Source organism: Pteropus medius, unplaced genomic scaffold (genome assembly GCF_902729225.1).
Source record: "Pteropus medius unplaced genomic scaffold, Ma_sr-lr_union100, whole genome shotgun sequence".
Taxonomy (NCBI): Eukaryota; Metazoa; Chordata; class Mammalia; order Chiroptera; family Pteropodidae; genus Pteropus; species Pteropus medius.
This window is the reverse complement of record NW_024340696.1, coordinates 34,832,322-34,976,500: the sequence shown is the minus strand read 5'-3', so window position 1 is coordinate 34,976,500 and position 144,179 is coordinate 34,832,322. Positions and strand designations below refer to the sequence as shown.

The window sequence follows — 144,179 nt, the reverse complement described above, 5'->3', positions numbered from 1 at the left end:
TGACATCAGACAACTTGAATTTAAGGTGGAAATAAAGAGAATTTTCAAAGGTATGAGCCAAACTCTAAGTCAATTAGGCCACCCTCAGAGCAAGGCTGTCTATGGTAGAACATTTCCATATTTCAAACCTCTTTCTGCTTCAATATGTCCTCTTTGCAAGGAGAAATTGACATCACACTTGACCTTCAATGTAGAACTGCCTCCGTGCCTTGGTTGCTTAAGAGAACTATATATAGCACAGAGATTGAAAAAAGCTTTGGAGACACATTTTATCCCAGATACCTAAAACCGTATGATTCCTAGGTGATACAAAGCAAAAAAATGAAGAGAGACGTGGCAAACCCAGTGTGGCAGTTGCTGTCAATGCCCTATTCTTACCCCTGAGCCTACTTTGGTGGGGCCGCAGAAGCAGAATACAATTTTCAGCCTGCTGACAATTTTATACCTCGAGTACTCACATTTCTTTTCTTATCCTGTTAGCTACAAGGAAGCATTTCCTGGAGACATAGGAGGGTTAATGAGCCTGGAGCAACACTGAAAGACAGGAGACATATACTAGTAAATGCACTGATGCCTCAGCCAGCTTGCTGGTCTTTGTGGGCTGGTCTCTCAAGGTACCCAGTTCAAGTTCCAGTTGCCGACATGGATAATCCATTCATTACGGTACGCTTTATTGGCTTTTCTAATTTTCCCACTTATTTTCCCCAATTTCTCCATTAGGCATCCTGGGATCTTTCAGATAAACACCTTGCACACAATTACTCGTCTCAGGATTTGTTTGGGGCAAGCTCAAACTGAAAAACCTGGTAAATTATTATCCGAGAATCTATCTTTAAGAAAAGAATTGGAAATATTGCATAGAAAGATCCTTATGAATAAAGATTACCGTAGTTTTATTCATGTGACCCCCAAATAGCCACAAATCTATCAGTAAGATTACATTAACATTGATATCTGAATCTCCATACTTAAACCTCACTGCCTCTTAACTCTTCTAAAATACTTTTTGAAAGTCCACAAGTAGTACCTTACATTTGACACCAATTTGCTCAGGGCTGTCACCATCTGAGGCCTCTGCCTTTACCACTTCAGTGGCCTTCACTGCCCTGAGCTGACTTTGCCCCATCATCAGTGCTCATAACGATACTGCTGTTTCTTATCAGTAGCTTCTTGAAAATAGGAAGTTAATGCTTTCCTCCTGAGTTATGCTCAAGGTGGGGTTACACAACACATTTTTGTGGATATTACTTGGCTATCAATTATCAGTAGAGTCCTCCAGTTTAAACATATGGCTCTTTCTCTTCTCTCCTTCATAGCACACATATATCAGAGCATCTGGATTGAACAAGGTATGTGCACCATAATGATTCTGCAGTATATAGGTGCATCAAATCATCATATTGTACACCTTAAACTTAAACAATGACATATGTAAATTATATGTCAATAAAGCTGGGGGGAAAAAAGTGTCTACACTGTTATATTAAACCCAAAACCCCGAGGTCATGTTGCCAAGCCTGCTGAATTGTAAATACATTTCAGGAATTCTGTTTTCTGGAGCTACTCATCTCCTTCTAAAGCCTAGCTTGTTATTTGGCTGACATCCCGATACTTCCAATTTATCGCACAGGTGCATGGACACATACATCCATATATGCTTGCACATACAGTCACATACACACAAAAGCATATACATGCACATGCATCTACATACACATGTATACATATACACAAACTCACATACACACACACTCATGTGCAAATATGACTCCAGGTTTTCTTTTAGAGGGATGTCATTGTCATCATGTTTTTTGTTTTCCTGTCATGAGGTTCCTTAACATCCAAGACGAATGGACATAAATATTTCCCTGAATCAAGAACTCTCACCAATCTTAAAACTCTAGCCATATCTCAAAATTTTGGCACAGAGTCCCTATTAAATTGAGAAGGAAAAAGAGAAAAGGAAAGAGGGAAAGAAAGAGAAAAAAAATGAAAGAGACCTAGAAAGGGCGAGGAAAATCAAAACCCCAAATATGGAAAATGGGTAAAGTACGGAATTATCTGTTCCTTGGACTCTTAAAATATATTTAAAATGATGTCTATAAAGAATTTATAAAGGCACATAAAATGTTCATTATTATTTTAAATTAATAAAATAAACAAGATACAAAATACAGGATAATCACAACGACTACATTAAATAAAAGCCCAGGGAAAACTTCATAAAAAAGATATTAGCAGGGATTTTTCCAATTACCTTTGGGTTATAAAAACATTATTCATTTTTTAACTTTCTGGTTTTTTAATAGCTGTTAATTTATTAAATTAAACTATATTTGTATGTATGTGTGTGTGTGTATACATGTGTGATGAACAAATGTATATATTAAACTTGGTTTTACAAAAGAGGACTGAGAACTGGTGCTCCTTGACATCTAAGTCCTGGGTTAGCCCCTAGATACAATACATTCTCAGGCACTGATCTTCATTTCCTCTTTAACCTACTTATTTCTTTTGAACTGGACTGGAATACAGAGATCTAAGAAGTATTTGCACAGGTTAGAGAAGATATTTTTTCTCTAAAATCAGGAATAATCGATTATCTCTCTGGGTATTCTCCTACAACCAGTCTCTAGAGGCCTTAGAGATAGATGATACTCTTTTGGGAGGATTTATATACCACATACAAGGGCAGATCCCAGTAGTACTTACAAGAAACAAGAGGAAGCTCTAGCGACTACTATAAACACATAGTCCTCATCATCTCTAACCACAGAAGAGGACACAAGCACCATCTGTGTATGAGGCACATCATCTGAACAAAAGAAAGGTCAATTCCTTACTTTTTTCATGACTCATATAGGCTGTAAAATTTTAATTGGTCAAAACAATTTAATATATTACTTGTAGTCGTATTAATTAAAGCAGAAAAGAGAAAGAAAGAAGGAAAAGAGAGAATTTTTCTAGATGTAAATTTAATATTTCTCAAAATTAAAATATATTTCTTTGTTGTTTGTAGTTGTGCGATGAGTTCTCCTACATCAACCTTCAGACATCCTGGAAATGGCACTGGATTTTGTAAAGAGCACGAAATATTTTAATTCTTGATTACGAGAACATTTCTCCTAACAGGATGAAAGAGCTGTGATCAGAAATATCAGTAAAGGCACTTCAGCCTTCCTTGAGTACTGATGACTAGATTGCTGTCATTTTCATCTTCTTTTGAGATCTATTTCTGTGTACCACTGAGGATGATGGCATTTGTTTTTCTAAAGCATCTCTCCATTTCTGCTTCGTACAGTTGCTTCTTTATAAAGCTTAGATGATAGGACTTTATAGTCTTTTAAAAGAAGGCAGCTGTTCTACAATAAAAGAATATTGTCCCCCAATTTACATTTCCGTGGGACTCCTTATATATTTTGTTGCATTTCACTTTATACATAACTCAATGCGAAACCTGTTTAACGTTCACATTCAGACAAACTTGGTAGCTAGGAAACACTGAATGCTATTACATGACATTTAAAATGCGTTACCAATAGCCATGCCTTATTTATACCTTTTATTAGGACACTGAGAAATTCTGGTTACAGAATTGCATTATATAGCACCTGGAAATATGATATCCCCATGGATGATAGGAAGGTAAATTTGTGAGGAAAAGATTGCTTCCAGTGCTTGTGAAATGACTGCTAGCTCAAGGCTGAAGCATAAATTTTCAAAGCTAGTGTATTTAAGTGGGCAAGAATCCACAGATGATCTATAAAACGTATTGACAAAGGAATACAGAATTTATGGTTCAAATGAGAGAGATAAAAACTATAAGGAGGAAAGGGACTAAAGAGGGAAAAAGAACACATGAGATCTTCAGAAACGGTCAGAGTCATAGAAGCTACAACTGCAAACTGTAAACCAATGCTGTGTTCCTAAGCGCACTCTTCCGTCAGTGTTCAATTGGGTCTTATGACTGTTACCTCAATCTTTCTCTTAATCTCACTAAATTGTTCATAATTATAGCCCTCACCTCCATGCTAAATAATTGATATGTCTCTCACTTTAAGGTTAACCTTCCCCATGTGATTATAAACACTACCCCCATTCTAGTTACCCCTTACCGAGCTATTTAATTCTTTTAATCATCTCTTCTGGAAGTAATCCTGGCAGTTCCCTAACCACTATTATTACCCTTCCCTGTACTTTTTCATTTTGGCTATAATTTTCTGGTAATGAGATAGCCCAAATAGAAGTATTATTTATTATTTCAATTGTGATTGTGTCTCTGCCCTGTGAAGAGACATAGCTCCCTCCTGCTATGGATGTAATGGGATGCTTCCACACATGGCTCTAAAATCATAATAACATTCCTGTGTACCATCACATTTCAACCTCATTTTTAATTTGTTTTTTTCTCTATTACCATAGGTCTTTCTGACAATGTTATTTCCAGGTTATTCTTTCCCTCCAAACATCTTGTTTTTAATTAATTTTCTAAGACATATGAGCACCCTCCTTTCCATACAAAATTCATCTTCTTGTTTTTTGTCCATATTTTTCTGTCATTAGAATACCAAGTTCAGATTTTTTTTGTACTCATCAGTGTTTAAATTGTTTTTATTTATAGGAATATTTGTGAAATACTTCTATTCATTTATTTATTTATTTATCATGCAGGCAAACATGTTGTTTCTCAATTTCTTCTGTTTTTTCTTCTTTCTAGTTGTATTTTCCCGAGTGACATATATCACTCTATAAGTTGAAGGAGTATAGCATAGTGGTTTGATTTATATATATTATAAAATGGTTACCCCATAGGTTTAGCTAACCTCATTTTCTCGAATAAATCCCACTGATTTTTAACTTCCTTCTTTTATCATATCACTAAGGTAAATTTACCAATGCTAGAGGCTTTTATTTACAGAAATGTATCTAATGATACAACACCATTTTTGCCATTTCTGTTTAATATTAAATATAATTATGAAGTCTTTAAGTAGTTTCAAATCCCTCCTAATTTCCATTGGAGGGCTCCTTTCTTAACCAGGAAAAGTATTCCAATGAATAATATAGTTAAGCAACAAATCAAGATGTTCCAAAATGCAAGGCTCAAGAATGAACATTTATGATTCGTACCTGAAAAGTAAGTATGTATTGTTTAGTAAGGAAGAACAATCTTTATGTCACTTTTATTCAGGAAAAAGCTTCACAAAGGAAGTAGAATTATAAACAGTCTAAAACCAAAAAGAAGGGATATATTTATATGACACTGAAGAACTATTTTTAAAACAATCACAGAGAAATGTCAATGTTTCTTTAAAGTCTTGAAGTAAAGCAACATAAAAGTCACAGAAACCCAAGTTCTATTCCAACTATGCAGATAATTGAGATGAGTCTCTGATAAATTAACCTCTGAGTCTTAGTTTCCTCATGGAAAAAAATGGGTATAGTGTGCTCATCTTCACAAGGTTGTTGTGAGGTACATGAAATAATGTAGATAAAGTAATTTATACAGTGCCCAGCATACATAAGTATGTGTTCAATTCACATAGAAAAATATCTACTGTGTTTAGCACTTGAATCATCATCATTTACTTTTGTTGCCATGGTAAACATGGTCTATTAAAATGAGTCTCGGATAGTTAATTTTATATTTGTCATTTGTTCCACCACTTGTTTTTAAAAGTTTGTCTAATGCCAACAACTACAGCTTTTAGAAGTAAAACTTTGGAGGTTAAAGATTTTTAGTTGTATTTTTAGTCTGTAATTTATATTATATCAATTTATATCATATTATATCTAATTATATATCGTATGTCATATTATCTTTCATATATTTTTAACAGCAAAATTTCTTCTTAATCCACAAGTGTCATGTTTAAATTACTTTATTTAATTTCTATTTCAGAAGACTTTTACGTTATAAGCATCTCACAGTAAACATTTCTAATTGCTCATATTCTTTAAATTCATGTCTGTAACCCAGAAAATCTTAACTATAATATCAGTTTGTTACTGTCCCAATTTTAGTCATGTGATCTTAAATAAATTACTTTATTTTTCTTAGCCTATTGAATATAAATAGATAAATAGATGATAAATGATAGATAATAATCTGTCATATAGTAAGTGTTCCTCAAATGACATGTATATTGAGTTTTTTCATTTAAACTTTCTATGGTATAATCTGGGGTACCTATGTTTTAAAAATAAAGCATCACTCTCTGATATTTTTTTGTCCTTCACAAGCTCTCTAGCATCAGCATATTCATTTTGATTCCCACTGTCATCCCTCATCTGGACTCATTCCCCAATGTCTAAGCACTGATATGAACCAGTCCCCTTTTGTTCTCTAGGCCTCCAGTCTCTTTCTAATCAAATCAAAATCTTGCCAGAATAACCCTTCTAAAATATTTTTGACCATGTAACCCTCTTTAAAACATTCACTGGCTTCCGTCTGTCTGGAGCAAAATTGCCAAAATATATTCCACAGAATACTCATCCTGCAAGATGCTCCTTAGAAACAAGGTCCCGAAAACATATTGGAAAACACAGCACATTTATCTTCTACTTGAAAATTCACAATGAAAGTCACTGTAACAAAGCCTCCAAAAATGTTAACTCCTTCCAAAAAATTTGGCCTCAGAATCCATCTTTATATAAGTTAACTTATATAACTAATTTGATTTCTGACAGGCTCCCTAAGATTATTGCATCCAAAAAAGAACTCATGACTTTTTTCTTCTTCTCTTAAACCTGCTCCTACTCATACATCCCCATTCTCCCTACTGCTCATGATAAGAACTTAAAGATGATTCTCGATTCCTTTCTTATTCCTCCCTATCACATCCAAGCCATCAGCAAACTATCGTGTCTCGCCTCACAAATACACCTTAAAACCAACCAATTACTTTGTACGAAAAATACTAAAAACACGTTAGCTCAAATAAACATCTTCACACTCTTGCAAAACTCCAAGAGCCTTCTAAAAGATCTCTCCAAATCCACTCTTATCCTCACAAATCTATTTTCCACAAAGAAGTTAGAATAAAACTTTGAAAATACAAAACACAGCATGTTACTTCCAGTGGACTTCTACTTCTGTTCACCATAAAGTAACTGGGACCAGGCTAAACTTCCCAACATAAAACATTATAAAACTGGTCAAAAAAGGTGAAACAACCATTTTTAGATATTGGATGATGTTTGTACAAAGAATACAAAATTGAGATTAATACAAGCAGAGGAAGCAGTCACATTGGACTGATTTTTAAAAATCTCAATTAAAGGAGATAAAGGAGATTAATATTTTAGGGCAACTTAGAACAGAGGGATATATGCAGAAAAACTTCTACAGAAATTGGTTGCTCTTAACTTTAGTGTTAAATATTAATTTGTGCATGCACAGGATGAAATTTAACAAGACTGAGCAAATAATAACTTAAAGCTATAGGCTAAACAATTCCCAGAGCTCACAAGGGCTAGCTAAGATACATTCAAGTTTTCACTGGCCAGAATAGAAATTGTGTTAACTTCTGAGTTATAAAGTAGAGATACAGAAGGTCTATACCTTAGCAGTAGGACTAAACTATCCCTAAACCAAAGGCTATTCTAAATATAGCCTAAAAATATTTAAAATACACCGAAGTGGATGAAACTCATATGCACACAAATAACTGTCTGTCGGAACACAACATAACACTCTTTAAAATGAAACAGCAAAATTCAGCAATCAGCAACATAAAATTTGCAAAGTACAACATTTTGTAAAATTGCTAGTTTTGAATAAAGGAAAGAAAATATTGAAAATGAGATCCATAACCAGCAGTCATAGAACCATTCCCAGAAATAAGAGAGATGATGGAATTACATAGTAGAATGAAAACAGTGAAGAAAATAAAGAGGATGTATAAGATATATAAATAATCACATAGAAAAATGTAATATCTGAAATGAAAAACTCATTGAATGGGATTTATAGCCAATTTGACATTGCAGAAACAAATATCAATGAACTTGATGATCTAATGAAGAAAATTTTACAAAATAAAGCAGAGAATACTAAAAAAAGAAACAGACCCTCAGTGACTTATTGAAAAAAATTATCAATTGATATTTGAGAATCATGTCTGAATGCTCTACAGCTTGAATAACAGCATCGAAGAGGTATGTCCAATCTCATAGCAAGCTTTCTGGTTGACAAATCCCCTCTAACTTGCAGAGAAGACAGGAAGCAGCCTTCCTCCTTATCACCATGAGGACAGAAGTGACATTGTGAGAACCTTAATGATTCTAACTCAAAACTCTCTGTTAGCCTACCTAAGCTCTTTTAAAGGTTATAATGGGAGGAGAGATAAGGTCCTCAAAAGCAATTCTCAGATATCTTATTTGGAAGTGTTGCTTAAGTGATCTAACACCTTAATTTGGGATGTGGGAATACCTGCCATGTAATTATTTTGCTCTCAGTCTCTGGGTCTAAGCAAAAATTTACATACAGATTCTATTTACCCTTCTATTATAAACAGCTCACCGTATTATATATCCTAATTTAGCCAAACAAACCTGTTTAAAACCCCTAAAATGTCACATACATTGCCATCTTCTCATTTCTGCTCACTTAGTTAATTTTAGGGCTTCTTCTTTCAAGGGCCAACTCAAGTATCACCTCTTCCAATTTCACTATGATACAGATTAGAAGTCTCCATAGTTAGGTCATCCAAAATTTTGTTAACTCCCCCTATTGAGGGTACTAATATTGATTAAAAGTACTAACTCAACAGAAAATCAGTGAAAACAAACATAAAATCATAGTATTTTCTTGTTTAGCAATTAGAAGACAATCTAGATAATCTATTTCATGGTATGTTTCTTGTATGTCTTATTCATATCCCAGTACCTAGCACGGTGCCTTTTTATAGACAAAAAAACGGTACTAATGACTTTTTGTTGATTCGTATCAAAAACTAAGAATATTTCTCTGGTTAAATTAATTAGTTATTAAAAGATTTTTTCCATCAAGGATGTACTCAAGGTTGAGGCTTGTTATGTACACTTTTATTTATCACTATAGTTATCTCTAAAAGATTCTTTATTTGCAGAATGAAAATATTGAATGAGAAAACTTGATTTTATTCAAGCTTTAATATTCATCATTCTGTGAAAAATGTCCCTCGCAAATGAGCCATCAGAAACCTTAGATTCCTGAAGAGAACTGAATCGAACTTGCATTCAGTTGTCTTGAATGATAAGTATTCTTTGTAAATATATGAGAAGAATCATTTAATTTATTCATTCATTCATTCATCCAAAAAAGTTTATTGAAATCCTACTAAGTAAACTAACAGTTCTGGGTGTTTTATGTCAGCAAAATATTCACTAAAATTAACTAAAATTCACTAAAAATTAGCTTTAGAAAGAAATATAAAACGCTGATGTTGTCCTAGATAATTTATTTGGATTTTAGACAGGCACACTGACATCCTCCTTCAAATGCTGCTACTATTCTGGTTATTTACATATACTTTGGACTTAACTGCCTTTCTTTTTCTCAGGAGTGTACACGTGTGTGTGTGTGTGTGCGTGCGTGTGTGTGTGTTTCTGTTTGCTTATCTAGTATTACTTCCATATTTTATGCATACTCAGTTCTAGTCTTGGTACCCAACCTGCTTCCTTGGCCTGCTGTTTCTTAAAATCCAGATTAATAATTGATGAGTAATCTAGACATTAAATTCTATGAGATCAGAGAAAAGAGAAGAGAGCCAGTACTGAGGTAGTAGTGCAAGGGGCTATAAAGAAGTTTGCAAGGGAAGATATAGATAGTGGATGTTTGCAGGGTAAATAGGATTTTAAAAGGTGCAATTAAAAGCTAAAGATACCTCAGATATACGAGAGTGCTTAGCTAAAGTAGACAGACAGTCTGATCAATGAGGTAAGTTAAAAGATTCGGAGAGACCAGTCTACTGGAGGGATATACTTGAATATCTGAGAGGTAAGTGATAAAGGCCGGAAGCAGCTCAATTCTACCCTAATTTATATAGCCATAGGTAGGCACATGCTGGAAACTACACAATATGGCAAAATATTCTCAGAATCCTTCCATTTTTGCATAGGCCTGTCTATAGTGAAAATAATAAAGGTGTGTTACTAGTCATCCAGTCCTTTCCAGAGCTCCACAAGTGGTAGAAAAGCAGGAAAAAAAATGCCTCTTGGGAAAAATAATCCACAAAACAAATTCAAGAATTAAACTCAATACAAGAATAGCTGGGTAGGACTTTTTTTTTTTTTTTTTTTTTTGCTTACAGGGCTTATTCAAACTATTTTCTCCTTTTGCATATTTCAAAAGAACTCTTGATTGCTTATTAAATGTTTTTGGCACAAACTGCCACCCTTTTTTCCTTTGATTCTCTCCCACGCAGACAGCACCTATTAATTTTGACATTCATTGTAAGAATCATCCTACCACATTTCAATTGTGTGCATTAGAGTACAATGCATTTTCTCCATTACTCTCCCTTGCTTATGCTCTTTAACATTCTTTTTATAAGTGTACAAAACCCTGTTCAAGATAGATTATTTTCCTACCTTAAGCCATTATTTTAATTTTCAGGTCAAAACCACCAGCCAGTATTGGTGAATTCTATTTTATAAATAAATTATATGTATATTACATATATCCAATCACACATATATTCATTTATTGTACTTAGGTAGTATATTACATCATATTATATTATATATCTTAGCATTACTTAATGCTTCCTTTAAAATTTTCCTTTAATATGTAAAAGCCACTTAAATTATGCTGTTTGATTTTTAGAATATAAACACTAGTGGCAAATATTTGTCTGAACTAATAAATAACCTTTCCAGATTTGGGAAACAAATCTTTATGTATTTGAAAAATCATCAGTTTACTTGCTTCCTAAATCAATTTATTATGCAGGTAGCTCATTGAAACACTAATGATACCTCTATCTATAAAAATTTCAGAAATGACTGAGAAAGTACAGACCAATGAATCTTACTTTCATACTAGGAAAGCTGGTTAGATTCATAATAAGCAGAAATTCGGTGTATGCTGAAGCAGGCATAATCTAAAGGAAAAGAAACATGGCAAGAATCAGGTCTGACTACTTTGAGATTTAAAATAAGCATGTTGAAAATAAGTAGTGTGATTCAGTTCCAAAAATCCTTTAACACTAGAGTTTGACCTTGTTGTATGTTTCTATTTCTCTTTGTACACTCAAAGGTTACCTCAGTAATTAACATTTGTTGTGTGCTCAAATGATGGCTTCAAAACTGAATGAACCACACCAATAAAAATGTAACTGAAACACACCATAAAAATTTAGAGAGGGTTGGTTTTGTAATAGACAAAGAACTGAGTTTTAAAGAGACAACAATGTAAACAAAAACATTGGAAACCTAAGTACAAACCATTGAGTCCACAAGGGATCAGAATTTTATAAGTAACCAGAATAAAACAATATATAGTAAATTCCTTAAGTTTTCAGATGTGCTTTTTCAAATAATAAAATGCCAGCCCAATAAGAGGAAACTTATAAAAATATTTTGCTTTGTGTGCGTGAAATAAATAAAGTGGCAGGTAAGTTTCAATACAAGCAAAAATTATGTAAACCACTTACAAAGTTCATGAGTTATAGTCCAAGGTTCACTAGACACATAATTTTTTGCATTTTATCTTTATCTGGGCTCTTGGAGAGATTTACTGTTCTTTAAAATACTTTAATGTGGGCTCCCGAGAATAATCAGTCTGAAAGAAACAAAAAGCACAAACTCTTGAGCACAGCTTAGATGATGTCACCAGCCACACTCCTAGAAAGCTACCAAAACTTTACTGTAGACTGTTCCTCAAAGAGGATGACCCAATATAGTATTACTACCAAAGGACCAAAAAGTGTAAATTATCCTCAAGAAAGTTATTAAAAACCAAAGAAGAAAACACTTATTCTTATAGAAATCTGAAAAAAAAAGTCCAAGCTGAACACAAGTACTGCATGAGATTCACACAAAGTTCTCCAGAAAAACAGAGCTAATACACACATACACATACACACACACACACACACACACACACACACACACACTTTAAGGAATGAGCTCATGTAATTGTAGGGGCTAGCAAGTCTGAAATTTGCAGGGCAGGCTGGCAAGCTGAAAACAGACAGGATTTCTATGTCATAGCCTTAAGGTAGACTTCCTTCTTCTCTTTAAAACCTTAGTTTTTGTTCTCAAAGCCTTCAACTGATTTGATTAAGCCCACCCACATTTCGGAGGGCAATCTTTACTTAGTTAGCTGATAGTAAATGTTAATTATGTCTCCAAAATACCTTCACAGCAACATCTAGACTAGTGTTAGCTGGGCAATATTGCCTAGTCAAGTTGACACATAAAACTAACTGCCACAGGCAGCAAAAATAGTAAAGGAACTACTTTATAGAAACAAATAAAAGGGAAAAAGAAGCTTTAGAAAGATAAAGTGATGCAACATATGGTATTGTCAGTTTCAGTGTGATTTTGCAGAACTTTATACTTGTAATTTTAGGAAAATGTTACTATATGAGGCATCTATCAGATAGCCAAGATATTCTAAAACACTGATTGGTGATAAGACTAGGATCAATGACTCCCAATTAGTTTTGCTTTTGCTACACAAAAGCAATTTCTCAAATAACAGAATACATTCTTCAGAAAACTTGCTAAAAAGGGGCTATTTATTAAAAGTAAGAATGAATATATTTATATTTCCAATATCGCTATGTTGTTTTCTTCTAACTGTGACCAAATTAAATAATTTTGTGTTCCCATTATAACCTTTCAGGATCTCTTAACATCTGGGGCTTAATCTGCCTTTTCATGCAAACCAGGGTTCTCAAAAAGGCAAAATCCCTCTGTGAAAGGATATGAGATCATGACTCTATTTTGCATTGCCACTTCTATTATATTCTTTTAATTTACATTGCTTCAGTTGATATTTGAAATTATTTGATTCATTTAATTGTTTAAATCATCTCTCAGGAGTATTGGAATTCCTTTCATCAGAGCTTCAAGAAAATCTTGATCCCAAACTCTGATTTACTACTTGTATCTACAAGTTTCTGGATTGTTCTTTCCTATAATAACTAATTTTCTGCTCTTGAGTACCTGCCAGGTCCTCTTAACTTCACTTGACTGGCCTTAAATGGCCTTGTCTTTTCTATTCTGTCCACACGACCTCATGACATAGCCAATTGTCACTTGCGTTAATGCATTTATCTAGCTATCCCCCATCAATCCCTTCATCGATTGTTTCCTACAGAGCTTGTCACTACTGGAAGATACTCTGCCTAAATTAGACCCACCGTTTTATCAGTATCATGCATAATCTTTTGTGCCTCATCAAAAGCAGGTATTACATTTTTCTTCACGATGATGTATCCAAAGAAATCATTTTTCTGATCTTTGCCCTAATCATCTTCCTGTGAAAAACACATAGTGAATGGTTCGACGAGGTCTTAACATGACTTTCCCAAACTATTCTGGAAATCATGTCATCTAGCATAACCCAACAGAAATAGACTTTGACTTCCAAAAATCTGGGTCAATCATGATCCAGTTATATATCCTTGGACAAGTGACCTAACTTTACTAAGCCTAAATCTAAAAACAAATACAATAATACTTTTGTGACTATCTAACAGTGTCATTTACCTGCTAAATACATATTTAATTCAATAAATATTTAGTGAGCAGTGTCCTAGATGTTGTCCTATGAGTTAAGAATTAGAAGGTGAATGACATTATATCCCTTACCTTATAAAGCTTACACAGTGATGAAAGATATACAAGTAAACAAAAAATCTATAATGTTCACATTAATAAGGGATTGCAATAAATGCTTGAAGGGAATAGTCACTGTTCTGTAGTAGAGAAGTCTATGGAGAGGAGGAAGTGTTGCTTTAGATTGATTGGTCAGGAAATAACCCTTAAAGGAAGCGATTTGTGGGCTTTACAATTGAAGAAGAGGTAGCCAAGCATCTTGAGAGGGAAAGAATATTTTAGGCAAAGAGGACAGAAGGTTGAAAGTAAAAAGGACTTGGAGACAGACCAGCAAGGGGACAGAGGCCAAGATGAGGCCTAATATGTAAAGAGCCACCAGATCATATGGGAGTTTATAAGGAATGTTTATAAAGTCAATTAAAGCATTTAATCAAAGAAGCAACATGATGCAATTTGTATTTTTAAAAGATGATGTTGACAATTGCGCATAAAATAAAATGAAGTAAAACACAGCAAGACCAAATAAAATGCTATGGCAGTGGTCTAAATGAAAACTCATAATGGTTTTCTCTAGTATGATGGCAGTAAAGGTAAGAAAGAAATCTATTTTGAGATATATGTTAATGAATAAAAAAGAACATTAAGCATGATTGTACAGGTTGTTTACTGCACAAGTGTGACATATCTAAGTAGATACCAATGACATTGTAGACATAAAAGTGCTATATGTTTCCATCAATAAGAATTGCTGGTGTATTAGATAAAGAAGATAAACTAGAAGATAGACATCCGGAGAGAAAGTCAAGATAGTGGTTGAATATTTGAGTCTGCAGATAAGAACAGAAATCAAAATTTAAGACAAAAATGTGAGTTATCTGTTTATAGATTGTATTCAAACTATGAAACTGGTTTATTCCACTTTAAAGAGAGCAAAGGAATAAAAAGATGCCTGTGACTGAACCCTAGAGCACTCAGACTTTTAGAGGTGGGGGATAAGTGAAGAAGGGCACAATTAAATAGATTGGAAAAAGTTGCCAGTTAGGTAGTAGGAGAGGACAAAGTTGTTTCAGGAGAAAGTCACTTCACAGAAGCTTGAAAAGGAAAATTTTTCTAAAATGAGGGAGTAGTTGGCTTAATTAAATGCCCCTAAAAAGTCGAGTGAAATAAAGACAAAAAACTGCCCTATAAGTTTCACTGCTATGGCAACTGATGATTGCCAAACTGTGGCAGTGAAGCAGAAAGGAAGGAAGGCAAACTGTAGGTTGAAGATTAAACAGGAGAAAGACTCAGGGATACAATTTTTTTTTTGGAAAAACAGCAGAGAAATAAAATGGCAGCTAAGCAGAGAATGTGAGGTCAAAGGAGGGTTTTAGAAATGTAATGAGAAACACTAGAGCATAAGAATACAAGTGAGAGAACTGGATCTTGATAGGAACAAGGACATGTCTTCAATTATAAAAGGAGAGAATACGAGAGAGGGTGGATGAAGATGCAGATAAGCTTGTTGACTTGGTCATGGGAGAATGAAGCATTTGCTGTCTGCTTTCATTTGATTAATGAGGTATGAAGAAGGCTATCAGGTTAGACTATGGGGAGTATATAAGGTGTGGGAAGGTTAAGGGGAAAGGAATTGTTTAAAAAATATTCTTTCAAAAAATGGTAAAGCAAATTTATCACGGAAACCTAAAAGTTAGCTGGGCATTATTAAGTATTGTTCAGGTTGGTGGTAATTAAAGTAAAACTAGTCATTCCTGGTGGGTGATTTTTTTCCCCCTAGAAGTTTCAGTTATTCTATTGTGGTCATGTAAAAGATAGACAATTGGAACGAATAAATTAGAGCTTTCACAAATGCATATGATGAAAAGAGAGAAAGGAAAAATTATTGAGAGTATCCATAAGGAGGTAATCGTAAAAATGAAGTTTGAAAACTAAATTGGATATGGAATGAAGTGAGAGCAAGAGGGAGGTGACAGTTTTGTGTAACTAGAACTGGCATGTGACATCATTCTAAGAGATCATATTTTAGATTAAAAAAGTAATGTAGATTACACAGAATCCAGCTGGAAGGAGAAAAGAATAGGAGAAAATCAGAGATAAAATCTGAAGCAGCAGAGCAGAAGCTCCTGGTTTAGAAGTAGGAAGAAATTTTCTGTGAGTCGTAAGGTAGCATGATTGTAGAGAGAAATGGGGACAGAGCTGATTGTGGAAGATAGTAAGGCAGTTGGGTAGCACTGAAGATCCAGGTGAGGTTAGAGGTCATCAGTTTAAGGTGGCTCAAAATACTAACAAGTGCGCTATCTTCTCGGGAAGTGTTGAACATTCAAGATATTGAAATAGGTGAATTTTATGACATGCTGGTGATTTGTAGAATAGGTAAAATGAGAGAAAAATGCTAAGTAAATATAAATCATGATCATTGTTCTTTCTCTCAGTACAGTGTTCAACCACTGAGGAACACCTTGAAAGGAGGCTTTTACTTCCAACTTTATGTCATGGTCACCTGTTCTCGCTCTTCTCTCTTCGATCCCACTCTTCTGAGGCATTGAGATCAGTAAATGCATTTCACAGTTGAAACAGTCTTGCTTCTTTCACAGCTATCAGTCTAATTTGCTTTTGGTTAGCAAAACTGTATGTTTTCTGGCAGAAAGTAAAAATTTCAAAGTAGTCATACCTTTTCTTCAACAGTTTAAATACAAACTTAAATGAAATATAATAATATTTTTTGAACAGCTATACGGCAGTTTCCTCACATAGTCAGAGTCTAAAAAATCATGTTCATCCTCTACAGTCTCATTCACCGAATTCTGTAATAGCCAAACTAAAGGGCACCCTAGGCAGCCTAAAAGCTGTAGTTGTAAAACAACAAAAGTAAAGTACTAATTTACACAGCGAGCAGTAAGCCTATAAAACTTATTCCTCCAACTGATGGAACAAGCCAAAAATATAGCTTTCTATAAATTTTTAGATGATAAATTTGTAATGGGATATTAACGAAACTAGAATGTTTGGTATTATAATCCTAACTTTTCTGAAGTTGAAATTATGAGAAACAAAATAGATTTCTGGCCTCCAAAAATTCTTATCCCTATCAAAAATAAAAAAGTGTCGGGATAAATAAACTATGGGCCTGAAGAATTGGTTTATTTCCCTCTTTTCTAGTGATACTTTACATGACAGAGAAAGGTATACAACACAAATATTAGTTATACTATGCAAAATGCCATCACTTTACCTATTTGACACTGCCTTTTTGAATTAAATCATATGTGTAGCCTATCTAAAAAGAAAAAAGTCACATTTAATTTTTGTAAAATAAAATAAAAGTTATTAACAAAAGAATGTTGTTTAGTGAATTTGGCATAGATTAGGAACAATACGTTATTATCTTTAAGATTCTTTTTATTTCAGTCCTGAGAAAATCATGTTATGGAGCCTCTTAAAAAGAGAAAGGAAGTAATAGATTGTTGAAAATTATGCTAAGACTGCTGGCAACATGGCAGACAGGTGGGTGCAATTACATATTCTGCTTCAAAAACAAAAAGGCTGCTGGATACGGCGTAACAAATAAAAGTTAATACAGAGCCACGACCAAGAAATAAAGGACAACACGAAAGCACCATAAATTAAGAGTGCATTTAAATCAGAGCTCTAAGAGTGTGAATAGACTCCACAGTGGTCTGTTGATTTCTAGGAAATTTATACATGCACGACTCACTAGAGCTGTGTTCTAATGCTCATTCAGGGGCAGAATATAATTTTAGATTCTGAAAAACAAGAAACAATAATAGACATCATTGTAAAACAAATAAAAGAGTAAATAAATTTCAAAATATAAGAATAAGGCTCTCTGTAAAGGCTGTTTTAATATATACAATGACCAGCATTTCTTCAAAAAGCATTAATACTTAGACCCAATGACTAGAAAATATACAGTGTACTACTACATATGACTCATTTACATCTATATTTTCCACACATATCAGCAAATAGAAAAAACTAAAATTGTTTTAAAAAGGATACTATTTTATTGCATAAAAGAAGTTTCCAAGTAATATATTTTTAAAAGATATATCTAATCTCTACCCACAACAATATCAATAGAAACGAAAAGCCTAAATAAAGTTTATTTATTTGATAACTCAATATCATGAACATGTCAAATTTCCCCAACCGGATCTATAGATTTAACATAATCTCAACTAAAATATCAAGAGATTTGTTATGGAAAATTAACAATCTGATCCTAAAGTATTGAATATGGAAATGCAAAGGGCAAAACAATAGCCAAGACATTCTTAAGGAAGAACAAAATGAGTTTGCCCCACCAGTTATCAAGACAATTTAAAATTTGGTGTTGGAGAAAAAAAAAAGATAAATAGACTAATTAAATAAAACAGGGCATAGACAGTACCTAGTCTGGAACCTCTCCAGTGTAGATGTGAACTCTTCATTTATGGCAAAGATGACTCCTAAGTGCACTATGTTAACATTGATCTCTTAGTAAATGGTGTTGAGTTGCTGGATTTATATACCACACATAAAAATTAATTCTCAGCCAGTTATAAATGTAAATGTGACAAGTACTACAGTAATGTTTTTAAATGATAAAATTGTAAAATACCTTTATGACTTTGCAATAGATAAATATTTCTTAAACAGGATGCACAATGTATTAATTACGAAGTGAAAGATTAATACCTCAGGGTAGGACAAGATATTTATAACACATGTAATTAATATAGATTTTATATTCAAATATAATAAACAACATACAAATTAATAATGAAAAAATAAAGATAATACAAATTTAAAAATAGGCAAGATACTTGAATAAGCGTATCATAAAAAGGGCATGCAAACTGTGAACAGACATGCTGAAAGGTTCAAAACTCATGAGAGGTCAGGGAAACAGAAATTAAAGTTATGATGAATAATACTACATGTACCAAATTGGCCAAAATTATACAGACTGATACTACCAAATATTGTTTAATGGTTTGAAATAACAGGAATACAAATCATCGATAGAGAAAGTTTAAATTAGTAAAAATACTTTGAAAATCACATATTTTTTAGAAAAGTTTTAGACTTACAAAAAAAAAATGAGCAGAAAATACAGAAAGGTACTTCAGTAACTAAACCTTTTAGTACATTTAGTCATATTATACCATTAAGTAAACTCAATGTATGTTGAATAGTAGTTATAAAAAATAAAATCTTTGTCTTGTTCTTACCTTTCAAAGGAAGTGTTTTCAATCACTCATTATCATCTTTTCTGTGTGTCATATAGGTACACTTTACCTTAGGGCCATCTTTTATCAGACTAAAGGCAGAAGAGGTTTAGTCCCACTTTGCTAGAAACTCCTGTTAAGAATTGGTGTTTTTTTCCCTACTTTTTACACAGTGATCATATACTTTTCTTCTCAATGGCATTTAATGCAGAAAATTGCTTTAAAATTTTCCTAAATTAATTTCTTATTGCATTTAAGAGTATGCGTCATTATGTATTATTAGTCGTAACATTATTTATTATGTTGCTGGATTCTATTTGCTAGAATTTTACGTTTGTTAATGGAATTAGCCTATACTTTTCTTTTTTATTTTAAGAAATTGCCGTTATTATACCATAACATCAAGTGATCTTCCTTTACAGGAAATGTTTTACTTTCCTAGACCTCTTTGGGTTTTATTTCATCCATAATATTTTAACATTTCACCACATTTTGTCAGGATCTCTTTTTCTTTCATTCATTTTATTCCATGTTCAGCAAGATCTTTCACCAAAATGCATATATTTTCTTAGTCTTTTGAAATAATCTTTCATTATTCATCACTTATTTCTTCTTTTACTTTACCTTTGTTCTCTATATCCATTAAGCAGATGTTTAAAAATCTTAATTTTCTATTTATGTCTCAGTTTTACTCTTTTTTAAACTGTTCGCCCTTTTGTATTACATTCTGTGAAAATATCTTTTTTGTTTTCTTCCAGACCATCTTTTACTTTATACATTCTCTCTTTTGAAAGTTTTAAAATTTCAGCTATCATTTTTAATTTCCAGGAATTTTAAGGATGCAAAATCCTCCCAAATTTATCACAAATTTTTCACTACACTTAATTGAAATTATTCTCTTTTCTATGCTAATTCTCTTTCTCAGGAATTCATTCTTCTTTTATTGATTTTGATAGCACCAATTGATGGTTTTAGTTTCAATCAAAACCTTGGTGATTGTTGAGTAATTGCTTATTTTTGCATTTAAGATGCCCATAGGTCTTATGCAGATATGATTCTGTTCATTATAGGCTATCTGTGATGATTTGGGGAAGGGAACATGATTTACTGCATTAGAGTTGTTTGTCTTTTTTCTTCCATTTCAGAGAAAGGAATTATTTTCATTTTTTTGTAGGTTAGCAACTGTCCATTGACTTTCATTAACTCTCTGTATCTAGTACAAATATTTATTAATTTAGTTTTGATGCAAATATTTTTGATACCTGGAGCCTAGCATGGTCAGAGGAAAAAGGAAGAATCAACACACCTAACTGTTCCAAACACAGTTCCAAAGCTATTCATTTTAAGCATTCTTCTGGTATCGACATTTGTACCTCATACTCACTCTGAGAAGCCTGCTCTCCTAAAAGCAATCCTGCCTTTGGAGCAGTTTCCTCCTACAAGTACCATTTTGTTCTTCTTTGTTCTAATTCAGACTGATTTCTGCCTTTCAAGAATTTCTAAGAATATCTGATATAATGATGGAATTCATTTTTTTTTTAATCTACCCATCGAAGTATTAGTACTGGTTTTAGATCTTTCTTATCAGCTCAAAGAATTTGGAGCAAGAGAAGAGGTAGATAAATGTACTTACTCCACCATCTTGTCCAAAGTCTTAGAACATTGTTGGTTATTTCACTGTATATACCCAATAGTTTTTCATGACTCAGTGACACCAAAAAATATCTATACTCTCTGCAAACAACATTTGTTTATAACTGATATTCCTTTTGTTCTTTGATTTCATGTTCTGTTATTTGACAACTATCAGTTATTGTATGCTTCAATAATCACTTAAGAGTCATAAGACTTTTGTAAACTCTAAATAAAACTAATTGCTTAAAAATAAAAATCTTGTAAACATTGAAGGAAATATGACTCTCTTTTTGAGAAGGATCACCTTAAAGGAACAACCTAATAGCTTTTGGATAAGTCTCAGGCACTCTTGCTGGGATCTCAAGACGCTGAAAATTCTCAAATATGAATCTTTGTAGAGAGTATATATACAGGGTATGCTGTCATGCAAAATACTTACTTCTCAATATGTATGAGAAAAGAACAATTTCTCTTTTTCAAAGAATAACTTTAATAAGCAAATTATATTTCCAGGAAATCTACATTTTATTGAATTATTATGCCAAATATTAAACCAATTACTTTTATTCTTTTTACCACAGAATACTGGTACCTTGTTGAGTTATGTAAGACAAACTTACCATTTTAAAACACCAAGTTGACTGTCTGGATCTTTATTCTATCAAGCATATTAAGCAATGTGTAATAAATAGATATATAACATAGTCTAGATTATAAGTGTTTTCTTAAAACAAGAGATTGTTTGTTTATGTATAGATATGTAAATCTGGTCTCTATATTGCAAGTAGTAAGTAGTTTAATAGAATTATTCACAAAGTACATATAATATTAAGTTAATATTTTTAACCTAAGAATTATTTTAAATTTAGATTAAAAATGAACATAATTTGGAGGTATCAAGACAAACGTATTTTTAATTTAATGTAGATTTTATTTAAAAAATGAAGGGGTTTTTTTTATTTGTAAATTATTGCATGTATGGTTAGGCAGTGCTTCACTGCCCTTTGTATTCTACATCAGAGTTCTACTTACTAGCTATATCACCTCAGGAACATTCCTTATCTTAAACAGTACGTGCTTCATATGTCATATAGTGGAATTAAATCAGATAAAACCTGTTAGGCACTTAGAATCATACCTGACACATGGTAAGCCCTCAGTAAATGTTAGCTATAATTATTTATATTTATTATGATTATCTCCCATCATTCTACCAAAGAATCCCAGATTATAGAAAAGCCATTTTTCTGAGATAGACACTATAAGCTCAGAATTATTTTCTGGTAAGGCATAAGAAAATAAAAACACGTAGTATTTTTGCTGGCATACATTTTATGGCAATGGCATTGAAACACACAAAATAGTCATTTCTTCTGCTCAAGAGTTATACTGAACTAATTGGCAAAATCTCACTTGATCTGTGAAGTTGGTTACCATCAGCAGCTTTACAATAAAGGTAATGCTTTAGTCAGACACACAGCATCAAATTTTACCAGCATTAACTAGTTGTGAGATATTAAACTGGGGCCAGTAGGAGATAAAATGACAACCTCAAGAAAACTAGAGCAAGGGAAAGGTAAATCACAATGCGTAATTCAGACGCAAAGTAAACCACTGAAGACGGTGGGGTTACAGGATGGGAGTGGCCAAGGAAGAAGAGGTATCAGGAGATATGCTGAATGACACTATCACTAAATGCCAAAATAAAAGTCATAGATCATCATAGCTCATTGAAAGTACATTACACTCCCAGACTCACATAAGGACTTAGGGAGGGGGATTTTTTACATATCTGCCACCTGACACATAGGCTATGCTACCTCCTCGTATATGTGCTTTGACAATTAAAAACTACTAGATAAATAAAAATGGTTAGAAAAATAAAATAGTAAGTATCTGAATATCCAAATATATTTCTTCTGAAAAAAAAAAATAATAGGGAAATTTCAATGCCTAGAATAAGAATTAGCCAATGTCTATAAATCTGCCACATAGTAGGCACTCAAAATAAATAAGTGAATGAAAAGAATAAGTGAACAAATGATGAAAACAACTAGTGGCAAAAGTGTTGTGATCATTTCTTAAGTATCTGAACATATTATATTACTACAAGACTTTATCATTTCTGCTATTTGAAATACAAATGCCAAATCCCATTTGTTTACAGAGTCCTGCACTATTTGAGCTATTGCTCTTTAATCTGAATTTAAGCTGCCTCTTTTCTGGTTCTGTTTGGATCATGCCATCATTGACTGTTACCTACTGATATATACAATATTTTGAAACTGAATCTTCAATATTTTTCTTGAAGCATTTTTGGTTATTTAGTTCTCAGGCCCATCAGGATCTTCCTATAATTTTAGCTCTAACAGCTGGGAAACTGACATCCCAATTTTACTTACCTGCTTACATCTAAATAATAATAATAATAATAATAATGCTTATTAGAGCATTATTATCTACTACTTCTGCTACATTTTCTGAGACTTGACTTTACCTCTTCATCTCTGATATCCCCACTTCTCTAGCTGAGCAAAAATGCCTTTTGCACTCTTTTTCTAGGATGCCCAGTTGAACATTATCCAGTATCCCAGACTCTGGTTCTCTTTCTAAGTCAAATCCCTGCTGGCTGAACCCTAAATAGTTTTTATTTACTCAATGTATCTTCCTATCAATTTCCCACTTGTCATGGAAAGTAAAGAAATTTCTACTTTTATACAAAATAGACTATAATTATATCTAACTCTCTACCAACTCTAAGATTGAAATTTAAAAATTCAACTGGATCAAAAAAGTACAGAGTGCATTTCCTTATTTCTTTTTTTAAAAAAAGTCTAGTTCATCCCTTTAAACATAGCTTGCCCAGTTACATACACATGCTACAAAGATCTGGAATAATAATAGGATTAAATTTTTAGCTGAACTCTGTTGGGGGTCGGAGCGTGAACACATGCACACATGCATGTATGTTTGCATTCTACTCATATTCCCAGCTTCTATTGACAAAGGGCAGAAAAGCATCTGAAAACCACCTGCCCTAAACTTCATTTAGACCAATGGCTCTTATTCCTGGCTGGGTTTTAGAATCACCCAGGAAGTTTCTGAAAACTCTCAGTGCCCAGATCCCACCTAGACCTATTGTATCAAAGTTGCTGAATGTGGGGCCCAAGCCTCAGTGTTTTTTAAAGGACCAAAAATGACTGTAATATACACCCAGGGTTAAGGACCACTCTTTAGACATTTTCTGTCTTCTCTCCCCTCCCTTATTATGGCTTCATATGACTTGTCCCAAAAACTGTCCGATTCTGCTCTCACAATACTTGACTTAACAGTTCTCTTGAGTGTGCATAATATCCAATAATTTGGGCAAGTAAAACTTCTAGAACTCCTAATAACAAGACCAATTTGCCCCACTTTGACTTTCTCAAACAACAAAGAGTATCAAAAGAAAAAAATAAGAAAATCAATAGCTCAAGTGGAGATGGACTGGAAATCACATTGCACCTGAATTTACCACTCTCTATATCATTTTTACCTTCAATTCTCTTCATTTCCTCCATTTTCCAGCCAGATTATTGATGCCACCCTAACCCACCCATATTTGTACTTTAAAATCACTTCATTCTCTGGTCCTGACAGCGAATTTTTTTTCTCCTTAGTTTGAGCTAAGAAATAATTCTTTCTTTTAAATTGTAACCTCATTAGGAAAATTGTAGCAATGGAAAAGAAAGCCAAAATATTAAGGTAGAAAAATATCAAAATGCAAAATAGTAAAACATAAAAAGTTTATTTAAAGATGGGCTCACAATGACAAGTTTTAGAATATACAAGATCCAGTTTCTTTACTTCAACAAAAATTATATCCACCATTTAGTGAGCACCTTCCGTGTGCCTAGAATCCTATGAAGAACTCTACCTTATGACATTACCGCATAGCCATCACCCAAATTTTATAATTGAGAAAAATAAGTCATTGTGACATAGTTGAGAAGTGGCCGATGCATGATACAAACTCAGGTCTCTAATGCCAAGGCACATTCCCTTTGAACTACAGCATTTAACGATGGACTGGGCAAGCTGGTCTTGAATATGAAATGAATCTGGTCTGGATCTATTCCCAGGGTTATGAGACCCATCCAGGATATACGATCCAATCTTCTCTCACTCTACCCTCCCTATATCCACCTTGGTCTTCAGTTCTATAGACATTCTAGTCCCTGGGGCCAGTTCTGATCCCAAGTTTTTTCTGATTCTGAATTTGTAGTTATCTCCCTTTCTCCTTTCACAGGCCAACTGGAATTTATAATCATTATAGTTTTATAAGCTCAGAATAGCTTAACTATAATCTCACTTATCACATGATTGTAAGGGTAGAGCTACTCTTACACTCATATTTGATATATGCGAGGTTCCTTTTTTTTATCAAGATTCTTTTAAAATACAGTTACATTAGTATTGTTAGTTTTGTTTTTAAGTTCTAATATTTTTCACTCAGCTACAATATCCCTTTTAGGTAGGGATTTGGGTCATAGGTTTCTGTTCTTTAATACTAGATGTATATGGTTAAAGGCACAATAAGATATGCTGAGTGAATTTAGCCTACATTTCAATAAAATATTAGTTTCCAGGAGATATTACAGCAAAAGTTAACAGCAAAATAAATAGACTTGCATTTACTTGCAAAAGCTTAGTTTTTGAGGTCTCTAGATAGCTAAGATACAATGCAATTAGAAAACAACTTATCTGCCATTCAGAATATAGTTGCCAAGTAAAACCTAACTAAAATACATGCTGTGACCACTCTCAAAAGAGAATAAAGGAAAATAAGTGAGGCCACTTCCTCTTTATAAGGTTGAGAATTCAATCTCAGAAATAAAACAAAACTTAACAAAAGAAGATGAAACATAAGAAGAGTCAGTACAGACAAGGACATTCAGAGGGAAAATGCATTGAGATTCCTTAATGTAGCACAACAATAGACAGCAAATATGGGTGTTTTGAACAGAGCAAGGAAGGAAATTTACAGGAAGTTTTGGGATTCAATACACTGTTATGTTTGAATTCATCATTTTGTTTTCAAAGACAATGTCAGAACTAAAGAGAGCATGGGACCTAACTATGGAAATTCAAGGGAGCCTTTCTCATTCTCTTTGTTTATTTATGACCAATGAAAAACACTCCAAAGAGAGACCAAGAAATGTGGAGTTTGGTGTCATAATGTACAGAGTGATATATTGTGATGACAAGAAAATTGTGCACTTAGATGACCAGGGAACAATGGCTTATATCTCCCAGTTCCTTATTTCTACTTGGGGCTTTCAGTTCCCTGAAAGTAAAAGGCAATGCAGTATCTCATCATTTTCTCCAGGAACTCTTACAAAGGTCAAGACAATAGAACCCATGTCAACTAGAAGAGCTCACGGACTCTCTGCTCTGATTACAAGGGCTTAAATTCAACTCTAACTTCCCTTCAACTTGAGAAGGAGCTGTTAACACCTATTGACAGGCAAAACTTCACTCTATTAAAAACAAAGACATACGAATGCAAACACACACACACACACACACACACACACACACACACACACACACACAGTGACTGTCCTATATAAAGAGCAAGAGCCACCTCGTAGAAACACAGAAGGGAATATTGAGAGACATCATGGCAAAAATAGAAGACAAAAAGGGGAAAATACAATTAATAAAACATAAAGCTGTATCTCAAATTCATCCTAATGTTCACTTTTCAAAATGTGAGGTTACCAGAGAGACCAAAGATATCTCCCCCATTGCCCTGAGATGCTGTATTTGGAATCAGGAAATTGCAAGGACATTAGGCTCTTATTTGGTTGTTGTTTTCTGTTGATTGTGAAAACATCTTAATGAAAAAGCTGATAAGAGCCTCAAAACCGAATTCTGGGTAGGAAAATAATGGCAAGGGAAAATAAAAGGGGGGTGGGGAAGCCTATCTCTAGATATAGCAGTTAACAGATACATTATTAAAAGCAGTAAAATAAAATATTTTGATCCCTATCAGGAACTGATATTAAAATAAAGAAATCTAAATTCTCATTTTTATAATGATCATATATGTTTATTGATTACCAGCATAGGAGATCCCATTAAAGGTCAAAAAAATTATTGTCCAAATTTCTCTAATTTCAAATTTGCAGGTTTGAATTAAGTATAATGATATTCCACAAGAATACCCATCTATAGAATTGGTTCTATATCTAAACAGAATGAAGACATCGTTTATTTTCCAGAAGTAATAAATTAATTTAATCCCTGTCAGGTTGACCTATAAAACTGGATCTGGCCAAGATTTGATGTAAAACCTATATATTTATTAAATACATTTTTGCCAACTTATCCAACTAAGTTAATTTGCTACAGAAATAAAAACAAATGTATTATACCATAGTTGCAAAACTCTTAATGTGAAAAAAAAGTATGTTATCATTTATCAAAATAATAAGAACAAAAATAGAAAATAATTCTCAAAAGTATGCACAAAACCATAGAGGGTACATACTATCTTTAACACAAATAATCAGAAATATTGCATATTTTTTTCACCACTTGGATGTTTTAATGGGAAAATAATGCAAAATAAAGTAACAGGCTTCCACTAAGAGGCTGCTGTGGTGATATGAGCAAAGGCAAAACTGGAATGGATATATTTAAATAATAAATCAGTGATTCAAAAGGCTTCTTATTTGTAATACAAACTTACAATATTCAGAGCAATAGTCGAAGAAATAAATCAAAGGTCATGTTATTATGATACTAAACTGCAAATATATGAAATGATAGAAAAAAGGACATTAGGTAACATGCCAATTTCTATTTCAGTTTAAACTATAAATAAACTAGACTTCAAAATATTTAATAACTACCTCTGCCACATTATTATCGATAAGACTACATTTTATTTATTATAGATACACTGATGGTTGAATAAGTTTATGATAAAATTCCCAATATCTAATATACTTTAAAAACTTTTCTTCAAAATCATGAAAAGAAATCAAAGCTTCTATTTGTATTACCTTAACAGCTTTTTGAAAGTAATTAAAAGAAGTTAGATTCATATAAAATCATAATAAGAAATGAAGGATGTAAGATGTAAAAAAACATAATAATTTTTAATTCATCATTGTATCATTTGTCTAGAGAAAAATTATGTTGCATTTTCAAAATCTTGAGAGTACTCTGGGATTTCTTTTTGTAATTAGGGTTCTTATTTCTATGATAACTTAAAAGGATTAAAGTAAGCACATTTAAGTCATTTGTTTTCTACTGTCAAATAATCTCCGTGCCCTCATTAGCGCCTGTATTCACAATTCAAATGGCAGCAAGAAGCACTACTTGAGTTGAAGGCCATGAAAAAAAGGGTGAAGAGGAGGAGAGGAGGAGGAGGAGGAGGAGGTAGAGGAGGGAGGGAAGGAGGAGGAGGCGAGGGAGGAGGGAGGGAGGGGAGGGGAGGGGAGAGGAGAGGAGAGGAGAGGAGAGGAGAGGATTGGAGAGGAGAGGAGAGGATTGGAGAGGAGAGGAGAGTGAGAGGAGAGGAGAGGAGAGGAGAGGAGAGGAGAGGAGAGGAGAGGAGAGGAGAGGAGAGAATATTTGCATCATGTTATATCCCAGCACAAAGTGGAGAACCTAGTTACATTGAATTTAACAAAACCTACACTATGCCAGTCATCTCTACAACCACAAAATGGTTTCAACAATGTGATAATTTCAAGCTTCAGTCACATTAAATTAAATTGTTAGTTTTTATTGGTTTGATATTGATATTGTTTGCATTTGATTTTTAAATTTGTTTTGTTTTATACTTACATTGAGGATTAAGCATGTGAAGTTTATTAGACTTGTATGTCTGCAAAAACTTAAGTGATAAACTTAAGTGATATTACAATTTAAGAAAAAATATTGTTTGACATTGGTGATTCATGAGAAATCCTTTCTTTAAATGGAGTGGCTGTATGTCCAACTCCTATGTTTCAATCCCAATCAGAGTATTTTTAATCTCATGGGATCTTAATATAGTGCAATGTGGTGTCTGTATGTATACACATGTGTTTGTATAGTTTTTACAGTACCAAAATAAACAATACGAGAATTAAAATATTTGTTCAACCTGTAACTAGTATCATAATGACTAAAAGCATCTAATATCTACATGTAGAGATAATATTTTTTGTTCTGGAGCTATTTTATTTACTTCTGGAGGCTTCCTTTTTTTATAAGCATGGCTATTTGCACTAGGAATGAGTCTTATCTCTGTTACTTGACGGAGCAGAAGATATTGAAAAAAAAGTACTATTGATGTAAGTTTTTTGCTGTTTTCTTTACTAAAACTTTATTTTTTAGAGCAGTTTTAGGTCCACAGCAAAATTTAGAGAAAAGTACACAGAGTTTCAATATAACTGCTTCCCCCAAATATGCATAGCCTCTCTCATTATCAACATCCCCACCAGAGTGGTACATTTGTTACAACTAATGAACCTACACTGACACATCATAATCACCTAAAGTTTGTATTTTAGATTAGGGTTCACTCTTAATGTTGTACATTCTATACAGAGTTTGAATGAATACATAATGACTTGTACCCATTATTTTAGCATAATACAGAGTATTTTCACTGTATTAAAAATCCTCTGTGTTCTATTTATCATTCCTCCTAACCCAAACACCTGACAACCACTGATCTTTTTACTATCTCCATAATTTTGCCTTTTCCGGAATTTCATAGAGTTGGAATCATATAGTATATTCTCCTTTCAGACTGACTTCTTGCACTTAGAAATATGCATTTAAGGTGACTCTATGTCTTTTCATGGCTTGATAGCTCATTTCTGTTTAGTGATGAAAAATATTTCATTGAATGGACATATCAAAGTTTATTTATGCATTCGCCTACTAAAGGACATATTGGTTGCATCAAAGTTTGGGTAAATATGAATAAAGTTGCCATATATATTCGAGTTCAGGGTTTGTCTTCTTATTCTCTTGACATTGTCTTTCATTGAACAAATATTTTTAATTTAATGAAGTCCAGCTTATCAATTATTTCTATCATAAATCATTCCTTTGGTATTTTATCACCACACCCAAGATCATCTAGGTTTTCTCCTATGTTAGCTCTGTGATACATTTTGAGTAAATTTTTGTGAAAGGTGTAAGGTCTATGTGTTGATATATTTATTTTATTTTATTTATTTTATTTTATTTTATTTTATTTTATTTTATTTATTTTATTTATTTTATTTACATGTAGATGTCTACTTTTTCTAGCACCATTTGCTCAAAAGACTCTTTGTTCCATTGGATTGCCTTGCTCCTTTGTCAAAGTTTAGTCGACTATATTTATGTTGGTCTATTTATAGGCTCTTTATTCTGTCACATTTATCTAATTGTCTATTCTTTTGACAATACCACACTCATGATTACTATACCTTTATAGTAAGTGTTGAAGTTGGGTAGTGTCAGTCTTCTAACTTTGTTCTTCTCCTTCAATATTGCATTGGCTATTCTGAGCTTTTTGCCTCTCCATGTAAATTATAGAATCAGTGTATCTAGCTCCACAAAATAATTTGCATTTGTGTTACTTCTATATTTACAAAAGGAGATCTACTGAAAGATATGATTGGACATGGTATCTTCTTATAAACATTAGAGAAAAATCAAAACTCAAAATGAAAGAAGGAAAAGACACAGTAAGGGAGAATCTACCATGATGTGAAAGTTCCAATTAACCAGCAAACTGCACTGGACCAAGATCCTTATCCTTACTTAGCCATTAACCTAAACTACTCTAGTCTATTCACTTAACCTCTCTTTCAGTAGTTGCAAAGTTGAGAATTAGACTGGATAACCTGCAACCTATTGGTTCTAAAATCAAAAGATTAATAAAAAGGATCAATTAATAAGGCAAATAATGTTTTTATTGCGGTTTTTATTTTTCACGAGCTTCATGTATTATTTTATTCCTTTTTTTAAGTTTTATTTTTAATTCAAAAAGTAATACCTGTACAGAGTAAAAAAATTAAAACCACAACAGTAAGCCTCTTTCATAGGCCACAGATTCAGTTCTCCTCTATAGAGACAAACAAAAATTTTTGTGTGTTCTTCCATATATTTTGATGTCTAATTTTAAACAAACTGGAATATATTGTATATGGTGTTGTTAAATGTATGTTTTTCACTTAACAGAATATAGTGGCTCCTTTTTCCATATTTGTATACAAAGGTTTAACTCAATATTTTTTGAAAGCTGAGTATTATTTCATTGTATTAATTTAAAATATCACACTGATTTTGTAGTTTATTTTAAGCTTCAACATAAATCAGGAAAAATTAACCAAGCTTTTACAGTGAATCACATAATAATATAAAGTAGCAACCACTAACAAATGGTATTGAATACTTAACATTTATCTAATACTTTATGCATGAAATTCCAGCCTAAAATTCACTCTAAATTTATGACTTGACTAATCATAAAAACAAAACAATACATAATATTTTTTGTCAGCCTTCAAAGAAGCAAAGTATTTCAGTAATTTGAGGAAATAAAATATTAGCTAACAATAATGAATTTGAAAAGTTAACTATGGAAAAATATTCCCAAGGGTTATAAAATACCCAAAAGAAGAACTATATAATTAAAGTTTTACTAAATAAGACTCAAAACAGAAAGTTAAAAAAGTGAAATCCAAATTGCTAAAGGAGTTTGGCTCTTATGATTCTTTAGTCAGATTTGCATGTGCATTTCATAGCAGATACTCATTTACTGCTGGTCATGATTTGATGCAGGTCTTGAAGACACATGCAGCACTGGGTTGTTGCACTGAATCTACAGGTAAGTTATATTTCAAAGCATATGAATGTATAATGATATGAAAAAATTAAAACCTAAGGCAAGTATTCACTTAAATTTGAAATGGTTCTGAGTGAAATCCTGTTTTTTGAAAATTACAATGTCTTCATAAAATAATTTGAAACTTATCAGACATTTATGGTGCACTTGTGGTATGTACTATCCCACATCTCTAATATAATTTCATCAATAACTGTGTAAGTATCATTATTGTTATTACTATTAATGTTTTCATTATTATTATTATCTAATGATTGCCTTAATGCCTAGTACATAGAAAGCATCCTATAAATATCTATTTAAAAAACAAGCGAATGAATACAATTGTATTTTACGAGGGAAGAAGCAGATTCAGAGTAATTAAGCCAACAATAATCGAGCAACTATACATTAACAAAATTAGCTACACTATCTCCTTCTTATATGAGTCTCAGAGAATACAGTATTGCCTATTTAAGACAAAATTCACACTCATTTCTAGTGCTTTTAACATGGTCAACAATCTCAAAAACATTCAGCAAACACATTAAGTCAACCAATATTTGGAGAACTGGATGTCAGTATTTGACAGAGTCAAAGAGGACACTCTTGATAAGCTATTAGTAAAATATCATAGATAAACATGAAACAACTAGAATAAAATTTAAATGAAGTTTTCAATGATTTTGTAAGTTGACCAAGTATAAAAAGTAGAAGCAAAGAAACTAAGAACTACATCAACAAAATAAATTATGAAAGGTATACCAGTTACTACAATTGTTGATTTCAGAACATAATAGAAACAGGATATGAATAGGGAATTAGAAGTGTATTTTTAATAATTTATATTTATATTCTCAATGTGAGCAATGATCAAGTAGAATCATTAATAGTCAAGCTTGATCATAGGAGAGAAAAAAAATAGATGACATGATCAAAAAAAATAAAACTTTACCCAAGTGGAAGTATTATAGAATTCTAAACCCAATCTTGAGAGAGAAATGTGCTTTTGTTTTGAGAGATGCTATTAGTATTAATCATTGGGTAATATAAAGGTAGCATGGCATAATAATAGTTGGAAAGGAAACACTTACTGGATGCATATTTTGTGGTAAGTTACTTTACTTTGATTACTCACACAACGTTGCAGTATAGTATCCCCAGAATACAAATGAGGAAACCAAGTTGAACTGGAATCATAACAGCATTATCCTAGTGCAGGCTCTTCCAGTTATGAACTCCATGGCTCTGGAAGAAATCACAGCCTCCCTGAGCGTTAGTTTCTTCACCTGTATTATAAACACGATACTTTCCCTGCTGACTTTCCACAGTTGTTCTGTGACAGCAATTACATAACATATAGAGTCTCTGCATTGTAGAAATCGTTTCACAAATACAGGAGTTTATTACAGTTGCAAAAGTCATGTTGATGGAATCAACATGAGCAACAGCAAAGTGGTTAAGAGCTCAGCCCCTGGCATCACATTAGGTGTGCATCTTGGCTATGTTATTTTCTACCCGTGTAACCTTAGAAAACTCTTTAATCTCTTTGTAGCTTAGTTTCAATATTGGTATAATGAGAACAATAAAAATGTCTATCTTATAGAAACATTGTGAGTATTAAATGATACAACAACATTAAAAGTCAAACTCATTTCTGTGTGGAGAACCAGTCTCTGGATATCTTTGCCAATTTTCACCAATGACTAAATAATTTGTTTATTTAATTCTGTTCATATCAACAAACATTTACACAAAATCAACACTCTGAAAAATATTATGCCAGATACTTCTGGGGATGCAAAGATGAATAGGATAGAATCTCTGCACTCTGAGAAATTAGCCTGCAGAGAGAAATAAACACATAAATAATCATAATAAAAGACAGAGTGTGATATATGGGAGTATCAGAGAGAAATTTCTGCTGTACTTTGTACAGCAGAAACAAATATTTAATCACCTTCGTTCATTTGAGACAACCCAGCCCCTTGGTCAGTGGTAACTGAAGGATAACATATAGGGCAATATTTTTAAAATTGATGAATACAATAAAAATGTATACTCATAATCTGTCTTTTGTTCCAATATGAAATGAAGATATATCTTTTATATTGAGACTACTAGCCATTAGGCTGTAGTCTCTGGAAATTAACATAACATAACTGGTCCATGGACTTGAAATTATTTTTCCCAGAATGCAAATAGATATGTGTTAATCTGTTCATATTCTCTTATTACTATTACAGCCTATATTAAAGACAGGTATCAATGCTTGGGAATAAGTCTTTAAGCATGAAACCAATCAAAGATAAAAGACATGTAAGAGATTGAAGCTGAAATCTCATTTCTCTAGGTTGGTATTAGGTAATCAATCTGTTGAATTCAGATGCCCAGACACCACACTGAAAAAAGTTGTTATTTTTCCTTTTCCTGTGCAAGGTCAGCAAGTATTTACTCTAGATCTATGAAGTTCAGATTGTGTGTACTTCAGCTCTTCATCAAAAATTCAATTAAACTATCAATAACACACCACTTCAGTACCATCCCGTTTATACTGTAGAAATGACCTTTTCCTGTTTCTTTGCTAGAATTTTTCATTGATAGCTATTACTTGCAACAAAATTTAAGCATCTTGCCTATATTTATGCAATAACTAAGCTCTTAATTTGTCCTAGTCCTACGGTTTCTCTTATTTTTAAATTGATTCTAGATAAATTTTTATAGTGCTCATCAGTTTTCAAAGTACTTTCATTATGTTACATTACGTATTCTTTGAGTTATCAAGGGGCTGTGCAGCTCAAATGAGTGAAAGCCAAAAAAGTTTGATTCATATTCGAAATATAGTAGGAATTTCTCTTTGATACCCCTATATATCACACTCTATCTTAAATTATAATTATTTCTGTGTTCATTTTATAAGACTCTGAGTCTTCAGAGTGCAGGGATTCTATCAGTCATCTTTGCATCCTCTAATGTGCAAGTACATTCCAATGTGCAAGTTTATTATAATCCAGTGGTTACCTAATAAGAGTTTACTGGGAAAAAATATCACACTCCACAATATGTCTCCCATCTACCTAAATTCCAGTCTCATCTCTTGATATTCTCTTATACATCAGCTATGCTCAGGTAGATTCCAAAGCTGAGGAGTTAAAGGGACGAGAGAGACTATTTCGTCTCATCTCCAGATATTCTACATTAGTAAGTCGTAAGTAGAGTTCAGAAGTATACACACACTAAGCTGATATTCTCAACTCTAAAACAAGTAAAACTATTTTCTATTCTCCAAGGCCACTTTGCAATTTTCTACCCCAAGTTTTTTTATTATTATCACTGAAAAATAGACAGTTCCTTCCCAGATCACTGCTTCTCAATGCCCATCTTAAATAACACCTCCTGCATGAAGCTTTTCCTGATTTATTGCTTTTCTAAAATATTTTATGACATTTTCTTATACTCTTTTTTTAATACTTATCATAGTCTGTCTTGTAATACAGGCATCTGCATAACTGTTATCCCCATTAACAAATATGACATAATAAATATAATCTCTTTAAAGGAAGGAACTGTCTTAAACTTTTAAAAAATTCTAATAGACTGAGTATAATGCTTAATATAAAGATAGCTCATTTTTTAAAAAACCAGATGTTACATCATTTTACACTATTTAGTTCCTAGTATTGTCCCTATAATTATCCAAGTTGAAGTTAGTTAGCATCTGCCTCTAAACAGTTTAAACGTTACATAAGATCCTTATAGGTCAAAAGATATAAGTAAGCACCCAAACTCACCTTAAATGTGCCTTTCTTCTAAACCAAATGTGATACACCACTAAATGCTAGAACGCCTACTTTGTTCCACTGGGCCACATAAAGTTGGAAGTTTCTAATTACCAGCAACAGCAGCACACAGCTTTTACATAATAACTTAGTTTTATGTAACATCATTGCTCTGAACAAGGGCGAGATGTTAATAGACAGAGTGAAATGAACTACGTGCATGGACATGACAGGAAGCAGCACCTTTTGGCACTGCTGTCATTTGAGGAAGGGGTACTCATAGTCCCAGGAACAAGGCCTAGAAATAAGGTTCCTGGGTCACCCCATCCTGTAGTGCTTTAGTGCATGAGAAAAGGGGCAGCTCGCTTAATTAATCAAGGTTGATTCTGACACCCATTCCTCATTCAATGCAGCAGGAGAAATGAGCCCTGAGGCTAAAAGGAAGTCATCCGTGAACCTCTACTCCAGCTCCTTATTTTATAACCCAATCTCCCTGACACCCTGAACTTCCTATTATAGTGGCTTCATCCTTCCTCCTTACACCGTTCTGCTCCCTTATACGATTATAGCCTTACACCATTACTGAAACATGAGCCATTGATATTCCTTTTTCTTCATTCTTTATTTTTAAACACCTCTTCTTATCTCCCCAAATGTCTGTTTTCTGTGACACGAATGATTTTTATACAGCCAGTAGGACCCTCCCTCCTGTTGCCTTACAAACTATCAGGCAATATCACTAACGCCTTGAGGTATTCTGGTATCATGGGAACATGCAATCAAATTTTCCGATCCTAGTTCAAAGGAATATATTTTTCTAAGGTTGATAAAAGATCCTCCCAACAAAAAAATAAAAATAAAAACAATCTATCTTACATTATTGTAACAATTTTCCTAGTTATTCTCTTCTTCCTTCTTTACCGTTAAAATTATAACCACTACACTGAAGTGCCAGAAGCCTCAGCCAAAGAATCAGCAGGAACAGATCTCTGAATCATCATCCCCACATAGAGATATTGGTCTGCTTGGGAATTTTTGGCATTGGGTAACCTAAAGTAATTTTAAATCATATTAAAGAAAAGTGGCATGTTTTATGTTTATAAAAGAGGCATTGGTTTCTAATAGTTAAAAAAGAGGACAGTGTGACAAAAGAGAGGACCCATACAACAAAGTACACTATAATTCAAATCTAATTCAAACTCACTAAGACCAAGGGAATCTGAACTAGTAAAATATACTTGCCTTATGAGGCAACTTAGAGTATTCTAGAAGTTCATGAAAAGAAAAACTCTAATATTTTTCAAAGTCATATTATATATCCTACACACTTCTAATTCCTAATTCCCTAATTCCCATAAATTTAATTTTGTTTTCCTGGGTACAGCTGAAAATGTTTAGAATATCAAATTGTCATTAGATGTTTAAAAAAATATATAGCTGATAGTGGATTGTTTTCGGGCTAAAATTTTAGGATATATCCAATTGTTTGCAGAATGAAGCATTCCCCCTCTAAACTTATTTCCATACATTAAGGGGATGGCCACTCAAACCTAATTTCCAGGAGAAAGTAGAATAAATCTAAACGTGGAAAATCTCATAGGTCAAGGACTGGGGATGTGATTTAGGATTTACATGATTTAATGAATAATATGACCTTTTCCTTTGCATCAATCTTTCCCATTAACCGTGACCTTAGTCAAATCACTAAATTTATCTAGTGTTCAGTTGTAACTTCTATAAAACAAAAATTACAAATTCTGCTACACAGATTGCTATTAGAAATATTTAAAACAAAATGTGAAAAAAAGTATTTGTAAATTGCAAGGAACTATACAAATGAAAAAGAGAGAAAGTCCCTCCCCTACCTGGAGGTCTTGCCTGTAATCCTCATTTGACTTTGTGTGTCAGCTAGATAATAACAGTAATTGGTGAATAGGCCAATTTACCCCCATTTTTGATCCAGAAGGCACTCTTTTAGGTGCACCATTTCTGATAATAAAACATATTAAATATGAGTTGCAAATAAGCATTGCTTTCTCTTTCCTCTATAATTTAGTTTGCTTTTGTTTTATATCCCGGGCTATAAAAGTATTTATATTGGGTCTTTAATTTATACAGTGAAACCCATGTAACTCTCTTACTCCAACATATCATCTAGGTGTATCTCATTGGTATTTTTCCTTTCTAAATTCAACACACCACACACCATGTAAACACACACATACCCACAGAGCACGTAAGTCTCGGTAGAAGTAGCATAATCAGACAGTTCTTCTTTGCACACAAGCATAACTGCTTAGGAAATTATAAAGTAAAAACACCATCTATCTGTAAAACCTGTTTAGATTTCTAAGTTTGCCATTTATTATCTTATGTGATCTTGAGCAGGATACCTACCTCTCAAATTTTGTTTTTATAGTCTATAAGATAGGAAAATTAATATATATTTTTTTCATATAATAGTCTTTAGGATAAAATTTATGAAAGTGCTTTGTAAATCAAAAAGCAGTCCAGAAATAGAAAGTATTATTGCTATCACAACAATAATAATCTTTTTTATCAAATGAACAAACAAAACCTTAATGATGCAGTTCTATGAAACTCTCATCCTGGATTCTTGACACTGCCCTGGACACTCTACTAGGTCAATACCAGAACCAGAACCTCCAGCTGAGGCTGCAGGCACAGACTGAGAAGTAACTATCAGAATCATCGTTAGACATACAGTCAAAAGTTAGATGGTCTAGTTCAAACATGACAAATGATGTAGAACCAAGATTCAACATCAGTTACTTCTGAAACTAGGGAAGATGAAATCCTATTGAAGATGGTAGTGCTTAAAATGAACAGAAAGAAACAAGGGTGGAAAAATTTCTTAAGCTAGAGTCAGGAGGTTTATACTGGCTATTAATGAGATGCTATTAATGAGTCACTACTACTGGCATAGCATTCTGGGAATATCATATAGAACATGGTGTATTGTGAATGGTAGTTCACAGAATCAGACTCTTTAGGGCTAGCCCAACCTGAGTTACACACATTTTAACCTGGGAATAGAGATGGGAAAATGACTGGTCCAGAGACACAAAGCTATGATAATTAATGCATTTCATTCTGAATTATTTTAAGCTTGAAGATTATAAAAATTTTATAAGTGGGGTGGGCTTTAAATGATATTGTGATATTGCTTATTTTCTTTCTAGGTTTATTTGTAGATGATATCTCAGAATCCAGTTTTCATCTCTTAATATCTCTTCAAATTATTCTTTACAGTAAGTTTCCAAAGTGCCAGTAAGAATCAGTAGAAGTATTGCCACTTATAAGGAAAAAAATGCATGGTATTTACTTCACTATGGCATGAATCATTTAAAAAACTAAAAAAAAAAATTCCTATAAACTTACTACCAGGATATTTACGTATTTTATTATTAAGATGATTAATTACCAATTTATATTGAATTATTATTAAAAGTGTTATTGAGAATATATATAAAACCGTTTTCCATAAAATAAATATTTGTATGCCTTTCAAATGTGGATATTATTAATAAAAGTTGACTCAATAAATGGTTGTATTATTTTATTTTTATTATAAAATTTCTATGATTTCAAAGCTTTTACATTGCCACATATTTCCAACAGTTTAAAAAAAATGTTAGTTGAGCAGTAGGACAGGAAAGTAGAATTAGTTATGAATATTAAAATTTTTACACTAAATATGTATATACCTATAAAAATACTGATAATAGATTTTTTACCATTTATTAACTACTCTCTTTTTATGTACAGTGTTTTCATTTATTTTCTTATTTATTCTTCATAAGAATGTGAAAGAATTACAGAATTGTGGAGTCCTGATGAAGCTATGCCTGCAAACCATTCCATCTATTACTGGACTTTTTGGTTACTTAAATGAAAAAATTATCTTTTTTCTTTAAGCCCATTTGAGTTAGCTCTCCTGGTTACTGCAATTGAAAACCTGAAAAAAGAAAAAAAGCTCAAGAAAATTATAAAGTCATGAAAACTTTCTTAATGCTCCTGATGCTTTTATCTCTGAGCTCCCATTGACTCCTTATATAGCAATTTACACCTTAGAATATGGTCAATCACAAAATTCTTAATCCCTGAACAGAGATTTTATATCTTATTCTTTACATGTCTTTCACTGGGTCTAGAACTTTATCTTAGGTATATCAGGTGCTCAAGAAATGATTTGCCAATTACAAATTAATACTTTCGTGTAAAAAATGAAAGTATGAAAGAGTTTCTGTTTATTTTTGTCCCTGATGCATTAAATGTCTTCTGATGATTCATTTTTGTAGACCAGCTTAACAATACATAAAAGTTTCTGTATGGTCAGTTCCTTCTAAATCTGCCTCCCTAGACAAGGTGGCCAGGAAACATGACAGCACGTAAGCAACCCAGCCAGATCCCTGACAGGTGCCATCCCATTCCAAACAGCCAGAGAACCAAAAGGGAAATAAGTACATCAATGACATGGAGTGTCAGGAAAACTCCAGGGTGCCATGACAGAACCACAGGAGCCATGTCTAACTAATGCAAATGGGAGAGTAGTCCTTGGGGGTCAGCAAACTTCTCCTTCAAACCTCAGGAAAATGACAGCAGAAAATCTTTTATTAAGAGTAGAAAGACAAAATGTAGTCAAACTCAGTGAAGTTAAATTAACTCAAGTGTTACGTTTGGATTTTAAAAAACTCATCATTGACTTTTTGTTAACAGAATCAGTGAGCATGTATTTTTCCATCCCTTCCTCACCAACATATAGAGAAAAAGAATTGCTTATGATTTATCAAGAGGACACACAGAAAAGGCACAAAGAAAGCCATACATAGTCATGGTGTACTTGCTCACTAGAGCAAAGCTATTCGTTTTGCTGGCTGCTTTTTCCTCTTTGCTGTCACAAAAGATTTAAATGTCTACAGAGCATTTCATAAACATTCTTTTTCTTCATGATGCCTACATTTCTACAGTATAAACAAAACATGTCTTTTTTTCCTGGGAAATACAAAACTTTGAGTAAATCAACAGCCTGACAAATTATAATATATTGGAAATAATGATGAGTGCCTACTATCTGTAACCTCTCCCCAAGAAATACACACACACACACACACACACACACACACACACACACACACCCACTGTTGTTTTCAAAACACTCCTCTTGTCTTCAAAGATTTTACCATAGTTGAAGTGATTGTCCCTGGAATAAGGGCACTCGTAACTTGATAACGTTCATTCCCCCACTTTACTCTTGATGCTCCCAACACACACAATATTTAAAATCACATATTAAAACAAAGCTGTAATTTTGTCCTTATGTTTATAATAGATAGAGGGTCTTTAGAGTACAATTTTCCATTTCCTCAAAAACTGTAAAACAGAAAAATGTCTGCCTCAGAATGGTCTTTCTCTGCATTTATTTTTCTAGTAGCATCCTTATTGTATTAGTTAAAAGAGATCTTAATTATTAAACATGTATCCTGAATTAAATATAATTGATGTCAATGAAAACTCTGCTTAATGTTTGCCCATGTAACATACAAACATTTCTACATAAATGAATGCAAGTCTAATAGTATCTTTAGAAATGAAAGCCAATTTATCCTATCAGAAAAATTTAAAACACATTAAGTTCTTACTGCAGGCAACCCTGTGTGTGTGTGTTTTTTTTTTCCGGTAGCATTGAGGTAAATTAACTATCACCAACTGTCTAGATTGGTTAACAATTTACAGCTATTCCTTTCAAATGCTAATCATGCAATTTTTCTTTACAAATCCACAACATTCTCAAGCAGCTCAACTATGAACACAAACAACTGCCTATTGCTCCATACAGAGAAGAGGCAAACATTTTACTTCAGAGGTTCAGAAATATGGTTTTGATCAGTATAGATATTGCCAAAAAAGTCACTACAATATGCAAAAAAAGTCAAATTAGAGAGATTAGAGAAAATGAGATCATGCCAATTTATGAAGGACTCAATACTTAAAGATAGTGACTGAAATCTGGTACTGCATTTAATCAAATTCAATATTCAATAAATCCAAAATTCTGATCCAATGATGACACATAAGAAAAGATAAATAAGTAACTACTAACCCTGTCCCACCTAATGGAAAAGAAAACATTGAGAAATAGTCCAGTGGCATAGACTCACTCAAAAACTGAGATATAATTAATCACAAGACAACAGAGTTTACACCATACCTTACCACAACATTACTAAATACCTATTTATAACAGTTCCATTTACCTGGTACATCAACTGAGGAAATAATCTCTGACATAAACAATATATTAACAAAAACCTGAAAAACTTAAAAGCAAAGAGAATAAAAAAGAGAATAGACCCACATAAATATAATCATCTGATCTTTAACAAAGGAGCAAAGGCAATCTAATAAAGCAAAGATCATCTTTTCAGAAGATGATGCTGGAACAATGGGACATCTTTTCGCAAAAGAATCAAGACCCAGACCTTATATCTTTCACAAACATTAATTCAAAATGGATTATAGACATAAATGTAAAATGCAAAACTGTAAGACTCCAGGAAGATAACATAGTAGAAAACCTAGATAAATTTGCATATGGCAATGAGTTTTTAAATATAACACTAAAGCCATGATACATGATAGAAGTAATTGATAAACTGGCCATCATTAAAATTAAAAATGCATGCTCTGTGAAAGACAGTGCTAAGAGAATGAGAAAATAAAACACAGACTGGGAAACAATGTTTTCAAAAGACACATTAGCTAAAAACTATTATCCAACATGCACAAAAACTCTTAAAATTCAACAGTAAGAAAACAACCTGATTTAAAAATGAGCTGAAGACCCTGACACGTCACTAAAGAGAACTTTCCAAAGACAAATAAACATATGAAAAGATTAAATGTCATTAAGAAAATGCAAATTAAAACAGCAAGGTGATGCCACTACATTAGAATGGCCAAAAATCTGGAACACTGACATCAAATGCTGTCAAGGATGGGGAGCAACAGGAATTCTCATTCATTGCTGGTGGGAATGCAAAATGGTACAGACACTTTGGAAGACAGTCTGGTGGTTTCTTACAAAGCTGAGCATACTCCTACCACACAATTCAATAATTGTGCTCCTTGATATTTACTGAAGAAATTGAAAATTTATATCCTCACAACAACCTACACACAGATATTTATAACAGCTTTCTTTATAATGATAAAACATGAAAGCAACCAATATGCCCTTCAGTAGATGAATAGATAAATAACCTGTGACACATTCATATAATAGAATATTACCTAACACTAAAAGAAATGAGTTATCAAATCATGGAAAGACCTGGAGGAAACTTAAATGCATATTACTAAGTGGAAAGGGCCAAAATTAAAAGACTATATATTGTACGATTCTAACTATGACATTCTGGAAAAGGCAAAATTATAAATACGGTAGTAAAAAGATCAGAGGTGTCCAGGGGTTGAAGCCAACTACAAGACTCTTGAGTAAAAGATGAAATTGCAAGAAAGATGGGATGGAGACTTCTAAATTTAAGAATAACACTGTAATTGGACACATACTTTGGTATAACAATTCAATGTAGTGTTGGAAAAAGGAAGGTCATCTTACCAGCATAAAAATAAAAGAGAATTGAATTAGAGATATCAATGCAAACATGATGTAGCCTTAGAAATTATGTATTGTCATTTCTATTGCATATCATCAAATCATAAATACATTCAGATTCCAGGAGAGGGAAATTAGATTCAGTTCTACTGAAAACGTTCTATAGGGTGAGAAATATTCTTGCAGCCATCTTTAAAAATGCAACCTGATATAGGGTCTAACTTGTGGAGAGCTTCATTTGCTGGACCAATGAGTTTAACAACTTTTCCATATAGTTCTTAAATTTTAGTGTTAAGATTAGTAGAGAGGTATATTATCACGAATTTACTCAAATGATAGTTGAAACTATAAAAACTGAGATAAAATTACTTAAAAATAAAATAAAACTCATATAAGATTATTGCTGTTATAATATCACACTTATTTACTTAGGTACTTAGATGGGGTGGAATTACAGCTACTTAATATGCAGTTTTATATATTATAAAGTCAGTTTTGTCTATGCCAAAGCCTGATATGATTATTTTGGGGATGTAAATATTGCTCCTCAGAGTTTTCAGGGTGAAAACTGCTGTTTTAGCCAATGGGAAGTCACTGAAAACTTTAATGTCAATAACAAGCCATTTTCTGACCTTAGCTGTGACATCGAGACTAAATGTTTTATTCCTTCTTTTCACTACAATTTTTTTTTTACCTGGATAGGCTATTCCAAACCTCTTGTTTTTTCTTCAATCCTTTAATTCACCTTTACCCACTTTATTTTTCGAAAGATGGTTTCAACTCATTTTTCCCCCCTCAAGTTAACAGTCACTCATGTTAAATATTTCAAGAGTTTTCTTCAACTTCTTCAACTCCTCAACCTCTAATTATCTTACACATTCTACATCTAAAATACCTCTTTGATCCTTATAACCTGAGTTCAGTCCTTTATTATCCTTTACTTGAATTATTTTAATGAACATTTAACTTGTATTCTTAACTCAAGTCTCTGTTCTACAATCAATTAATCTTGCTTTCTTGTAAGCAATTAATATAGTTTCCTTGAATTTTTTCCAATCATGGAGTAGATAAAGAAGACTTCTCTTTACAGGACGCCAATAAAATGTAAAACCCACTCATTTCATCTCAGACTTCCCAACCTATTAAATTCAGCAGTCCAATTGTTAAACACGAATGAGGACAGATTCTATTCCAAGGGTCAAAGACCATGTGTTTGTTGTGGAGGAGGGAAATGGTGGTGGTCGAAATCAACGCATTACATCTAGATCGAAAATATTCATCTTAAGCATGGTAGAAAGCACCGAGGAAATAAATACAAGATAGTTTATGAGGCTGTGATATTTCTAAGGTTTTCCTCACTAGCAATCAACTTTACCAGTCTTCTTTAAATACATATTTTAATAAATTTTATGTTCAAATGTATAGTAACTCATATTCTCATTTCTAATATTCCATCATAATCCATGCTAATATTTATATATATCAAAAACTATATCTTTGTTGGGTGACATTGTTATAAATAAAACTTAAAATATCATAATAACATTGAGCCCTCAAAATCAAAACCATCAGATCCCTTCTCCGCTAATTTATGTTTTTCCTTGACACGGAGAGAATCCTATGCTCTATTGCAATAGACTTGTCACCATTTCCTGCACAGAACACTTTGTAGAAATTTTTCATCTCTGTATATTTGCGTATGTTATTCTCTCTTCTTAGAAACTACTTGTACCCCAACTTTGACTGACATAGTTCTACGTACTGGCAAGAGCTAGCTATAACACGAAGGCTTTGCTACTGGGACAGACATAATTCATTTTACTTTTCTGGGGCTACCAGGATATTTTAGTTATTCACCAGCATGACATTTAGATCTAGAACACAGAGAATATTAAACACAATGTTCGTAGACTGTCCTTGTGATATTTTGAATATAAAGTGAAAACCTCTTTAGTCTAGGGAATCTGCTAGTATTGGAGATTAGTGCACACTTCATGAATGTGCTCTCTAAGACCAACTGGTAAGTCAAGGGCAGTGACTATTCAAAAAAGGGAGTATTGAGGTCCCTTGCCAACTCTTTGATAGACATAAAGAAAATGATTTCTGAGGCTAAAAATGACAAAGGAGTGAATACACTAACTCATCTGGGATAAAGCATATTAATTTTTTTTTTTAGGCACGGGAACCCTTGATTGACTTCACAGATTACCCGGACCTTGTCATCTTACAATTCCTTTTTTTTTTTATTTTTTACATCTACAGCACCTGGTCTTCCTAGGTAGTCTCCCATCCAAGTACTAACCAGGCCTGACCCTGCTTAGCTTCCGAGATCAGACTGGATCGGGCTTGTTCAGGGTGGCCTGGCTGTAGAAGCACATTAATTTTGAAATGAAACTAAAAGGAGAAATAAACGAATATATATATAACCAAATATATATCACACATTATATGTAATATGTAGTATGTAATACCTAATTCATAAGACATAATTAAAATTATATTTATGTATAATTATATATAACTATATAATATGTAGTATAATTTATATAAAATATGATATAAACATTTTTTAAATTATTCTTTTAAAAAACCACATTTTATCACTAAAACTACTGAAGCTCAGAGAGGGTCAGCAACATGCCCATTATCAAATGTCTACGAATCTGTAAAGACAGCACTGAAGTCAGAAGTTAGACTTTCTGACACTAAATTTTTAATGTTACCTTCATCACATTACACTCACCAATGTGTAGTTATTGCCCATGAGCTAGGCAATAAAAATAGACACACACAGATATATTTTCAAGAGTAGTCCAAGTAAGACAGAGAGTTGCAACAATTCAGCACAACGAAAGAAATAACTTCGACATTAAATGATATCCCAATTAAAGCACATGACTGATCCCCGATCAGGGAAAGGTACAGGGCTGAGATAATTGGCTTCCCCAGCTCTTCATCCAAAACCAAGTAAAATTTACAAGTGGACACTAAATTGCAAAGAGATAGATGCTTGTCAGAAGGAGAAGTCACAAGTAAATAGCTTATACTGCATGGAGGTTATCCCTGATATTCAGAAAAACAGAATTTTGAAGTAAAAAATGATTTAGCTTCAAGTCTATGCTACAAATTTGATCAAAAATGAAGTTTGGAATGCATCTATTGTTGAAGAGAAAAAAGCTATGTTTTTTTCTGCTTCCTAAAGAAAACATCAGATGTTATTACAGCATAAAAATAATAAATAAAATTTAAAAAAGCACACAAGCTGAAACTGTTCTGCAAGCAAGACATGACTGATTTTGATCCTATTCTAATTAGCATGGTTCTGCAGATATGCACAATTCAACAAAGCAAACAAGATAATAAGAAGCTCAGAATGATTTTTAGAAAATGATTTTTAGACCTTTTGAGTTTAATCTAACCGTTAAGGTACAATAATCACAATTAAACTGTCAACACATAATATAACTAATCTGTGAATTATAATCATAAAAATAAGAATGTGGACGAGATAAAACATACCTACAATTTAGGGAGCATTAATGGTGCAGAGTTAAATACAACAAAGTACATAAATTAGTGAAAAATCAAAAAAAAAAATTTGCAAATGTAAAATCTGCTAAAGTATTCATGGACTATAAAAACAGAAATGTCATATAAGTTTTGGAACACTTATTGAAGTATTCTAATATAAAAAGCCAGATCACCACTTCATCATAACTAGAACAAAAGTAAAAATTAAGAATTCTGATATTTACTTTACCAAACTTTTCTGTGAGGAAGATGATATTATTCTATTCATTGGCACAGCAGCTCTAAATATTTTAACCTACAAAAAATAATTTTAAACTATAAGACTAATGTAACATATACACTTCTGATCTGACAAACATGGCCCTTAACCTCTGGAAGTCACATAATAGTTCTGCTGAAAAAGACTGTGGGAGAGAACAGCGAGGAAGGTAAGTTACACATATGGAGAATCTACCCCTGTTCCAGGCAGACAACAGGGTGAGCCTCTGCTGCATCTTGATGTGAGCACCATGATAAATCATAGAATAGAATCTTCCTGCTCTCTAATAAGCTAATAAGAACTAGTCACACTCAGTTTTATAAAAAGGAGATAAAGATTGTGAAAGAGAATGAGTCTAATCATATAAATTTGTACATATTAATTCATTACATGTCACTAGATTATGGCTGAACAGAATCATCTGTCCTCTCAGACAAACAACTTCTCACTTCTCAGCATCCTCCATTCATTTCTGTGGTCAAAAAATGGCTTCTGAAAAATGCATAAAACATTGAAAAAGTATCTCAACTACTATACAGTTATTTTGTTACGGTTCATTGACAGCTGCAAGAGACAGACACAATTTTCAGAGTCATTCCGATAGTAGAGGGAGTTAACCACTACATCAAGAACCCAGAAGAAGTTGGCTAATTAAACTGGTATCTAACAAGCCACTTTCCGTAAAATCAAGACATCTTGTTGCCATAGCAAAATGTTCTAAAAATGTGTACTTTTCTCAACAGCCCTTTCTCTTAATGTCAGTTTCTCCCTTAAATTACCTCTTTGATGGCTATTACAACTTTGGAACATTATGTGGCAAGGCAGAACAGTATAGTGGTTGGTTAAGAAAGTGACCTCTGGAGTAAGAATTGCCTGGTTCAAATCAGAGCTCAAGCATTCCACCTTAGATCTGCAATATTGCCCAATACTTCTAACTCTGTTTCTTTGTTGTTGTTGTTGTTTCCTTTCGTTTTGTTTTATTCTCTAGAAGAGGGATAATAATATTAATCTTTTACGGTTAGTCAGGCAATGAATTTTTAAAGATCTATGAGGAATACTTAGCATCTTACCCAAAATAAGTGCTTAATAAAGGCTCATTATTTTTATTACTCTTGTTCACCAAAAACAAAAACAAAAACAAAAACAAAAAAAAATAAAAACAAAAAAAAACTCGAGCTCTCAAAATATATTTGGCCTAAAGGCCATCATTATTACCAAATATTAACTGAATGTTTGTCTATCATATGCTAAGCATTCTAACAAGCTAAAGCCTTCTCAAGCATTTCTACATGGAACAATTAAAAAACTGCCCTTAGAGATGTTTGGCGTCTTGTACACCACCGGATCAGTGTTTCCTCAGTGAACTTAGGAACAAAGCAAAACAAACAAACAAAAAATTGCAAAAAATGTCAGCTGACCCATTGTTGAGCATTAATACCAACATTAACATATTCACCTAGTTTTTAAAAAAAAAAAAAACTTTGTACTTAAAATAAGACATCAGCTTATTCAAACCATAAGTCTTCTTTTCCCTTCTTGCTGATTTTCCTGTGACTGATAGCTATAGTACAATATATATAAACAGTCCTCCCAGGTTGTGAGATATATCCTAAGTCATAGAATTTTAATGTTTGCTGTTTTTCCTGATTTGATCATTGAGTTATCTGGGGAAAAAAACTATTTATTAGCTGTTTAATATATAACATGTCTTGACAAGTCTGCTAGTCTAAGGATTTCATGGGTTATTGAACTACAAGTCTTTCATTGTCATTCTCCTTTTACTATACATATCAAGTACATGTCAATAGGTGACATCAAAAAAAAATAAATTATTAATCAGTCACTTGGTACTCTGTGTATCCAACCACAATATAATGTTTCATCATACAATTTTACCTTGGTGGAAATCAGTTGAAATAATCTAGTCTCTCTCAGACTTTATTATCCAGTGATTATATTAGTTTTCTGACCAGAGAAAAATAGATCCAGCTATTCAACCCCTAGAGTCATTACTTAGCTTTTACTGTCTGATAATTATATGAAGAAGGAACGCACATACATGAAAAAAGACCATTAGTATAAATGAAAATATAATGAAAATTCCAAGTGTGAAATAAGGCAGTAAATCCTAAAGAGATTTCAAGGACGACAAGATCTCAACAAATGTCTGAAAGAGAAAAAAAATTATGTCAGAAGATAATCTCTTCTAAGCTTATTTGGTCAGCAAGTTTATCAAGTATCATAGACACTCTCTGAATTAGTATAATTCAAAAAAACCCATAGAAATGTTTTCTGGCACCTAATGCTATAACAGATGGCACATTTATCTATATGTACATTAATGTGAGCTGATATATGCTTGTAGGAAATCAGGGTTATAAGGTGGTATACCACAGAGGCCTTCCAATGTTGTAATACTTAAACTCATTTCTTTTATAAATAAAACATTTTTTCTATACTTTCTATGAAGCAGCAATATCCTTTCCTTAAAATTTAAGACCTAGCAAACTTTCAGACCAAAAATATATAAATCGATTCATCAAAAATTTAAATATCATATCTTGCTTATTTTCCTTTTTAAATATCCCTTAAGCTTAGCTCTGCATTATGCCATTCTTCAACTGATCATTCACTAAAGAAAAATCTCCTTTCCCAAAAGGCAGTTTGACATTTATGTTCATATCATTTTATCTCCCTTAAGAAGTCCGATCTATTTATAAGCATCTCATTTAAGGAGCATTCTGATGTGATGTGGAAGGAATTAAGAATGAAGGAAATTGATCTGATTTAATTTGATGTAACATAAGCCAAGTGGTTTATTATAGACAAATTCCCTCAACTGTGAGTTGTTGCCCACTAAAGAAAGTTTCATATAAATAATTACATAAATGGGAAATGTAAAAATCTGGCAGACACAGCCACCATGATATTAATTTTTTTTCCATAAACAGTAATTCATACCCATCCAAACAGGTACATCCAGAATTCACTCAAGTGCAAATTACAAAAATATTCTTATACGTAGGTACTAGAGTTAACTCCCTATATCTGGAGATTTATAGGAGGATAAGAAGTAAAAGTTTAAAAGATATCAACCACAGGAACCCATCAATCTTTAATCCTCTATGGATTGAAATCTCCTCTATTACAAATATTGAGCCATAATCTCCAAAATGTCTGTTAAATTGTACAAGAAACGAAAAAAGTGAAGACAGTTTTAGCCAAAGGCATGGCTTCTCTAGTTCTCACCTGTTTAGATGATAGAGTTGTCACTTTAAATTCTCAACAAGTCACATGTATATATTTATTTATTTTAATAGCAAATATGGTAACATGGCAGTCAGGAGTCCTGAGTAAATGGGAAAAGCTCCAGACATTGAGACGGGTTTGTGGACCTGTGTGGCCCAGGTAAAGTAAGTTTAGAAAGTGAGAGTAAATGTTAAAACCTTTCATAGAAATTAGATACTTCCAGGATATTTTTATTATATTTTACAAAAAGGTTCATCCTCAACATATTGTAAATTTAAAATAATATCGATGATGATGATAAAGAAAATCTGGTTATACAACACAAGGCCTACTAATGTCCTGGCCAGGGTAAAAGACAAAATGCAGTCCCAGTAAAGATAATTCGAGCTTTCTCTAAAGTTTGACCTAACATCAGCTTGAGAATGATGTCTCTCTGGATTAAGACCATGGACACAGGAGGCAAAAAGACTCTGACTAGAACCCCTACTAATTGTGTTGTTTTGGACAATGTCACCCTTAAACCCAGCAAGCAGAACCCCTGCCCTGGATCCAGCCTAGGAGGTCCTACACTCTGGAGTTCACACAGGATATTTAAATTGCATATTATTACTATATTTTACTATCATAGGTATCCTTGATCTCATTTAGTTTGTACAATCAAAGCTATTTAGGCACTCACATGATATAAGAAAATTTTTAAGTACCTCTATAAGATCTATCATATTCTATATTCTTACACCGTTCAACTGTTCTTTCGATAACTTAAAATAAACCAACATTGTTTGCAGGCACAAAAAAACAAAACTGTCTAGGACTCCTGTAGAGCCTTCCAGGAAGGGCATTCCACACACTGACCAGTCCCCATGGGTCCTATTCACCAAAAGTTTCTACCTTAAATTAACCTATCCCGTCACCTCAACTCCTTTAGTTTTTATCCATATTTACTAGTAAGAAATAGAAATACAAACAAATTAACCCTTTTTCCTAGTGACAGAGATCCCTTTGCTTAGACAGACACTTGCCACCCAAAATCTGTGACTCTTAGTATGTGGTTCTCTGCTGCCCCCTAAGGGCCTCTGCTCACTTTACCCACTTGCCTTGATTATAGGCTATTCAAAACCATTAAGAATCCTTTTGTATGTCTTCTTGGAGGAAGTGCCTGTTCAGGTCTTCTGCCCATTTTTCAACTGGATTGTTTGTTGTCATTGTTGTTGTTGTTGAGTTGTATATGTTCTTCATATATTTTGGATATTAGCCTGGTATCAAAGGTGTTGTTTCCAAACATCTTCTCTCATTCAGTTGGTCGCCTCTGTGTTTTGTTGATGGTTTCATTTGTTGTGCAGAAGCTTTTTAATTTAATATAGTCCCATTCATTTATTTTTGTTTTTACTTTCCTTGACTTTGAGGTCAAAATTATAAAATCCTCTCTAAGACCAAAGTACATAAGCTTAGTGCTAATGTTTTCTTCCATGCATTTTATTGTTTCAGTTCTTATATTTAGGTCTTTGATCTGTTTTGAATTAATTTTTGTGAATGGTGACAAAGCAGTCTAGTTGTATTCTTTTGCATGTGGCTTTCCCGGCCCATTTATTGAAGGGGCTTTCTTTTTTCCATTGTATGTTTTTGGCATCTTTTTTCTCCATACATATGTGGGTTTATTTCTGGGCTCTCAATTGTGTTCTATTGGTCTCTGTGTCTATTTTTTCTGCCAATACCATGCTGTTTTGATTACTGTTGCTTTGTAGTATAATTGAAGTCAAGGAGTGAGATACCTCTGGCCTTGTTCTTCTCTCTCAGAATTGCTTTGGCTCTCGGGGTCTTTTGTAGTCCCATGCAAATCTGATGATTTTTTGTTCTATTTCTTTAAAAAATGCCATCAAAATTTTGATGGGGATTGCAAGTGTTGGAGAGGTTGTGGGAGGAAAGGAACCCTCAGACACTGTTGGCAGGAATGTAAATTGGTACAGCCATTATCAAAACAGTATGAATGTGCTTCAAAAAATTAAGAATAGAATTACCATATGACCCAGCAACCCCTCTTCTGAATATCCACCCCAAAATTTGAAAACATTTATTTATAAAGATATATGTACCCCTGTGTTCACTGTAGCATTATTCATGGTGGCCAAGACATGGAAACAACCAAAGTGTCCTTCAGTAGACGACTAGATAAAGAAGACGTGGTACATATATACAATGGAATATAACTCAGCCACTGTCATTTGCTACAATATGAATGGATCTTAAGAATATCATGCTAAGCAAAATAATGCAGACAGAAAAAGTCAAGAACCATATGATTTCACTCAAATGTGGAACATAAAACTCAAAGCAACAAACGAACAAGAAAAACAAACAAAAACTCATAGAAACAGACAACAGTTTAGTGGTTACCAGAGGAAAAAGAGGGAGCAGGGAGGTAGAAAAGAGTAAAGAGGGTCAAATATATGATAACAGAAGGAGATTTGGCTTTGGGTGATAAACACATGATGTCATATACAGATGATGTATTATAGAATTATATACTTGAAACCTATATAATTTTATTAACCAATATCACTCCAATATTATATATTGTTAATTATTAATTAATTAAAAATAAATTTTTTATTTTGATTTTAGTGTGTGGAGTACAGTATATGTGTATACAGGTATAATTACAGAGTTTTACATTGTAAAGGATAATAAATATATACTCCCCACCTGAAAGTGCTCCTTTTATGAGGTCCTTTCCATAGCACTAATTCCACATTCTTGAAAATACAATATTTCTTCTCTATTTATAGTCTCCACTAAATGGATAGCATAGTCAGAGCCACATAATCCAGCCTGGGCATGAGGGAAGGTCTCTGCCAGTAATGGTACAATAAGATAATACTACACATCCGTGACAATGGCAAATAAAATTAGAAAAACACTGACAACGCAAAGTGGTAAGGGTATAGAACAGCTGGAAATATCAGATATTACTAAAAGAAATGTAAAATGGTACAATCTCTTTGGGAAACAGTTTGGCAGTTTCTAATAAAGTTAAATATACACTTACCATATAACCCAACAATTCTACTTCTAAGTATTTAACCAAGAGAAATGAAAACACATACCCACACAAAGACCTATAAACAGCATTCAGAATGGCCAAACCAACTCAAATGTCCTCCCATAGGTAAATTGCAGCATATGTATACCATTAAATTATAGTCATAAATAAAACAAATGAACTACTGAAACACATGATAACTTAAGTGAATGTAAAAATCACTTAATTAAGCATAAGGAGCTACAAAAAAAAGTGTATATACTTTATTAATACATTAAATACGAAACTCTAAAAATGACAAATCTAATATATAGGAAACAAGGTCAGTGAAGGACATGTTCTATATCTTGATTGTGATGGCATTTACATAAAAATTTAAATTTGCTAAAGCCCATTAATAACACAATTAAGAGGTGCATTTTAAGTCAATAACATTGACTTAATATGAACAAATAAATAGATATATAAACACTTGGTGATTTAAAAGGCCATAACCAACAACTCATGAACTCCATATAATGAAGTTTCTTTGGCTTACTTACCTCTCTGAAGGCCCTTTTAATTGAATTCTAATATCAAAACACAATGACATGTCTCAACAGTATTATGGGTAACAAAAATCAATTTAAAAATGTTTTAAACTAATGTGTGATGAAGAGCATTATTGCTTCCCTATCTAAAAAATACATATTTAATTCTGTCTGATTTGTTCAGAACATTTTTATTCAGTGAACCTTTATGTAGATATCATTCTTTCTAATAAAGAGCATACTTGAATCATCACAAAAGTGAAAACAATAAGAAATTAATTTGCTAGAATGAAAAAGAGGCTATACTAATGATAATTGTTAACACAACCACTAAACAGATGCCCAGCTCTTTCCAGAATCAGCCTTACCCTTGACTACATCTTCTTGAGCCTTTTTATTCTGGCTTTGGACCATCTGTCATTTGGCAGATATGCCATTTTCTGAGACATCTATATTCAACCACCATTCAAACTCTGCGAATAGCACTAATTCAAGGCAAAACCATGATGGGCTGTTTTAACATTTTGTTTTCCTTAATTTCATTTAAAACCCTATCACACAAAAGGAGAAAAAGTAGAAAATTTCAGTGGCAAAATGCAGCAGAATTGCCTCTGGGAAGGTTCCCTTACCTTCTGGAAGCTTTTAGTAGCAATTCAATAAAGTTTTAAACCTTGCAAAGAAGAATACCATATAATTTCCTCTAGTCAATAACGAAAATTTGCTGGAGAGTCAGCTAAATCAGAAAGAAGCCTTACAGATTTAGAGCACCTGTAGGACTTTTCTCCTTAGCTACATTTCAATCTCAATCCTTAATATATTATTTTAATTAATTATGGCCATAGTTGTCATTCTCCTGTTTTCCAAATCTTATATATCACTTATGAGAAATGGAAACAAAATTCTCTTTCTTGATCCTTGAAATAGCCCAGAGTACCTAGTTAATTTCCAAATCTATTTTCTCAGTTGAGTAGGGGAAGAAAATGAAATGTAACCAGCTTGCTGAGCTAAATAGAAAATGTTCAGAACCAAGATGAAGAGGTAAATTATCATTTCCAATACATCGAATCAACAAGTTTATGGATAGCTTAGAAAATTATATACTCTAAACTTTTCTACTAAAGTCCCACAAAATATATCATCTAAGGTAAGCTGAGAAACATGCAGGCAATGTTATCTTCATGTATGACTATTCCTAGGAGTCTGTTTTGTTTAAAGTAAACATATCGAGTTATTACTCCCTGGTCGAGCTAAACAGTTTGTACTGTGTCAAAATACTTGATTTAAAAGTAAAATGAAAAGAGCTCTTACATGTGATAAAAGCATCTTAATTTTAATTTAGAAATAGAAATAGACCCTAGTGCATACAACCCACTGTTTACTTTTCTACTTGATCATGTTTTTACATTCTAGGAGAGAAAGACCACTTTACTCTCCGCATAATGCAAACATGTGAAATGGCCACAGGGAAATACGCAAGTTTCTCAAAACAGGAAAATCACCTTCTTTCTTCTATTGATTCTATTCCTTCCCTTTGTAAATTTAGAGCATCGACTGATTACTTATCCTTCTGCCTAGGAATCAGTGGATATAACTATCCTAAGGGTAAGAGTTGTGCTATAAAAATGATCACATAAGAGGCAGGATGCTGGTGCTCCCATCACTAGAGACCAGTCACAGCTTTGATTTATTTGCAGCTCCTGGCACACTAAACACTCACACAGTTAGTAAACAGAACAGCTAGCCGAAGATCAAGACAGTTCACATGTGAGAATGCTTTGCTTACCAAGAAAGCATCTACTGCATTTGAAAGAACCTTTACACTAAAAACAAACACTGCAAAACCAAAGGCAATACATATGTTAACTACACTTCCCCTGGAAAAAAAAAAAAAAAAAAAAAACACTATTTCCATTAAACATCCAAAGAGGTTCATATTACTGTGAGCTCTTGGCAAAACTGTAGTTGTAGGCATTGGAGGCCTCACCATCAGAAAAGTATAAAGGCTAACGTAGCCTAATCCTGTTATCTCCTGCTAGTCCTTCTTTCGCTTCTTCCTTTTCTAAAAACCAAGTCAGGAAAAGTCAAAATAAGAATGATATTTTTCTTCACTGATGAAAGTAGAATATTATGACTATGCAGTTTCACACCATCCCCCAAAAATCTGTTTGGGGGATCCTCTTATTAAATAAAACAAATCTTAATTTCTGTTTTCAACATCGACACCATTAAATACACCATATACACAAACAAACACATCCCAAAAATTGATATAAAATTTTTAGAGAATCTTAGATATTTAGAGCACACTTCAGCTCAATTCACATCCACGTGCAAAGATGTATTTGGCCTCTCAAGTTGTATTCACTTTCTAACAGTTATTTATGATATACAGAAATTAGATTTGCCTTTGAGCTTTTGACACTGTTTCATCACAAATCTCACAAATGAGGCATAGAGGACTCCTACTTTTCTTACTGCCCATGGTAAGTGCTAAATATTTAGAATGAAACGGGAGAATCCTTGTACCTAATGTTAGCAAACACACAACCAATTAAAAAAAAACTCTTCTTATTCTAATCGTACAGTTCAGAGTTGGCTTCTGGTGCCATTTTCAACACATAGGATCAATGACCTAAGAGAAATGTGACACTTAAATTATTGCTATTAATTCTATTAATTCTATTGCTGTTAATGCTATTAATTCTCTTTAGTAAAGATAGTTTCTTGTTTCCTGTGAGAATCAGTTTTAGAGATAAAGAGTCCAAAATTAGAATCAAATGCTAAATTTCACAGACAAAGCTACAGAGTACATTTTTCAGTAGTTGTGTGCTTGTGTGTGTGCACACATGCATGCAGTTTTGTTTTTCTAAACTGTGACTAAAAGAACAATAACTAAATATATTTTTCAAGGAATAATTACAACTACTAACACTCTTTCCTTTACCGAGGAGAAGAAACAGGGGACAAAATTCCAAACCCATCGCTTGTACTATAATTGTTGGATTTTGCTTCCCGTTTCAGATTTCTATTATTGTATAATGTTATTAAGCAGTAAGAGATTAAAAAGTGACAGAAAATAAAAATCTCAACCCATAACATGTTTTAAAAGTGTGTTTTAGTGAAGGAAAAGTACCACTCTCTTCATTTTTCTGCCCCTGGCCATGACTCAGTCCCCGAGTCCCCACCCTGCCTGCTCCTCCTCAGAATGAGGACCATCCCCTGATCCCTGTCCCACCATCCTTAGCTTATTTCCTAAAAGACCACTTCATTATTCAATCTTATTTTTTTCATTCTATCGACTCTTGATTTGCAAAACTTTTCAACTGTTCAACTGTTTCAACTGTTCAACTGTTCAAATCCACATTTGAAGAGAAGTAGCCTCTTTGAGTCCCTTAGTTCATGCACAGTCACAGCTTTCAACAGTGACATGCCTATATGCTTAGCTGTACCTAAATTTATGTGGATTCAAAAGGGCCCTGGCAGTAGCATCTTTTCACTGACAGGACGATCATCCATCAATTCCCTTTAACACGCTCAGAGAGAAAAGACTACCTGCCCAAAACCAGTGCCACCAGCCATCTCTCCCTCTGGTTCTTTTCAGCCTCCACACAACTGTTACAGTGCTAAGAGGGAAAGCACAGCTGCCTCGGTTTGACTCACACCTACGGGGCTTTTCTTCATTGCCACTCTCATTTCCATGAGCCCCAACTGCTTGCATCTCTCCTCCCCTTTTATTTGTATTAGAGGAAATACAAGTCTGTGGGCAGAGTCCTCTTTGTCTTCTTGTTTAGATCAGACATGTAAATAAACACCTGTTTGTCAAGGGCACAAGCAAAGTCTTAAATAGCAGCATTGCCTAAAAGACATTAACAAGTTCTGCTAAAAAATTATTACAATTAAAATTCCTCATGACAAGGCAGCTTTCATATAGCTAACAAAACAACAAGTCATCATTTCACAAACCCACTTGCCTCCTTTTTGCATATATGAAAAATGCTGTTATTTAGAGAGCAAGCAATTGCACATAACAGCCAAGTAAACCCGTGTTCTCAAAACAGGGCACCATGGAGAAAAATCACAGTCCTTTGAAATAACAACTCTCTCTAAAGTAGATAAAATCCTTCAAAAAAAAATCTGCCTTATAGAATTCAATTGCTTTCATGAATCTCTCTCCTGCCAATCTACTTTGTATTTGTTCATATAAATAGATGTCAATACTTGATAGACATTTTGTTATTGTGAAAAAAATATCTCTTAATATCTTGATTGCCTAATTTACCAGCCCAGAACAGATTATTAATGATTTTCTTAACTATATTTGTTAAAGAGAATATCAAGTTTCTGTTTATTTCTCATGTTAAAAAAAAAAAAACTTGAAACCCTAATCTACACTTATATAACACCAACACAATTTACATTTATATAACACAATTTGCTCATTTAGATACTTCATAAACATTTTGAAAAGTTTTTAGACCTACTTCTCAGTTTTCAAGTCCAAGGCCAAGTGCAGTGCTGCCTAGAACAATGAAGTCCATCTCTCTGTTCTATAATTGTGCCCATTTTTCAGCCAGCGTGGCATACAGGCCACTCTTGCTGCACTTTGTCATACTATGAGTTAGCCACAGGCAGCTCTTGGGCCAGATCAGCTCAGAACACCATGCCTTGCACTCTTCCCAAGTGTTAATCATCTTTTTAAATGTCACAGTGCCTAACAGGTAAACAGACAGGCAGCATTTCATCAGCCAAATGCCCTAGAACAGTTCACACCACCACTTCACTTTGCATAAGAATGGGTCATATCACTCGTTCTCTTTCCCATGCAGTGCTACAGCCTTCAGATAGGGCACATGCTGAATCCTACCCCCTTACCCATCTGGCAAATTCATACTCCTGAGGTCCAAGCATTTCCTCCAGGGCAAGGCTTTGCTAATGCCAAACAAGACTGTTTATCTTTCCTTTTTCAATGCAGCCAGCAGATTCTGTACTCACTTCCTTATTTCTGCTGAAACCTTGATTAAACTGGACTTCTGTGATTTTTTTTTTTTTCATGCCCATCCTTATCTTCTGCCCCGACTTTGCCCTTAGATTTCTTTTTGGAGTCTAATCTCAGTGCTCATCAGGCAGCCCTTCCCTGAAGGCTCAAAGTTGTTTCCCCTAGTATAAACTCTCATTTTGTCTTATTCTCTTCCTTTATAATCACATTTGTCAGTCATTTGTCAAAAAGTTTCCCAGAACTTTTACTGTGACCAAAGGGACCTTGACAGCCTTGCTTACAATTGCATTCCCAATGCCTGGGATAGTGCCTGCAATGTTATTTCTCATCTGTTTGAAAATATCAGGTGAATAAATGAATGCACAGTAATTTCTTGAGAGCTGAACCTATATATTAGTCACATTTTTTTCCCAGTTTATTCAAGTCAGTGAGCAACAATTTTTTGAATCAATGATCAAATCACTATATTACGTGACATTCGTTTATACTTTACAAATATAGTCAAGTTATAACAAACTTGATTCTCGAGGAAAGAGTATAACCCAATTTCCCAAAATTTATAAGGATCACGGACATAAAAGAGTAAAGAATTGGGAATTGAAAATTTTTAGTACAATTTATTTTTAACTAGTAGTATCTTGAAAATAGTGTACCACGCCATTAAAACTGCTCTGATGTATGTCCAACAGCTAAACAAAAGCCAGTACATAGTTATACATATGTATTAGCAAGCATGGAAAAATTAAATCACAGGTAATTTAGAATAATTCGAGCTGTCACTTTAGTTTTGTTTCCAATAATACTTTCTACTTATAATTGCATATTTTAAAAAATAATTAATTAGTCATAGTTAACATTTATGTGCAGAGACCATATTAGGCAGTATGGAGAAAAGCAAAGAAACAGGAGACAGACAGATGGCTCTATGTAATATACATAATAAAATGTCCTGCTTTGCTCTGTCTTACTTGGGCATTATGTCTTCAATCTGTAATGCTTCATAGTCTTTTGCATAGGTGTAGGTTTTTCCTTCTGATTAGACCTGAAATTCCTTGACAACAAATGCCTTGACTTTTAGTTAATGCCTTTTTATCACAATTTGTCCATTCATTCTTCAAATATTTACTAAGTGTCTGCTATGTGTCAGTTACTCTGTTAGACCCAGGATATATAGCAAAGAATAAGATAAAGTCTTTACTCCCATGAAGCAATATTGAATGTGCATGTGGGTGGTGGGGTGGAGTGAAGATAAAATAAGTAAATAAATATAAAAATTTTAGCTGGAAAAAGTCTTATAAAAACAAATGTAGCCGATTAAGGAGTTAAAAACTGATAAGGATGAGGGTTTAAGATAAAATAGTCAAGGAACACTAAAGCCCAAACCTGAATGCATTGAAAGAAATATTGAAAGATCTGAGTAGAAGAATGTTTTAGGCAGAGAGAACAGAAAGGGCAAAGGCTCTGAGGTGGCAATGAGCCCAGTGAGTTCAAGGAACATCAGAAAGGTAGTGTAACTAGAGCTAAGTGAGTGAGGGGCAGAGGAGTATAAGATGGGATTAGAAAGGGCCAGATCAGGTAAAGTCCACATAGTCTCTGGTAAGCAGTTTAGATTTCATGTTCATGTACTGAGAAACTTATGGAAGGTTTTAAGCAAAGAAGTGACATAATCCAATTTGTCAGTAGATAATTCTGGCTGTTCTGTGGCAAATGGGCTAGAATGCTGCAAAAATGGAAGCTGGGAGACCATTTGCTGAATCAGTAAATAGGTAGTAGTGACTTGGATTAAATTATTAACCTGGAAGTGGTAAGAACTGGTCAGATTTGAACATATTTTGAAAGTAGAGCCAGAAGATAAGACTTGCTAATAGTTTTCATGTGAGTTGTAAGAAAATAAGAATAATCAAGGATGACTTGTAGGCCATTGGTCTGAAAAGGCATGAATAGCTATATAGTTATAAGATGTAGAAGACTAGGGGAGACGCCTAGAATAGGGCTCCCAAGAGCAGATGCTCTATAAATGCTAATTTGGTAACTGACAAACAAAAAAGTACAAATTAATACCATTGCAAGCTGTTTATATAAGTGCTAAGTATATAGCCTCAAATTCTGAATCTGTAGCATTTTAGAAAGTTGCAATAGTAATCAGAGCAAAAACTAGGAGAAAATAACATCCTGAGAAAAATTATCTTGAGAATGTATAATTGAAAATTATTCAGGCAATGGTAGGACTTTAGCTTCAGATTTCACAAATTCTAAGAGCTCTTATATTAATTTAAATCGGTTTGAAGTTATTTGTTAAATAAATAGCAATGGTTTAACTTATTTATCTCTCACTTATTTAGCAGAAGACATTACTGTTTAACATTAGAAAGAATCTCCTACCTCTAGATACTTATGTTTTCAGAGAAGTTACAACAGACAAGCTAAATCATCTTTAATTGTCAAGACGGTAATTAGCTGAGAACTTTCAAGTTGACCTCTATGTAGCACTCAGAATAGATAAAGATTGGTTGCTATGATATCTTAATAATGTAAATATGCATTCCATCAAGCCATGCTTTTGAAATTCATCTCAGAGTTTAATAGTGAAGTACCAGTTCTTAATTGGTAAGGTTTGATTAATATGTCCCTTCTTATATCCACATGGCCCATTTGCTATAGGTTAAATTTGTTTCATTTTTCAAGTTACAATAGTTTGGAGATTTCTGCTTGCCTCTCATCTCTGATATAAAGTATCACACCTAGGCAAACTGTACGCATCTGTTTTTAGTGATATTCTAGCCGCTTAAATTCAGGACTCTAGACATTTAATACAGCACTCTTTCTTGGTGGTTTTATAAAGATCCAAAGATTAGACATTAGAGCAAGAAGCATCATTCCATTTGTACAAATTTTTTGAGGAAGGAGTTTTCTTTTGCTATCACCTAAGATTTGAAATTTTTGCCATTACATGCTCAGTAAACCCTAAGGATAGTTTTCAATTGGTCCAAGGTATAATAATCTTGTGAAGATTTACTGCTGACTTTCATGTTATTGTAAATGAGGGAAATTCTACTCACAGTCCAAATACCAAATTGAACTTCACATGGGATCAGGCGGCATCAATGTGCCACAGGCTTTTATCATAAATCAGATACTCTGGAACAAATTCAGAGAGTTGTCTTCCAAATTTTTCATATAATGTACTGTGCCATTTTTTTCTTTGGACACAGAGAGGGCAGTTGTAAATCACAGACTAATCTAAAAACTAAGAGACCATTTTTAACTCCCTGGAACAAAAAGTAAGCTAATGGTTGATTCAAGAAAATATTACCATTGGAAGGGAGTAAGGAATCCTTAGAAGATAGGCAGAGGCATATTCAATCCCTGGCCATTTAACAGATCTCCTAATTCTATGCCGTTTATGTTCCCATAAGACCCCTGCCCCACATTTTGCCATGTATTTACTTCTATTTTATTTCAAATTGAGGGTCAGTTTCTTTTTCTATAACTACTGGCTGGCCATTTCATATGTAACTTGCATAATGGTGTGCATAAGCTATTAAGAAGCATTTGTATCAGTAAGAATTCTTTTTTTTTTTTTTTTCATTCTTTCTCTATCAAACCGGCATTTCTCATCTGCTGGGATTGTCTCTACCTTTGCAGACAGTCTATTTAATATTGTCTTTTCAAAATATCTCAAACTCAGCTCTCTTCTAAAGTGTCTCCTTAGCCCTGGTATAAACTTGGCATGTTTGACCAATGCTTCCACAAAACATTATGCACTGTGTTCACCACACGCTGCTGTACAAGTGAGGAGGCCTTGTTCTTGAAATCAAACTGTGCACCCTGGAATGGGTCTCTGTGTACCTGGAGCAAGTTATTTTTTTCCTAATTCATATAGTGGGCCAGAAATAGCTCTGTTTTTACTCTACAAACTCTAGTCATATTGACTTTCTGTTCACTCTGCCATACAGGCTATGCCAACCAGCTTCTACTCTGTAGACTTTTCCAGGCCAAAGTCTGATACCTGCATCTGTGCTTCCAAAAATACTGGGATACACAGTCAAGTTCTTTCAGTGATGACCTTATCATACCTAACTCTGATCCAATGGGAAAACGGGGGGCTAGCTTAAGGTGAATGGTGACTATAATGAATCAAAATCCTAAAAAAAAATTATCTAACCAAGCCCATTTGCATAATTAAATTTATTATCCTTTGTATTTTTTCCAGAAATATATATCTTATAATGGAAATTTATTAATAAATCTCATAAGCAGGTCAAATAAGAAATAAACAACTCAAATATTTGTAATACATTGAAGAAAAAGAATTTGACAAAATTTAACAGCCACTCCTAAAGGAAAATCTCTTAAAAATATAAATAGAAAGATGCAATATGTTAAAAATCTATCATAACTCTTCCAGTCAACATCATACTTAAACATTGCATGCATGTCCACTAGTGCCAGATAACAGTAGTGTTAGTATGCCAAAAACAACAATCATCCTTTCCAAAAATAGTGTACACATGATTATTCTGCATCAGATAGCCAATGCAATTAAATAAGAAAATAAAATGTAAGTAAAAAGTACTGAAACCTAGGAAAACATTTAAATATTTATCTACTTGAAAAAATATAAATAAACCAACCAAAAAACTATTAGAAATAGAAAGTGAATTCAGAAAATTAGATGATTAAACCAAAAAATTAATGTTTCCAAAATTAAAAAATGTAAAGCAAAAATATTTCACATAGAATACTAACATGAAATGTAAAAAGAACAACAGAGAGAAGTAACTTAGCAAGAAATCAAATCACTTATTTGAAGAAAATTATAAAATTGTACTCCAAAGTATAGGAGCAAAATAAATATGTGGAAAACAAACAGATTATGAGAAAGAAAAGAATATCTTTAAAAAGATACAAATTCACCTATAAATTAAGCTATAGATTTACTTCAATTTCATTCATAATATCAACATTTTTTTCAGTAAATTAATAACAATTATCCAACAGTTCTCTAGATATCCAGGAAAGTTATGAAAAAGAAGAATAATGAGAGACTTGTCCTTCCGGATCTTTAAATGGAGTCTAAATTTACCATAATTAAGAAAATATAGTACTTTCAAAATAAAAAAAAAAAAAGAGTAACGTAAAATATACAGAAACTGGTAGATAGAGATGCTTTTTCAAGTTGACATCAGAAAAATAAATAATTTAATACATGGAGTTGGGACAACAAGTGAGCAAGAAATCAGGTAGATTCCTGCTTCATCCTTAACCAAAGTAAGTTGGTAATAAATTAAAGATTACTCTTAAAAGTAAAACCTTAAGAGTGCTATATGCATATAGAGGTGATATTCATATATTTGGTATAATACATTATATATTTGTATTATATATGTTATATATTATATCACATTATATTATATATGCAAAATAAAACCATGACTGAAAAAGCAATAACCATAAAAGAAAAATATCTTTGACCTCACTTAAAGTTAAACATGAATTAGACACCTGTTAAAAATGATAGTGTTGATGCATATGCAAATAAAGATTATGTGCATCTATAGTATGATCTCTTTTTGGAAAAAAATCAATAAATATATGTTTGAATAACATGACTATATTATACAATTACAAAGTTGGATATTTTTAAACATAACAGTTTTCTTCTTCAATCAATTTTATTTTCTAATTCTGAATCTCTAATCAGTCAGCATTATACCAGGAAATTTAGTTTTTGCATTACAATTCTGCCACATCCAGTGATGTATAGTCAACTTAATTTGTGTAAATCGGTTAGAACTTGGTTCAATAGTATATCCCAGACATTTTTCCTACCTCATCTCCTGGCTCTTAGTGTTTCAGAGTATCAAGCACCTGCCTTCCACGGGTAGCAGCTGGCCACCTATCTGTAGTGGGAGGTGGGGGCAGTTCTGAAGAGAAGTGGCAGTCTATTTTCTACCCTATATTCCACTACTGTGTCATGATAAGCTGCAGTCTCTCAGCCACATCAGAAGGAGCTCAGGCAGGGGCAACATCTGGCTGCAGGCAGCAACCTGGAAGGGTGATATCTCAATGATGCAGCCATTCTGTTTCTCTCCTCCTTTTGCCCTGCCAGTGTGCATATCAGCTGCTTCTCCCAGGTAAGTCATGAAGTCCATGTTTAGCCCACTGTTACAAGCAACTCCCTGACATATCACTCTTGGACCAGGTGATGCCCTGGAGACTTGGGGATATTGAAAGCCCCTCTCGTGTCTAAATGAACTATGTTTCCATCTCACTTGCTTTACCAATGCAGGATGGTGTGGGGGCACATCTGCCCAGCTGCCATTTTTACACTGCAGCCACAAGACAGTGCATCTATCTCCTTTTCTCAGGTATCCACATACTCCCTGGGGGCTTCTATTTCTGTACTGCTTTTCCATTTGGCATTAAGCACAAAGGATCAGGGAAACAAAACATCGGGCTGTTTTCCCTCACTTCTTCATCTAAAACTCGATTTCTCTCTTTCTACACTCAACATGGTTTAAAGCCCTTAATTATGGGAAGGGGGAGAGAAAGGGATCCTTATCACTTTACCTGAACAGATGTGCTCGATCTCAGAAGCCCCTTCCTATTCCACAAGAAAACATAATCTACATTGGGGATGGCCATGAAGAACAGAAGAAATTAGTAAACGTTGTTTGATATTTTAAGTTAATATGACACATTTTTTAAAATTTCATTCATATATATATATATATATACACATATATAAAAATATATATACACATAGTTGCTATAGATCTTCAGGTACAGTTGGAGGAGTAAATAAACACTGTGCTTGCCTCCTCTCACTACTACATTAAAATTACAGCTAAACTACAGAACAATCATCATTCAAAATCACCTAAAGTTTAGCTGAACAGTTCTACAATGAAGGATTTACAGAAAAAGCCACCTCGAGTCTGGTAAGAGGGGCGGAGGGAGACACAGAATAAATTATTCCCATACCCATGTGTGGCAGTTAAAAATTAGGAGGGATATCTTGGCTGCAAAGGTACCCCCCCAGAGGAAAAAGGGTTCTCAACCCCACACCAGGCTCCCCAGTCCAGGGTTCCAGTGCCAGGAAGATAAGTCTCCATAAAATATGGCTGTGAAAAACCAGCAGAGATTGTGGCTGAGTGACACAGAAGGCTGCTGGAGTACCAGGCATTCCTCTTAAAGGGCTTGTGCTCTGGCTGACCCACTGATGGACTCACTCTCTCTGAGCTCCAGTGCTAGAGCAGCAGCTCAAAAGGCACCCGGGAAATGTGAGGAGAAACAGTTGTGTGGCTTCAGGGTGAGGACTAGAGGGACAGCTTTCTCCCAGACATAAGTGCTGGCAGAATACATTGTTTCTTTGTTGAGCCTTCCCCTCTCCTGGAGTGCAAACACACGTAAGTGGCAACCACATCTATTTTCCATCAACCTGGGTAACACTGATTGCCCTGTCCTGCCGATTCTGAGACCCCAAGGCAACCAACTTGTGGGCCTATCCAAGCCACTTCCAGTGGCTTTTCCATACAAATAGCCTGTCTTGATTCATGCTGCAGGCTTTCCTAAAATTGCTCAAAAGTTCACAAAACCCAAATAAGCAGCATTTGGCCTCAGCATGCACTCTACCTCTTGCTGAGCAGCCTCAAACCCAACACTATCAGGAGCCAACCTCAGTTTGCAGTTTGTCTCTTGAGGTACCTCCAAGTCCAGTGTGGGTAGTGGCCATCTGCAGATTGCTTGGTAGCTCATGCCACGTGGCCCCAGGCAAGACATAGGCTGCAGCTGAACTTGGCCTGCAGTGAGGTCCCTCCCAAGAGGCCCTGGGGGCTGGCAGGCCCAGTGATCAGCTTCAGACAGGACCAAGCCAGAGCACCACTTGATGCCATATCAGAGAACAACACACCCCAAGTGCAGACTGGGTAGGCACCAGAGCCCTACTAAAGCGAATCCTGCTTCGTACGTTCAGCCCCTGCACAACAGCTCCTCCACTATAGTCACAGCCAGTCCTCACAACCAATCGGCCTCTCTTATGATATGGAAAACACAAAAATGAAGATAGAAAACATTAAAAAGAACCAGTCAGAAATGAAGAATACAATAACTGAAATGATAAATACCTTAAGAGGAACCAACAGTAGGAGTATAGCAACACTCATACCAGACAAACCCAGTAATCCCATTTCTGGGTATTTATCTGTAAAACCCAAAATACTACTTCAAAGGGACCTGTGAATCCATATGTTCATTGCAGCACTATTTACAATAGTCAAAATATGGAAGGAACCTGGGTATCCATCAGTGGGTTAATGGATAAAGAAGAGGTGGTACATATATACAATGAAATATTACTCAGCCATAAAAAAAAAAAAAAAAGAATGAAATTTCTCTGCAACAACATGAATGGCCCTAGAGGGTATTATGCTGAGTGGAGTAAGTCTGACAGAGAAAGACAGATGCCATATGATTTCACTTATATGTGGAATCTAAAGAACAAAATAACAAACAAAACAGAAACAAATTCATAGATACAGAGTACATTTTGAGGACTGCCAGATGGGAGGGGATAGAGGGGGTGGGTGAAAAAGGGGAAGGGATTAAGAAATACAAATTAGTAATTATGAAATAATCATGAGGTTGTAAAATACAGCATAAGGAATATAGTCAATAATACTGTAAGAACTATGCATGGTATCAGATGGGTACTATGAGGCTGAACACTTTGTAAGCTATGTAAATGTGTGATTATTATGTTGTACACCTGAAACTAACATAATATTGTGTGCCAACTATAATTAAAATTTGTTAACTACTAAAATAAAAAATAAATGAATAAGTATTCTTGCTAAAGATACATATGTAGATGCAGTTATAGATATGGAGACATTAAATAAATGATAGGTGATAGATAAATAGATAGAAATTAGCTTGCAGATAATACCTATCTAAATATTAATAGAGGCTGAGAAGTGTTACACACTTCTCCAACATTATTGCAGTCATAAAAACATTTTTAAAATATTATTTCCTAAATTACCTGTCCAGGTAATCTAATTTACCTGGGTAATAATTTATGTATCAAAAGTGTTGAGAAAACCACTGAATCATAGAGACTCACCTCATTCATAAGTGTGGCTTAAGTCTGGATTTGAAAAACTCCTTCTAGGAGAAATGTGTTTAATTAGGCCAACTAGAAAGAATTTGTAAAGTAAAATGCTGCTTTACTCCTCCAGATATTAAAGCCACTGGGCAGTTAGTTAATCAAGGTTACAAGGTATCTTTCTAATTGCATCATGTGTTACAATCAGAAACCTCTTCAGCCAGAAGAAAGAAAGAGCAATTAGGGGGATCATTTTATAAACTATATTAATGTCTAACCAATATACTGTATACTTCAAACTAATAAAATAAAATTTTAAAAGAAAGAAGAAACCTTAAAAAAAAGGGGGAGGGAAAGAAAGCGTCATGTTGTTATGTGCATAAAGTAGCATAAAATATGCATACTTATTCAATGTAAACTAACATTTGTTTCTTAGCAAATGCTTATCAATTCACAATAGTACTTGGAACATCTTTCCTTTAAAATTAATTATTTAATCAGAGCAGTCCACTGATTATAAATCTTATTTTCCCCAACGATGAGAAAAAAATTTTGATTGACTCATCATACTAACCACAAATCCAAAGCCACAAATATTAAAGGCAGTTATATTAAGTGAGTGGCAACTACATTAACTGAGATAAGCTAATCATAAATCAAAAACCTTGACACCCAGAGTGCTGATATAGCATGGATAACTTTCCTGTTATGTTTCAAGAATCATCATATTTTCTAACTGAATAATTTTATTTCTTTCAGGAAATATAGCAGGATTGCACTTTGGAATAACCAATGATACTGAGAATTGGCTTAATCCTTTACCATTTCAAACCTCTAACCCTAACTTTCCCAAGGGATATCACTTATAAGAAAAAGAGGAAAACAAGGAACAGTCCAGTACTCTTGATTTTCAGACACTTCAAATTCACAAGTGTAGCAGAAAATTGTAGTTACTGAGAGCTGAGATCAGTAATAGAGTATGGAACCAAGGAAATCCCTCTGGACCAGTGCTACTGCACAGCCAGACTCCAAATTACTGAAGAAGCTTAAGCCATACTCCTGCACCCCACCCCAACCCACTCTGTCCTGACCCCACTGACAGTGCGTAAGCAGAAAACTTAATGTAATTGGTTACACAGTTATTTTTTTCCCCTCTGTGGAGAGTTACTCACTTTGAACTAATTTCTTACAGCTTCAGGGGGCATATTGAAGAGTGTGTTTCAGTAAAATCATAGGGCAAATTGTGCACATGCAAGTGTGTGCGTGTGTGCGTGCACGTGCACAAGCATCTGTTAATTGTAATAATTCCTATGTCCATATAGTATTTTAACAAAGCAACTTAAAATATATGATTAATTCCATGTAATCCTCAGAGTACTTTAAGTCAACTATTAGAGTTTAATATAATAAATAGAAATACTTTAGTTGTGTTAAGAGAAATGAGTTTAATACAAGACATTAGATGCTTACAAAATAACTACAAGTTTGGAAGAAGCAGGCTCAATCAAGGCTGGGCCTCCAGGAATGACCCTGAACACCTAACAACTGAAGCACTGGGAGAGCTACTGATTCTGCTACGGTCTGAACATAAGAATCAAGAGGCTACCACTGGCACTAATAAGTAAAGAACATTTTACTATTGCTGTGACCTGAAAATAAGAAAGCATCTGTTGCTGCTGTCCCCTTAGCTACTAACTAGAGCTGGAAATTGGAACGTTGCTGGACAAAAACCCCACATCTTTGCAACCCATTTCCTGAAAAATAAACATCAAAGCTGTAGGAAGATGGCTTCCATATTTCTCTTTATAAATCCTGAATAAATACTTTTAAATGATGGGATCTAATTTGCTTCTAAACCTTAGCAGCAAGGGAACCTGGGAAATATGTCATTTTAGCTTTCCAGCCTCTGCAGGACAAGCTAAGCAGGAGAAGCTAGAAATGAACGCTGACAATAAACCAACCACCACCACCACAGGCAGGAGTTTGTACTTCCATTTCACAGATGAGAAAACTGAGAATCAGAAAATTTAAGTGACTTGTACAAGGCTTCAATGTTAAATAAATTGAATCACCAGGAATAGAAATTAGGAGTTTCTATATGCCACATTCAGTATACTTTTTGATTTGCCAGTCTATACTGATGATAAGGATTACTAAACTATAAAAGAAACAAGTAACTATATTTCATAAAGGGAACTAACGTTTCCTGACATTTATCTGGAATCTATCAGGCTATTATTATGTTTCATAGAAGTCAACTTAAAAAGAATATCTAGATATATAGCACCCCTTCTCAATAACATAAAGCAGTTGGTAGAGTTTAGGGTATAGATGAAGCAAGCCTGTGAACTGCAAATTCTTATATTCCTTCAAATATTCAAAAACCACTTAAAACTTCGAGACAGAAAAAGTCATCTAAAAAGGCAAAATTCATGTTTATTATTTTTATCTCCAGCACACCCCAAAATTAAAAGAATATTTTCAAAGATTTCTAAAAAAGAGTAAAATAAAAACTTATTTATGGTATCTGAATTAAATTCAAAATGCTATTTGAGCCAAATGTAATATAAATGAAAGTTAACTAAATGCTGATTAAAGCTAGTATCTTAAAGAGATACTAGCCTTAAAGATGTAACTATAAAACTACATAATATAATCTGACTTTCTTATCAGCTTTCTAATGCATATCTTTTTTAGTAATTGTTTTTTTAATGAATTATACTCATATCTTCACATGTGGATTTTAATTTAATCGAATGTGTTTTAGGTTTTTTTAGCATACTCAAATTCATCTCAAATTCACTAACAGACATACAAAAAATGGTTTTGCTGTCAGTTTACAAGTCTCCAAGGCAGCATTCAATGCCCATTTTTGTGACTACCTCTGTAAAGGAAAGCATTTTGGAAGAGGTCTCCTGAGAACATTTATAATAAATCTTTCCTGCCTTTCTTTTAAGCAGGGAAGAAAAATCTATTTAAGACAATGCTTTAAGGCAAAATGTTACCTGACTTCAGATTCAAACTTTTCATTTATTAGGGAAGAAGTTAAAGTCCTCAGGGGGTACTGAATCAGTCTATTCTGAGAAGTAGAAATGAAGAAACTGCTTTAGGTAAATGGTATCTAACCCTGGCAAATGACACAAGTCCCTGCTCTGCCAACATACTCTCTCCTGGAAGCACCAGCACTCTACTCCCCAGGGGCAGTATATTAATTCCTCAATTGAGGAAGAAGACAAGAATTGCAGCAACTTTTATTTATTGAATCCCCAATATGAGCCAGTAATGTTAGGTGCTTTAAATATGTTATCTCCCTTAACCTTCAAAACATTACGATACGCATTAATATTCCCATATTACAGAAATGAAAACCAAGGCTCATAGGAGTTAAAAATGTGCCCAATGTCACACAGCTAGTAAGCAGAGGAATCAAACCCAGGTCAACTGGCTTTAAAGTTTGCATGTTCTCCCCCGTAGCATAGTGATGAGAAATCCGGTAACTCAAGTAAAGGCCACTTTCTATTTAAAGCAGTTACTCAAATAGAGATAGTCAGAGGCAAGCAATGTAGATTGACACAATGACCAAAAACCTACACCGTGTAAAACTAAAACACCACAGAAAAAAACTTCACAGTTGTACCTGAATGTCTATAGCAATCAATGTAAAGGTTATTCAAGTTCAGCCAACTTGCCTCTAGCAAAACACAGCTAAATTTGCTCTACTTATGGGAATGGAAGGACAGTAAAGGTTCCTGTTTCCTTATTTGCAGCTCTATCCCAAGTTTGAATTTTCACCTTCACAGAGTTAAGGGATACATCATAGCAAGGGATGTACAGCTATGAATAAACAAATTATTCTTGACATAACAATCAACACCTCCTTCACTGCCTACGTATCATGGATTTTTTTTCCTCAAGAAAGGATTATGTTATTGATACAGGAGTTCCTATTTCTTCTAGTCATTTTCTTTATATTCAAGATATAGTTTCCCTATAGTCATTTAATATGTATCTTAAACATATACTTTTATGACTATTAGGGTAAAAATTCATTTCCAGTTACAAAGTAAAAAGCCCATTAATCTTTTTTCCCTTTTTTTTTTTTTTTGGTTGAGTGAATATTTTTGACTAATAAGGCTTTTTTCTTTTATTTAATTGCATATTTTTCCTTTCTATCACCATTTCTTCCAGCAAATGTCTGCAATTTATTGTAACTCAGACATTCAAAATCAGATGTGATATCTGAAGCATTGTAACTGAATTGTGTGGGAAGAAATACTCAGAACTGTGATTATACTTCATATGGTTCTTCAAAAACATTCAGCTTCTCTGACACCAAATCACATAAATTAATTTCACTTCTAAGTAATACTCACCTTAAGTTTTTTTGACTTCACTACTCTAACAGGTTATCTTGGCTCAGACTCAGATGCACTAGGCAACAATCTCTCTGGAAGCTTTCAGATTCCATCACCATGCACAATCACCTTAACTTTTTGAGAATTCTTAAGGACACTTAAACAGTTTCTGCCATATTTCCTGATTTGTCTGGGGAATGTGGGGTCCCACAGGAAAGAATTTCTGACATACTGGGGTGGGATGTAGTATGGAAACAAATTGCTAGGGTAAGATAATCAGTCTAAAAAATCATATGCTCTAACAGGAGCAATATTAAAAGTGAGTGGTATTTCTGAATACAATAGGAGATGGTCCTTGAATTCACTACTACTGCACAGACAGCTCCTACCATGCCCATTGCTGCCAACACTTTCCGCACCCAAATACACACATCACCACCATACTAATTATTCTCCATTTGCCACTCTTCGTCCTCCCCTGACCTGAATCCATTCTCTGTCGTATTCTTTGTATGCTGGAAAGGCTGACTCCTACAAACTATACTGCCTGGGTTCATGGGAAACACAGTAGGAGATCAGAAAGAAGAAAAAGAAAGAGGTCAGGGTTATTCTTGGCTTGGTCAGGCCTGCTTCAGTCTAGGGTTCTAACAGTGGCTGCAATTCCCTCTGACCACAGCTTTGGCCAGGCAACCCCTCCTCCAGGGTTTATGGATGGCAACGCCCTCCAGTGTTGTTAGTCTGAGGGACCTCAGCTTCTCTTGTTTGTTATCTTACCCAAAGCCACACATCTCTTCTGAGTACTTTCATTAAATTATCCTCAGAATTCCATCAGTGTGCCTTCTGTCTCTTGCTGGGTCCCTAGCTGATACAGTTCCAGGAGTAGCCTCAAGAAACAGGCCCTCAGGTCAAAATTCTAGTGTTGATTCCACACATATTATTTTATAACTTACAGATGACTTCTACGCAGGTAGGAGAAAGTAGAAGGATAACCAATAGAGGGCAAGTTTTCAGGAGATTAAGTACCTGTGTCATTTGATTATTATGGTGATAAAGGTTATAAGCTGCCTCTCACTCTACTGGAGAGCTTATAAAAATGAAAATATAAACTTAGTGCCTTAAACTCTCAATTCAAGGCATGATGGAGGACCAAAAATGTTCTAATCAGCTTTAAATGTATCTCTTATCTTATGTAGATGTAGAACAGACATAGTTGAAGATCAGAACTATGACCTGACAGTACGGGTTGCAGAGTTGCAATATTTATTAAATACATACATTCAATGGGCTTTAAGAGTTCAAGTTAAAATTAAGATTAGCATCCCAAGTCTTATGGGTCCACATTTTTGTAAGCCGGGTTCTACCTGTAATCTGAGGGACTCATAATAATAATAATGCAGTGGTTGAAAAAGCAGAAACCTGAAACTTGAAATGAGGTTCTTAACTCAAACCCTGAAAGCCCCCAGAATCTTCTTTGCTCGCTGAAGCAGTCCCTCCAGCCTGTCTGAGAAAACTGCTTTTAAAGACTCATCTGGAGCACTTTCCTAGCAAGGACATTCCCATTATCCTCAAGGTTAACCCTACCAACATTCGCTGCTTCTATAGCCAGAAGGGGAATTGCAAAATATTCTCGAAGATAAGATAGATTCTACTCCAAAGGGATGACTGGGCCTTGCCAATTTTCATAGTCAGGAGATGGGAAAGAGGGGGAAACATGTTTAGAAATAGATTCTGTAGGAGCTAAATCAAGGACATAAAAATATGAGATTAGTGTAAGAAGGATTTATTAATATGAAAAAGCTTACTTAGCTTTCTAGGTATGCTATGTCAGCTGAAACACCTGGGATAGGCTCTAATAGTTTGCTTGAAGCTTGGACTCAATGATGACCTACAGAAAGTAGATTAAAATCCTGAGACTTCTCTGTGATTAAGAAGAAGGAAATCAAAGGCATAGGGAAGTGGGGATGATAGAGTGGACCTACCTTTATTATACTTTCTTCTCCACAGTAATAAAAACACTTTGATAGTGAACACTAGTATCCCCAAAATGTTCTATCATAGTTACGCTATGTAGGCCAGAGATGTTACTGAAAAATTGGACTTCCTAATCTCATTGAGAATAACGGTGTCTTGGAGTGGTAGTGACCAGGTGGCAGTGCTCAGTTTCAGTGATGAGATTGACACAGTTATTGCAATAAACTACAATGACAGATATGGCGACACGAGTGTTTTGATCCACATGGATATATTGTGGTGGCTAATACATTTTTGTGAGAATCTTAGGAATGAAGTAAATTGTCTGCCTTCTAAAATATTACTTAATTATCAGACCACTTCTTCCTCTGGTAGGCAATACCTAAATCAAACTGCTACAGTGGGAAGCATGGCTTCTTACCCAGTTCAAAAAACCCAGAGCCTTTTGCTATGAAGGCTAGTTTCTTTTAAGGAATTACCATAAAATGTAGGCACAAAGACACACTGTAAATCTTCTTCCAAACCTTCCCCCAAAAGATCCATGGTCATTTAGCCGGTGACAGTGAACCGGAAAAGAGAAGTAACTGTACCAGCTAGGAGTTATTAGTTATGGGCCACAACTTAGTACTAATCAGTGAGAGCATAAAGTCAGGAAATAAGTGGAGTCCTGGCCCATCTCTGCCTTCAGTAGACTGTGGGCTACTTAGTGGTTATTTCCCATGCTCCTGATTGGATACTTGGAATAGTCCTACTTAACAACTGGAACATCCTTACATCGGTTCCCTGACCTATGCAGTAAATGTTGTTATGATGAGCAGAGCCAAGTAGAGCTCCTGGAAGTTCTTTTATCAAACAGTAATCAGAAAGCAATACCCTGGAAAAACTGCAGAAATTCGTGCTACTTTCAATGATGGAAAGAAGGAGGGGTGGTAATTCCTGTTCCATTCTCATTTAACTCTTCAGGTTGGCTGGTACAAAAGCCAAATGGATGCTTTCAAATGACTCTGAATTGTTTCTGCCACCAGCTACAGCTGCTGATCTAAATGTAGTCCCCTTGCTAGAGCAAATTAACACAGCTGCTGGCCCCTGGAGTGTAGTTATTGATCTAGAAAGTGGTTTGTTTTGTTGTGCCTTTTTTTTCTTCCTTCTGAATTTGTAAAGACCATCAGAAGCAGTTCATCTTTATCTAAGTAGTAGGAATAGAATTACGTCTTCAGTGTCTTACATCACGACTATGTCGACTCTCCTGATCCTGTTATAATATAGTCTAGAAGAATCTTGATCTTGTTGAAATCCCAGAAAACATCGCTCTGATTCATTAGATTGAAGACTTCGTGATAATTGGACCTAATGAGCAGGATGTCACGAGCACCTAGATGTCTAAGAAAAATTATGTATGTTGCCGAGTACAAGATAAATCCTACAAATGGCAAATGCAAAAATTCTAGTAAAGTACACTTTGGTGTACACCAAGTGTGGATATTCCCTCTAAAGTGAGAAACAATTAACAGCACCTTGAACTTCCTATTGTGAAGAAAGAGGCACCACATTTTGTGTAAATCTTCATATTTTAAAGGAAGCATGTATCACATTTGGCAACACTGCTGTAACCCATTTCAGGAGTAATCCACAAAAATATTCATTTTAATCATTGCCCAGAGCAAGAAAGAATTAGCAATAGGTCCAGGTTGCAGCGCAAGCTTCCCCACCTCTTGAACTTCATAAGCTAGAATATCTAAATAGTACTCGAACTCTCTGTTACAAATAGAAATACCCATGGAGACTCCCAAATGTCTCAATAGGAAAAACAGTATAGACCCTGACATTCTGGACAAATCCAAACCCTCTTCTACAAACAACTATTTATAAAACTATCTATAGCTTGCTACTGAATCTTGGAACAACCAAACAACACCTGAGCACACAATCAGGGGATTATGTGACTTGAGCTGCTAATCACAATTTGGGTATTATTTGGCTAATCAAATCCTAAAGATAGATGTGTGCAGCAGCACTGAATAATTAAATAGAAATAGACTATACCTAATAGAGTCTGAGGAGGTCCAGAAAATTCAAATAATATCTCTGAACAGGATCAGACTTCAAAGTTCCTACTCCTATTATTGTGTCAGCAGTCCCTCAACCCACACCCGTGGCCTCATGGTAAGTTATCTATGACTGTTAGCCAAAGAGGGAAAATTACCAGTGTGCTTGCTGGATGTTGACCACAACCAGCAGTGGACAGTTGCTATACTTTGGTCTCATTTGTGGTGGTCTAAAAGACAGTCCTAAAGGGAAATACTTGCAGTAGGTGTAATTTTAAGGTATTACATTTGGTTTTGTACCTTGTGTGGGAGGGAGAGATAGTCCACTATGTGGATTCATAATGACTCCTGGGAGAAGCTAATGCTATGCTTGTTCTATCAGAGATTGAAAAACGAGATTAGAGGATTGGTGACAGGAGTTCTAGGGAAGAGATATGTGCATAGAGTTCTTGGAATAGTAGTGGAATATTAAGATATCCATTTCCTATGTAAAAGCCCATCAGAGGGCATCTACTGCAGAGGAGTCTCTTAATAATCAGAAAGACTGTGTGATCCTTATTGCAAAAACTATTTGAGCTCCTTACCCAGTCAGTTCAGCGCTCAAAATGGCCATGGTGACAAGCTTGTAGGTTATACATAGGGCTCAGACAAACATGAACTTTGTCTCCTCAAATCTGATGTGGCTATTATGATTGCTACGTGTCCAGCCTGTCAAACATAGAGGCCAATGATCAACTGGGACATGGCGCCATCCTCTAAAGAGACCAGCCAGCTCCCTAAAGGAAGGTTGAATACATCAAATCCTTTACATTTGGGAGTAGGGGAGATATTTTGTTTTTGGAAACCTAAATACCTGTCTCAGATACGGACTGACCTTCTGGTCTACAACATTTTTTCTAGCACACTATTATAGGTTGAATTGTGCCCATCCCACCCCTGAAAAAAATATGTTAAAGTCCTAACTCCAAGTACCCCAGAATGTAACCTTATTTAGAAATAGTCAGTGAAGTTATAATTAGTTAAGATGAAGTTATACTGGAGTAGGGTGGGCCCTTAATCCAATTTGACTTATGTCCTTATAAGAAAATGGTATGAAGACACAGGGAGAGAGTGTCATATGACAATAGAGACAGAGATTATACTTCTACAGCAATAAATCAGGGAATGATGGGGATTATCAGCAATACCAGAAAATAATAGCATGGAACTGATTCTCCCATAGACCACTGAGAGATCATGGCCCTTCTGATACCTGGATTTCAGACTTTTAGCCTCCAGAACTGGGCAAGAATGAATTTCTGTTGTTTTAAGGTACCAATCGGTAGTAATTTATAATGGCGGCCTTAGAAATCTAATATACATTCTTATTTGTGCCTTATTCACTGATATGTTATACCATAAAACATAAGCCTCAACTAAGCAATTCAACAAATGAAGCAATGGGCCCGTCTTTATGGAACTGACTGGCCTTACCACATGTTTCATTATCTAGAAGTAGATGTCCGAATGAAAGTTCAGCTATGGCACCAGCTGAGGAGGGTGGGATTAGGTCACTTTAAACCAGTGACCAATCAATGATAGTGTTTCTCCACTCTACCCCACTCTACCCCATAGCCAGGTCCAGGAACTAAAAGGTGGAAGTGGGAGTAGCCATGTGATACTAAATCTGAAATCTCTGTGATTGAAAAATTTGCCTCTTGTTCCTGCACCCTTGGGTTCTACAAAATTAGAATTATGAGTTCCTAAGAGAATAATGCTTCCAATAGTGAATGAAGTCACAATTCCATTGTATTGGAAGCTAAGTCTACAGCTTATCAATTTAGGGTTTTTATGCCAATGAATTGATATGCATAGAGGGGGCTTATAATATTGTTGGAGTGATCTAGTCCATTTGGCAAGGAGTGACTGTATTGTAGCTACAGAATGGGAATAGTGGGGACTTGTAGGGCGTCCAATATATTCACTGAGATAAGTATCACTCTCATAATAATTTTTTATGAGAATCTGCAGAAACTCAATAAAGCAAAGGCCACAAGTTTTCAAGTTCTATGGGGATAAAGAGGTTAGAGTCACCTCACCAGGTAAAAAATCCAACCAGCCAAAGAACTGGCAGAAGTCAGAGAAGACAGAATGGGCGGTGGGGAAAGGAGTTTCCCAAGGTCAAAGATTCAGCAGCTCTGGAAGGGCAGATTGAACAGAGGGTCAGGGATTTTATTAAAGTTCCAAATATTTGAAGACAGCTGCAGCATGGAAGCTAAGAGCCACCAAAAGATGAGAACAGTCAGGTACAGCAGTTCAAATAAGTGTGAATCAAATTTTCTCCTCTTAGGTATTCCAAAGACGTTTTAAAAGAGGAGAGCTGGGATTCTTCTACCAGTCAGCATGTGTAAGATACTGATAAGATTTAGGGACTATGATGGTTATTTTTGTGTGTGTCAACTACGCTAGGCTTTAGTATTCAGGTATCCAAAAAAATTTTTTTTAGGTATTTCTGTGGAGGTGTATTTTAGATCTGGTTAACATCTACAATCATCAACTTCAAGTAGAGGAGATTATCTTTGATTATTTGGATGGACCTTATTCAATCAGGTCGTAGAAAGGCCTTGTCAACAAAACTGAGATTTCCCTGCAGAAGAAATTCTGCTTCAAGAATCTAGCATCAGTTCTTACCAAGAATTCTCAGACTGCTAACTTGCCCTACAGATTCCAGACTTGCAGTCCACAATTACATAGATATAGTTAGATTATAGATAGATGATAGATGAAGAGAGAGAGAAGGCGAGAGAGAGAGAGAAGGCAAGAGAGAGAGAGAGAATAGATAGATGATAGATAGATATAGATATAGATAGATAGATAGATAGATAGATAGATAGATAGATAGATAGATAGATAGATGAGAGAGAGAGAGAGAGAATATACTCTTAACTGTTCAAAACAAAACAAATTTATTTGACCCTTAAGAAAACCTACTACAAGATACGTAATAAAGCACTCCACATTACAAAAATTGGCAGTAATGTTTCCATATCATTCAGCAAAAAAGTCCCCATTATTGATTTAATATGACAATGACTGCTAATGTGCTTTGGCAACTTACTAATACAGAGACAGAATCAATGAACCCTTAAGTCATGGCAGGAACATGGATCTGTTATGAAGCAAGTTATTCTAAGTTAGATATGCATAGATTCTATTTTATGCTAGAAACTTTTGGATACAAAAATAGAACAAAATCAACTTGACTTTAGTACAAATGGCTCTACCTCTATCCTTATTGTGTTTGTCAAGGGTGTTGGGGTGGGAGGGAATAGGTGGCTGTGCAATTGGGAACTGGAGAGTCATTAGGGTCTGGGACCCTAGGGTCTCGTTCGCTCGCTCGCTCTCTCTTTCTCTCTCTCTCTCTCTCTCTCTCTTTCTCTCTTTCTCTTTCGTTATCTCCCTCTATTTCTGTATTTCTCTGTATGTGTGTCTGTCTCTCTTTCTGTTTATTGCTCTGCCTGCTTTTGTCTCTGTCCCTCATACCACAAGGTCTTATCTCTACTTTTGTCTTCATGTGTCTATTATTTTCCCTCTGTGTTGTGCAGATTTATCTATCTATTTATGTATGAGTCAAAGATTGCTATTCTCAGTTCTAGCTTAACATTCTTTATAAATTTAAATACCAACTATGGAAAGTCCCTGTGTCTCAACTCCAAATTTATAGGAGAGAACCTAACAGTGCTATGCTGGTTAGCCAAACAGACTGCTAATGTCAAGCGGTGGCTGTTATGGAGTAGGTCACATGGGTGACTGCCCACTCAGCTGTAGCTGTTAGAACACATTTTCTGAGAAGGACATGGTTATTATAGGAAATGTGTTTATTTACATGTCTAATTAAGGGCCCAAAACATCAGTTTCTCCTAGCAACTACTCATTATGGTACTTGAAATACCTAGTTGATTTTGACTTTAAAGATAGTGTCCAAAAACCAGTCTAGAAAATTATACCATAGGCCAAAAACAAAAGGTACCTAAAAACATAAAAAGCATCTCCATTCACAAGGACTATTGTACTGTTACACCGACAGACAGCTCTGAAAGACATTCACTTAACGCACTGAAAAGGAGGACTGGACATCAAGACTTTGGATAGAGAGCCCAGCCACCAAAGAATGCTTTTTTTCCTGGCATTTTTTTCTAGGAAAGAAGCATGTATAAGAATATTTATTCCTTAAAATTTAAACATAATATTATAAAATTCTTCTAAGATCACTGCCTTCTTTATTTATAGTACTTTATTATACACATCAGTAGAAGCACTGATTGTTTGAATCATAAAAATTTTTTAAAGTAAAATTATAACCTCGTGAACAATTAATATTTATTAAACATAGGAAGGATGGGTGTAAAGTTTAGGCACAGAGCTTATAATAATAGAGAGAAGGGAAGATAGGATAAAAATTAAAATATAGGAAATGCGTAAAGTTAAAGCTAAGCTTTGACAGGGTGCTGAAATTTGGGGGATTATGGCTGGGGCTGTTTAAATCCTCCTGGAAAAGCTGGACATGAAAAGGATACTGGAAGAAAAGGTCAAATAAATATATACTAAGAATATGAGTGAGAGAAGGAAGAAAAGTTGGAATGCGAAGTACAGAGGGAGTCAAGGCTTTTATTTGGTCGTGAACAAGGTTCTTAGGAGTAAGGTTTGCACAAAGCACTAACTGGAGTTTTTGAAGTGTTTCAAGACAGGAGAGTTAAAGGCAACAAATTTGGTAAATTAGTTTAACAATAATACCTGGCATAAATTGAATGATGGAGTGGACAGGGATTATAACCATGCCTTATTATAGAGAGCATGGTGCTCTTCAGCAATGAAACACACCTAACAAGCCCAGGCCCTACAGATCTGCACCTGTCCATTCCCGGTCACTTCACCTACCACAAGCAGGCCTCACACGTCACCCCTGTCCCTGCAATTGAAATTCACCTCTGCTGAACACTGACTGATTCCTGATTCTGGAAAGAAACCAGGTCATAGCTAAGGAGGACACAAGTGATACAGTACCTCATGTCCCCTGCCCTAAAAAAACTCCCCTCTGCTGCCAATACCAGAGAAATATAAATGAGTCTCAATGCGCACAGGGATGAAAGTGTAGAAGTGACTCCTTAGGGGTCATAAGGAGAGAAGATGGAACAAAAAAAGAAACAATAATGAGGAAAAGAAAGGGAAAACTACTAGGCACTGCTGGAAGGAGACAGTTAAGAAAATGGTGCTTTGAGGGTGATGTGAGGGAAAAAAATGAGAATCACGATGGAAAAAGCAATGGGGAGAAAATGAAGGACATAGGAGAAACAGTTAAGAAAATTAATAAAAGGTAGTGTGAGGTCAGAAAAAAAATTAACAAACAAACAAACAGTAGAAAAAGGAGATACAAGGAAAGCAACAGAAAAGCTAAGGAAGAGAGTAAGAGGAGAATCTGTGTAGACTGTGCATCCTTTTGGCCATCTCTGACTGGGGTTACTGTTGCAAATTCACATTTCATCTGGCTAATAAGCAAAAAAATAAATAAAAGAGAATGAGGAGAATAGAAACCTCTGCATAGAACCCTAAGGCAAAGTTTTCAGTAGCACTGGATTTTTAATTCCCCTTTGATAATCAATAAAAAGGCATCAAAATACTTGTATTTTTTTTTAATTATGCAGTCATATAATTTGCTTGCATTTGGAAACTAACCACCTTTTGAGACGCATGGCTTTAAGGGAACAGTCTATCTTTCCACATGTGACCAATAATTAGCCTACTAGCCCTAAGGCTTTATACCAGTGTAGCATAAATAATTCATTAATTTTCTAAGAGCAACAAATCACAAGAACCTTAAAGGAATTAATAATCTCACGGTGATATAAACCCAAGAATCTTCCTCAACTTCTTCATCATTAATATAAACACAATTACCAATGGTGGAGTGCTCTGTAGGAGCTTTGAGAAAATAACTTTTAGCCTGTGATCTTGTTCCTTCTGACAAAAGAAAATCTGAATAAAGGAGAATGACAAAAGTTTCTTATGGACCATATGCATTATTGATTATGTCATTTATCTCTTACCTAGAGTTAAGTGCAATCTCAACTGGGTTATAGTCATGGGTTATGCTCTAATTATGGTGTTTCACGTATGATATTTGATGAGTCCTTGGTATCTTTCAAGATTTATCTGTAAGAGATTATATATTGATAACTTTTTATATCCCTACTATGTCACCAATAGTACGGCATCAATACCAGATAATCATTAAAAAGTGTAGAGTCATGTTTGCTTGCAAAGCCAAGTTGAAAGACCATCTACAAAGTTGTTTACAGTTGTTACATGGTCCTTACTACTCTGTTTTTATTCTATTCACATTGCTCAACTATTTAGAACAGGAGTTGGAAATTCTTGAAAAGTCCTGTGGGATGTCAAGATTAAAGGGCTTTCGATTTTTGTTGGTGTATATGACTTCATCTTTAGGAAATTCATTCAGATAAGAACTTAATTGATTAGAGGCGTAACAGTCCATCATCTCCTCAGAGATTGTGACACTCACAAGATGAGTAGTCAGAGGACAAGAGAAGAATCCTGGCAGCCAAATGACACACATTTCATTCTCCTGAGTGACTTTCATATGATGGCTACCATTTGTTCTACTTAGTTGTTTTGGTCAATGATATGGACTAAATGTATGAGTCTCACCCAAATTCACATATTGAAATCCTAATGTTCAATATGATGGTATTAGGAGGCGTGGCCTTTAAGAATTGTTTAGGTCATGAGGATGGAGCCCTCGTAAGTGGGATTAGTGTTCTTATAAAAGACCCCACAGAGATTCCTGTCCCCTTCCACCACGTGTGGACACGGGGAGAAGACATCATCTGTAAACCAGAGAGTGGGTTTTCACAGACATCGAATCTGCCAATGCATGACCTTAGACTTCCTAGCCTCCAAAACAATGAGAAATACATTTCTGTTGTTTATAAGCTATCCAGTCTGTGGTATTTTATTATAGAAGTACAAATAAACTAAGACGGTCAGAAATAGGATAGTGAAGATTTTTGGTTATGTTGATGTGAAATATTCCACATTGAATTCCTCATGGATTGTAGAAAAATTGGAACATAAAGATAAGCAAATAGAATAAAATTAAAACTAACCATAAATTCACTCTCCAAACAATATCAACACTAATTTTTTGGACAAATTTTTTCTACCAGATTTTTTTCTTTGTGTACATATTTTTTTTAAATATATGTTTTTATATATTTGGTAGCCTGCTCTTTTCACTCAATAGTTTATCACAAATAGGATGTCACAATATAGAATTATATTTATTTATAGTTATACATGCTATATATTGTATTATATATGTAATCCATATAAACAATCAGACACTAAGTTCTTTGACAATAATATTTTTAAGAGTACACCATTACATAGAATTTTTTAGAGAAAGAATTGCTTCAAATAAATAAATTATCAGTCAACTAATACTGAAAATTTTATTCAGCAGAAAATTAGAGATCTCAGTACACAGTGACTTCATTGCAAAAGGCAGATGTTCAAAGAGAGACAACAAAAGAGATCTTGATCAAAAGAAACCACATTTGTAGTATTTTTCCTAAAACATAATACTCTATTTTTAAATGAAGGACTCCTATCATCACTTAACCATTTCTCAATGAACTATAATCATGAACTATTATGCCTTGTATCAATATAATCAGTCAGTTTTTCAATTTTGAAATCGCTGCTCTTATTGTCACTGCTCCATAACTGCCTCAATACCTTTCTAGTTATTTTTCCTAATTCTAATTAATCATGGGATGAGACAGTGGAGACCTAAGATCATTAAGATGTGCATATTAAATAAAGTCCAATAAATCTATAAAGAAAATAATTGAATCAGTAAATATTGATTTTATATATAATTTTCACATACATTAATTTACATAACATTTATAAAAACTTGTAGACAAATATTATCTATTATGCTATTATAGAAAAAGAAACTGAGACTTGGAGAAATGAAATAACTTATCTAATGTTACCTAGCTGTAAAATCGAGCTTAAAGTCTCAAACCCAATTCTTCTCATTACAAATCAACTCTAAGGACTTTGTTAAAAGCAATTTCAGGATTTTTCTTGCTTCTGGCCAAGGAATTATAATCCAGAACAAAGTTTTCTATAACATTTTCATCAAACACAAATGATACAAGGCATAACTATTATGCAATAAAAGAGGAAAACACTGGATCAAATGACTTGCTTTACTGCAGGACTCCTCAGAGATGTCAATATGCTACCATGCTTTAATAGTCTCCAAAAGCAGCATTTCCATAACTCCTTGGACCTCAGATATGACCCTCTGTAACAGTATACTACTTCAGACTTCCAAGGAGCAAACAGCAGAAAATAAGGTCCTGGCAAGGTGGGAGGTGGGAGAGGGTGTTCACCAGGTGGAGTGGGTGAGGTCTGATAGTCTCTGTCTCTGCATTCCCTTCTCGCTTATGATCTGTTAATTAAAGTACAAACTCTGGAAAAGTTTGATGTTTATGTGAACTACTGTCTTTTGATATCATAGAAAATTGCTTCTGATAAAAGGGATAGATAATTCTTTCTTAGATAGATAAGTAGTTGTAGAATACACTTATGAACTGTTGTTAATAGCATTCAATCAGAAAACATGGATATAAAATTAAACCATTTACCGCGACAGACCACAGCATCCTTGTACCATAAACTCCATACCTAAGATATGATGCATTTCCCTTAGATCTTCATGGCCTCTGAAATAACCAAATTCAATAATTTTTACCTTCACAAATTGCACATAATAAAAATAATTGAGCAATCCTTCAAAACTCAACAAATAAATTTTAAAGTAGCTAAATCTATTCATAGTTTATTAAAATAATTTCATGAAATAGCACTATTTTAAAATAATAACAGAAGGTCATTATGTAATCCATGGAATAAAAGATTTTCTGAAGGGAAATAGTTCCCCAAATTGCCTCTCAATAAGGTTGTGTATAATGATAATCCTCTTGGCAATATATTGCCATCAACATCTGTGAGTGGAAATTTTACTAAGCATTTTATATTTATTATCTTATTTAATATAGAAAACAGCCCAACAAAGTAAGTACATTAAAAATAATCTCTGATTTTACAAATAATAAAATCGAGGTTCAGAGATATTAAGTTTCCTGAAGAGGAAGAGCTAGGATTGGAAGCTAGGCTGCCTGATTACAAGGCCCTTTACTTAACTCATCTTTCTTTTTGATCCTCATTTTTAGTTACCTATTTTATATATTAAGTATATTTCAAAACATGATTTTCCTATTAAAATCATACAGTAGCCATGGAAGTTTTAAAAGGAAGAATATAATCTCAATAAGATTCCCTTATTCTACCTTAGCAAGCTTCTTGCAACTACCAACCATCTTTTCATTAGCTTTGACTTATAACTAACCTCTACTTTCAATTGGAAGTCAAAAGACCATAGCATCTCATGATTTCTTCTCCTCTTTTGACATTTCTGCTGTCTCATCAAAGTCTTTATAAATGGAACTTAAATATGATTAACTGCAGTAGAATCTAAACCCCAAATAAAAACCAATGGGGCATATATGAATGGCAAAGCAAACCAGGTCTAAAACTCATACCAGAAAACTAATAGATACTCAATCTGCAGTCCTACATTTTATGAAAATTAATTTTAATTCAAAAGTCAATAAAAGGGAAAAGGAATCATGACTAACATTCAGTACAGGAGAAGTTGGAAGTGGTATGATTGAAAGCATCTAGAAGGCCATCCTATCAATCAATCGACCCACAATTATTTATTAAATACTCATCACCACTACCATTAAGCCACAATGTTTAGAATCCCAGACCTTGAGTATCAACTGAGGTTGAGCATGACAAGAGGATAAGTATGTGTTAATGTGAATATATATTACTTGGATAGAGGATGGCAGTAACTCCTTGGAGACTATTGTTATCACAGGAAGATATAATGTAAGAACCCAAGGGGATAGAATGAAAGACAGATAAATTATGACTTAATCTGGAGAAGTCACATCAATGGAATAAAGCCCTACAGGACCAAAGATACAACAGAACTGTGGGACTTTATTCCAGAAGGTAGCATCTTCATACTAGATATTGGGTAGTAGGAAAGTGAAATAAAGGATAATGTTGAGATAGAATATTGGGGCCAACACTGCAAGCTTACCTACAACTAATGAGAGTTTTCTTGTCCTCTTTTTGTCTATGTAGATTGGTGATATTTTACAATGTAAAACATAAGCTGAGACCCTACAAGTCAAAAAGAGTTCCTCTTTGTCCAATGCAGGTGAGTCTATTAAATAAAACTGGTATTGCTATTTAAACCTAGAGCTCTTGTTCAAGGAGAATTGCAAAGGAACAGCATGGATTTTTCTGGCATCTTCTTCACAAAGAGCACTCATTTTCCAACAAAGCATGCCCTCCATCCTGTGGTGTGCTGATAAATGTTTAACAGCTAACTCTCCAAGAAAAAAAATTATAAATTTTACTGCTTTAAGAATGTATAGCACCCATTTTACAAATAGTGATAAAATATATAATAATCATCATTGTAAATTCCATCCCAATGACTTCAATGTGACTTGCTGTTTCATATAAACTACACTGTCACTTTTCAAAATTCTTTCCCCAACAACAGTGCCACAAAACTGTACTATGTATAAATGCTTAATCACACTCTGATTCAAAAAAGAAGTTACTTGTATCATTGACACATGAGTGTAGTTCTGACATAAACGTTGGTTGATATTTTCTTTTATATTATAGAGTGAATCTAAAGTAAAACTACAAGGACGCATGTCAGACTTCATTTAGTTTTCAATGACATGAGTAATTTCTTTGCTGAATGATATAGTGGCAGTTTTCAAATACCAGAAGAAGAATATTTTCTCAATTTTATGTGTTATTCACAACATAACAGCTACAGATGCAACACAATTTAAATTTAATGTGCATTATTAATATTTCTCCATAATTTTTTTAAGTCTAGACAATGAATCAAACAACAATTTGTAGCATTTGCGATTTTCATGAGGTAAGTACTTCCATCATGATTGATTCCAAATTATCAATGTAGGACTGGAAAGAGCAGATAACATCACACAGTATTTCCACCATGTAGATATTATAAATGTAAATAACATCAAACGCATAGATTATAGTAAAATGGAGTAAAATAATTATTACAAGCCTTAAGTAATTGGTATCTTCGTTTTTAACATAATGGTTAATTATAAGTTTACATGGTTTAATTTTCAGTAATGGCTATTTAACAAACAGCAAAATTGCTGTAAATTTAACAATTGGCTCTTGAGAGCCAGTAGGAGCTGTCTTCAGAGTGCCGACACCTCTGTTCATCCAGGCTGCCAGCAGAACAGTGTGCTTCCCTTCTTACTAGCCTTTCTAGATTTATTTCCTTACTTTCAGCATTATTTTGGACATCCCCTACCACAATCTCTTGGGTTTTTAAAAATTCTCATTGTTATTTCCTGAATGGAATTCGAGACAACTAATGGAGGCAAAGAGCGATGGGTCACTTAGCCATTACAGAGCAAACTATGAGGTAATAGAAAGAGCACTGGGACTCGGAGGGGGAAAACCCAGTCCTGCCATCTCAGATGTACCTTTTAAATTTTGAGCCTCATAATTCTTATCTATAAAATGAAGCCATTCACTTCACAGGTTTCGGGTTTTTGTATTTTGTTTTGTTTTGTTTTGTTTTGTTTTTGTAAAGACTACAAAAGAATATGTGAAAGTGTTTTATAATTAACATTTATGATATAAAATAAATTACTTTATAACATGCTATTCTTTCAAATGAGTTTAACCTTCTAGAACTTTTTTTTTTATAGAGGAAATTGGTCATATTTTAGGTTTTGTTTGCTACTTCATTACAACTGACTATTTATGATTAAAGACATTTTTTTCTGGTTTGGGAAAAATATCATATGTATTATAAAACAGGTAGATTTGGTTATGAATAGTTACATTACACGAGATACCAAGCATATTCAAGAGAGCTTGAATGCAGAAATGACATTCAAGAGACCAGGATTTTACAGCTAGTTTGTTCAACAAATCTTATAATACAATTTTCACCTTCTTTGAGCCTTATTTTGCTTATCTTTCCACGGCAATGATTGAATGAAATAATTCATTCAAATCTAAATTTTCCAATTATTTTCTTATAATTTTCCTAAAAGGTCCCTTTAAATATTGACTATTCAAGTGGTTATTTATAAAATATTAGCTACCAGTTCTGGCTTTTAGATTTCTAAACTCATAACCAGCCCTTACATAAATAAGAACATACTTTGAAATAGTCCCTTTCCTTATAAAGGAGCAATCCACAGTTCATTGGTATTGTAGCTACACAGTGATGACTATTCAGCTTTTTAGGCACTGGGATGTATAGAGGAAGAATGAAAGTAGACAGAAAATTTTTAAACGGAAACATAGGAAGCATATAAGGCAAATGAAACACAACATCTAATTTATTTTTCTCTACCTTGATGTTTTACCCTTAAAAACAGCAATTCCATGAAGAACTGTAGAATATTTGAAAACACTTCCTTTTTAAAATTTTAATACCCTACTCCAAGTCTTCCTGCTTCTAAGGGCTGATTCCTTATCTATCTGCTCCTCTGACCTGCCTCTTCCTCCTTGTAGGTCCGCCCCTAGCCTCAGAGCTCCCAAACTCACACTCCTAGCCCATCTCAGAATATGTGCTTCTAATTAAGCAAAAAGAAAATTAAAGCAAAAAATAAAAATAAAACATAACCTCCAATACAAATAATAATCATTTTATATTTTACATCACTTATATTTTATATATAAGTGAATGTGATAACTGCCTGACTCCCACAGGGTTAGGTGCAGAAGTGAAAATGCCACCTGGGTAATTCCTTAGATGATATGAGTCCTTCCTGGAATTTATTTATTACACAGTAAGAAAGGGTAGGATGTTCTTTATGATATATTTTTCCTTGGGAACTCACAATGTAAGCCTCTACCACTGACAAGGTGGCATTTTTAGATTAAGCCATGGGAAATCTAGCATGATTTACAAATACAACAGTCCAAGAATAACAGCCTTCCTGCCATCCATGATTGGCATCGTTATTACAGACTCTATTATATTCTTATCTCACTGTCCAACAAAGCTATTCATTCAACAACTAAGCTCACGTCAAAGACAAGGCAGAGTCTTATTTGCAGAAAAATGCCTTTGAAAAACAGTCTCGTTGCTCAGACACAGCCAAGAATGTACATGACATCGTACAAGGTGCTTATGATAGAAGGTGGCAAGAAATGAAGTTGAAACAGAAATACCAGCTGAGAAGGTGTTTAATCTTCAAGGTGTGAGGTATTACTTTCTAGCACTCTTTCTTACTGATATGAGCCATAAAAGGGAAAACTAGCTAAAAAGTATGGGGGAGAGTACACTTAGGTGCCTTTAATGTTTGTGTTGTCAAAGAACTTCAGCTTTCACATCCAGTATTTAATAAAACAGCTGAAGTTCCTGGTTTATAAATAAAGGAAGCTAAGAGATGTTGAGTAAAGTCTGTTGCACATACAAAAATGCAACTTCACTTCAATGTATACCTGGAACCTTTCATCTACACACACACACACACACACACACACACACACACACACAGTACCTTATAAGCAACTCCATATGTGCTTTTAACAAAGTCTGTAATTTTCAAATAATTTTCAAATAATGGAAAAATAATTTTCAAATAATGGAAAAATAATGAAATCTTACAAACACATATATTCAAAATGTTGAGAGAAGTTGAATAGTCCTTCTTTTCCCACAAAGCAGAAACTGAAAGCCATAAGCATGGTGGGGAAGAGACCAATACAGCTCCCTCTGTCTGAGGAACAATCAATAAAACACATAACTGACTTTTCAGAAGGAGTGAGGAGCAAACACAATAACAGCAAAAAAAAAAAAAAGATTTTGTCAATGATTCGGGCACTTTCCGAACTGTCTTGGACCTCCAAATTTATAAGAACAGCAAGGGCTTGTCAGAGACCAAATGAGAGGCAGATAAATCTTAACACCAGAGAATCCAAGGCCCACATTCTCACTGGTTTTCCTGTGGATCATGCTGATGATCCACACAGCCCAGGTTTGTAGAGAACAACACCTCTCCATCCCTACCCACACCAATGATACATACATTTCTTCCATGCTCCTCTGGACCTGCAATCTCACAGCATCTCCTAGTAAGTGCTAAGGGGGGGAGGGGGGGGACTTGGAAAGCATTCAAAGAGATTTGCACTTTTCAAGTAGGTCTATTCCATGCACCCAAGACAGATGCATAGAATTCCAGGAACTAAAAACTGGGACCAAAATTTGAGATCATCTAAATCTAATCGCATCCAAATAGAATAGCCTCAATTGACCTTCAGACTATGATAATGATCCTGCTTCAGTGTCTGCGTACATTCAGAACATGCAATTATAATGATGGTTTGAGTTTGGGCCACTGTAAATTTTAAGAAAATTTCTCTTACCTTGAATTGAGATCTGCCTCCTTCGGTTTTCACCTGGAGATTCTGGCTGGTCCTAGGGAAAGAGAGACAAAAGGTATTTTTCTAAGATATTATTAGTCAACTATTATAGGTTTTAGTTCTAGAAAGTTTTTAGCATTGTCATTAATTGTACCAATTTCTAGGGCGTATTGATAAACTCTTTTAGAAGAATATCAATCTTTTTGTGTATGATGCCTCCCATGGAATAAAGCAATTTTGAAGTTGAATTGTGTAAGTGATAGGAATCTCGTGTGAAAATATCTTATCTAATCATGATTTCTTAAATGTTACTGATGGAAATGCTGTACCTGTGTTTGTAAGTCCTTTCAATAATCTGTAGAGTAATTTGCTGAAATTAAAGAGATTTTGTGTAAAAGACATCAGTGTCTATTGTTTCATCATATATTTCAGATTTTAATTCTACTTTTCCAGTTGGAAAACTAATTTTCTTGCTCTTAAATATGGAAGAAAAATAGTTGAGTAGAGAAGTATCAGTCATCTTCAGTAATTCAGGAACTTGGGAAATAGGTGGCTTGTCTCTTCTTTATCCATCTTGCCCCCTGCCTTCTGTAGCCGTCTTTTACAATTCTCGACTTTTGCCTGTTTTCACATTATTCCAGACCTCTGCCACTCTCTGACAGGCAAGTGGTATTGCACTCTTCATTCTGCCTGTTGGGTCTTTTAGAACCTGAATTCATCACAATATTTTCTGTGAAGCATCATTGATTTCTTTGGTCATCTCTCCTTTACTTTTCTCCTAAGAACAATTCGGAATTTTACTATCAGATTTTCATATTTTTCATTTCTAGAGGGCCTAATCTCCCTAAGAGTATCCCATTTTGTGATGTGCCTCTCTCCCCTCCTTCCTCCACCAACTTTTGGAGCCCAATTTCTGTAAAATCTAGAGGTATGCTTGACTGGGACTAATATTTCTTTACTTCTTTTTTATGCATCCTAAGATATTTTCACACGAGATTCCTATCACTTACACAATTCAACTTCAAAATTGCTTTATTCCATCCAAGCAATAAAGTCTTGGCAGGGCTCTGTGCTATGACTATCTCCCTTAGAATTAGGGTTCAGATATGAGAGTGTTTCATGAATACACATAAAAGTGCATGTAATCGAATTAAGGAATGAAATCCCTTTTTCTGACAGTAAATCTGATTGACTGATTGGTTTGATATACAGACTGGCTTTGCCAAATAAGCAAAATAAACTATTTCCATAAATTAGTTAATTCTGTAGTTCTGAAGTTTTAACAGTAGTATATTTAAAGTACACAAAAAAGGCATTTTTTATCAAAACTATTGATAAATGTATATAAAAATTAATAATAATAGCTATTAAAAATATTTCAGTGATCTGTTTTGGTATACACCCTATAAATTGAGAGAGAAAATGATTCTAAAGACATGGTGACAAATCTTTTTGCAACTCAGAATCAAAATTGAAGGGAACCAAATTAAATTGTCAGCTGATAGATTAATAAAAATATTTTTGATGATAGATCACCATATGAATTTTTGGCTCATACTTGGAAGGAGTTCCAAGAATGAGTGATATTGCTATACTAAAACTCTTTCCATATCTATCTTCATATATATGAAGTTTTCTCAGTGCTTAAGATATACAAAATATAAAAACATAAATATAATTAATGTTGAACTTTGCCTCAATGAATAATAACTAATATTTTATTATTTATATTTATAAAGATAAATAATAACTAATATTTATCCAGGAGCAAACAGGCTATTCTTACTGTTGAGATTCATATTTAATAAAATTTTACTTTTTACATTTAGTTAGTATTTATCAAAATTTATAATACGTTGTTTAGATCAATAATAATTTTCATGGAACTCATCTAGAAAAAAATTTTTAACACAGACTAATGGCCAAAAACACAAAAATAATTAAATTTTAATTTACATAGCTATTTTCGTTGCAGAGAAATATGATAGATGACCAATAAAAGACTTTCAGAAGTATAAAAGTATATTGTACTAGAGTAAAAGTTTATTAGAAAAAAATAGAGAGAAAATGATTCTACTCAAAGAAGAAAATGACAGATATTCATTTCCAACTATTAAACAAGAGATTATGTATTTTTAAGTTAATGCATCTTAAATTACAGAATTTAAAAATTAGAAGGGAAACTAAAGGTTAACTATTAAACTGGTCTTCACACTTATTTGCTTGGATTACCCCAAATAATTCTGAAGAATTTTGTATTCCCTCAAACATTAAATTGACTTCTAAATTTTTCTATCCTAAGTTTAATTGGTTACAAAAGATGCACTTTCTGTCACAATATCAATATTCACACTTAAAATTTTTTTTAGAAACCAGTCACATTCCTTTTTTAAAGATAGCCACCCAGGGAATCCAAACATTATGGCAATTTGATACTACCATCATTCGCATCCTTCATCTCAATTGTGTTTCTGTAGTGTCGCTTCTTTTCTCCTATTAACCTCTTCTAAATGTTTCCCACTGTGCTTTTGCTGTCAGGGAAAGGGATTTTCAAAATTTTTTCCAAACTTATTTTTAAATTTTTGTTTCTTTTGAACCATAAACATCTTGCATTAACTATAAGCCACTTATTTACTAGTGATTACTTCCATCTCCTCAAATTCTGGTGATAACTATGAATTTGCATTTATTTTGTGTTCATATATATTTGGTACTTACAACATACTTAGCACATAGTAGATTCTCAGTAAATGTTAGCTATTATGGTTATAATATTGTCTTCCTTGACAAATATTTTAAGTATACTTTATTATAAATCTCATAAACGTATGTGTATGTGTATATATACATATATATATAATTTTAGAGATTTTTCAGTGTTTTTTCAGGAGTACTAGTTCTAAATTTGTATTTTGACATTTTGTTTCTCCACCTCAGATTGCTACTCAATATACATTCAGAACTGAAATACTATCTCAATGATCATAGATATTACATACTCTAAAAATCTTAATTTGTGATTGAACTGTTATCACAGAGTGACTTTGACCTGGTCTGAACCATGCAAGTCATTAATGACCGAGCTAGCCCTGGAACCTAGATAGAATGTAAGACAGACTTGCTTAGATAGCTCTCTACTCTGAAAAATAAAGAAATTATCTCTGCTACTCCGCTCTCTAGTTGCCCGTCCCATGCTTCAACTGCCAACTTTTGTCATCATATATCATTGCTTTTCCATTATCAAAGTTTATAACATTTACAGACTTTTATATAACTAAAATTCTCACTTTTACAACTAAAATTATTTTTTAATTCTAAAGATTGAAAACCATTGATATTATTATTATGTAAATATTATTTACTGCAAAACCTAGTGTAGTGATTGGACAAATACAAAAAGACAAGTGATTTTATTCTGAACACAATGTTTCTTGAAGAATATTGAAGTACCATCGTCAAATAAATTATTTATTTTAAACACTATTTCTCAACTTGTTTCATTTACCTAGGGTGAATTTCTTGTTTGTTTGTGTGTTTTCCCTTGAAAGGCTAATATTTTTCTCCGACCCCCACATTTATTTACTTGTTTACAAAAGAAATGTTTGCCTCCTTGGCCAAATAACTAAGTCATCCAGCTTCTTAATCAATAAAATATATTGGATGCAATATTTTTTCCTTGAAATATTGCAAGTTTTCCATTCTGACATTTCTTTTTATAGTATTCCAAATTTAATCCCATATTTTTTTTTTATTCCCATGCTGTTCTCTTACTTAGTTTCCATTTATGTTTTATCGAAGTGTGTTCTTAATTTTTTTTTAAGTCGATGGTAAGTAAAATCCTTTCATGTTTGAATACATTCTTCTTTTTGCCCTCACACTTGACTGATAGACTAGATGGAGTAAGATTTCTAGGTTCAAAATAATTTTGCTCAGAACTTCAAAACTTTGCTTCTTGGCTCCTAATATATATTGCTGGTGAGAAGTCTGACAACAATTGAATTATCATCCCTTTGTTTATAAATTCTCTCATTTTCCCTGGAAGCTTTGAAGGTCTTTTTTGTTTTAATCTGAACCTTCATTAAGATAGGTCTAAAATAGATATAACTTAATTCATTCTATTTGGTATTTAATCAACTCTTAAATTTTATTCATCTCTATAAAGTCTTCCTATAGTATTTTTGTATTATTTCCTTCCATCTGCTCCTTTTTTATGTAAATCCTATTAGAGAAATATTGAACCTCCTAGATTGCTCTCCATACTTCTCTTTTTTCTCTTTGTCTTTATTCTTTTACATTATCAATGATTTCCAAACTTTAGCTTCCAGCACTTCCATTTTTTATTTTACTGATCACATCTGTAATTTATGATAATTACTTTTGCCCTGTGGTTGATATAGCAGTAAGTTCTAATTCTATGAATAAGTTATTTTCTGAAATCTCCAAATGTACAATTAGAACTATAAAGTTCTCTTTTTACACATGAAAAAGATTATTAGATTTTTTCATTTATTTTACTTTAACTTTTAATTTTATACTTTTGATTTTACTCAAATATATGTACTTCCTTAATTTTGTATTTATGAATAAAATGTTAAGCTTATAATATAGTTATCAAACACTGACTCCCCCAATGTTTTTCATAGTTCCGCTATTCCAAGAGGCTTCTTCACAAACCTAAGGACCAGCTGCTTATAAATGCTTAGACTTGAAAGCCCCAAATAATCATGCTATGGACATTAATAGCCCTGAAATTCAAATAATAATAATGCCAAAACTAGATTAGATGCCCTTATACAATGGCCTGCAAGCAGAAATGTAAAGTAGCCAATCTCTGGAGGTACAGCTAAAAATAAAGATAGTCACCAATGTAATGAAATATATAAGATAATTTATCTTCCTTTTTCACCAAGATTATTTACTTGCCATAATTCTACATTTTGTTTTTCCTCTATGCTCAAAATCTTCTTTCAGGAATGAAGGTAGTGGGTAATAATAAACAACATTAGATTAGAAATCTCAATGCCTGTGCTATAGGCCTCTTTCTGCCACTAATTACCTGTGAACCTGTAAGAGAGTCATAGTCTCCTTAGACAGTAACATGATGATGCTTGGGGCCCTGTCCATCATAATATTCTACAATATTATAAATTTAAGCATCCATAAATGGCTTTTCTGGTCCTGGGCATGTATAATCTAATCAAACATTAAGCCCTTAGAAATCACTTTTCAATGTATATAACGCGTTTATATACACATATTTATTCAACAGGCACTATATTTAGTGCTAACAACAATCTTTCTCCTCTCCAGAATGCTGTGCTTGGTCTCCACATATATATATATATAAATATATATCTTATCCCATACAATATACTGATGAATTTTTACACACATAGAATTCAGAGGAATATTTGAATTACAGTGTTATAATATATTTAATCAACAAGATGAAACTAAAATAGGTTTTTATTTTTCAAATGAAACATTCATTCTATATACAGCTTTTGTTCTTTCTTCTTAAATAAATTTCACATCATTTAACTCAGCAAACTCTCTTCGAACATCTTACTGGTTCAGTCATAGCTATGATCTTAGTAATTTCTTCCAGTATTCAATATTTTGCCTACTATCTGACCCTATTGTCATATATATATATATCATCTTTCCTAACTTAGAGGCAATCACTTCTCTTTTTTCATAAAATTACAAAGTTCTTTTCACATTTTTATCAATCAAGAACAGAGATTTAATCTTTATAATTGACAAATATGTGTTACATACACAAATGGGGAAAATTTATCATTCTTCCAATCTTCCATAGAATCTAGTTTTATATCCTATAAACAGCCAAAATTCTTGAGTATATATATATTTGGTTATTTAATAAGAACACTTTTTAATTTGAAATGTGACATATGATATATTTGGATAATGTGACCTTATCAAAATATATCATCTCATTTGTCTTTGAGTTAGTTTGGGACATAAGAAGGCAAATGTAATCCTTGTTTTACAGATGGAGAAGGTTAGGCAAGAAGGTACAGAAGGACGAGTTCCTGTTATACCCCAGGATGCCAGAAGTCAATCCCATTAATATTTGCTGTATTTTCCTACTACCCAATTTTGCATTATAGTTTTCATCTTTCTCTAATGTCAATTCAACTTTATCTACAAATATTTTATTCCAAACTTCTTTTATTCATTAAGTAAACATTAATCAGCCTCTGTGCTAAATAATAGGGCTAAAACGGTATACAAAAGTAGATATGGTCACTGCTCTCATGGAACTTGGACCAGTAAAGAAAAGATATTAATCAAATAATAATCACAAAAAAAAAAAAAAAAAAAAAAGGATTGGTATCGCAACCGTGGCAAACACAAAATAGAAGCACCTAGTGTCATCTAATCCTATACTTGGGAGATTAGACCTAGTCAGAGGGGTCAAAGAAGTCCATCATGAAAGAGTAACATTTGAGCTTTAGTTGAACAATGAGGCAAAGTTTACTAGATGAGAAGAAAGAGAAAATAATAGTGCAAAGAAATTTAAAAGTAAGAAGCTTGGTAAGTGAGGATTAAGGAAAAAATGAGATTGTGTGAATAGAATCAATAGAATGAAGGAGAACACAATTTGAGATGAGACATGAGAAGAAATTGAGGCCCAGCTCTGCGGGGTTTAAAAGCCAAGGTTAATGAGTTTTATCTTTATCCTAAAAGCAATGAGATTATATAATTTAATTTATATGAAATACACAAAATAGACAAATCCATGGAGACAGAAAGTAGATTAGTAGTTGTCAGGGGCTGGGGGAAAAGGATAATGGAGTGTAACTGCTAATGGATATAAGGTTTCTTTGGGAGAAGATAAAAATATTCTAAAATTAGACAGCGATGAAAATCATATAACTCTGAATATATTAAAAACTACTGAATTGCTCACTTTAAAAGCATGAATTTTATGGTATGTAAATTATTTCTTCATAAGGTTATTATTAAAAACTAACAATGGAAAAGTATGAAAGATTTTAAGAGAATTTCTTTACAGGATTACAGTTTTAAAAGGATCACTCTGGCTTCACTGTGGGATTAAAAAATAGATTGGGGAGTGGAGAAAGGAGACTATTATAATAATTCGAGTGAGAGAAATGTACAAAAGAAAATCAATAGGGCTTAATAGCAGGTCACCTACTGGAGTATTGGAGACTAATAAAAAGATGTCAAAAGATGCCTCTAGTTTTCAAGCTTGAAGAAAGAAATAGATGTTGATACCATTCATTGACATTTTGGTACTGGAGGATCAGATTTTGAGAGGAAGGGAGGAAAATACTGAGTTCAGACGTTCATTATGTTAAGCATGAGGTTCCCTGGAGAGATGTCAAATAAAATCAAGTAAAAATTAGGATATACGTGTCTATAACTCAGAGTAGAGTTCTTAGTAGGGAGATGATTTATGAGTCTTCTGCATATAAATTAAAATAATAGATATGGATACGGAGAAACAATGTGGGAAGAGAATCAGCTGTGAGAAGAGTAGAGGGCAATAACCTCCCCTCGAGGAACACTAAATTGTTGGCCACACAAGTTGGCAATGGAAAAATAAAAATAAACAGAAGCCAGAGAGCTTGAGGAAAACCAAGAGAATGTTCTGTCAAAGAGGCTGCAGAGAGCATTTCAAAAACCTCTGCAACAGTCCACATGCTATAGTATTGATTGCACTGTGGCTTATCTAGTACCTCTACTAGATTATGTGTTTTTTGAAGGCAAGAATTATTTTCTTCTTACATTTTACTTAGAACTTGGCCCATATTAAGCAGCTAATGAATATGTGTGGTTTGCAGTTGTATGTTTAGATTGGTTATTTGGTGAAAAACTTGTTACATCGGTAACCCGATTTTTTTAAAATGCGTTTGGGACAAAGCAAATAGCTCATAATTCTATGCTGGAAAAAACTTTAATACAACAGACAAAAGCAAAAGTTGTCATTTATCTTGAATAACAATGTGGTATCTCTATCTTCACAGTCTAATGGTCTAAACAGAGCTTAGTGAAAATGACTAGCAATAGCAATGGGATAGCAGCACTTGTGCTAAAGGGAGAAATGTGTGCACACAAAATCTAGGCTTAAATAAAATGAAGAAGGAGTCCGATGGACTACAGAGCCAACATATTTTCAGAGCTAGATCTTTTATAGAAATTGACAGTCAAGCCAGTGAGCAGAATCAAAACTCGAGGAGGCCGAGGAATGAAGAATTTGTGAACCATAGCGGCAATTTGGCTTCCACTCATCCAGGATTTAGAAAGATTTAACCAATTTCTAGTGAATAATATTGTTAATACATGAGTTTACCTGTAGAAAAAGTATGTAAAAATCATTGGTAATTACACATATATGTACATACCAAGGTTAACTACTGAGTTACTTACTTTGTAAGCTTTTACATTGTTCTTTAACTTGATTCTTTTGTTTCTTAAATTCCAGGGGCTTGTGGAAAGCCTACAGACCATTACCTTATTCCTGAGCAGGGACTTCCTTAGATTGGGTGCAGTCAACTGCAAGACATCTTCACAGCTGCCATGAGGAAGTTTGGATATAGCAGAGTAACTGAGTCTTAGTGCTCGTTAATGCCACTCTGGAAATAATAGTGGATGTTGGGAAGCTCTTCAGGGGACTGTTGGGCCGGTGCTCATTGCTGTTCATTTACATAATACAAAGAATATTTTCTGTGGATAGACACTACCCTACAAAATGTTACACTGATAAAATCTTTTACTGATGTAGATGAGAATGTCTGAAACCTATTTATAGCTGGACTAAAATTTTCACTTTACCAAACTTGCTCGAGTAGCCCTTGTCATCCGGAGCTTTGTAAGTTAAAAAAAAAAAAATCTATGATCTACATTTAGAAAATCCATCATGTCCTTTTCCCTCATTCTAACTTTATCTCAAAAGTTTCACAAATCACACATTACAATAAGGAGTTTGAAGTCTCCCATAAGTCCAATCTTATTATCTTCTCTTACTCACTCATCATTTATTTCTTTGTCTTATCTCTTTTGTCCTAAAGATCTGTAACATATATCTACCCTTAGTAGCTTTATTTTTAAACCTTTTAGAAAAGCGCTAACTTACTCAGACTTATTCTTCTTATATGAAAATTAGTCAATAATGCTCCCATTTATATTCCTTCATCGACCTTTTCATTCGTAAACACATCGCATAACAACATGTTCTAGATTTCTCTGCTATCCTGCAGCAGTAAGACTTTTTTATTTAAATATAAAATCTTTGTATCTTATAATTTTCTTCTGTCGCCCATGCTGTGGATGTTTTGTTTTTAATACTACTAGCCCACAGGCACAGACACTCAATAATTTTCATTTCCTTCTCTTGTCGGACTTTGACCAAATTTATTTAGATTATCATTTCTTCTTCTGTTTTTTCTCAATATAGAAAAATAAAAGTTAAGATACTGTCATTCAGTTTATTTTTCATTTATGTGGAAAACCTAGAAGTCTAACTCCCAAAAGCAAGCATTCTTAGGTTTTAGTTCAAATCAGTTCTCTTGGCTATCAAGTCCATCACTGTTACTTGAAAATGAGTTTGTTATGGCTGCTGATCAGTCTTTATTTCACTTCCCAGAGACCCAAATGATAGTCACACATAGAAACTATTAATTTTAGACCCACTGTGGGTCAGAAAAAGTAGCTATCAGGCTGCTACCCCCAACCACCTCCACTGGAAGAGTCACCAAGAGAGGGGCTACAAACCACTACTTCTACAATCTGTTCTATAAAAACATGTCGATTACTTTTGGGAAGTTCTTCATGCTATTTACCCATAGAAATTCAAATAAGTAAACGTAAGGCTGAGAATTACTGCGATAAAGAATGTTATTTCACTTCATTTAAACTTAAATTTCCTACTCTTCTTAATTTGAGAACTTGTATGTGTGTGTTGTGCATATGTGCAAAAACTATTAGCATTCTGTGAATCAAGCTTTTAAGAAACAAAACTCTGGAAACCTTAAGGTTGAAAACCAAGGCTATTCTTATGCATCTGAGACTAATAACCTTTAGACCACCAGACAAGTCTTACTAGGATAAGATTTTCTCATATTGCTTTTCTCCTTAAACTTCTATAAGAAATTTCATTTATTATGTAAGTCTCCATTTTTTAAAATACTCCCTCCATAGACTGCCTCTATTCTACCCAAAATTCGAGATTCTCAAGTTAGCAGATCAGTGTTCAAATTCTAGCTCTGTTATCTACCAGCCACTGGACAATTAATTTAATGCATTTTAGCTTCAATTTGTTCATCTGTGGAACTAAGATCAGATCTCCTCTAAATATTAGCAAGTCAAGGGAAAAAAATACAAATGAGGCCAATATGCCAGTGGTCTAAATTCTTGAAAATTATCAAATAAGCTATGCCCTTACCTGACCTATTTCCCACTCAGTCTCTCCCACCCCTCAAGCCTGCTCTTCTGGAATTTGCTCATCACCCTGAGGCCAGAGAGTCACCTTGCTCTCAATGGGCCTGCTCCTACCTCCTGCAAACTTGAGTGAAAATACAGATCTGGGGGCTGGGCATGGCAGAAGCAGCCCAGGCCTCCTGAATGATAATTGAAGTGCCAGAGGAATCTCTTTCTGACTCAGAATTTAAAAGCAACTCTAAATACCTGCCCAAAATTGACCATTCAAGCAGAGGGGATGAGAAAGGGAGGAAGAGAATGAAGATATTTGGGGACTTTGTCCACCTAGACAACCACCTCAGTGATTTAGGACAGCCAGACATAGGCAAAAACACCAATTCTTTCTCTAGTTTTCCAGGGCAGAAGATGTGATACACTGGCGTCATTTTACCTACACAGACACACACACACACACACACACACACACACTCAGACCAGGATCCTGTGGCCTGAGACAGTCATTTTAGCTAATGTGTTTGTTTTGCATAATTTGTGTACAGTAAAATTAATTCCAAACCCAAAAAGGAGAGACTGAGTGGCAGAGTGGAGGAAAGGGAGAAGTGAGTTAGAAGGAGAGATAGAGAAGGAGAAAATCTTAGCTCGAAAAGTAAAAAATATCTTTGTTTCAATATCAGTGATTTACAGTGTCCTCTAAGGCTCAGAGCACTTAACTCTTACTCATGTCTGAGGGCAGGAATAATTGTACCCATCTCATAGAATTATGTGGGAATTAAATATGATGTTTGTGAACTATGTATTATGCCCTTATTAAAATCAGGAATAACTTCCCTAAGCTGGACCTCTAATTCTTGTTGAGGAAATAAAGACAATGAGGCTGTTTTTTAGAAGATGAGTAAACCTGGAGACAAGTCAGTCTTATTTCATTGTTCGAATCATTTCAACACAAGACATTATAACATTGTGTCGGACTCCTGTGCTTGAAAGATTATCAATTTTCTCATATACTCAAGAATAACTAGATATCCCAACTCCTTGAGAATAAGCACTGAGGGTTCTACATTCAAATGATGCTTTAATATAGTGGGGAAAATAGACCCTTCATAATCTCTTAGAAATAATAGGAAGAGATGGCATTTAATCAAACTTGTGCTCTCATATGCAATATTTTTAAACAGCAAGTCTCTCCTTGATCTTTCACATTAATTAGATTAGGTTGGCCCAATTTTTGAATAATGGGTGTGCGTGAAATTTTATAAATATTATATATTTCAATTATAACAGTGACACAAAATATCTTTCTCAGAAACAAACAGATTTTGATGAGATTGACTTTAGTATATGGTTTGTTAATCGCATATAAGAGAAGAAAAACTAACCGTACATATTTAAGTACTGCAAGTCTTCAGGTCTCTGAAATAAAATTTGAAAAGGATATCCTGAGTAAATGGATAACTCCTTATATGATATATACGCTATATATATATATATATATATATATGTTTACCTTACCTGCTAATATTCTCACACATCATCTTCAATTTGCCCACTAAATAGCCCATATTCATTGCCACCACTAAGCCTTCTAAACTTTCATCCATGCTCAGCAATATCCTCCCACTCAAACCTTCAACGAAACTTTGCCCTGATAGTCTCCTCTGCACTCCTACATTTACCACTCCTTCGTTCTATAATTTTAAGGTCACATATTTATATCTTGTCTTGCTTCTGATATTATAGATTACTTGAGAGTAGAGAACAGATATTATTTTTTATTCCCTTAGAGTTCCTAGCATCATGCTAACGGCTTCACTCAACCACAGAAGAACTAGTTATTACATGGTGAACCTTACAGATCCATTAATTAATTAGTACCCAGACTAACCTCTGTTTTAATTCTAAAAGTAAGTTTAGATAATGTAGCAGGCCACTTAAGCTCTGCTTTGTCCAACATGCCGTCAGAAACCTGACAAATACAGAGTTATGAACTAGGTAATGTGAACCCTCAAATAATTAAGGAGTTTAATGTGTATGTGTTCCTATAATGAATAATTAACAGAAGTTATTTGAGAGACTCATCCATGCTAACGTGGCAAGAGTTGCAGTTAGATTTGATTTCCCTTCTGTGTTTCCTTTGAAAGCATTCACACACCAGCCACCATCCTTTACACTAATGTTTATAGATATGTCATGTCTGGAGCCCCTGAGGTGGAAATTATGACAGTTGTTCTAGAAGCAGTGATAGAAAGATAATTAAAAAATAATTAACAAGAATAATTAGCATGGGGCCAAGGGAGGAGAGATTTTATTTTACCAGCTAGTCTGATGTGATTAAATGTGTATAGAATACAGCTAGAAAAGCACCTATCTATAGTAATATGGAAGAAACTAATATTTTTTATTTTTATTTTATTTTCCTGCTTTTCCCTCCCACTGAAAGTCAGCCAAGAAGTAGTCGCTGTGATCCTCACTGCTTTTTGAAAAAGGCTACCCAGCATCTCTCACAGCTTATCTCCATTTGACTGAAGATATAACCATGCAGCTCAAATGAAAACACAGAAGTGGAACATCAGGATCTGCCAGCATATGCTTCCAGGGGTTGTGTATTAGATGATTACTTTGGTACTAGCTAAGGAGAAAAGAAAGAAAAAGGCAAAGGCGCTAAGCAACAATAGGATTTTTACTTGTTTTTCTTTATCATGTTTCACTTTCCTGAGAACAAGACTAAACTATACTGGTAAAAGAACAGAGGCTTTAACACTCACTTTTAGCCAGTAAGGTGTTCCCAGCACTGATTGCTTTATAATTGGACAAGACAGTAGACAATTTTACCCAGTAATTTACCTGTTATAGGGAAGCTGTACACACTCAAGAACGGTCCCCTGCTGAGAAAAAAGTCCTAGTTAAACAAATCAGTCAGCCAGGAAGAGCAAGCTTCTCAGTCAGGCAGACAAGGCTGAAACACTAGCCTTCATCACATACTAGTACTAGTTGAGTGACCTTGGGCAAAATACTTTTTCTCTCTGAACCAAAACTATCTTTAAAGTGGTAATAATAATGCCTATCATGCCTGGCATTTGTATTATCATTTATTTGAATGCTACTCTTTTTTGTCATTATATTCGTTGTTATTATTATTAGGTTATTAACTTCTCTAAACCTGCTCCCCCACCTGCAAAATATAGATACTTATAGGCTTAGTATAAGATTAAATGAGGTCTTTAAGAAAAGTTACCTCCCTAGGCTATATCATTTACTCAAAATCCAACGAATGAAAAACTATGAAATATTAGAAGGTAACCAAATTATTGACTTACATTTATTGAGAGAAAAAAAAAAACCTTTAAATTATATTAGAGCTATAGATATAGGCATCAGGACAGTGGCTTTTGTATAGTGCAAGGACCTGAATATAGTAGCCCTTGGTTATTTTTGTTTGTTTGCTTGCTTTTTGTTTTGTTCGTTTGCTTATTTTTAATATGTACAGGAAACCCAACTGTCTTCTAAGCAGTAGATATTTGTTGAGGCATAAAAATATAATTAATACATCATCACACAATTCCGTTTCTCTCAGAACTTGATAGTACTGGGAAACTAGGAAATAGAATAAATGAAGTGGGTGAAGCCTTTAACAGTGATTGTAATGGTAGGCAGTAAATAAATTCTTCAGATGAGTTTTTCAGATGCAATTTTCCTAGAGGACATTTGAGATGGAGAATGGGTGGCCAATTATATCAGAGGGTACAAAAATGGCCAACCTGAAGTTAACACCATAAAGAGTTTATGGTAATTTGTATTAATCATATCAAGAACTTCACTCTCCTCAGTAGCCATGGTCCCCCTGGGGTCACTGAATTTTAACAAAACTCAATCTTGGCTTGCAGAGCCTAGAAAACTTTACTCGGCTTATGGTATCTATTAGCATGATTTATTCATTTATTACCATGTATTTTTAAGTACATACCCTATGCCAGTCATTGCCCTCCTGGACTTGTAGTCTGGTGTGAGAAGAGGCAAGAAGAAGCTATCTCAAGTCTAGCTCAAACAAATAAACATTAAGAAAGTTCTATGCAGATTAAAACCCCCATCACTATAGCCACCAATATCTCATAATAAACAATAGAGATATTATCAGCGAGGGAGAGATTGATAGTGCAAATGAACATCTACTTACGAGATGTTTGCCCTTAGTGGTTTCAGGTTATGCAGTTATCTTACTTTTCTTTGTGAGTTTTTGGCACCTTGTTATATGGCATAACCTATTAGCTCTGAAAAAGTCTCAGATATATCTGATAGCTCCCAATATTAACCAGGAATAATTCTCAATTTCTTCCATGTCCAAAAATACTAAGACTACGTATTCCAGCTCAGGGGATACTTTAATTTTAGTCCCTGGGACATATTACTCAAATATTGAATGACTGAGTAATGAACAACAAAAGGTTCTGAGACAGAAGAGAATAAAGAAAGTTTGTAGATGATAAGGAAATGTTTTCAGAGGAACAAAAGAAGGAATACAGAGTTAGGCAGGCTGCCTGTCTCCATAAACTGGGTGTTCCTCATAGTTCATTCCAATTCTGCCTGAGACTCTCCCTTTCAAAACAACCACAAATGTTAGATAAAAGAGAGCTAACAGTTGGAGGACATTAAAGCTGATTACCAATAGATGGCATTAACATGCAAAGCAATTAGGAACCACTGAAGAGTCTTAACATGATGGGCTGATGCTTTGTGTACCAATCATAACTGAATCTGTGAAAGTTAATTCTATCTGCAGCCAGACTTAGACACTGTAACTCAGGGCTTCAAAAATGATATTTGTCAATACCCTTCACCCTGAGCCCTCTTCACATGAAAAATCTCCAGGCCTGTACCCGTCCAAACAAATGGCTGCCTCCCGCTTTGCTAGTTTACTATGACTGGCCAAGTGCTATAAGCAGAACAGTTTTCTATGGAAGTCACTACATTAATGACTTCCTGTCTCATGTGATTGTCAACACTGCCAAATAATCCTTCTGTCTGTCTACATTTATCTCTAACTCCCATTTTCCTCAGCTGTTAGTACAAAATTTAAGTCTTATTTAAGTGCTGTCTGACACTACTTCCCTCATCATTCTCAGATGACCATATGGCTTCCTAGTTTACAAGTTAAGTAAAGCACATGAGAATTTCCTCAGTTTTATTTGTACATCCTGATATCATCAATATCCCCACTAGTCTTCCCTCCTTTCTTCTCATCTCGCGTTGAGGTGCTCCTTGTTCAGTACATGTTAATCCTTCAACTGGTATTATTCTACCCCTGACAAATGACTTCATCAAAAATTCCATTTCTCACTTGTATTTCAGCCTTTTCATATTTAGTAGTTGTATATGAGTATCCTTAATTATCTTAATACATATTAGAACAATTGCTTTACAAAAAATATTATGCCATTTTAAGAATGGATTTTCTTCACTATGACAATGCTAACTGACTTAAAATTAGTCAACAAATCCTTATTGAATAAAATATAAATTCTCTAATATAGCATAATAGGTTCCTCATGGTCTGTCCGTTACTCTTTTTTCCTCATCTTCTACTCTTCTCCCTTAAGCTCCCTGTGAAATACTGAATTACTTGCCCCAACATTTTTTATCACTCTGCATTACAATATATTTTCCTCTTCCTGGAATATAACCCAGGTTATAAAACAGTGAGTGGTCTTAGGCAATTCTCCTCAGAAGGAATTGGTGGGTAAGGCAGCAATCTGATTTATTCATTGTAGCTTTAAAAGAGTTTTAAAGTTGTCCTATAGGCAATAGCAATTAATAAAGCTTTATAAACAGGAGGGTAATATTGGGTTTCAGTGTAGATCACTCTATTTGAGAAGAGATCTCTAGAGGACAATGATGCAGAAGAGTAAAACCAGTTAGAAGTTTCATAATATTGTCAAGGGAGAGCTGATCGGGGCCTGAAATAGTGTCATAGCAGTTGAGATGTGACCTCAAAGAGGTCAAAGAAAAATACCACAGAGGTCAGAGTTAAAGAGGAAAATACATCCTCATAGAATCCAAGAGTATAGAGAATCCAGCTTTAGGACTAATGATCCCAGCATCAAATGTCACAGAAAAGGACCAAAAATGTGTCCATTGGATTTGGTAATTAAGGAACCATTTTTAACCTAAACAGCAGCAGCTATTATAGAGTAAGAGCAGACATAAGAATACAGAGTTGCGAAGTGAATGGAAGACAAAGACCGAGTCAGTGAGCAGTGCATACTTTTCAAGAAGCTTAAGTGAAAGGGAAGTGAAATAGGCTAAACAGGTCTAGAAGCTCTATGGATTCAAAGGGTTGGTAAGGGTGAAGAAGAGATTTGTATATTCATAGGCTGAAGGAGAGCCTGAAAAACTTTTCTTAAAAGATCGCATAGTAAATATTTTAGGCTTAGAGGCCACAAGGTCTCTGTTGCAAAGATTCAACTCTGCTATAATAGCATAAAGCAGCCAGAAACAATATATGAACTCAAGTTCCCATAAAACTTTATTTACAAAAGAGAGTGGAAGGAGGCCCTCTGGCCACAGTTTGCTAACTCCTAAGTGACCTTGGGCAGACAGAGGGATAGGATCCTGAGCAAAGCTTGGCCTTAAACAAGAGAAAAAGGGAATAATAATGTACAACTGTCTGGAGGCTGGCTTAGCATTAACTAAAAACTTGAACACTTGTTAACTACAAACTTGGTTAAAACATCTATTCAGTTTTTTAAAATTATGAAGAGACATATACTAAAAGTGAACCCAGCTATTTCGAAAATGGCTTTTTATAAGACTGAAGAAAGAAATATTTACTAAGTTGTATTAAAGTAATTTAGATATTTTAAATTCTCAACCATGATTTATCCAATATCAACTCTTGGAAATTATAAAATAACATTAATGATAGCAGCATGAACCTCTCCCTTACAAGCCACCTGAACTTGGTAGAACATAAACTCATCACTGCCTGCTCTGAAAGGAAGGTCTGATTTAAAAAGAAGAATCTCACATTATTCTCTTTCAACCCTAGATCTACAGATATCTTACTTGAAAAGCTGATTGTGGAATCCTGGCTTATTTCCATGACTAAAGCAATGTGATTAAGTTCCTATAGGCTTTAGATAATCACCCAAGCTTTTTGATTCTTATAATCAGGTCAGAGCTTCAATCAATGAAGCTCTCCTAACACTATTGACTGCTTTAAGAATCTGGACAGGATAGCACCTAAAAACAAGAAGGCAGTAATGCTGAGTAAAAGCCTTTTAAGACAGTTTCCTTGGTACAGCTTAACCAATATGATAACAAAAGACTAGCATGATGTGGATGTTCACATACTAATTCATAATGTGCAGGAGCATATTCGTAGGACAAAGTGGGGTGATTCTATATGTTATTGATTTTCTAATAATTGCAATGGTCTTTCACTAATCACCCTTATCATAATTAAGCTGTCTGGCTTCAGTAGTTTTTCTGACTCAGCCAAAATTTGCTAGGTGAGTTATTTTGCCCGCTTAAATCATGTAGATGGTATTATTAATTTCTCCTAAAAACTTGTCTAGCAAAGCAAACTTCTCTTCTGTAAAAACAAAGAAAATGTAAAAACTGGTTGTATCATAGAGCCCTTTGTCTACCCATCCACTCACCCATCCATCCACCATCAAAAGAATATCTTATTTGGGGCAGAGGAGCAGGGTGGTAGGTATTTGGTGGCAAAGATCAGTGATGCCAGAGTTAAAAAGTGTTCTCATGTCTAACAGGGGAGACATTGAGGACTTTAACTCCTCTCTAAAACCATTCTGCTGAGTGGCCCTGGGGAAAAGCAATAGGCAGCCCTTCTCTATAGTGGATGAAAGAAAAATAGAAGTGGAAGAAAAATGTGTTAGAAAGCAAAAAAGGTGCGGAGTTGGGAGAAACAGGCAAACAACAAATAAATCTCTTGGTGGTATTTTGGATTGATAGATAGCACTTCACCCTGAAGCATCTCTCAAAAATCCACACGTGCAGTTTCACCAAATATAAAAAAATTTAAAAAAAAAAAGAAAGAAAGAAAAGAAAAAAAGTAAACCCTCCAGGAATAGAAAAGAAGCAAAAAAAAAAAAAAAAAGCAGCAAAGGGCCTAATGGTGAAAAAAGAAGGGAGTACTTTGGACCAATTTCAGTTGGTCAAAACAACGTTACAAAATGACCAGGAGCTCTGAATTCCCACAAGGTTCAGGTAAATGCTCATTTTTCACAGCCTCATCCTTCAGCATTTCATTTGGTTGGTAGAAAGGTTGAGTCACAGCCCTGCTGGGAATAGAATCTGTCTCAGAAACCACACAATAACAAACATTACAGTCAGTCCACTAAATCACATGCTAGGAAAACCTTGACTTACTCTGAAGCTGTATTTCCTCAGTGCTCAGAATCTCAACCTGGTTCCAAGCATCCATTTTATGGTGTGTCATCTCCCTAAAATCCTCTAAAGAAGCACAAAGCCATGAAGCCCTTGAAGCATTTAAATTTCATGTTCCACTGAGATAAGATACCAAAATCACAGCTCTAAATGAAACCTCCACTGCAACCAAAATAACTTGTTCATTCCCACCTACAAAACTTCATATGGTATCTCTGGATGCCACTCCATAATTTTTGTATAAGTAATTGCTTGCATTTCTAAGCCATTATCTTTTACCCCAGCGCTTTTACATAGAATCACATTTATACATTTATCTCTTTCAAAAGTTGCTACACTTACATGTGATCTAAATTTTGCAGGCTATTCAAGCACATAGCAAAAACAAAATGTTTCTAACTTTCTCCAACTTGTTCTTCGAGAACTCGAGTATTAGTGGTGGACTGACAAACGATATGACCAACCTAATTGCTCCAGAAAAAACTCTAGGACACCTCCTTCAGGATATGATACCTTGTCCCCACATCCAAAACATCATTAAGGCTACTCATACTACCAAATCATATCCAGAATCCCACTTCTTCACTCCACTTCTATCCCTACTACTCTCATTCATGTCATCATCATCTTTAGTCTCAACTTCGAAATAACCTCTGAATTGGTCTCCTTGCTTCCATTCTTGCCTTCCTGTGACCCATTCTCTACATGTCAGCTAGAGAGAGAATTGTATAAGTATAACTCAGAGCATATCACTCTCTTGCTTAGAGCCCTCTAAAGTTCCCCTGCCTTACTCTAACTTATAAAGATCCACATGCCATGCCACAGCTAACCTCTCTAACTTCACACCATTCTTGGCTTCACGAGAGTAGCTTCAGCCACTTGGGTGTACTCTCTGTTCCCCAAATACACCAAGCTCATTCTACCCTGAGAGTCTTTGTACTAGCTACTTCTTTTGCTTCCCTCAATATTTATGTGGCTTCTTTTTCTTCAGACGACTGTTCCCTGACCAGTCAAACCAAAGAAGCTTCCCAGTCATTGTCTTGTCATTGTATTTTAATGAAATTCACTAAAAAGCTGAATCACTGTAAATCACTTAACACTTTATTTTCTTATTTATCCAGTTGTTTATTTGAGTGATGTTTACATAAATTGATCTTATATAAATATATTAATGTGAAATAAAATCTTCAACCACAAAGTCTATAGGATCATATAAACAATCTGCTTCAGAAAAAAATTGTACCCTGATTCCCCAAAAAGTCACAAATTGGTAATCAACCTGCATGGTCCCAGAGGTTATAGACTCCGAAGTTCAATCAATATTAAAATGTCTCTGCTCAACATAGGCCTGCTGCAGAAATTCTACAGTAGGAAAAGAGCAGGTTCTCTTTTTTTCATTAGTTTCCTACCCCCACTCCCATTACCATTTCCTCTACTCTGCTTCTGATTGTAGCTTTCAGACCTTTCCATTCTTGAGGAAGAGAAGAGAGGGGAAAAAAATGAGAAAAAACTTTAAAACTGGTAGCAGTGTCATCTGCCATTGCTCTCCTTTGGCCCCGGCAGATATTGTAAATTCTCTTTCTCTCCTGGGCACTTCCATGGATTCAAAACCACAACCACTCCCATCTCTGGGAATCTCTCCCCTGCAGTTACCTGACATAAATATTCACTCCCTCACGACACCAAGGAGTCTCCTCTTGGCCCCAGTCTTAGGCTTCTAACCAGATTCTCTTTATTTAACTGTCTTAATTGCTCTGGAATTCCCTTAACATTCCCCTAAATAGATCAGGTTCCAGTGGCCATCTTGGGTCTCAAGTAGTTCTATACCACTTGCTCTCTCTCCTTTTTATAATACATGAGAGTAGTTGTGGTTCTCACCATCTTCTTCACAATATTATTTAGGGAGCCTAGTTCCTCACTATGAAATGTGATTCTATTAGAATTCTATTAGATTCTATTAGACAATCTTTCTTCTATGAAACATTTTCCACATAGGATTAATATGTCACTTTTCATAGGATCAATTTAGGCAAGGAAGATGATAGAGGCTATTCAGAGTGAATATGTATTAAGCCTTATGTCTGCAATCCAGAATATGCAGTCCAGCCTTACAAATACTTACATGGCAAATATAAATTAATGACGTTTCAGAAAAAAATGTTGATTTGATATATCGGCAATGAACATTAGTTAATGAGTTCATAAAGAAGAGTATATTTTCACAAACATTTCAACATTCTTGTATTTAAGGTTTATTATACACCCTGATGGAACAGAGTTATATTAGCACGTAGATAAAAGTAGAGAATGAAGTATTAAGATACTCAACCTACCATTTTCATAGACCCTGGCTGGCTTATTGATGTCATTTATAATAACACAGAGACATCACAAATTTCCAAATACTCACCTCTAGAGGAACTCATTCTCCCAGTAAAAATTCCTTAATAACTCCCAATATTTCTGAGGGTTGGCCAGAGAAGCATTAAATTTTTAATTCTAGAATTAACGCCAGATTACAGTCACAAGGGCATTATATTTGCTGATTTACAATGCCATGTAGCACAGTGAATGAGACTGTTCCTTCTCCCTTAGGCCAGTTGCAAATTTCTAATTCTTTCTTCTCATGACACATATATCTAGGATAGAGCAGACAGTAAAAGAAAAAAAAAAGGCATCTGACAGTGCCTTTGATGTAATTTCTAGATATTCTCTTTCTTCCCCAAACCAATCTAGATGACCATTATGGAGAAAAGTCAGAATTGCACTTAAAGCAAAAACCTTAACAAAAAGAAACTAGCTATGTCCTCTGTCAAATTAGTACAAAGCCACAAAGTTCATCTACCCCACACAAGAAAGAGGAAATCTGAAAGAAATTGTACCTAGTATTCTAAAAATACCCTGATGGAATTTAAATTAATAAAAGTTTAAAAACAATCCTTTATTGTAGATAGAAGGGCTTCCTTACTTATTAGCTACATGGTCTTGTGAAGCAGGATAGTACTATTTACTGCTTATGGTTGATTTAAAAGTTAATGATTCAAGATATAATATTAAGATTAGATTTTAGAATGCACATGGATTTAATAGGCCAGAAATTTTCTCCTCCTTTTTTTTATTTGGTCAGAAATTTTTTTAAACTTGATTTCAAACCAAGTTTTACTTATCCTTCTAGTTCAGAGATCTTACATGAACATGTCGTATTTAGAATAGTAGCCCAAAGGAGAGTCTATAATCTCATCTCACAATCCTTGTAGTTGTTTTATATCTGAGCCATGACCACTTTATAAACACCAACATAGGCATCTGTATATTAGACCTTAGAGGCTCTAAGATACTGTTTTCTTGGTAGGCTAAGTCTTACACCTCAAGAAAATGACCCAAGAGCAGTAACATGCTTAGCACATTTGCTTCTGACAACAAAAATGACACACTTACTTATATGATTATTTTTATATAAAACACTAATAGTGGTCCTCATATGTAAAATGAAAGACCTTTATTTTTTGTGTCTAATACCTTTTTTAGAATAAAATGAGAGAAAAAAAATCAATGCTTTAGACTAATTTGCTGAATAACTTTTAGCTGTTTAGGAGAAACAGTCCTGAAGACCAATCCCTTTACTTGGCATGTTCAGACTCTCATTGTAAATTACTGTGCCTGTGAATCAGAATCTAACTGCTGAGCATGCCCCAGTATGCAGCTCTAAAGAGATCAGCCGCAAAAGCATTGATTAGGAAGAAGTTCCTGGAAGACAGGTAAGCCTTTGCCATGTTGTTAATAAGCGTTTTCATACAGAATGACTGGAGAGCATGAAACAATGACTGCAAGCCCCAGTAAGTTGTCAAACATTAAGCCCACATGGGTGAATTCACCCTGTTTACCTTGCTTGATATAAAGCCGGAGGAGGGCCAGGCAACAGCCATAAATTCAAATAAGCTTTTAAAGCCTTCTCAATTGATCACCACATAAAAAGACACAGAGCAATTGTATAATCACCTCACACACAGGTAACTAAATATATTGCCCTTTCCAAATGCACTGATGTAAAACATGAGCTTTTTCTCCCCAGCTAATGGTTGAGAACAGCTTTATATTGCTTTCTTGTGAACTTAATACCCAGCAAATAAATGGCAGTGGCCGTCCCGGAAGCAGTCTTTAGGTCAGACAGTAGTGTTTATACAATGAAATCTGCAAGTGAAATGGAATTAAAACTTTGTTTTCACCTCTGTCTCTTACATGTATATTAAATTTTTCCATGAAGGTCAAAGAAAACAAGATTTTTTCCTAAACTGCTTATCCTCTTATGTCATATTAAAATATATCAGTCTGATTCACAATGTGACATAAACTATGTCAATGAATGACACATGAAATATTTATGAATTCACAAACTATTAATTAACTCCTGAATCTACATATACAAACAAGGGGCAGTGGGGCAATGGAGAACAGAAATCATCATTATGCCTAATGTGAAAGTAAGTAGATGTTAAGTATCAATAATACTTTCCTAGCGTAAGCATTGTATGTGATAACTTGGGCCCATATAAAGGAGAAGTCAGAATTTAAATGCTGAGTTTTACTCACGACTCCATGGTCCATGAGAACAACTTCTATCACCATTAGAATGATACTGTTATTCTAAATTTTCATTGAAGTAATTTAAAAAGAGAAAATAAAATGATTCCATCTCAATGACATTTCCAAATGCTTACATTTCTTCATATGACTTTCAATAGAGAACTAGGTATCCTCAGAAATCTCATAAGCTTTTATAGGTTTCTTTTGTTTCAGATTCTTCATCTTTTCAATGAGTATGAGCTTCATAACAGCTGCAATTTAGTCTTGACTATATTATTTGTGTCTAATAGAAAGTATAGGTATGGGATTTTTGTCCTTCTAAGCATATTTTAAATAAATGAAAATTTATGTGATTTTTAAGATATGTAGCTAATTGCTAAAGAACTCTTGATATATTTGCATGAAAGTCACAAAAAACTAGAACTTTTGATGATCTGATACTTCCAGAATAAATTAAGACTTACTTCAAAGACTATCTTTCCTCTGTCACCTTAAAGTCATATAACTTTATTCAATGTGATGTTTATAGACATTAGGTGCACATTCAATAGTCTTTTCCATAGCAGAAGCACAATGTTTGACTAGCCAGTAGTGCTAGAATTAGGGGCTGGGATTGGATTGTAGGGGGTGGTGAAAATCAAAACACTGGCTGAAGTGAGCCTTACTACACAAAGTATGGTCTCAGGACCAATAGCATCAGCAGCTCCCAGTAATTTGTTAGAAATGCAGAATCACAGGCTCTGCTACAACATATAAATCAGAATCTGCATTTTAACATTTGTATATTTAACAATAATTGATATATGTCAATTATATCTCAAGAAAGAAAAAGAAAATCAGCAAGAACAAAATTGAAAAGCAAAACAATATTTCAAGGTGATTTGTGTGCCTAAGGTTTGTGAAGTCCTGGGATAGAGCTAGGAGAGCCTGGTGCTGTGACTTCTAGTTAGAAGCTCATAGTGAATGGAGAGGGTAAGGAAAGGTAAGAAGACCAGATGCAAAAACAATCCAAAGACCAAAGAGGCATGTGCAAGGTCATAAACAGGAGCTTAGAATAAGGGTCCAAAACAGGATGAGGACCACATTAAAGAAGATAGGAATGAAGTTAGGTGTAAATATCAGATGGACAATCAATATAATTCTGGAAAAATTTTCAAGATTACTGCTCAGGATGAATAATTCAAACTATACCTTAAATTTCAAAATCAGCAGTTCTCTGGTAGTCTAGTGGTTAGGATTCAGTGCTCCCAAAACCAGTAGAACTCACTAATGATAGATGATGACACAACATGTTACCTTCTATGTCTTTAAGACCATCATCCTTTATCAGTTCAGAAACAAATCCCTGAACAAAAACAGGTTTATCTGTTTGCTTCACTGAAACTTCACAACATTCTACTGGTTAAACGCAATATTTAAAAAAAAAAAAAAAAAAAATCTTGTGTTAACAATGTTCGATTGTGCAGGAAAGAATATTTTGACCATGGGTCTTTCTGCTGATGAACAGCCTCCTGAGTTGACAAGCTCATAGGCAATAAGAAATATCAGAATGATATACCTACAAGGGTCATCAGTGACTTAAATCCTTACGATCCTATGAGTTAAATCTTATTATTCCCCATTTTACTCATTATACAGTTGACGAAGTTGAGACTCAAAAAAATAATAATTTTTTCAAAGTCTGACAGTCTCAAACTTGTGTTCTCAATCCCTGTACTGCCCTAAAAGAAAGGCAAGCAATAAATAGCCCCTATTTGTCTACTTAGAATTCTGTGTGTCACACAATATAAGAAAAGTAGTCATTTCTGGCGTCAACAGAAAGCCCACAACAGTGGACACCATACCTGTAACATAATGACGAACCTTGGCATTTTTATAAATTTCACTTTCAGAACTTTATATCTCCTGAGGGTCAAATGAAACACTAAACGCTTTTAGAAACATAGAAAACCTGTATGTCTGTGCGTATGCATGTATAAAATGATATCATTGCTAATATGTAGAAGCTACATGAGATCTAAAGCTCTGTTTACCATGCTCCACAATTTATCCTTAAAACTGCTTATCATAGTGCTTGACATGTAATAGAACAGCAGGCTTTCAATAACTCTCTATTGAGTAATTATGATTATGATTATGATTATGATTGTTAACATTGAAAGCTGAACTCAGAGACTTCTACCAGAGATTCATTTTCATGTTTGCTATGAATTTTTCTTAAACCAAGATGTTAACTCCTGGCCGTGAAAATATCAAAGGATCTTGTTATTTCTTCATATCAAAAATAGTTGTGATAAATACATGAAAACTGCAGGCTCACCAGAAAGATTAATACCAAATTCGAGAAAGAGCTGGCAGCCAAATTTGATCATATTTGGGGAGTAATATACAATTAAAATTGTCCCCCAAGGAGAAATTTGATACAGTTGTAAGCTATTACAGAAAATTGCTGCCATAGCTTCCCCAATTACAGATTAAGTATCAATCATTTAGCAAGCCAGAAATGATTCCAAACTTACATTAATATAATATTAGATGATATAAATTCTATTTTAGATATGTCTAGAGATTTTAGCTTGATTCTCTAATCTTTGTCTAAAAAGTAAATATTCTACCTCCCCAAATTAATATAAATAAATCTATTCCCAATACTTAGATGTACTACCTCCAGTAACCATTATTTGTATGCTATTACACTCTCATACTATACAACTCCAAGGGACAAAGACAAATTGCAAGAAAATAGCTGATATCACTCAGTTTGAGAAAATTATTTCTCCTGAGTCCAAAAATCAGAAGAAATTTAGTTCAGTTTCCTGAATAACACAGGAAACTGATATTCTGAATGACCATCATGAATCATTTATTCTAAGTCTCAAATCAAAAAAAAAAAAATCAATTATGTTCAGTAGATTCTACTAAGTCATTCAAGTGGATGCAATTTTTTATTTCCATCAACATAAAAAGATTATAAACCTGAGGACCAATTAATCAGAAAATTCAATGAACCCAAAACTCCTATTCCATAAGAATTTTATTAAGCTTTTATTTAAAAAATCAGAAATAACATAAAAAAGGAGAAAATTAAATAAAATGGCTCAATAACTTTGTAATAATTATACTATACCATTCTAGTAAAGGTATTTAAACTAAATTATCAGAACCTATTTTAAGTACTTAGACATTAGTGCCTAAGATCAGAATGTTTTCTGACCTTCCAAATATCAATCTGCATATCTTGAAGGACAATAGAGTCACTTCTGCCTTACTTTGATATATTAAAGAATAACGCTGAGATATTTCTAAAGTTGCACATGTTTACAAATAGTCTATTATGGTTGCCTTCCAAAATTGATTAGGCTAGAGTTCCTCACATAATTTTTAGCTCACAATCTCCTTTCTTCAAGACATTTTTGATATCCCATATTTAACTGTTTTTCTGTGAAAGCTGTGATAAGATTTCAAGACTTAAATGAGGAAAACACATTCTCTTTACTAATTAAATTGAAACACGCTAAGCCCTTGACATTTATATCAAATAGCTCCTGGAACTTTTCACAGTCCCAGATTTTAAAATATCACCATTGAGAATCAAACCTCTGCATAGAAAGCAGCATAGAAAAGTGCTGGATTGTCAACTGGGCTCAAACACTGGTTAACTGGTGACTTTTCCCAATTACAACACCAGCTTCAAAGAGTTCATGAGTTAAATTCATGCATCAGTAAAATCACAATATTTGTCTGTCATGGATTTTTAGTACAATTATGAAGAAATACAACCAAAAGTGTTAACATGCAAATGTCAAAGTTATAGTATACATAGGATGCTCTCCAAAAGAAATATAATAAATGTAAAATCAGAGACTAACTACTCTCTCCAGAGCCGTTGGGTAGGCATTAAAAAGATGTCGAAAAATTTGTCTAGAGCTTTTAATGCAATACTCTAAATAAAAGAAAGCCGAAATTATAACTCTAGATAGCTTACTAGCAAGGTAAACAGCAGAGATCATTTCAGTTGTGGGAAGAAAAACAATTATCACCCCAAAGAGAATATTTTTTAGGAAATCAATTCAAAAATTCTCACTCAAGAGGGGACTAATCTGATAGTCGACTCAAAAATGTCTATCAACATAAACACATCCTTTTATCCATATAAAGTTTCTGTCATGAGCACTTATTTTAACAAGATATAAACAAATTAAGGATTTGAAGGCATCTGTTTCTGTAATGGTGGGTAATTTGAGCCAACTCTCCAATTGAGGGCATTTAAAGAAAGCTGGACAAAACATTTTTTTTAAGCTGCTTGTTTGAAGGAATTAAATACCATGAAAATTTTCTAAAACACAAACCACGGCAATACAGACATCCAGGAAGGTGAGTTCACCTTTTGGGGCCAATTTTACCTGGAGGCCATTGACTGATTGTGGAGCGAGTGGCTGAGAGACTAAGCGATTGAGCAAAGCTTTGGGTGGTCATGGGGGTAGGAAGGCAGTGATTAAAATCCAAGATTCACCATGTGGGAAGTTCTCGGTGAACCCACCTCACTATGGATTGGGGTTCTAAAGAACTAGAACATACAAATAAAGGTAAAATGGAAATAGAAATGGATCTTATAGGAACTACAGTTCAACTTTGAATCTTATAAATCCCTGAAATTCTGTTAAGGTGATCTGAGAGCAAGTGGCTCTAGTTTCCAGAGTGGTAGATCTCAAAAGGAAGATGATATCACTCAGATCACTAAATTATTTCTTGACACAATATTACAAACATAATGTCAGGCTCTCTCTCTCTTAGTGGATCAATGTGCCAGCAGATTAGACACAACTGAAGAAAGAATCAGTGAACTGAAATATAAGCCAAAATAATACATCCAAAATGGTGTGCAAAAAGACAAGATAGAAAAGTACAGAAATGAATAGAAAAAACATAAAAGACCATGAAAGGATCAGTTATGCATGCAACTAAAGTTCAAGAAAAAAAAAACACGTGAAAAAAAATGGGTCAGAGCAACATTTGAATAGGTAATATCTAAGAATATTCTATCATTGATTAAAAACCTTAAATCACAGAATGAAGCTAGAATTAAATTTAAAAATAAGAAAAATTGGGAAACTAAAAAGTATGTTGTACTTATTAATAATATATGGCAAAGATGAGATGTAATAAAATTAGAAAATATTTAAAGTGACCAACAATAAAAATACGACATGTAAAAACTTGTGTGCTACATACAGCTAAAGCAGTACTTAGAAGTAATTTATAATATAACATGCATAAACTAGGAAAGAATAAAGGATAAAAATCGGAGATTTAAACTTATATTTCAAGATCAAATAAAGAACAGAAAATTAAAATGAACAGAAGGAAGAAAATACTAATGATAATAAAAGTTATTAAAATAGATAAATAAAACTGATAAACTCCTAGTGAAACCAATTAAGCAATATTGAGAGAATACTTAAACATCAATAGAATCAAAAGGAAAATATCACTATAGTTTTCAAAGGCATCGAAATGAAAAGATATAACATATGTCAAAATATAGACTAGATAAATGGTAATTTTTTAAACTAAATTTACCAAAATAAAAATATAAAATCTGAATTCTCATATAACTATTTAAAAAATGATTCTGCAATCAAACATCTTCCAACAAAGAAAACTACAGTCCCAGGTGACATCATCAGTGAATTCAACTAAATAGTTAAGGAAAAAATAATGCCTATATAATACAAACATTTCCAGATTATAGAAAAAGAAGAACCATTTGCAAGTTAATTTTTGAGACAAATCAATGATAACAGACTTCACAAAGATATGAATACAGAAGAATAGATCCTCAACAAAATATAAACAAAATATAAAATTTGAATATATTACAAAAATGCAAGGGTTTTATTTTTAACATTCCAAAATCAGGGTATCTCATGCCACTAACAGAATAAATGATAAAGTTAATATGAACATCTCAAGGAATGAAAAAATGTCTTTTGATAAAATATTCATTTTTTATGAAAACTGCACACACCAAGAACAGATGAGAACTCCCTTAATATTATAAAGGCCATCTTTTTAAAACAACAAATATCATAGTTAATATGGAATACTGAACTCTTCTTTACTGAGATCAATAAAAAAAATAAAGGTACATGCTATCATCACTTAAATTTTGCATTGTACTACAACTTCTACCCATTACAGAAGTAAAACTATCATTATTTATAGGAATGTCTATAAATAAATTATTAAAATTGATAAGCAAGTTTAGCAAATTAATTGTATTTCTTATTTAAATATTAACAAAAAGTAAAATATAAAATATAAAATTTAGAATAGCATCAAAAACATTATATGCCTAGGTGATAAGTATAACAACAGATGCATAAGACTTCTGTGCAAAAAAGCATAAAACATTATTGAGAGAAATTTAATAAAACCTAAATAAAGGGAAAGATATACCATGTTTATGGATTCAAAACTTATTATTCTTCCCATATTGATCCATAGATCAATGCAATATTGATCAAAATCTGAACAGATTTTTCTGCATGTTGATCTTAACACACTGAGTTTAAGACCTAAATCTCAGAGTAATCAAGACACTCCTGGAAGAAAAGAATAAAGAAGAACTTGATCTACTAAATATTAAGATTTATAATAAATTGCAGTTCATTAAAATAGACTGGTATAGGTAAGAAAAGGAATAGATAGGTTGGCCATTGGCATAGAATACGAACCCAATAACAGACTTCTATTTAAGTTGATTTATAATAAAGTAACTGTAAACAGTGGGGATAGATTTGGGCAGTGGTAGGTAAATTGAATATCTATACAAAAAAAATGGTTCCTACTACATATTTGACACAAAAAATCAAGTGTGAGTATATTAGAAATGTATATTAAAATGTTAAAACAATAAAACATAAATATTATATAGAAAAATATAGTCATGATCTCAAGGTAAAGATACAAAAAACACCAACCATAAAGAAAAAGATTGATAAATTTGAATATTTGTTCATCGAAGGATGCATAAGTCAGTGAAAAGGCAAGTCACAGAATAGGAGAATACACTTGCAAAAACGAAGTGTTCATATCTAGAAAAAGTAAAAACTCACAATCAATAAGAAAAAGTCATTCAAGAAAAAAAAGGCAAGAGATTTTAACAGGCACTTCAGGAAACCAAATGGCTAATAAGCTTATGAAATGCTTCTCAACTTAAATAGGAACTAGGGAAGTGTAAATTAAAACCCCAGTGAGATAATTCTGCACATCTGCTAGAATGGCTAAAATTAAAATACCAACAATACCACATGTGGGAGTGTAAATTGGTATAACTACTCTCTTAGTCTTCTTTGCTGCCTAACAAATTACCTTAAACTTAAACTTAGCAGCCTAAAACAACACACATTTATAATCTTGCAGTGTCTGTGAGTCAGATTATCTTACAGTTTCTGTAGGTCTGACCTAGTTTTGCTGAGTTCTTCACGTAAAGTCTCAGAAGGCTGCCATCAAGATGTCAACCAAGCTGCATTCTCATCATGAGTCTTGATTGGGAAAGAGTCTTTCAAACAATTTAGGTTGTTGGCAGAATTCATTCCCTCATAGACTGGAGTTCCTGTTTTCTTTTTGGCTGTCATCTGGGGACTGCTCTTAACTCATAGAGGCTATTTAGAGTTCCTTGTCACATGGTTCTCTCTATAGGCTCTATCAAAATATGGCACCATAACTTCTTCTAAGCCAGCAAGGTAGTCTTTTGCTCCAGTGTGCTGAGACAGAGTCTTATATAACATAACATAGTCATGAAAGTAACATTGCATCACCTTTGCTATATAATATAATATAACTAGGAGAATGACATTTGCTATGTCACAATGGTTAGAAGCAAGTCACATGTTCTTCTCACACTCAAGGGAAGAAGATTATAACAAGCCATGGACACTAGGAAGTAGAATATGTTGGTAGTCACCCCAGAGCCTGCCCACCAAATTATTTTTGGAAATATGTTAATAGTATCCACTAAAGCTGAACCTATACCCTTTGACCCAGCAATTTTATTTTGGGGTATATAAGAAACAGAAATACATTCACATACTCCAAAATACATATATAAGAATGTTCATAAATAGAGAACAACTCAAAAATAGAGAACAACTCAAAAATAGAGAACAACTCAAAAATAGAGAACAACTCAAAAACCCATCTATAGAATAGACAAATAGATTAATATATTCACATAAATGCTGTACAGCAATGAAAAACAAAACAAAACATAAATCTCACAAATTTTTCATGTTGAGATAAAGCAGACACAACAAAACATATCATATGGTTCCATTTTTGTGAAGTTAAAAGTAAATAAAAATTAAACAATCAAATTTAGGGATGTGAGCTTGGGGGGTAACATAATAACAGCAAGAAAGAGATTAGTATAAAAGTCAAGAAAATGGCTACCATCAGAGAGGTTAGTGATTAAGAGTAGGTCTGAGGAGGCCCCTGGGGTATTTATCCATGTACCATATTTTGAACCACTTGGTATTTTCTTTTTTATAGAGCACTGAGCTGTACCTCCTTGGTTTGTACAATTATATGTGTGCTATATATCACAAGTTTAAAAAATCTTGAAAGTACTATATTATAGTGAAAGTATTTTCTAATTCCCAAACTTAAGTGCAAGCTCTGTTAAACAGTGCTTTTATGTTTTGACCACTACAGTATTCTCTGCACCTAGAACAGTGTTTGTTACAATAAATACTGTTGAATAAGTAAATGAACCAAAGAATAAATTAATACAATATCTGTGTTCTGGTCAGATCTACCATGTTCTAGGATTATCACATTGAACAAGCTTCCCCACTTTATGTATCTCATCCTTATTTGTAAAATGAGGCAAGTTTCTGCTCTACAAATTTTACCAGGCTGTTGAGGGGTTTAAATGAGACATTTAAGTCTTATGTGACAGCTTTTATAAATAGAAAAAAAAAAAAACTTTGACAGAAGGATTCACATAGCAACACCTTAATTAACCAGAATGATTGAAGAATAAAGAAAATCTTCCCTGTTTAATCCTATATCTCATAACTGAGTAAAATTCTAAAGTGGATTAGACATTTTCCTACCTTGTAGGAGAACATGCTGAACAGAATTTTTTGTGATCAAAGATGGCAAAGTGCCTTGGTTGTTATATTAATTTTCCATTACTGCATGACAAATTACCACAAACTTGCAGCATAAAACAACACAAATGTATTAGTTCACAGTTCTCTGTAAGTCAGAAGTCTGGCATGACATAACCAGGTTCTTTGCTTAGAACTCACAGGTTAGAATCAAGATGTCAGTCAAGCTGAGATTTTTGTCTGGAGGTTTTAAGGAAGAATGTTTCCAAGCTCATTCTCTTTGTCAAAAGAATTTAATTCTTTGCTTTTGTAGGACTGAGGTCCTCATTTCCTTACTGGCTATTACTAGAGTCTGCTCTCAACTCCTAGAAACTGCCCACAATCCTTGCCTTGTAGATTTTTCCACCTTCAAATCAGTAATGGGGCATCAAATTCTTCTAATGCTTTGAATCTCAGATTTCCTCTTTTTCTACCAGTAGCTAAAAAAAAAAGAAATCGAAAAACAAAACAAAACAAAAAAACATCTCTCTGCTTTTTTTTTAATATTAAGTTAATTGGAGTAACATTAGTTAACACAATTATATAATTTTCAGGTGTACATTATCATTTGCCATCTGTATATTCTATTGTGTGTTTACCACCCAAAGTCCAGTTTCCTTCAGCAACCATATATTTGATCCCCTTTACCTACTTTCCCCTCCCCCTAACTCCCTATATTTGACACCCTTTACCCCATCTACCTCCCCCCTCCTCCCCACCCTACTAGTAACCACTAGTCTATAGTCTATGTCCATGAGTTTCTGTTTGTTTGTCCTGTTCATTTGTTGCTTTTAGATTTATATCCCACCTATAAGTGATATCATGTGATTTTCAACTTTTTCTGTCTGGCTTATTTCACTTAGCATGATTATCTCGAGGTCCATCCAGGTCGTCGCAAATGGCAGTATTTCATCCCTTCTTATGGCTGAGTAATATTCCACTGTATATACGTACCACAGCTTCTTTAGCCAATCATCTATCATAAGACACTTCAATGTCCTAGCCACTGTGAATAATGCTCCTATGAACATTGGTGTGCAAATATCTTTTCGGATATGGGTTTTCAAGTCTTTGGGATAAATTACTCAGTAGAAGGATTGTTGGATCATATGGTAGATCAATTCTTAGATTTTTGAGGAAGCTCCATACTTTTTCCATAGTGGTTGTACCAATTTGCAGTCCCACCAACAGTGTATGACAGTTCCTTTTTCTCCGCATCCTCTCCAGCACTTATTATTACTTGTCCTGTTGATTATAGCAATTCTAACAGGTGTGAGATAGTATCTCATTGTGGTTTCGATTTGCATTTCCCTAATAGCTAGCGATGTTGAGCATCTTTTCATATATTTGTTAGATCATTTGGGTTTTTTTTTGTTGTTATTGAGTTGTATGAGTTTTTTGTATATTTTAGATATTAGGCCCTTATCAGAGGCATTGCTTGCAAAATACATTTTCCCATTGGAATGGTTGTCTTTTTACCTTGTTGACAGTTTCTTTTGTTGAGCAGAAGCTTTTTAGTTTGATGTAGTCCCATCCATTTATTTTAACTTTTATTTCTCTTGCTTTTGAGGTTAAATTCATAAAATCCTCTTTAAGTCCAAGGTCCTTGAGTTTAGTTACTATGTTTTCTTCTATGCATTTAATTGAAAAACTCTCTGCTTTTAAATGGCTTATGTGATTAGGTCAGGCCACTAGATAAATCTCCTTATCTTAAGATCCACTTAAGATGCCACATAATGTAACACAATATAACCATGGATGTATGTGAAAACTATCATATTCATATTCACCATCCCAGGTATTATGCAAGGCATGACTACCAGGGGAGTGGGAAATCTTGACGGCCATCTTAAAAGTTGGCCTACTACAGGTGTTACCATCAATTATTAGGTCAGAGTAACTAAAGAAGCCATGAAAGACTGACTGACTATTCTCTAAGAGGTTTATAAATACTACTCTTAAAAAGCAAACCATTGGTACTAACTTAGTTTCTTGTGCTTTCAGTAGCTCCAGTTTAGTGATTGTCAAACATGGATTATAAACTATTAGTGTGTCATAAAATCTGTTTAATGGGTTGTAACCAATTATTTTTTAATTGAAATAATAAAAGAGAAGAAAAAATATCATAGAGCAACTTAGTGTGATTTTAAGCATGATCAAGAGTTCACCTGATATCTTGAAATCAATCCAAAAATTTCTCAATTGGAGGAAACTCTATAAAGTTATTTTCAGATATATGTATATTTATGTCTATAAGGAGATATACATATATAATGGTCAGAAAGATTTGAAAGCCACTAATCTAGATTACAGAGAACTCTATTATTGATGTGCAATTATCGAAGGATTAAGAAATACAAATTGGCAGTTACGAAATAGTCACAGGGATGTAAAGTACAGAATAGGAAATATAGTCAATAATATTGTAATAACTATGTATAGTGCCAGGTGGATAGACTTATCAAGGGATCACTTTCTAAATTATATAAATGTCTAACCACTACACTGTACATCTGAAACTAATATGATATTGAATGTCAACTGTAATTGAAATATAATTTTTTTAAATAAAATAAAAAGCTTTTACTCTTTTTCAATAAGGATTATCTTTAAAGTCAAGTCTAATATTCCTTTGCTCTACTCTGGAAAGCACATTGAAGAGCTCTAAAATTCTGTAGTTTTGCAGCATTCATTCCTCCTAGAAAAATAAAATAAGTGATCTCTTAACCTTTATTACATAACTTTTTCACCATTACTTTTCATTTCCTTTAGCAATAGCCGGGAGAGTCTTCAAGACCTTCCATATTTGGTCTCTTTAAATATATTAAGTTTAACTTATCTTTAAGTGAACAAGCATTTTTCTTTACTATAGTCAGCATGTTTTCATACCATTTCTTCATGTTCTGAAGGACATTAGTTATTAGTGATAGGTACTTGGGAGCCAAGTGTTCCCAGTAGCCTTGTCTGAGCATAGAAATCTGAGTAGCAGCCTAATTCCTCACACAACCATATTCAAGGTAATTTACGTGACAGTTACTGAGTGATTCCTCATATACCAGCAGAAGGCTGAGAACAAGAGATTGAAAGATGAATAGAACTAGTTCCTGCAATCAAAGTATTTATACATCTCCAACCTTTGAATACAGTCAATGAATGTTCTTTTTATTTTTCTTTTAATTTCTGTTCCTCATTGTTCAGACTGTTCATTTGCCTCTCAAATCTACTTGTGTCTCATTGAATATGCTGTCTTCTGCTTTATTTCCCTGTAGGGTAAATATGAATTTTAAGCAAATGATCAAGATATTTGCATTTACCAAGTTCTTTCAATCTGCATTGCCTGTTGTACTGCAATACAGAATGCAAAAATCAATAATCACACCATTATTTTCTAAAATATTAACAACTAACTAACCAATTTTTTAATGTGTTGTGATATAATTTAGCTTATTACCTTTAGGTCTTGGTTTTTCCCCAAAATTCATTTAAAATCTTAAAATTAGACCAGAAAGTGGATAAAGGGAAAGGGAGAGCCTCTATAAATCATGTTAATTTTTGCAAAGAAATATTGAGTTGAAGTTCTCTTTGAAAGAGAGATTATAATAAGATGAGAATTATTTTATACCCATTGTGTGGGTTTATGTGCTTTTACAACAAAAAGAAAGGGCTACTAACACTCTCTACATCTATCAAAAAGGGTCTTGGTCATTAATGTCTGACTAAATGATATATTAAAGATTCAATGAAAAACTGAAAAATAAGACTAATGTAATACAAGCAATAAATTGGAACCCATTTAATAGTTGGTTACCACCATAACTGAAATTACAGCACAGATATATATCTGTGTGTGTGTTATGTGCCACCGAGTCAGTTCCGATTCCTAGCAATCTTATGAATGAGTGATGCCCACAATGTCTTGTTCTCAACAGCCCTGCTCAGCTCTTATAGATTCATGGCTGTGACTTCTTTTATTGAGTCAATCCATCTTATATTTTGTCTTCCTCTCTTCCTGTTGTCTTCTGTTTTTCTCAGCATTATTGTCTTTTCCAATGAACCCTGCTTTCTCGTGATGTGCCCAAAGTAAGATAGCTTCAGTTCTGTAATCTTTATCTCCAGGGATGTTTCAGGCTTAATTTGCTCTGGGACCTGCATGTTCATTTTCTGGTAGTGCAAGGTTTCTGTAGAGCCCTCTTCTAACACCATATTTCAAATGAATCACTTTTTTTCTAACAGCCTTCTTTACTGTCCAACTTTCTCATCCACACATAGTAATTGGGAATATGAGGGTGTGGATGATCTTGGCATTGATCTCTTATGACGCATATTTGTTCTTGATAATCTTTTCTAATACTTCCATTGCTGCCCTTCTGAGTCTCTACTTTTTCTTAATTTCTTGACTATGGTTTCCATCTGAATTGATGACTAAACCAAGGTAAACAAAATCTTTAACAATTTTAATGTCTTCATTGTCTATATTAAAATTATATTTCCTTTGTAGTCACGTTTGTTTTCTTGATGTTCAAATGCAGTCCTGCTTTGGCACTTTCTTATTTTACATTTATAAATTATATCTAACCCTAATTTATTACACTCACTGAATCAGGGAAGCAAGTTGGGGTTTTGTCAGTTGATAAGTCAAAGAAAAATAAAGACTGCTAGGAGAGATTTCTTCCCCACAGAGCAGCTTGCCTAAGGTGTTTGCATACCTAACCACTGAAATTTAATCATTAATGTAACACACTGACAAAGAGATGAGAGGCAGCAACGTGACATAGGTTAGTTAGATCTCAGGAGAAAAATCAACATATCAAAGTCCTATCAGAACAACAGATAGGAACCCAGAAGACAACAGGAATTTTGTTTAGCATAAAAGAAATATCTGTTTACCAACTTCTACTCATTTAATCTTCTCATCTTCTCTACCATTATTCACATCAATATGTCAGATGCAGTAATGTTTTTTATAAAAAGGATGGTCAAAATGGCAAAGTCTGACAAGATTGCTAATGAGGAAGATAAGGATCGATATCACAAGGCTGTTCTAACATTTTGTTGTGTTTTGCTTTTGTAATATACAGGAAAATAATTTTATTAGCAAGATAGGTAAAAAATCCTACAGAAGACAATTTGAAGAAGGATCAAGCAATAGTGAAAGTGCAGTCACAAAATCAAATACCTACAAGGCTACTAGGAAAGTAAGTAACAGCTGATCTAACATAAGACCAAAGGGGATGGAACCATGTTGAAGAGCACCTGCTCTACTTACATATGCAGCACTATTCTACTCCATCAAGTCATTGCCATGAGGGAAGTGGGAAAAGTGGAGCCAAATCTTCTAATTTTTCATTAGAATCTGAAGATCTGAATTTTTGTGTTGTTAATGTTAATTTGTGTGTTAATTTTTTAAGCTGAAAAGGAGAAACAAAAGTTATGTATTAGCCATTTTCAGCTTAAAGACTTCTGTATATGAGGTCTGTTCTAGAAGAAAACAATTACAAGATATAGGGAAAATAATTACATGATATAATGTAATTTGGTTAATATTAATAAAAATATGAAGAGCTTTGGAAATACTATTATTTTTCATCATTAGCTCTGGGCTGTGATTCAGTTTAGCTTACCCTTGGTTAATGTTGAAAACAAATACACAAAAACTCCCTAAGAGGGCATTATTTGTCAACAGAGAGATCATCTGGACCTGGGATTAACTTGGATATCTGTCTCAAAGCCCAACAAGGCATTGCAAAACCAGGCATTAAAAATTAGAAACTCCTTAGAAAAGGCCATTATTTAATTCCTTAACCTTGGTGCATAGCCTTAAGAGTGGGGGAAGTATGATTTTAATATCTTTCTCTTACATAAATGTCACTCAAATGTATCAGCATATTTGAAGGGTATGTTTGTGTTACTTCCAGTCTCTTTATAGCCTGAAATGTCAACACATAGTCAATAACTTGTTTCCTGTTGATATTTAGAACTAATATTTTAATAAAACCAAAGACTCATTTTTATAATTTTCTTCTTCCCTATTAGGACAAATACTGCTTTGGGTTATATATATATATATATATATATATATATATATATATATATATATATATATATATATATATAGTGGGTTATCAGGAAAGATATCCAATTTATTGTATCTCTCTATATATATACGTATCTATCTATATATATATAGATACGTATATATATATATATATATATATCCCAATAAATTAGATATCTTTCCTGATAACCCACTCAACTCATATCAGCATGTCCTGTGTTGTTTTTCAGTATTCTGATGCAAGCTAAAATTGTGCTCCCCTTAACAGGGGTCCTTCATTATCCTATACAGAGTTCTCTTTCTCCACTACAGAGCAATTTACTTGACATCTTGTCAACACAGTTGATTTGCTGTGAACTTTGCCTCAGTCTTTAAATGACTTTAGCCTGTGTGTGAAGCCAAATAATTCCACAGTCACAGCTAAAACTTGCTAAGTACTTTAATTTGACCTCAGTAGCTGACCTGAATTTCAAGTCCTTATGGACAAGATTCTCCCAACCCTAGTGAAATTTGGTCTAGCATTTGGCATCCTGAAAAAATTTCTTAAGTTAACATTACTTTATATTGTTTTGCCAAATGAGACACTGACCATTTCTTTGTGTTTTTTTTATTCTATTTTTTTCATTCCATTTTCCTTTCTTTTTCTATCTTTTGTGTGTGTGTGTGTGTGTGTGTGTGTGTGTGTGTGTGTGAGTGTGAAATCTCTCCTTTTCTAATAATATGGCTCCAAAAGATGGAGATTTCAATCGGTGTTTTTCACTGTGTTCCAAGCGAAGATTTGTAGGATATGAAATACTAAAAGTTGTAGTCAGAACAAATAAAGCAGAACAGATAAAGAAAAATGACTCTTCACTCATCTAACACTTAGTAGCACATATTTCCTTTTCAAGAAAATAAAATTTGCAAAATGCACCTCACTATCAAGAACTGTTTTTAGCTCAGCAGATTGCAATGAGTTTTCCATGTGCATTATTGACTTTCTTCTTCAAGGGTTATGAGTGAAGTCAGGTAGATTTTTTCAGACTGTCAATTCCAGCAACTTCTTTTTGGTAAGCTTAAAGAGTAATAGCAGATATATAGATAATATAAATGGCAAAGTAGGTGAGAGGTATTCACTACAAATCAAATATTTTTCTACAGTACAAACTATAAGAATTGTGTATGTTACACAGAAATATATAGATGATAGATGATAGATAGATAGATAGATAGATAGATCGATCAATCAATCTAATATGTGAGTGTCAGGGGTTATGGGGGAGGTACATTATAGAAATGTATGAGAAACTCCAAAGAGAATAGAGTTTTAAGGGAAGGAGAGAAAACAAGCACATAAAAATAAATAAAAATTAAAATGCGAGCTTCTTCTCAAAGAAGTTTGCAGGTGTGAGACAGCCAGGATTCTGTAGAATACTGGAGGTATAGGGTTGATGAATTTCTAAGAGAAAACGAGAGTCCATCACCAACTCCCAGAAAGTAGGAAGCTGAGGATCTCATCACACAGCATCAGATTGGGATTGCAGTATCTAGAGAGTATCACAAGGAAAAATCTCTCATTTATACTAGCCTAAGAGCTCACTCACTCAAGAGGTCGCTAACATATTTAATTGGGAATGGGGGAAATGGGAGATTTCTTTCTCCCTACAATTTTCTTAAGCTAATTTTTAAATATCATATTCTTGTGTTATATTTTTAATTAATCTATGCCAAGAGCATCTGTTGATGACTGTAAAGTTCTTGTTTCTTCCAAAAAAAATTGAAAACTTAAATAAGGAAGGGATATAGATCAAAATATCACATTTATTACGCAGAAAGACTGAGTTAGAGGACATAGCTTATTGTGCAAACTATGACAATCCCGCTAACTAATCCCAATAATTTGGCAGATTTTACCATTTTATTACAGGCAACACTAAACAACAGAATGTCTCCTCACTCTGGGTATTATGGTGGAGGAGACCTGCTCCCTGGGCCAGCTAACCCCCAATAGAAATAAAATGGCAGACCTAAGATAAACATGGTGAGTTTATTTTAACCAAATTCTCAATTCAAATAAATCACTCTTATTTGCCAGGAGTAGAGTGAGTAAAGAGATGGAGATATTCTGGGAGCTTTATACTAATCAACCTCTCTTACCATGGACTTATTTAGAGATAATGGTGTAGGGAAGTGACATTCCCACCTAACAATGTCTGCCAGAACATGCTTGAAAAATAACCACTACTCACTTTATGTAATAGACAGTCTCACATATCACAAATAATAGAGTTTTGATAAAATTCTTTACCCAGGCCTTTGGTTCAGTAAACAGAGGGGGAAAAAATGCATATAGAAAGATGAGTTATAGGCCAGATAAAATAACTTTAGGATTTTAAACCTGTCCTTGGACAATTAAATGTCAGAGTTTCTTAATTATTATAAATTCTTCGTGAAATTATAAATTTTAGAATTCAGTTCAAGGAGAATCACCATTTTACTGGGTCATAACACCAATCAATGCCCATCTGATTTGATGAAATAAAAATACTGATAGGAGAATCGTGCCCTAATGTTTTCCTAATAAATTTACTAAGTAATGATTTTTAAGAATACAAGGAGTCAAGTTAAAGCAGAAGAAAGAGCATTGATTAGTCACAAAGATTCTTGTATTCAATCCTCAAATCTGTCACTCCCTTGTACTATGGCACTAGACACCTCTGGGTCAATTTCTTCATCTCTAAATTGTAAGAGCTAGACAAAGTGATTTCTGAGGGCTCTTTCAGATCTAAAGCTTCATTTTGTTACTCATAAGCACTTCTAATGTTATTAAATATTCTCAAGTATATAAGAAATAAGTTGAAACCATTCTGAAATATCTTCATATTTGATTCTTTATTTCTCAATAATATCCTAGACTCCTATACTAGACCCTACACAAGATATGTATTATATATACTGCACTAGACACTATATCCTATATGAGAGTAGCAACACAGATAATCAATTTCTTGAGTAATCAACTCTTAACGGATTTTCCCAGTGGCAAATATTCAACCTTTCTTCAACACATATTTATGAAAAACTATACTCTTCCTTAACAATAGTCCTATTTACACAGCAGGGGATGTCAATGCTGAAAATGCACTCCAAAATAAATATAAGCCTTACTCATGCCATTGTACAAGAAATTATTCAATTGAGTGATCAATAGAAATGTGTTGCCAACACATAAAACAATTGTTAAAACTGAATAAGCACTTATAGAGAACTAGGTATTAAATAAATATGAACAAGAATATTAAAATATCCGTTACACTGAAAAAAGTTTTGACAATAAGGATTTACCTTCTGCAAATATTTAGAGAGTACAAACTAATTAAAATAAAAATAAAGTGCAATTAAAAAATAGCAAAACAAGAAAGTAAGTAAGCAATACATAATATTAGAAGAAATTTGGGGACCACAATATTTGGAAATTTCCATGGCTTTTATTAGCATTTCTATTGACAATATTCAGAAGGGACAGACATGGACCTCTCAGGTAATACACTATTGATGCTATAAACAGCTTTTCTTTTTTTAAAAAAGAAAAAGGAAGTCACCTATTTTCAGATGTTCTCACTGCAGAACTTCAGTGACCTGACTCCCAGAACACTTACCTTTCTCTCCACCACGATTTCCTCAATTTGGGCTACTACTAATGATCATACTAAGCTCAGTAGTTGAGGGCATTATAGTATTAAGAGAAAGTAGAATCATTCTGTTTTGATTTTCTTTATCTTCATGTCATGTGAACTTCAGGCAAATTATTTGTACTTTACATCTATAAAATTAAGATTTTGTACTAGGACAGTATTTTATCCTCATTTGATAAAAACTTAACAAAGCCTTTAAGACTATGGCACAAATTATTCTGGGTCTTAATGTAGACAGATAGAATGTCCTTACAATTAAAGCACATTCTGTTGATATCTCATTTGGCTAAGCTGCTGCTATTCATTGATTTCAGACCTCTCCACATAGAAAGACTGGTAAGTATGAGAAGAGCTGATCAAGTATTTGCTGCCTGGAAGATCAATTGACTCTATCTGTAGTGCTGAGTAAGTCCATTTTATCTCCCTTCTTCAATACTATGCTCAGCACCAGAAACTGGATGGAGAAGCCTACTAATGAGCACCTCATCCTTTCAAGTGATTAAAGACAAGGTGGTGGCTAAAGGAGTTTTAGTTGGTACAACTTAAAAAAGAATACTGATGATTATGGCGTGCTTGTGTGACCCTTTCCTTTATAACATAAATTTTTTCTTTCTGCTCCTAATGCTACTCGATGCAGACTCTGTAACAAGTGAAATGATCGTTATGTGATATATATATCATATATGTATGTATATATATATATGTATACAAAGAACCATTTCTCTAATAAGCTAATTAGTATACTTCGGCAATTAATATTATATGTAATGATGTTAACGTTTAAAAACATAATACTTTTTCATAGTTTAACAGACCCTTAATGAAGATCAGATAAGCTAGAGATCTCACACTGGAGTATCAACTGAATTTAAATTAGGCAAAAGCAGAGTTAGCCTCTTAATAGCTTTGGCCAGTTCATAGAAAATGTTGCTGAAATCATTCTAAATTTATTATAATGAAATGGGACTGAATGAGTCAGTATGTTTGTCATCCATGGGAGCAGAAATAGTGCACTACATCCCTATTTTGTTACAGTAAAGGAGCTGAAGTCATGGAACACTCACTAGAAGAATTAATTCTTTTCCAAAATCTCTATTCTTCATTTTAAAACTTTATTCCAAACTTTTGTTAAGAATAGTTTAGTGGATCTTATTTTAACACTGAAGCAAATAAAATGTTATTCAATTATTTTTGGGGCAACTTTCCAATATGAAAATATGCCTTTCTTTAGTTTACTCTTAACCTCAAGATACTAGTAAATTCAATGAAATAGTATATTTAATCCTTAGGTCAATTTTGATAAATTAAGTATAGCTTGCACATTATATGTAACATTAATTCCTCATATACATAGAGAATGTTATCAGTCAGTCTAGGCTGAGTTATATGTGATAACAACCCATCTTAAACTGTCTGTCATGGCTCACAACAAAACCTTTATTTTGTTTTATTGTGTGTTCCTTATTCATACCATATGCTATATTGTTCTGCTCAATGTTATCTTCTCAAGAGCATTCAAGCTAACAGAGTAACCTTCATCTAGGATGTTGTCCATCTGATAGAGAAATATACTCTGGCTTAAGGTTTCCATTTGAGTGTAACAAATATCACTTTTGCTCACATTTTCTTATCCAAACAAAACAAGTCATATTGTCAAGTCTAGTGTCAATGAGATTCAAATATATAATCCTTCCACAGGAAGATACATGACATGAAGGGACATAGCAAGAAGGACAGAAAAAAAAATTAAATCATATCTCCACAAGGAGGTAATCCAAAAGTTCCATCATCCCATCAAGGCATGAAACTCACATTCTCATGAGAGTTTCAATATTAGGTTCATATGTGCCTCCTCTTGATCCAAAGACATATAACTAAAATGGCTAATTATCAGTCCTCCCTGCCCCACCCCCCATTAATAAGCACACCCATTCAGAAACAGGAACAATGGTAGATATGAGTAGCCATTGTTCTATAATAATTCTAAAATCCTGCTTTCAGGCACTGTAAGGAGCCTACCTTACAGGTAGGTGTTCTGAACTGAATGTCTGTGTTCCTTCAAACTTCATACATGAATCCCTGAACCGCAGTGCGGCTGTCTTTGAAGATGGGGCCTCTAAGGAAGTAAGTTTAAATGAGGTAATAAGGTTGGGGCCCTAATCGAACAGAATTAGTGTTCTTATAAGAAGGTCTTGGTGTCTGTCTGTCTGTCTGTCTGTCTGTCTCTCTCTCTCTCTCTCTCTCTCTCTCTCTTCACAAAGAAAAGACTATGTGGATACACCAGGAAAAGGAAAAAACAAAGACAGCTATCTGCAAACCAGGAAGAGAGCTCTCACCAGAAATGAACACTGCTGGCATCCTGATCTCAGACTTCCAGCTCCCAGAACTGTGAGAAAATACTTCCTGCTGTTGAAAGCATCCAGTCTGTGGTATTTGGTTATGGCAGCCCTAGCAAGCCAACACAGCAGAAAATGTTTCTTCATCAAGCCCTGTTTCTGCTTGGAGGAATAGAGTACATTGTTATCAATAGCCTTTGGATTAGCCCTTTGGGAGGTCTTTTTCCATTATCTTCTGACCTCTTTAGAAGGACATTATCTCCTGACCTCTTTAGAGCAAATGACCTTCTTGGAATCTGAGAAAATTTCACATCTTGTTTTCTAACCATAAAAGATTGTAAGCCTAAAGGTCATATTAAGTTTTGAAAACTGAATCTATTTTAGTTAAGGCTAGTGGATTTGGGGATCATAATACTCTACTCTCTCTCTCTCTCTCTCTCTATATATATATATACATATATATATATATATATATATATATATAGTTTCTTGTGTGTTTGAGTCAAATCAGCACATGTGACACAAACTACAATAGCAATTCTTTTCAGAACATGCCTCCAACTCTAGAGTAGGCTTATTAGGCTTCTATGGGAGAGCCAGGATCTTAATGGCTCTTCTAGTCTCTTCTCCCTACAAAATTGTATCTGGTTGAAAGAATTTAGTGGGTATTACTTAAGTCAATTTGAAGATTTTAACAATGAGATTTATGGCCACCCTTGCTATTCTTTAAGCCATTTGCCCATGTTGCTGAGAGCTCTTCACAGTTTTTTATCTTTTAACAGTTGGAGCCTATTTAATACCATGTGTGGGCTACTCTTGACTATGTTCAGCAGCTTAGAACAGTAAAGAGATGAGCTCAGAGAAAAAAAAAAAAAAAAGCTTGTTTGCAAGCAGAAATGAGAGGGAACGGAGTCCGAAAAGAAAGAAAAGGCTTCTTCTTATAACAAAGCATGTCAGTTCTCCTCATATTTCATTGACCAAAGGAAAACATACCCCATTTTTTATCATAGAAAACTATAAAATCTTTAATAAGAAGAGACAGTGAAAGTTTTGAACAATAAGTCTATCACAAGGCTTTACAATATCTTCATAAAATTTTCATCGTGCACATAAATCATTCCTGTGAAATGAGTAAGAAACAGTAGGTAGTATTACTAGCCTCATTCTCCAGGGTATAAAATAAAAATTCAGAGAAATTTAAATAATAACCAAAGAATACAGCACTAATCAGATGAAAAAGTCAGCCTAGAACTCCAGATCCCTAATTTTAAATGTGACTTTCTACTACTCTCATCTGGTACTCATGAAATACAAAGTTACACAAAAATAGTACATGAACGCAAATGCCCCAGAAGACAGGAAACACTGAGGTTAGGAACAATGTTAGGCCCCAAAGAGTTCTGAGTTCCAGTCTCAGTTCTCTTATAGACTAGCGTGTGGGCTTCACCAAATCACTTAATCTCACTGTGATTCAGTTTCCTCATTTATAAATTGGAAATCGTTTTTATGTAAAAGTGCTTAATGAAGACTCTCAGATTCTAGTTTAATACATATATTTGATACTGCATTAAAAATCAGATCTGAAATGTGAAAAAGAAGAATGGAAAGCAAAAAATAATAATAATAATACTACAAAATAGGCATATTGGCCTAGGCTTTTTCCTCCTTAGTTATGTCTCTATTTCTCTCTATAGAAAGTGATCCTTTTTTTAAGATATGCACATAAACTATGCACTTGAATAATTTGTGCAATTAATATGATGCCTCAAGAGAAGCCATTTAAAATTTCTAAACTTTTACACAAGCAGCAAAAATATAGAATTTAGGTAATAAAGATTAGAAAAAGGTAGATGCATATTTGATATCATGTCAAATATAGATTTGTTTTAGTGTAAATACATTGTTTTATGTGTGAGATAGAAATGATATTATTATTTTCATTTTCTAAATAAAGTAAGCTTTGTTCCAATGAAATTGCTTACATGTTAAGATCTTAGACTTAGAAACCAGTGTGTGATAAAAGCTCAAAATTTCTTATTCTAGGTAATCATACTTCATGGTCTTAGGCACAACTAATATGAAAAAATTTACTCTCCATTCTTTTCTCATTAATTCTTTTCAAGTACATCTATATCATATCAATCTCACATAAAGCCAGAGCAAGTATATCTTTTTGCTATCCCAATACACACTATTTTATCATTGAAATATTAATACACAAGGTTTTAAATCTCAAGCATGCTCCCTTTACCAGAGTCATAAAGTCCAATGTAATTTCTTAAATATAATATGCAAAAAATATTTTATTCTTATTGTGAAATTCAAATTTGAACTAAAGAGAAATAATGTGTCTGGTGGAAATTTTAACAACTATCTATGTCTCATGACTATTGAGTTTGTACATTTATGCTTTGATTCAGCTGAAATTCATACAACCAGAAATCATATACACTGCCATCCAAAGGAAATTGTCCAGGAAAAATAAACCCCTAAGTAACAGGAAAATCTTAAATGGAAGCTATTTTCCAAGCTGCAAAAATCACCACCATTAAGTTAGAAAGAAATAGAATCTACTTAGCAAGTGTGTCAGGATCAGCATCAATCTTATCAGATGACAGAAAACCTTCACTCTCAGTTAATCCCACAAAGGGAAATGCACTCTTCCAGAAAGAGAGGAGTCTACAAAAATTATAATAAGGATCAGTAACTCTCGTCAGAATCTTACAGGAGGAACGTTAGCAAAAAGAGAGTGGTCCTAAAATGGCACGAGAGAGAGAAAAATGACAACATTTAACATCTGCACCAAATAATGAGTAAAATAGATGTGCTCTCGGTGGTGGGGGCAGGGGATCTCCCTCCTTTTTTTTATTTTGGAAACTACTTGGATTTTCAACATTTAGAAAATAAAATGTTACTCAACCCTTCACCCAGTTGAAAGGTAACAATAAAATATCATCTTTTGCCTATTATTAAACAGAGTTATAGATTCCAGTACTGGCGATATATAAAAAAACAGAGTTCTTAAACTTGGAATATAAATTGCACAGACTTTTAAGATGGCAATGTTTCGATGCACCCCAACAATCTAAATGTACAACAACTGCTCTTTGGATTTCTCTGATGGAAACAAAAACAAAAATGCAAAGATTCATATTATTGTGAAGTTCATTGGGGGAATTGTTTCATTAGTAAAATTTGATACAACCTAAAAGCTGTCCAATAAAAAGTTTTAAAAATAAATTGGAGTTATCTATATAGCAGAATACTATGCAGCCATTAGAAGGGTCAGATAATTGCTAAGTATTGACTTGTAATTTATTACATTCAGATTACAGTTCAGTATGCATAATATAGAAAATACACACATTTAAATGTTCATTGCAGAAGACTGGACAGATAAACACTTTACTAATAACAGTTTATCTTTAGAGAATGGGATTACTGTGCCCCTGAGAATCTTCCACACTTATGCAGACCTGAAGATTGGACAAAACAACCAAAAGGACACATTGGACAAGTTAAGATGTACACACATGCTGTTGGTCATTTTATTATTGCATTTTGCATCGGATATCTCTAGGTGCCTTGAGTACTTTCATGACATAATGACCCTGTCGGCTAGGAAATAACATAGGGATTCAAGACTGTCTCACATCCTATCCCATCCTATCCTATCCTATCCTATCTCATCCCTTCTTATCTCATCTTATCTTATCTGATCTGATCTTATCTGATCTTATCTTATCTTATCTTATCTTATCTATCTTGCCTTATCTTGTGCTGATATCGATGGCTTAGTGTTTGGGAAAAATGAGGGAAAATTACCAAAATTTGTATGACACTGCATATTAACAAACATATTAGCCATGTATCTAGAAGCACTATTTTCCATAAGCATTCCTTTCCTGAATGTGGGAAGGACACTCAGCCAGAAATACTCTTTAAAACACAAGCAAGTAAAAGGGTAAAACAGGCAAACACACACTGTGCCTGGCTGATTAAAATTGCTTTTTTAAGTTTTAGGTCACAATTTATACTAACAACTCCTCTGTGCGTCACTCTGTCTCACTGTCTTTCTTTCTCTCTGACATAAGCAATAATTTTACTGCTGAAATTGGCTTTTCAGCTAACCATAGTTTATCTTTATTCCTAAAAGTTATATACATTCTAAGTTTCCTTCACCCAGCTCTGAAAAGAAAACAGTGAACAAATTTCAAAAGCATGAGCGATAACATCAGGCAAAAGAATAACAACAGACATAATACGGAATTGCAAGAGTTCCCTCCATTGTGCCAAAGATGTTTCTGCAAGGTGTCTCTATTCTTCACCTTTGTTAACTTAATAAATGTCTTAACTGTGTCATTCACATAATGATACTTGGAGAAAGGCTCTGGCAGACCCACTCTGAAATGTTAATAGAGTGCCTCGGAAAATAAATATTATTTTGGTTTATCTCATTAATCTTGGCCATTTCTCTCTTCCCCTCAGCCAGCCTACTTCAGAAAAGCAAGTACTTTATTCATGTGACAGAGTTATAGGAAAATTGCCACTCAGAATTCGAAAATGAGTCTTTTTCATTTTCTGACAACCATTTATCTCTCTGCCATCAGGTAATATCTAAAATTTTTATGTGGATTTTATCTTAAAGATGAATTCCTATTGAATCTCAGGCCCTGTCAATATATTTTTAACCTTTGAAGAAAATGCTATCTTTCCAAAACAGCCACATTTTATTTTCCAAGGGTCATACTATCACTTAAAATAATTATCCGAAAACTCTGGCAAGCTACCATATTTCATATTTTATAACATGACTTCATTCCTAATTCACAAAAATGTGTTTCGAATGACTTAACATCATTAAAAATTTAACACTCAATAAAGCAAACAGGAAAGTTGCAAAATTATTAAATTTAGCTTTAAGTAATCACAAATAACAAAGTTGTAATTAACTTCAAATTTTTAATTTCAAATTTTACCTTTCAAACTTTCACTTTTATATTTTTTCATAAAGATATACGCCCAAATCATCCGATGTATATAACCCTCTCCTACATTCCAATTTTTTAAATTTTTTTTTCTCCTAACAGTTTTTGTATCCTCTTTACTATAATTTGTTCTAGCATTGTTAGTTCTATCTTCTTTCCTTAACCACCAACAACATTTATTTGAAAACTACGGCATTTTTGTTATTTTAGGGGATTTTTATCAATAAATTAATGATTTTTTTGTTATTCAGCTTTTATTTTAATAAGCCTCCGTAAATTGCTTATTTATTACTGTAGTCTAGTTTATTTCCCTTTCAATATAGGATGTATCCAAAAATCGTTTTGGAAATGTGGCATGTCTAAACCTCGACCAACCAGATTTCTCCTTTGTTTGGAAGATTTTGTATCAATTAATTCCTCAATTCATATGGACTTAAACCAACAGTTTGTTATATAAAGAATTTCTTATGGGATCCACTATAACAAGCCCTTCTTTTTTCCTACAGCATCTATTTTCCATTTATCCCTAGATCCACACTGCTTCTTCCCTGATGCTCTGTGCAACAGAGAGCTGATCTTCTTAATATGCTTACTTGCCCTCTGGTTTCTAGTTGGGGGGGTCATTCAAGGGACAGACTCAGCAGGCAATTGGAGGGCAGGAAGGAAGTTAAGTTGAGGTCCTTGTTCCCCTGGCTCCATCACCTAATCTCTGTGTATTGTTGGACCCTGCCAGGGAACCTTCTCCATATGGCTACCCTTTTCCAGTTCTGGTTACGACTTCCCCCATTGCTACTTCAGATCTAGAGGTAGAAATAGCTCCTCATTTTGCTATCCTTGGGGTTATGATTTCTCTCTTGTTAGTTTCATGAAGCCCCTTGTACATTTTAGTAAGTGATCCCTTTAATAAACTTCCCTCAGTGTACCCAAATCCAATGTGCTTCTAAATGCTATAGCTTCCTGAATATCTTTGAAAATTCTGAAATTCAAATTCAGGACCTTTTATTTTGTACATGTAAGTACTTTATCATCTTACTTTTCCAGTTTTGCATTCAAGTTATTAGTATTTTCTAAATTTGTATATTTTGCTTACAATTTTCTGTTTTAAAATCCATGCATGACTATTGTAGAAAATCTGAAAATTATGAACAAAAAACATTTATAATGCCAACACCAAGGGATAATCAAGTAAATATTTTGATAGATTTCTCCATGAAATTTTACACATATATATCCTATGTTTTTGTTCAATATCATTTCATAAGCAATTTCTCACAGCATTTGAAACTTTTTATAAAAATTTTTAGTGGCTGCATAATATTTTTCCACTAAATATATTATAATTTACTGAACTATTCCCCTCATGCTAGCTATTCAAGTTATTTCTAATTTTCATCATTTTAATAATACTTCTATAAACATCATTGTGCATAAAAGTATGGCTTACTTTCTTTTAATGATTATCTGTTTAGAATATATTTTACAATAAGGTTCTAAATCAAAACAAATATTTTTTTACAAATAGCAAATTTAACTGTCCCAATATCATGGATTTATAATATATGTTATTTATATCACCTTGTGATACTAAGTTTGGCTAACAGTATTTCCCTTCATCTCACATTCTGATTTCTGTAATAATGTTCTGCCAATACAATGATCACTTTTAATACATTTTACTATCTAGTAATGCTAAAGAGAATTATTATCTTTTTTTCCCATTCTACAATTATCTTCAATTTCTTTGAACATTCATTCATTCATTCATTCATTCATTCATTGCATCCTAAGACCAGAAATTCTGATTTGTACTCAGAGGTATCCAAAAAAAATTTTGACGCAATCTCAAGTAGTTCACAAAATAGTTGGAGAGAAAAGACATGAACACAAATAACTATAGTATAACTAGAAACAAAGTGGTATCAGAAAGCTATTAGGTTCTATGAAAGAACTGAAGGAGAAAATGATAGACTAGAATCAGCAAGAAATCCTGTATATAGAAGGTGGCATTTGATCTAGCCTTGAAAAAGAGCTAGGATTTCAACAGGCAGAAAGTGGTAATGAAGAACATGTCCATCAAAGGGACCAAGCAAAGCCATTAAACTGGGAAAATAAAAGATTAATTTGGGAAACAGTAAATAATTCAGTATGACAAGCATGCTTGGTGCTCCACGGAGGAGACAGAGGGAACCATTGCAATTTTAAGCAGGAGTCTGGAAAGATCAGCACTGCATTTCAGGTAAATTACTATACAGATACATATCCTTTCATATATTACCATTTTCAATAATAGTTTCTTTTCAGAAGAACATTCTCTTTTCACTAGGTTTTAAACATTAAGAAACGGAATTTGATAATGCACCAAACCAAGACTAACATTACCAGCAATAACCATCACATTCTGCCTGTGTTGATATCTCCACAGAGTACATGTCATGTCTGACTTTATACTTTTCCTATAGCCCTAAAAGACTTCCTTTTTTTTCCTTTCATTAAAATTCTATACCTTTTAAATGATTCCAGCAACATCTGCTTTCCTCTTAATCTGCTTTCAACAGAAGGCATTTCTGTATGCTATTCTTTACTAACATTGATTAACCAAACTTAATATTCAGCTGTTTTCCCAAGTTTTACATATAGCAAGTCATTGACCATGGCTGGGTACCTATGGAATCTCTACTGGTTGATATAGGCTATATTCTCTTAAAATAACAAATCGAAAATTATTGGATTAGCTCAACTACAGTTTATTTATTATTCAGGCACAGTATGTCAAAAGATGGGCTTCTCTCCTTCAAATTGTAGCTATTTCAAACTGCAACACTTGGCTTCCAAAGTCACTGCAGCAGAATAGACAGCTGGAGGGTCAAGAGAAATGTTTTAAGGGTCAGACCTGAAAGTGGCTTGTATCATTTCTGCTCCCATCTCACGAGCCAAAACTCAGAGGTATCACCCCGACTAACTGCAAGGTGCATCCAGAAAAAAGGAATGACGTGACAAAACACAACACATATCTGCCCCAGATAGTTAGCCCCATCTCTACTCTCACTTTAGTTCTTTTAATACTTATATTTTCTCATCTAAAATCACACCAGAATTGTTCTTTTTACCAGGACACTTAATATAGCATAAAGATATCTACATCCTGAATCATACATTTTCCTAGAAGGAATGAACAGAACTTGTAGAATTGTTCTATTAGGTACTCTAAATTTCTGTTTCTTCTAATGCAGTCATTAAAATAACACCAATTCTATTCAAATAACATTCACGCCAAACTTCAGAAATCCAAATTATTAACAATATGTTCCTTGAGTTCATCATAATTAATTCTAATTGAGATTCCATTGCACATTTCTCTTCTGGAAAGTTACCTTTATGCAAGATAAAACATAATTTCTGGACAACTACTTTCAATCAAACTTTAGGTCGTCTCTTCTACTCCCATGGGTTGCATTTTTTTTCCTTTTCCATTCCATTTTTTCTCAATCACTTATTATGTGGAATAAAAAAGAGTAAATAACAATTTCTGCTTCCTTTTCCTTTTCTTGCCCTTCTCTTTTCTTTCTTTCTCCATCTATTCTTATTTTTCAGCTTTCTCCTTCCATTCTTCTGCAAATTTCCCATGTGATGCTGACTTACAGCAGTAATAGAAGGGAGGGCTTCTGATGTACCCACTGTTATTGTTCTTGTAATTTTTCTGCCTTCATCAGTCTTTCTGCCTCAGACTCACATATATTCATTGGCATTCACCTCCACTTCTTAAATTTCTACCACATCTCAGTCTACTCTTCCCTCAGAATCCAAAACTATTTTGGAACTATTCACTGTCACTGGTAGAGCTAACGAACATTTCTATGAGCTTATTGGGCAGAAATTAACCCCATTTTACAGATAATAAAACGGAAACAGGCAGCAAATAAGCAAATTCCTCCAAAATTAG

The 144,179-nt window shown here is 33.9% G+C and overlaps 1 pseudogene; it reads right to left on the bottom strand.

The window, feature by feature from the left end:
• Window positions 1–45,177: 45,177 nt before the first annotated feature.
• On the bottom strand, window positions 45,178–45,296 carry LOC120609511 (uncharacterized; annotated as a pseudogene).
• Window positions 45,297–144,179: the final 98,883 nt, after the last annotated feature.